The sequence below is a fragment of the Notolabrus celidotus genome, chromosome 20 (genome assembly GCF_009762535.1).
Source record: "Notolabrus celidotus isolate fNotCel1 chromosome 20, fNotCel1.pri, whole genome shotgun sequence".
Classification (NCBI taxonomy): domain Eukaryota; kingdom Metazoa; phylum Chordata; class Actinopteri; order Labriformes; family Labridae; genus Notolabrus; species Notolabrus celidotus.
In genome coordinates, this window is record NC_048291.1 from 895,655 (window position 1) to 1,006,171 (window position 110,517).

Here is a 110,517-nt window from a genome sequence, read left to right on the forward strand (position 1 = left end):
AAACAACAGTCCCCACAGTGCTAAAATTCAATGATTGATGAGGGGTGGAGAGACAAAGACGAGCTGCACCTTTAAATAAAAGAATGCCAGCGATGTGTGGCTGTGCCCGGGCATTTGGAGCAGGAATGTGCTGGAATGCTGGCAGCGGTTTTTATTTTCCCCTGCAGCTTTCCCAGGTGTTAGAGGGAGAGGAAAACAACAAACCACTGGAACACAGATGGACAGACTGCGGATAAAGAGGGCGTGGGGATGGATGTGAAAAACAGGCATGAGTCTGATCAGAGTGTATCTTTCTAGACATGAGGTCACACACACGGGAACATGCTGTCAGGACATGTAAAACACAGGAGGGAAAAACTGGGATTTATGGCCCTCTCTGCCTTATCAGCTGTCTCCTCCCACGCTCTCTCAGACCACAGATTTATTTCTCTGGTGAGGGCAGGTGGGTAATAACAACCTCACCTCTGCAACTTGGCAGGGAGTATCCTCCTGGATGCACACATACACACTGTTCACACAGATACAGGGTGTCCGCTTTAGCACGTGTTAGAGACATTTCCCCAGCAGAAGTAGTTCAGCTCTGCTCTGGTGACTCAGCTATTGTTGTGTCTGTGCCACTTTAAAACAGCGACTTTGCATATTATGTAACAGGTAATAATTTCCCTCATCATGCTTATTGATCTATATCCTGGTATGACTCACTGTAACAGCAGAGGCTGCAGACCCCGCTCTGCTGGTTTCAGGACCCCGGTGTGACATCGCACCAGCGGCTAGAGAGGAAGAGGAGAAGAAAGGGGACAGGGGCATAACCATAGGGCATAACACACAACCCACATTAAAAACGTCTTTTGCCTATTATTTTGAAATTAAAATATTTGTTTAAATTTAAAACATTAAAGACCGAAAGGGGGGTATGATTTTGTGTTATATTTACATTTATAAAAACGCAAAATATCAAATAAATAAAACATATTTTTTTCCTTTGCGTGATGACGTCAGTGATGCGTTCAAGACGACGTTCACCTTGACGTCTCCTGACGGTAAAAGCTGTATTAAGTGCGTAGGCTAACACAGACACACCTTACTTTAACTGTTTGTTGTGTATAAGCAGCTTTAAGAGTTTATTTATTAGATAAATAATTACATGTGTGTTAATTACCTGATTGGGTGATAAGCAGCCATCAATACGAAACCAAGGAGACTGGATTATGTCGGTTGCTACATAGCTAACGGCTAATTCCATTGATGAGAATGCTAACTGCTAACTGCTAACTTTGTGGACGCACTAACACAACAGAGGATAATGAGTAAAACGAAGAGGAAGAGGAAGAGGAAGATAAGGAGGACTGTTTGGACAAGCTGCGTCGATTCGGTAAGTTAGCATTGTTAGCTTAAAGTAAGTTACTTCCGGTATGTGCTGCGTCTCTTTGGCTACAAATGACGTCACTATGAGGGTCACATGTTGGGCCTTCAGTTTAAGAGTCTCAGTGTAAACACTCCCTTCAGTAACAGTGTGTTTTATATATCATTAAAAGCATTTTTCATAGTCTAAATATTAAAAAAAGAATATTAATTTAAAAGGATTAACTGTGACATTTTGTAGAAGTAAAAATGAGTCACTTTTGCCAGTCATGTGTTTTTAGGCTTTCAAGTCAGGATATAAACAAGCCATTCTTCCTATACAGCACATTTAATGTCTGCAATAAAATCCTTAATGTGTTAAAACCACCTGTTTCAGATAAATTATATCAAGTTCTTACTGGTTGTAATTTTTATTTGAGACATTCAAAATATTTTTTTCAGAAGGAAGAGGATAAGGGCCACTGGAAAAAAATGTATAGGGTGAGCTAGCAAAAACAAATATTTAATAATAATAATAATAATAATACTTTTTTTTATGTAGCACGTTTCAATACAGGTAACAAAGTGCTTCACAATGGGCAATAAAAACAAGTAGAAATGTAAAGCAAAGAGATGCAAAAGCATCCAGACTTATAACAGAGACCCATAAAATCAAAGTTAAAATTAAATAAAATCCCACAATAAAAGCTTTCTCCTGTGAAGTGTATTTTTTAAAATTTATTTCTTAAATAACAGTCTTAATTGTGAGATTATTGTCTAATTTACAGTCATAAATCTCAGATTAAATGTATAGTTCTGATAAAAAAAAGTTAGAATTCTGAGTGTAATCTTAGAAAACCGAAAAAAATGCCCCATAAAATTGGGGGGGTTTCTCACCCACCCTCCCAATTTTTTTTAGCAGTGGCCCTTATCCCCTTTTGTACATTCAAGATATTATAAGATATGTAAGATATTAAATATGAATTTTGATACTCCAAAATTATATTAAATACAGACCCAGTCATGTCCCAAAAAGTATTATTTTGTATTGTTAGCACAAGAGAATAACTTGTGCCCATAAAATAAATATATTGTGGGTCCAAGTTGTTATCCTCTGATAATTATTCTGTGCACGCCACATTCAATTAGTCCCAAATGCTATTAAAGGGATAGTTCTGTTTTTTTGAAGCAGGGTTACAAAATGTACACATCATTTGGGCACTATTAGAGATGCACCCCCACCTTTCCTTTTAAGGAGATCCAAAACAGGGGAGTGAATTTGTTAGCCAGCAGGTGTTGTGTGTTCTTGTTTGACAGTAACATGAAATGAGCTCACAGCTGATTGGTATCATTTATGTTGTATGCATTTTGTGTGCATCTGGCTTCTTCAATAGTAATCTACAGCAGTATTTGTGCTCCTTGTGTGTGTGAAGAAACATATTCAAGTCCAGAGTCCAGGTTTTTAATGTAGTTTTTCTGTGGCGGTCTCATTTCTTACAGACGAGGAGGGATCAGCTGTGAAGTCTTGGCTCCATCAGTGTCGTATCTACGAAGCAGGTGTGCAGCGCTCTCTTCTACTCTCACTGCTCAGAGAGGTTTTGATTTACCTCTTGTGTTTGTCTTTGAAAAGTCCATCAGTTTCTGCCTCGCTCTCCACATCCTGCTTTCTGTTTCATTGCCCCCCCCCCCCCCTCTTGCTCTCTCTCTCTCTCACACACACACACACACACACACACACACACACACACACACACACACACACACACAAACACACACACAAACAAACAGGCAGCACATGGACAGCGGGAGTGAGTCACAGTGGTCTTATAACAAGTGGCTCTTCTCAGGGAGAGTCCCTCCATGTGTCCCTGTGATTAGGGCCAATCCCCTCGAGTGTATCAGGTGCATGACTGCTCCGGGCAACGTGAGACTCCTCCTCGGCTCCTTTTGTCTCCAGGCGAACAAGAAAAAGTAGATCGTGCCAAAACAAACTTCAGAGATGATGCAAACTGCTTCAGATATTAGTGGTTAATAACAAATTGAGCATTAGCTGCAATTTCATGCTCTGAAATACAGAACTACAAGGTGTTTCCTGTGTGCAGAGAGAAGACACATCACTGTGCCTCTCACACACACACACACACACACACGCACACACACACACACACTCTGGGTGCAGTATCTTAAAATATACTGGCTATTAAACAATTAAAACATTACAAAATACAATTTGTTTGCTGCACCTTTCTTCTCAAAACAATCAGAAAAGTAAAGTTGGATTCAATCTTTAATCCTTACACACTTTTAATGGACAACACCCGGTGTAATGACCGTGTTTGCAGCTTTTCTACCCGTGTAAAGCCACGCCAAGGTCAGGGTTGTGCTTTGAGCTAAATACTAATAAGCTAATATTCAAAAAGCAGCACTTGATGGGAAATTCATCAGATTTGCAGGTATTGAGCGAGCAGCAACCTCCTGTGCTGAAAAATGAAGCTGATGTGGAAGTGTAAAAAACTGCAGTTCCTCTAGTGTCCACTTGAGGCTGGCTCCTAAAGCCGAGGTATCCCCATTAGGTCCCATTTTAACATGCAAAGCAGAAATAAACATGTTCACAGCCTGGTAGAACAGATGGTTTTGGTCTTTATCACTCATTCTTTATTCAGGCAACAGTTTTGTGAATCTCAAGGCTGCAAGTTGTGCATGATTCGGCATTTTCAGGAGTTTTGCTAAGTCGATTGATTGCCAGTTGATGAGGCTAAGACCTCAACTCCCTTCTTTGCTGGTGTCTAGATTATCCTTCAGTTAGTTGGAGTCATTTTTTCCAATATGGTGACTCTTCAGAAACCACAGGGTGATGTCACTGAGACTACGTCCATGTTTTACACAGTCTGTGGTATTTAGTCACAAACGGAGGTAGTGGAAAAGTTAAAACGTGGAGGAATGGTGGCATCATTATCGTTCATTTTTAGAGGTACTTGAATACCTGTTTCAAATGTCATGGAGAAATACTTTACAGATGTTTAGATGAGGTAGACAAAGTCATGAATGTGAACCTCTGGGAGGCATTAAAGGAAAAGTCATAGTTTAGAGTTTTACCTTTGAACGTCCTTCGGTCTTAGGAAGGTTTTGAAGCGAGTCATTTCCAAGTCATTCAAACTGAAATCTTAATTTCAACCTACCAACTCATGAAGAATTAAGAAAACACTAAGATAAGATCAGATCCTCCTTTATTCGTCCCACAACGGGAAATTCATGGAGTTCCAGCAGCAAACAAGAAGGTGTACAGAACAAGAATTTAACAAGAATATATAAAGGAAAGAAATGTCCATCAGAGACGACAGCTTGGCCATAATCCTCCTGTCAGCCACCACCTCCACAGGGTCCAGGACTGAGCTGGTCTTCTTCCCCAGTTAGTTCAGTCTGGCTCTCCTGTATCCTGTCCGCCCACAGCAGGTGAAATCCTTCCAATGTGGCGTTGGTGTCCGGTGTTAGCTCTGTTAGCATGCTGCTACTCTGGTGCTGGGTTAGCTGGTCCACCTTATCGTAGATAGATCTTACAGTCCCCATAACGGTGGGTGGAAGGACAGGTCCATGTGGTCTTTTCTTAGCTTGCACCTCAGTACCAGCACGTCGTCCTCGCCTCCTTCTCCTCAGCTCACAGGGAACATCGGGCCTAGCATCGTTTAGCACCGACATGCTACGGGCTGCTAACAGCTGATCTCGTATGTAAACAATGTTACCATGGATACACAGGATCTCCGGACACACACAGGAACAAAAACAGTTAAAACACCCCTGCAGACGTAGTCAGTTTGGTGTCCATGGCCAACAAATGAGTCCTTAAAAGTCCTGACAGGCTCCAAATACAAAGAGAACTAAACAGAAGAACAACCAAGAGAGAGCTGCTGCAACAAGCAGACACTCCAGCGGCGCTTAGCAATGTAAAAGCATTGGAAACATTCAGACAGGCATAAAAGAACACAATTAAAATGACAAATATAATAAAACAGAAAAGAAAAGGAAAATTAGAATATATTAAAAATGACATTAACATTTGCGTTTAAAGTGAGTTAGAATAATCTAAGACAGGAAGGCAGTGGTAAATAAAAAGGTCTTAGTCTTTGATTTAAAAGAGGAGAGAGTTGGAGCAGACCTGCTGCTTTCAGGGAGTGTGTTCCAGATATGTGGAGCATAATGACTAAACGCTGCTTCACCATAGAAGTAACTCTGTGATTTTTACAAAGGGAACGAATATTCAAATATTTGAACACCATTGCCCATCCCTAGTTTGTTTACATCCAGGTAGTAGAACTTTAGAGCATTAAAGCAGCTACCAATCGAAGCTACAGTTTAGACTCAACACATAACTGACATTTTGGGCCTACAATAATACAAATATTAATAATTAGTCTATTAACTGGCAGCTGTAATTTGTTTGGATAAACTCACACACCTTGAATCAGTCTGAAGATATTTCTCTCAAAGCCAAAAATGTCAACACGATGAAATAACTTGGATTAACTCAGCAGAGGAACATCTGTTTGTTCTGTCCCAAACTTAGCTACCTGATAATTTGTGTTTGTATAAATGTAGCAGCTCATATTCCTGTCACCACTGTATAATATATCTGCAAATATCACACCTCCAAGTGTACAATATAGTGTCATTTAGTGGTCATGAATGTAATAATTACAGCCCAGCAGTAATAACAGAGAAGAGGTGTAGTACTTAAGCTTGTTCCCTCCAGCACATGTTCACAGACTGGCAAACACACCTCACACACCCACTATCAACTGTAACAATAGCTGAGCGTGCAGTACACTCCGCCTAGTAGACATAAGCCAGGTGGACCTGTCCTCCACCCTGTTTGCCTTTTCAGACACACTCCACACACACCCTTTACCAGAAGAGTGTGTCCCAGAGCGGGGCAGAACGCGGCGGTGTGGTCACGGAGCTGCTAATGCTGACAAAGGTGTGTGGGTTAACAAGACCGGGCCTGCTGGAAGGCCTGTTATCCCAGTAAAGCAACCATTAATGTCAGATACTTGCAGATCATAGGAGAGAAATGCTGAGGCAGCGTTAGCTGTGTGGATGTGGATATTCATAGTGTGTTAGTCAGTTAGAAAGGAGGAGTGCAGATTATTCTAAAGCCTCTGATGATGCCTCAGCTTATAGATATTAAAAGGTCTCTGGCCTGTCTGCCTTCATACACCTTTTCTTTCAGTCACGCTCCATCTTTCTCTCCCGATTAGACGATATTCCCCCTTTTTTAATGATGGTTGGCATCCTGTGAAATTCAGGGACGATGTTCGCTATGGCTTCAACATTTTGCAAGTCAACTGTACGGATGTTTCCCACTGGTCCAAAGGTACTCCCAAAAACTGTCCAAATCAGGGATGTCAACAATTAATGGAGTATGGATTAATTGATTGTTAAGAACTTACTCAAACACATTTTTTTTGTTTTGACTTTCTCTCCCGTGGAACAAACATCATGTGGTCTCATATTTGGTTCAGCTATCAGGGAGGTGTTTGAAGTTTAAAGCATGTTTGGATGTGAATCAGCTGACTGAAGGTTTTGCTCACAGCTGACACCTGACCGCGCTCACATGCTTATTTTTCCACTGGATCAACCGGAAAGGCAACGGAGCGGATTCAGTGGAAGTTAACACATTGACTAGAATAGAAACCTATCAGATCTGTTGCTGTGGCGGATCAGAGACAGACCAGACACGGATCTGGTGGAATTTGTTCGTTAGGCTTCCATACTCGTCGCAAGATCCATTCCCGGTCCCTTGTGTTTAACCCTCTTGTTATGTTGCGGGTCAAATTGACCCCTTTTTAAAGTCTATTTTAGGCACTATATGCCTTCAACCAGCTAAATGCAGGATAAAAATCTTGGCAGCATGTGATAGAAGAGGTGTTGTGTTAATTTATCAACATCACTTCATAAAAAAGGATTGTATTTGTATTTAGGGCTTTTCAATGTACATTAAAAAAAGTTTTAACATGAATTTTAATTAAAAAGGAGTGAGTTATCCTCATTGAACCATGATCTGTGAGGATTAAAGAACACCAATAGACTAGATCTTGATTTAAATGGTCAGTAATGGAGTTAAAAATGAGATTAAAAAAATGTGTATTGGGATTTTTTGGGGTTGTGACAGTTTTGGATGATTGAATATGTCCCGGGTCAAACTGACCCAGGAACATTATTGCTGTTCCAGAGAAACAAACATAACAGGAAGGTTAAGCAAGAAATTATATGACCGAACACGTTTTTAAAAGAAATATGGGAGGAAAAAACCCTGAGAGAAGACATCCAGTGGATGTCTTGACTTTCATCAGCCGACTCTCCCTCTGTACTTTTATTTCCCTCAGTCATAAGTCGAATACTTTCCACTTCTACTTGTATTTCTTACAAAACAGATATCTGTTTCAGTATGACAGCCTGTGCTTCTGACTCCTTTGCAGGCTAAGTGAAGAATTTAATTTCTGACCTTGAAACTTTGTAGGATTTATTCAGCCTGCTCTAAAATAATGTCAGAAAGCAGGAACCCGAGCAGCCACCACTCTTGACCGTTTGCTGGGTGTGAGACCAAATATTAATGAGTCCTCCACACATGCCAAGAAAAACGTCAACCACACCTTCAACCTTGCACAACTTCCCTATTTTTTTCACTCCTCACACACACATGAACACACCCTCCTCCGTTCCTGGCTCAGCCCTCTGCTGCCAGGCTCGTCTAATTGATGCCCTTCCTAACGGCCTAAATTACAGCCCGGCTTTGAGGTCAGGGAGAGGGTTGTCAACAAGTGTGTCCAGAGTGAAGCTGCGGCCCTTCACCCACAGTGACACTTCACCTGACTCAGCAGCACACAGGCCTGTCCACTGTGATCAACTCGCTGCATCTCGCCCGGCTCTGATCCCGCTGTTAACCCCGTCCCTGCCGAGTGCGAGGAAGGAGGGGGGGAATGTTTCCCTGCCTCTTTGTGTCCCTCCTCGTACTCATCAGGATGCATCCAGTCGGACACGCAGAGCAACAAATTAGGGCCCACACGCACACTGCAAAAACACACACAATGAAGGCATCTGCATACATTACCCTGCTTACAATGTTAAATTGAATTTAGTTCATTCCAGTGGCTGCGCATAATGCACCGCAAATCAAATCAAATTAAATTTTATGATTACACACAGGCCTGGAATGAAAATGAGAGATGTTCTGGATTTAGACCTGAATGTTTTTCACTCTGCTGCAGAAATGTTTCTAAAGGAGATCACATTTACATTTCTTTCCCTCTTTTTTAGTCTGTGGTTATGATTTAGGACAGAAATGTAAAGCACATTTCCATGCATGAGTAGCAAAATCTTAAATGTTCAACCCCTCTGACCTGGAAAACATCTCTCTTGCATGTTTTAGTTTATGCTATTCATACATTTGCAAAACTAGGAGTGTGGATGATTATTAATTCAATCAATCTTTATTTATAAAGCACCAAATCCCAACAAACGTCATCCTCAGACTCGTTCCAAACAGAGCAGGTCTAGACCGGACTCTATGTTCTATTATTAACAAAGACCCAACATCAAGACCGGATCAGATCCAGTCCCCTCTTCCAGACAGGACTCAGTCTGATCTCATCTTAATCCACCATGAGCAGAGCACTTTGCAGCATTTAGCAAGTTACAGTGGCAAGGACAAACTTCCTTTAACAGGCAGAAACCTCCAGCAGGACCAGACTCATGTTAGACACACATCTGCTGAGACCGTGTTGGAGAGAGGGATAGAGGGAGATGAAGAGAGAGAGAGATGATAGTGGGGAGACGGATAGTAGTAGTTGTAGCAGCTGGAGTCTGGACCACGTCCACAGCAGCAGAGATCCAGAGGAACCTACGAGACAAGGGAGCTCAGGGACTCCAGAAAGGTCTAAGAAAAGAGAGAAGAGAGGGAGACCAGAAGAAAGAAAAAGAGGAGAATAAATGGGGAAGGAAAGGATAGAAGGAAAGGACGGGATAAGAAAAGGAGACATAAAGGAAGAAGAAACATGGAAAGAACAAAGAAAGAAAGAAAGAAAGAAAGAGGGACAGGCATGAAATAAGGAATGAAATAAAGAAAAAAGAAAGAAGGGATAAAATAAAGAAACGATGAAACAAAGAAAGAAAGAAAGAAAGAAGAAAGAAATAAGAAAGAAAGAAAGAAAGAAAGAAAGAAAGAAAGAAAGAAAGGATGAATAACAGACCCAAAAAGGAATCTACAGCAGAGATCCAGAGGAACCTACGAGACAAGGGAGCTCAGGGACTCCAGAAAGGTCTATGGTTAGTAACTTTAATGGGACAGGAAGAGTTAAAGTGAGAGACAGGCAGAGAGAGGAGAGAGAGGGAAAGACAGGATCCCAGTGTGTCAGTCTAAGCCTATAGCAGCATAACTAAGACCAGGTCCAAGCCTGATCCAGCTCTAACTATAAGCTTTATCAAAAAGGAAAGTTGGAGGCCGCTGCCGTGTGATGCTGTAACTCTGTCTTTGTGCTCGTTGCTCACTTGTTGCTCAACCGTCAGTCTTCAGCAGCGTCAGCACAAAGCCACAGCAGCCTGATCCATTCAGACATCACCCACAGTGACTGATCCGGACTCAGGTGAACCAACTGTCCCCTCAGCTCACACACGCAGCTGATTGAAAGGCCGCTACGCTGACTGACACGCGGTGAGCCACCGCCGACTGACGACCCGAGACAGTGAAAGCTGCTGACCCCACAGGTTGTCTCCCCTCTTAAGGATCCGTCAGTCAGTGTGAACGAGTGCTGAACCTGTCAGGTCTGTGATCTCCGTTCAGAGAAACCAGAGCGCTGATTGAGAAGTCTGACTCTGAGGAAAGACTCGCGGCTCTTTGAAGCTGAGATGGCTATCACAAGGTCAACACACATTAAAAGAGCGCAGTTGTTGCAGGAAGAGGCGCACACACACAAAGGAGAGGTGATAGTAGCACCTGTGGTTTGGAGATAATTACAGGCAGTTTGAGTTTAAAGGTGTTTGAAAAGGGAGTTGTCATGTGGGATTAGAGCCTCGTTGAAGCTTTTACTCCCACAACCTTTCAACCCTGCTCATAAGGTCAGCCTGTGAAACGCCCGGAGGACGCTGATGTCACTCCCTCTGCACAGTTACACCTCTGTTACTGGTATCTGTGGGACAACTGGCCAGTCATCATCCTGGATTATGCTGTCTCATCTGACGAAATCTGAAGTTGTGACTAACATGAGAAATTTGGTTAAGTTCAAAAGTTTAATGAAAATTCTAAAAACTGAAGACGGCCCTCGATCACTGCGTTTATTAAAACATTTTGTAGCAGAGACCGTCTCTGATCCGTCACAGCTCTGGATCGGATCGGTTTCTATTCTAGTCCATGTGTTAACTTCCACTGGATCCACCCCGTTGGGTTCCCGCTGCGTCTCTGATCTGGCAGGTCGAAGTCCTCCGGAAAGAACAAAGAAAGAAAGAATAAAAGAGAAAAAAAGTGAAAGGAGGAATGAAAGAAAAGAAAGTACAACAGAAAGAAAGAAGAAAAGAAGAAAGAAAGAAGGAATTAAAGGAAAAGGGAATGAAAGAGAGAAAGAAAGAAGGAAGAAATGAAAAAAAGACAGAAAGTAAGAAGGAATAAAAAATAAAAATATGAGAGAAGTAAAGAAAGCAAGAAAGAAAAGAAAGAAAGAAAGAAGGAACAAAAAAGAGAAAGAAGTGAAGAAAGCAAGAAAGAAAAGAAAGGACAGAAAAGAAGAAGGATAGAATGAAAGGAAAAAGGAAAGAAAGAAGAAAGAAAGAAGGAATTAAAGGAAAAGGGAATGAAAGAGAGAAAGAAAGAAGGAAAAAATGAAAAAAAGACAGAAAGTAAGAAGGAATTAAAAAAGAAAAGAAATGAGAGAAGTAAAGAAAGCAAGAAAGAAAAGAGAGGACAGAATATAAGAAGGATAGAATGAAAGGAAATAAAGAAGAAAGAAAGAAGGAATAAGATAAATGAGAAAAAGAAAGAAATCAGATCAGATACTCAAGACTTCTATGTTCACCGGATGCCGGAGCACGACGCATCAATCTCAACAGAGCAGATGGAGCGGGACAGGAAGTCAGGTTTCACCAAAACAAAATGAAAACATCCAGTTAATTTTCAGAATAAAAGACTCTGTGTTATCACCAGATCGTATTTCACTTAACTACAACAACAAACCAAAGTCATGATGAGCGGAGCCAGGCCTGGAGTCAACAGGTCAGAGGTTTTCAGAGGACCAGAAAGACAACATGGATGAGGAGAGGAGGAGGAGGAGGATCCTTGATTCAGGGATTACAGAAGGGGAAACCTCGGTCACATGACTCCATTACTTTTTTAATGGTGTTTACCAGAAAGTCCAACATCCTGGTCTCTCTGATAAAAGTCTGTGTGTCATCTGCAAAATATCATTACAGGACAAATAGATTTTTTAAATTTGGACTGAGACATTTTCTACAGTAAAGAGTCAAAGAAGAGACATTTTGCTGATTAAAGAGACATGTTATAAAGTATTTTAGAGGCAGATAAAAAATGCAAACATTGACTGAGTCAGAAGGTAACAAGGTGTGGACAGAATCACGTCTATAAAACAAAGTGTCGTCTGGAAAACTGCAAAACAAGCCGAGCACAAACCACTGAACACCTTCTGATCAACGCGAGCCCTCGAGGCGGGACACGTCTCTGACTGGAGAGGGCGATGACATCATCATGACGTCATCGAACAGCTGTAGGAAACAAAACATGAGTTTACTTGACAACAGACGAAATCAACAGTCTGAAAATCCCAGACGGCTGCTCCAAACCTGCCTGGGGGGGTCAAAGGTCAACAGGAGTCGGTGGAGGTCAAACTGATTAGTTCTTGTTCTGCTCCTCTGTGGGTCAGAGCTGTGAAGGGAAGTCGTGGTCGGTGTTTTTTAGGACTAAAGGGGTCCAGAGTTGTTTCTTTTTCGTCCTCAGGCCAAATTAAACTGCTTATTAAATTTTCCCAGTGGTTTAAAAACACTGCGGCCGATTAAAATCTCTTCAGGAAACATTAAACTGAACAGCTCATTGAAGCCATTCCTGTAATCCCTTTTAGATTAGCGTTGAATTAATTTGCCTGCTTGGTTAATCCCAACCTCAGTGGTGTAAATCACGGGTATAAAAAGCCTTGTTATGATGCAAAACAAAGGCTTATCTGTGCCGAGCGCTGCCTCAATTTATCCCCCTCCCCCGCACTGCTAACTAACTCTCAAATGTCCGCCTCACATAATTAAAGCCGTTCGCAGGATTGGCTCCTACCGAGAGGGATGAAACAATCCCACAGACAAACATTAACCCAGGGTCTGACCCCGCAGCCTGTCAAGAAGATGAACGTCTGAGACCGGAGGGGGGGAAAAAAAGAAAACAGCATACCAATTCCCGTAAAGCAGTCAGGGGGAGGGAGGGGGGGGGGGTTTTGGGAAGTTTGGTGAGTCATCACTTTTCTTTTTCTGCCGGCGCTCCCCCCCTTTGGCAAACTGCAAATACCTCCACGGCAGATCGCCCCGTCATGCTTTCAACGGGCCGTCTTCACAAGGAGCGCTGCTGCTGCTGCTGCTGCTGCTGCTGCTGTCAGAGTCACAGCTGCCTCCTCCTTCATAAGCTCTCTTTGTCGTCCGCTCCTCTTTGAAACCTGAGCAGATAACAAGTTAAGACTTACAGCATGAATAAAGAAGGAGCCTGCAGTGACTTGAACCGCTGCTGGCTGGCTGGCAGCCGCCGTTTGTCACTCAGGTTTGTTCTTGTGAGTGTGCATGTGTTAAACAGTTTGTGCGATCGGGTCAAATACAGTGGGTGAGATGAGTCAGTGGATATCTGCTACCATGCTGAGAATTTATTACTCGCTAACTTCATCTTGTGTGACAACAACATGCTGACGAATGCTTGTAAAATGATGACGGAGCTCAAATTTAGGAGCTTTTGCAGCAGTTTTGGTGCAGCCCATAATGGAAAGTGCTTAAAGTTTCAAACCGCAGATCTTACTGCTTTACTTTCTTCTCTATTTTGGTGTCAGCTCTTTTGTGTGACCACTCATTGGTCCTTTAAGCACTTTGTTCCACTAACTGATCATCGACATCATTTTGTGGTTTTGGGACTCTCCCTAAAGGGCCCCTGTGCACGCCGCACAACAACACCCTGTAACCTCCTATTAGGGGCCCTCAGCTGCAGGGGCCTGCTCTCCGGGTGCTCCACACACAGAGGATATTTATCACTCTTTAATGACAGACTCCACAAAGGGTGATGTCAGCGCAACTAAAGGCCGTCCGTCCGTCCGTCCCTCGCCCCCCTCCCCTCAGCCGGACCGCAGTGACCTCACTTGATTGATAGGCCTCAGTCTCACTCGGCTCTTTGTGCCCTCTCTGCCCGTCTTGCGGCCTGTTGTGGTTTGTGGCACACTCGGTGTGGCCGCTGCTGCTGCTGATGACTAACAGTGAGTAATCAAAACAGTCGCAGAAACCAGCCTGCCTCACAAAGATGGTTGTTACCATTAAAATGTCATCGAGCTCCTGATATAAAGCAGAGACTGCTCCCGCCGACGAGCGTCTCTCGCCTCTCTCAGCCGTGGGAGACGCTCGGCCTGTTTGTGTTTGTCTGTATGCTTGAAGTTAAAAGCAGTTCATGCACACACAGTCTGATTTCAGAGTGTGTGTACGTTATGTTCCAAAACTAATAAATAAGTTGTGTTAAAATGTCTCATTATCAAACACAGTGTTGTTATGGTCTCTAACACTACTTTAAATGTCTTGTTGAGGATGTCTAAATGTTTTTTGGTGACTGATTTCAAAGTTGGATAAACAGACTTTTTAATTCTGACTTAACAAATCAAAGTCTAAAGAAAACACTTCATTTATTTAACATAGAAACATAAACACAGGTGTTGTCATGATGAGCTGTTTCCTTATTAGACTAAGTCGGGTCACTGTTAGTGAAACGATGTTGGTTTTCTTATAACTCTTTTAGACCAACATGAACCGGGATGGTTCTCGCGCTGGTTCAGAGCTGGTTGAACTTGTGAACCAACACGGCACCTGTTTGTTTCTCTGCCCGCTCGAGCCCGTGGAAGAGGCACGTCATGACGTCAGATTTACATGACCGCTTTTCCCAGCAGCGCTAGCGTGAACTTTCCCTCACAACAACAACGATGGAGGACAACGGCAGCTCGTCTCCTCACTGCTTTGTCTTGGAATCCATTAGTCTCTTTGATTTGTTCGCTGCAGGACGATGGAGGAAACATGTTTGGGTTGTGTTTTGGATCATGGCAACCCTCGCCCCTCGCCCTTGACATAAGCGGTTCGCGGTTTTAGACCAGCAAAAAGTTGGAGCCACTCTGGAACCGGTTTTCACTCGCAGTTGAAACACGAAAACTGGTTCTCAATTGAGCGCCGGCTCCAAACCGGCCCTGAAACTGCCTCAGTCCATAAGGAGTATCTGTGAGGCTAAAGTTAGCATAGCTAGCACCACCAGCCTTCAGACCTCCTTTCAAGTAGAGAAGGGAACAAGCTGTATCCTAACTGTAAGTTATTATTGGAGCTGAATGTAAGTGACTACTGTTTCAATTCACTCTTACGGTCAAATTCCACCAGATCCGTCTCTGATCCGTCACAGCACCATATCTGATAGGTTTCTGTTCTAGTCAGTGTGTTAACTTCCACTGGATCCACTCCGTTGCATTGCAATCAATCTCAACAGAGCAGATGGAGCGGGACAGGAAGTCAGGTTTCACCAAAACAAAATGAAAACATCTGGTTAATTTTCAGAATAAAACACTTCTCAGTTCCACCAATCCAAAACCCTCCACACCAGATATGTGTTAACTTCCACTGGATCTGCTCCGTTGCGTTCCGGCTGCGTCTCTGATCCTGCAGGTCTGAGTCCTCCGGATCAGATCCACAAGACTTCTATTTGTGCCGGATGCCGGAGCACGACGCATCAATCTCAACAGAGCAGATGGAGCGGGACAGGAAGTCAGGTTTCACCAAAACAAAATGAAAACATCCGGTTAATTTTCAGAATAAAACACTCTGTGTTATCACCAGATCGTATTTCACTTAACTACAACAACAAACCAAAGCCATGATGAGCGGAGCCAGGCCTGGAGTCAACAGGTCAGAGGTTTTCAGAGGACCAGAAAGACAACATGGATGAGGAGAGGAGGAGGAGAATCCTTGATTCAGGGATTACAGAAGGGGAAACCTGGGTCACATGACTCCAGCTGTCCGGAGGTCCTGCTCTGTGCTGCGTTCTAGCTTGAATTGAACATCAATGTTCCTGCAGACAATTTGAATTAATTTACTTCCTTGTATTTGCAACACTTCTGTCACCTACAGCTGAGGTGTGATGTAATGAATGTTTAGCACGGGCTACAAACATCCAGCCTTTTAGGCCTCTCTATAAGTCTCTTGGGGCGACTAGTTGTAAAAGCTAGCTGTCATTGTTTTATAACACATTTAAGGCAGAGCTCTTCAAAGACACAAACTAAAGCAGCTTCATGTTAAAACTCAGGGTTTTTAAAACATAAGGAGAGACAGCTAGATCATATAAACAAGTCTTCACTGACGGTTACATCACATCCAAACTCGTATGTCGGTTCATTTACTGCTCTGCTCTGGTTTGGGTTTCCTGTTTCATGAAACAATCATGTCTAGGTTTTAAAGCTTCCTGGTATCACACTCCTCTGATGGAAGATAAAAAACAGTATCAGAAGATCTCCAGTGTCACCTGTCAGGTTCAGTTTGTACACACGTCTGTGTTTGTCACGGCGCGTTTGTCCATCATCAGTCATAAACACACATTGCATTCATAACAACGGTCTGCACCGTGCCCCTGATTCACCTTGGACCGCTCTCCTTCAGAGAGAGCGCCTCGTTAATTTTACAACAAACAAAGATGAAAAATCATCTGATGAACATTATGTCCTCTAACCACGGAGAGCAGAAAAAATCCCTTTGTATCAGTGGAACATTCTTAAAACAACTTTCTGTCTGTGTGCAACCACAGCTAACCATAAACACACACACTCACACACTCACACACACACATTAATAAGCCTGTATTAAGTTAAAAGCATTGATCCTGTCCCACAGCAATTACACACACGCTCCTTTCAGTTTCCAGTAAAGGTAAATAACTCCAACAACATTTCTCTGAATGTGCTCCCTTGTGCATAAACACACATATTTAACTAATGCACTCATCAAAGTTCTTCCCTCTGCAGTGTAAAAAAACCCTGACAACCTTCACTGTGATTTATGAAAAACAAAATCCACTTCTTCTCCAAACCCCTGCCTGTGGTTTTCCTTCAAACGGGTGCTTTGCGAGCTGACTCACTGGCTGAAGTACAGCGGATTTCCACTTCCACTTTGGCCCGGTCGTCTGAAACGGTAAAGAAAAAACAGCAAGACGGAGGGGAAGAGGAACGGAGCGAAAGAGGAGATGGAGATCTGGAAGCCATTAGAAGCTGGCAGCTGTGTGTTGGAGTGGCTGATTCAGAGAAGGAGGGAGAGGAAGAGGGAGAGAAGGAGTATATGGCACATGATTGCCATAATGAATTTAATATCTGTGCATGTGCAGGTCATCAATGCAGAGCCTTGTGATTAAGCAGCAGGAAAGATGAAGAATATCAGAAGTCGCTTTCTAAAGGCAGTCGCTCCTCTTTACAGCTCCCACTGCATTTCCTCTGTGGAGCAATAAGGTCTTATCTAGTTGTTTATCCAGCCTTTTTATCTGTTTTCTATTTATTCCACACTTCCTTCCTCTCTTGGTAAGTATGTGCCACACAAACAGGCAGACACACGCACACACATTCGCACACCAACGCAAATTTCTGTGCTGTAAATCCCCTTTTGGAAAAGTCTTGAAGAGAGAGGAAATTCAACCAACTGCAGATAAATATAAAACTGACTTAACTAAACCCCCCAAATAACCCCTAATAAACTAACTGTGACCAAGCAACCATAACTGTCAGTGTTTTTTTTACCATATTAAAGTACTTTACTCTGATTGGGCAACTTTTCTTATCAAAGGTTTCCTTTATCACAATAGTGGACACAAACACTGTGCTTCCCCAAATTCCTCTAGGTGCTGCCTTCATGTGCCATCTTTAAATCAGTAAATTTGTCCGTTGTTACCTACAGTTCAATCAGAACCACTCTCAATAAATAGAATTATTATGTGTATGCAAAAACATCTGAGAGCTCCCTGCCCTTCCACTTGCAGACGTGGAATGCTAAAGCCTGAAGCAGGGAGAGCACACCTTTCCTCCTCTCTTCTATGTGCAAACATGTCAAACCAAGGCAGGGAGAGCACACCTCTCCTCTCTTCTATGTGTATACATGTAAAACCAAGGCAAGGAGAGTACACCTCACCCTCACTTCTGTGTGCATACATGTCAAACCAAGGCAGGGAGAGCACACCTCTCTCTTTCATGGGCATACATGACAAACCAAGGCAGTGAGAGCACACCTCTCCTCTCTTCTATGTGTATACATGTAAAACCAAGGCAGGGAGAGCACACCTCACCCTCACTTCTGTGTGCATACATGTCAAACCAAGGCAGGGAGAGCACACCTCCTCTCTCTTTCAGGGGCATACACGACAAACCAAGGCAGTGAGAGCACACATTTCCCCTCTCTTCTATGTGTAGACATGTCAAACCAAGGCAGGAAGAGCACATCTTTCCTCCTCTCTTCTGTGTTTATATTACAAGGCAAGGCAGGGAGAGCATACCTACCCTCTCTTTCATGGGCATACATGACAAAGCAAGGCAGGGAGAGCACACCTTTCCCCTCTCTTTCATGGGCATACATGACAAACTAAAATAGGGAGAGCACACCTTCCCTCTCTTCTATGCCCATTCTTGACAAACAAAGGCAGGGAGAGCACACCTCCCCTCCCTTACATGTGCTGCATGGCAAACCAAGGCGGGGAGAGAAGCAGCAAAGACCGCTGGGGTACAGAACAGAGAGAGCATCAGTGACTTTACATATGACACTGGTGAAATCAGACACAGCAGAAAAGGAGAGGTGCTGAAAGGCTGTGGCAGTAATATCCTCTGATAATAATCATGTAGCCTGTATTCAACCCAGAAAAGGGACAACAAGCACGTTAAGAACTCTATATTCTGGTGTGTCCATATGAGTCAGGTTCCAGGTTAGAGAGCACAGGAAGTGAGGCAGGTCAGCCATAAACAGAAATAAATTCCTCTGAAGTGATTTGAACTCTTGTATCCTGTTCAGAGAGTCCATAGAGAGGTCTTTTATTTGAGACCAGAGGACAGTTGGACTCTGGGTTTTCACCCTTGACTCACTCGTACAAGTCACAAAAATACATCCAACACGACTCATCCAAGGCTCACACACAGGTTTACATACTAATATAACGTGAACTGATGCATACAGTCACACACACACACGCAGAGACTTTACAGTAAATCTATCAAGAAAAATTACAATCAATCATTTTCTTCTTTGTTGGAAATAGCCAGCTGTCCCCTCAGTCGCCCCATGACGTCTTTAGAGTCTGTAAAAAGAGTCAAAGGTTGATTTCTTGACTTCACAACGACGTCAAAACTCAACTTCAGAAACCAACCAGTGCATTTCATCGAGTGTCCACTAGAGGCTGCCTGCAGAAACACAGGAAACCACATACACACCCATTCAAAGAGCGGGTCTTTACAGCAGAAATAAACATGTTTACAGCCTGGTTCAAAAAAACAGCTTCGGTCTGAGAAGCTCATTTCTCTATTGGTGATTTTTTTTATAACTCATGTTCAAAGATATTAAACTTAGGAGTTTTGCCCAAATAAGGGCGTGGCTGACTTGATTGAGAGGCGGGAACACTGTAGCTGTTAGCATGGCGGCTCAAAGCCCGCCTCTTTACCTCACACTAGCTCAGATGAAGTTAGGTTGTGTTCAACATTTCCAATATGGCACCCACCGACGATCGGCTTCAGGAACAGATGGGTGACGTCACGGAGCTACGTACGAATAAAATTATTTAATCGCTTATTATGCGCTTATTTAAACGTCAGAGTGTTTTGTGTTTACTGGCTCCATTCACAAATACCTAAAGACAAGAATCTTGCGAAAGGGGAGGGGTTTCCTCTAAACGCTTCTCCAATCTCACCATTGAACAAGGTTGAACTTCACTACATCGAATGGCGAAGCCTGTTATGCTAATCTGGGCCGTGCTAACTTGCTAGTACAACTGTTAGCTGGAATCAAGTGACAGACAAAGGTTTTGCACAAGTATTAGCCATAGACTGTATAAAATATGGAAGTAGTATCCGTGACGTCACCCTTCTGTTCCTGAGCGCTGTTTTGAAGCTAATCAACGGTGGCAGCCATATTGGAAATGCGGAACTCAACCAGGCAGAGTGTGACGTAAAGGGGCGGAGTTTGAGCCTCCTAGCCAACAGCTATGTATTCCCGACCGGGAGTCAAGTCAGTCAATCAATCAACCTTTATTAGTACAGTGCCAAATCACAACAAACATCATCTCAAGACTCTTTTACAAACAGAGCAGGTCTAGACCACTCTATGTCAAATTATGAACTGAGACCCAACACCAAGACAGGATCAGACTCAGTCTGACCCCACCTTAATCCACCATGAGCATTACACCTCCCAGTATTTAGCTAGTTACAGTGGCAAGGACAAACTTCCTTTTAACAGGCAGAAACCTCCAGCAGGACCAGACTCATGTTAGACACACATCTGCTGAGACGGTGTTGGAGCGAGGGATAGAGGGAGATGAAGAGAGTAAGAGAGAGATGATAGTGATGAGATGAGTAGTAGAAGCTGTTGCCGCTGCAGTCCAGCACGTCTGTATCAGCTGGAGTCCAGAACGTCCGCAGCAGGAGGACGTCTACGAGACAAGGGAGCTCAGGGACTCCAGAAAGGTCTATGGTTAGTAACTTTAATGGGACAGGAAGAGTTAAAGTAAGCGATGAGGGGGTTGGGGGGAAGGGGGTGAGCTAGGATCCCAGTGTGTCAGTGCGCCAGTTCCCCCGGCAGTCTAGGCCTATAGCAGCATAACAAAAGCTGGTCCAAGCCTGAGCAAGCTCTACAGCAGCCATGTCCTTATTTGGGCAAAAACTCGTAATCTTACCGTACAGTGTGTGCCGATAGAGAGATTAGCTACGTAGGGCCAAGCCGTTTTTTGAACCAGGCTGTAAACATGTTTATTAATGCTGTAAAGATCCTCTTCTTTGAATGGGTGTGTATGTGGTTTCCTGTGTTTCTGCAGCCAGCCTCTAGTGGATTAAACACTTCCGCATGGCCTTCATGGTTTGAGGCCGGAGGTTGCCGCTTGATATTAGCGTGTGCCGCCTACTTCGTGACGTTAGCTTGTCACAAACTCATGTATAATCTTTACATGTAATTCATGTACGTGCGATCACGTTTCAATAGACCGTTTCTAACTACACACTGTTGTAGTGAGATTACTAAGAACGTTTACCACAGTTTCAACTCTTTTTGCAATATTCAAATGCAGCAACAGTGTCATAAACACACTTCTCAAAACATCCCGTCCACGTTTCATTTGGCAGAGAATCCGTCACATCAGGTTGCAGTAATTGTAAAAAGAAGTTTGCAGAAACTCAGAGAAACTGAACACTTGATATGTCATTCCGTTCTGTCAGAGCGGGGTGAATGAACTCTGATTTGGGGACGTAGTGAAAAGCGTTGTGCTGTGATGTGAAACATGTAGAGCGGGGTCTGTCCCAGTGCTCGTGGATTTATAACCCCTCACTGCTCGCTTGATTTCTGACTTCATTCACCAAACACAACCGCAGCTTCCCCCTTCCTTCCCTTCCCCTCGCCTCTCCGCTCTTCTTCTTCTCTTCAGTGTTGTCGAACTCGCTCCCCTGGTGTCATCTCTGGTGGTCTGAAATCATCACTGAGGTGGTCTGACTCCTGTGTGGGCCTCCGGGTCAACAAGGGGGAACACAGACATCAACCGGGTCAGAGAACACACACAGAAAGAGAAAGAGAGAGGGGGTTTTTCACCTGATGTGAGTCACCTTGATCACTGAGAACAACAGTCAGGTTCGTGAGACCCCTGACAGATGAAAACAACTTCAACCTCTTCAACTCTGGACTGAGAGTTGTGGGCTGGATGTGTAAACGGTGCAGCAGAAAACGAAAGGAGAGCTTTCAGGGTTGAAAACAGAAACAGGCTGACACAGAAACGTCCTCTCAGTGTGAGCAGAATGATGTTTGTGGAATTTCTTCATGGTTTGATTACAGAGCCAGACTCTCACCTGTAAATATTCATCTGTTGCTGTTGATAGTAAACAGCCGAGAAGCTACGTCCCTGACAGTTTGTTTAACTAGCTGGTGGAAATATGGTGTTATGTTCAAGCCCACACCAGAGGGACTTCAAAACCTCAAAGGACAAGACTTCAAGACTGGTTCTTGCACTTTGAGTTGCTTAATATTAGTAAGGGAAAAAAAGTCCTCAGGTTGTAATGTACGGAAGCCCTAAAAGGACATGATTTTCTCCATTTTCTCAAGATTAAGACTTAATTTGACCAGGTAAAAAATGTTTGAGAGCCAGTTCTCATCTACAAACATGACCTGACCAAGAGGCACCAACAGGAACACACACACACACACACACACACATGTGCGCGAGGTGTAAAAACTTATGAGTGTATAAAAGTCTGCATGTAAGTAACGTCCAAAGTGATTATTATTATTTTAAATTGTTTTAAGTCTACAGATTAGATTTTTCTCATTCTCATTTTTATTATCATTAAATTGTTGTATTTCCTCGAAGGCAAAAACACAACAACAACGTGATATCACCATCAAACTTCAGCCGACTTCCTAACTAAATATCGGCATCGGCAGAAAAACTGATATCTGTCAACAACTCATTTATATATTCAGTTTTGAGCCGGATCGGTTTGATAGTGGTGATGGATTGGATCAGTATCAGTAGTGGACGATACCAAAGCCCATGTATCGGTGTCTGTATCAGGACCCCTATCAGGACTTGAAGCTGAATCTGTGCCTCATGGTTTTTTGTAATGCTTGCTGTTTCATGAGACAGCGGTTCAGGTAATGATGATGTTAGCTGAAGTATAACCGTCTCATGAATATGGAAATCCGTCGTTTAAAGCGACCTATAGAAATGTATGTCACTGGAGCGAGAGAAGACAGAGACACCAGAGATGTTTGAGTAAGCGTGTAACAAAAACCTACTTTCTATACTTACCTTAAAGCTTATTAACCTTTACCTTTTTGAGTCATTACACACGCTCGCTTTGTTTCTCACGCCTGCTTTGAATATTGAATTCAGATTGATATATTTTCTAGCACATGATTGTTGCTGATGTTGAAGTTTCCCCTTCTGTAATCCCTGAATCAAGGATTCTCCTCCTCCTCCTCCTCCTCTCCTCATCCATGTTGTCTTCCTGGTCCTCTGAAAACCTCTGACCTGTTGACTCCAGGCCTGGCTCCGCTCATCATGACTTTGGTTTGTTGTTGTAGTTAAGTGAAATACGATCTGGTGATAACACAGAGTGTTTTATTCTGAAAATTAACCGGATGTTTTCATTTGGTTTTGGTGAAACCTGACTTCCTGTCCCGCTCCATCTGCTCTGTTGAGATTGATTGCAATGCAACGGAGTGGATCCAGTGGAAGTTAACACACTGACTAGAACAGAAACCTATCAGATATGGTGCTGTGACGGATAAGAGACGGATCTGGTGGAATTTGACCGTAAGAGTGAATTGAAACAGTAGTCACTTACATTCAGCTCCAATAATAACTTACAGTTAGGATACAGCTTGTTCCCTTCTCTACTTGAAAGGAGGTCTGAAGGCTGGTGGTGCTAGCTCTGCTAACTTTAGCCTCAGCGTCGTGCTCCGGCATCCGGCACAAATAGAAGTCTTGTGGATCTGATCCGGAGGACTCCGACCTGCCGGATCAGAGACGCAGCCGGAACGCAACGGAGCGGATCCAGTGGAAGTTAACACATTGACACATATCTGATGTGGAGGGTTTTGGATTGCTGGAACTGAGACTGAGCAGGAACGCAGGTCCTGAATGTGCACACGTGTTCAACGTTGAAACCCCATTTAGTGCTCACTGGGTAAACCTAACTTCAGGCCATTTGAAGTAATGTGTCCATAAATCTGTTGACATTGTGTCCAACAATTGTGAAGCAGATGAGGAAGTGCAGATTCAAGGAATTAAATTGTATTTAACCAGGTGAGTTAATTAAGATAAGAGATTCCTTTACTCGTCCCACACGGGGAAATTCAAGTGTCACAGTAACAGAGTAGACAGTGCAAAAAAATATATAAAGCAAACAAGAGCCTATAAGGAACAATTATTAAAAAGTTATTAGTTGTTCAGCTTCTTCCTGTCAGCAGCAGAGATTCTGCTTCCCCAGCAGACCACTCCAAAGAAGATGGCTGATCACCACAGAGTCAAAGAAGGACTTCAGAAGAGCCCCCCTCCACACCAAAAGACCTGAGTCTCCTGAGCAGATAGAGTCTGCTTTGTCCCTTCTTGTAGAGTGTGTTTGAGTTGTCTGACCAGTTCAGTTTGTTGTTCAGGTGAACACCCAGGTACTTGGAAGATTTCACAATCTCAATGTCCGTTCCCTGGATGTTCACTGGTGCGTCTTCTGAAATCCACCACCAGCTCTTTGGTCTTCCCAACAATGGCGGAGTCTTCAGAGAGCTTTTGAGAACCAATTCTCATTTGCAATAATGACCTAATAACGAGGATATTTGGCATCAAGATGAAGATTCCAAGGAACGGTCTGCAGGGGGGGGCGAACAACGATTATGAGGCGACTTTAAACTCTGGAGATGTACTGTACTTCAATATACCACAGCTGTGTTATTCTCTGTTTGATATGCAGTTCAAAAATGTCATTTATTTCTTTTTATTTGGTTTTATAAAGTTCTATATTAGATTTAGAGAAGTGTCCATAACTGATCCAGTTTCTGATTCTGAGGCAGAAGTTTGGAGGATCATGTGCGTGACTTCTGTCCCCTGTCACAGCTGAACTTGTTATGATATTGACGTTAGTGCTCAAAACAGAAAGATAACACTTCCTTTTGCAGTATTTTTAGCGCGCTTACTCATGGAATAAAGCCAAGAATAACTTGGTGAAGACCTGATCTACCCGTGACCCGCTGCTGATCTTGTGTCAAAGAGAGGAGGAGAGGCGATGCGCTGGTTTATCATCATTTTCGGTCACGGCCGTGTTCTTGTTAATGCAGATTGTTTTAAGATTACGACACTTTGCATATGTGTGAACTCCCACATCCACTAACTGTAAACAAACTGAAGTCACTTATTCATGAAATCTAAATATAGGTTTTGAGGCCGTCTACACATTTTATGAATGCCAGAGAAGAAGCTATAAGAAATGTTCAGAGCTGTTTCTACTTTGTGGAAAAACCTGTGGTGTCCTCATGACCCACATTAGGAAACTCTTATTTCTCTTTTTCTATCTCTTCATGGAAAATCTTCTTCTTCTTCTTCTTCGTTTGAAGCTCTCCTCTAGTCCTCATTCACTCAACCTGGCGTGCAGCTGAGATAAACCCTCCTTGATTGGTGGTTAGTGAGGTGATTGAGCAACATCGCTCATTGACGTATGCGACTTGAAATTGATGACTCGACTTCTGAAAACTTCTGCCGTGTGTGACAAATCTGCCAGTATCTCAACAGCCGTAGGCTTTATTGCATCAGCTGAAAACCACAAACAGATAAACAGAGGCGGCAGAGTGGAGGAGCAGGGTGTGGAGAAATAACATAAACTCCTCCATGGTGTGAGGACCTGCAGCCCTGCCTCTGGGAAAGCTGTCAAAGACACTGTGAGGAATTCTGCTCTGTGCCAGGTGTTGGAGCCTCTGTGGACAGAGCAGCACACACCTGTCCTCTGTCTTCATCATGCACGTTTTATTACAGATACAGAAACAGACATTAGCATAACTCTACAGGAACAGCTCATAATCTACTTTGATCTGAGAAAGTCAGAAGAGGGATCCGTTTTAAACCTTAGTCTGGTTCACAAACACTCAGAGCCCTGAAGTAGGTCTACTTGTGGTCGGCTTGGTTTAGTTGGTCTGCCAGTTTCACTCTTTGGCCAGGACTGAAGTATCTCACCAGCTAACACAAACTCAGTCCAGATAATCATGGTCCTAAGAGGATGGATCCTGCAGAGTCTGCTGCTCTCTTACTTACTGTCTGTGACTTTGAAGGAAATGTCTCAAACACTTCAGATGGATAGCTTTGAGACTTAATGCAGACATTCATTCTCCCCAGAGGATGAAGTGTAATAACTTTAGTCATCCCACGCCATCATCAGATATCAATTTTTATTGACTTTATGAACAAACAAAACAACAACATAACAGTTATTCCCATCAGCCTCAGCTGTTTTTCCTAGTCAAGTGCTGTGTAAAGGATATTGAATAGTGAGAAGGTGGTTATGCAAATCAGGACCCTGACGCTTGAGGCTCTGTTTACACGATAAGGGTTTTCAATAGAAAACAGTGAACTCTTGTTTTGTTATGGTCCTTCTTTTACATGGGGAACAGTTATTTATCTATTATATTCTATGTACTTATTTTTTAATTAAAAAAAATTGCATTTAATTCTTTAGTTATTTCATTTCATTCTATTTCATTCATTCATTTTATTTTGTATTTGATTTATTTTTGTTCATTTATTTATTTTTATTGAAGTTATTTAATTTCATTTGTTTTAATTTTTGTATTTGATTTATTTGATTCAATTTGATTTAATTTATTCATTAATTATTTTACTAATTTTTAAAAAGTTATTCATTTCATTTTATTTTGTATTTTATTTATTTGTATTTTATTCATTTATTTATTTATATTCAAGTTATTTAATTTCATTCACTCATTGTCTTTTTATTTTGTATTTGATTTAATTTATTTATACATTTTTTAATAATCTTTTAAAAAATTATTTCTTTTCATTTCATTTATTTTTAATTCAATTGTATTTTATTTTAATTAACAAGGACACTTTGCAACTACAATCATTCATACAAAGAAAAACAATAAAATGGTTCCACTAGATTCAGCGAGCCGCTAATTTCTATCTGTACTCCCACACTAAAGTAAATAAATAATAAATAATAAATAATAATACATTTTATTTTGGGCACCTTTCAAATCACCCAATGTCACCTTACAGATAATAAAAACATTCATCATTAAAACATCATAAAAACAAACAAACAAAAAGAAAAAGTAATAAAGAAAAACTAAAAACTAGTGAAGTGCAGAGAGTCCAGTTAGAGGGAAAAAGCCAGTTTGAAAAGGTGAAAGTAAACAAATCTACTCTAAGAGACACTGAAGAAGAAAGTCTGTGTACCCTGCTGCTTGGAATGAAATGTATGAAAGGAGTGAGAATCAAAGAAAGGAGTTTTCAAATACTTTGAAAATTCAGAACCTTCCGTCCCTGAGAGAAGGAGCGATACATGGAGACACATTTAAATAGGCGTGCAGAAGGAGGAAGATAATAACAACAATGGCCGACTACTCCTGACCTACAAAGATATACCGTACTCCAGGTTCTGTCGTCGTCAGGTAAACATGTTCTTTATTTTAAGCTAACCACCTGTTCACTATACAGTATCCTGCTGATTACCTGGATATCAACTACAGAGGTAAACAAGATGACTCAAGATGTTGAGTTAGAGATGATTTTATTAAAGGGATTTATTCACACAACAAGAAGTCCAGGGTCGTGTCGCTTTAATGGCAGCTGATTCTCCTCAGCCTCCCTGTGGGATGAATTAACATGATACTGAACATTTCAGGGTAAGACCCCTGAGTATAATGTGCAGCTACTGTCAGCAGAGAGCTAAAGTGACGTCTCTTCATGGTTGTTGGATGAAATGAGAGGAACAGTTACAGCAGAAATAAAAACAGGATTAAGGGATAGAAGCTCAAACACAGATTATTTTCTGTCCTCCGTTCAGCCGCTCGTGACGTCAGGAAAACCTCGTGAATGACGATAGAGAGTTTAGGAAAATCTCAATAACAGTCTGACACATCCTCCTCAGAGCACCGGTGGAAAGGTGTGGGAGCGTGAGGAGCTTACCTAAGCTTTAAGTAAGCAGTAGTAGTGAATCTAGTCCTTTTGCATATTGCATTACATCGCTCTGTCTTTCTTCTATTCAGTCCCAAACTCTGCAGATCATTACGATGTGTTTACACAGAGCAGCTTGAGCCCTGAGCGCGCTGCAGCTACCTCTGCTGAGGGCGCGCTGAGAGCTGATTGGACTCGGCATCCTGCCACATGAGCGGCTGCCTTTCAGGGCCTTTTCTCGTAAATCCATTGTGAAAGCTTCGGGGCTCCGACCAGCACAAGCCGAGCGAAAATGAGAGTCTGAGCGGCTGCTGTGAGAGGGGATGGACGGAAAACACAAAGACAGGAAGAGGCGGTTTGCCAAAAAGGAGGGGAAAAACCAGGGAATCAGCCTCACACTGCGAGCATGTTCTACCCCCCCAGGGCAGAAATCCTGATGTTGGAATAACAGTTAGTGCAGCTAAATAACTGAAGGTGATGCATTACATGGGGGAATTTCACTCTGTGATATCTGAGCTACACATCTATTGTTTGCTCTCCTTCAATGTGTGTGTGCAAAGCGTTAAAGCGACGAGCTCTTTCTGGATTCCTGTTTGTTTTCTGGGCACCAGATCAAAGTCAGGTGGCCTTAAAATGAGCTCGCAGGGGTTTGTGTTTTATGTCACCGCTGAGTCAAGACCCGCAGGAGCCACGGCTTCTTTAATGTGGATCCAGAAACCAGACTATGCTCTCTGTAACACCATTTCACAGGTGAGAGCCGTGGCAGCCTCCGTGGCATTAATCCCCAACGTGAAACCGTGCCGTAATTATTCTGGGTAAATTTTTACAGAGGAGCTATTCTCAGAGACGGAGTCAGATTATGTGAAGATCCTCACCCGGTCGCCTTTATGCCAAGGGAGAAGACAGACGTGGAGAAACAGAGGGATTAGAGATGAGAAGGAGGAGGAGGAGGAGGAGGAGGATGGAGAGAGAGAGAGAAATAACGGGGTTGCCAGGACTCCGAAGCTTGTCTGTCATTCCGTGCGTCAGTCAGCCTATTCCCAGGCTCAGACGCAGAAACAGCATTTGCGCAATTGCAACACACACACACACACACACACACACACATTTTCTCACTCCATCAACGCAGGCTGCATGCCGGAAATATCCCTTTATATCTGCTGTCACAGTTTAATTAGATTCCACCACCACAGCGATTCTTTCCCTCCCTCTTTCCTCTCCTTTCTTACCTCAGTCTCACTCGCGGCTACTCTTGGAGAGCTTGTGGTTGTTTCCCCAGCAACAGCTGCTTCCTGTTTGTCCGTCTGTGTAGCGGTGACGGACAGGTCGAGTCGGCAGGCGGCTCTCTAATGGTAATAAAGTGGACCTGGAGTGGGCATCAGATGTGTGACTCGACTAACTCTGTGAAAATGATTACAGCAGAGTGTTTTAGAAAGCAGAGCACCTTCAGAGATATCACTCTGCTTCATACATATGCATGGGGATGGTGGATTTGTATTTACATCAACACTTCTTTAACAATCCAGGTCTCAACCAAGCAGCAACCTCCGGTCTTAAATATGAAGCAGAGTGTTAAAACCTGCAGGTCATCGAGCGTCCACTAGAGGCTGGCTGCAGAAACACCAGAAACCACATACACACCCATTCAACAAGACGATCTTTACAGCAGAAAGAAACATGTTTACAGCCTGGTTCAAAAAACTGTTTAGGTGTTAGACACACATCTGAATCTGAGACCGTGTTGGAGAGAGGGATAGAGGGAGGTGAAGAGAGAGAGAGATGATAGTGGGGAGACGGATAGTAGTAGTTGTAGCAGCTGGAGTCTGGACCACGTCCACAGCAGCAGAGATCCAGAGGAACCTACGAGACAAGGGAGCTCAGGGACTCCAGAAAGGTCTAAGAAAAGAGAGAAGAGAGGGAGACCAGAAGAAAGAAAAAGAGGAGAAGAAATGGTGAAGGAAAGGACGGGGTAAAGGATGAAGAGACATGGAAAGAACAAAGAGGGAAAGAAAGAAATGAATGAAAGGAAAAATTAATAAAAGAAAGGAAGAAAGGAGGAAGGGATGAAAGGAAGAAGGAATGAATGAAATGAAGTAAAGAATGAAAGAAAGCAGGAATGAAGGAGGAAGGAAAGAGAAGGAATTAAAGAAAGAAAGAAAGAAAGAAAGAAAGAAAGAAAGAAAGAAAGAAAGGATGAATAACAGACCCCAAAAAAGGAATCTCCAGCAGAGATCTAGAGGAACCTACGAGACAAGGGAGCTCAGGGACTCCAGAAAGGTCTATGGTTAGTAACTTTAATGGGACAGGAAGAGTTAAAGTGAGAGACAGGCAGAGAGAGGAGAGAGAGGGAAAGACAGGATCCCAGTGTGTCAGTCTAAGCCTATAGCAGCATAACTAAGACCTGGTCCAAGCCTGATCCAGCTCTAACTATAAGCTTTATCAAAAAGGAAAGTTTGAAGCCTACTCTTAAAAGTAGAGAGGGTGTCTGCCTCCCGGACTCTGACTGGTAGATGATTCCAAAGGAGAGGGGCCTGATAACTGAAGGCTCTACCTCCCATGCTACTTCAGAGACTTCAGTAATGACCAGCAGGCCTGCATGTTGGGAGCGTAGTGTAGTTTCAGTCCGTACTTGAGCTGCAGTGTTTTGGAGCAGCTGAAGAATCTTAGAAACGTTGACTCTTCTATTATTTGGTGGAAAGACGAGACGACAAGAAGGGACCGGTTTTGCTTTAATGGCTTCCCTCGTGACTGATCCTGGACTGAATGAAAATGTTCATACTTCACTTATAAAAGTTAAAATGATTATGTTGTTATTCCCATAAATCCAGATCAGTAATCCCAGCTCCCGTTTGACCCCTCTGTTGTTAAAGGTTGTTTTGTATGTGATGAGTAATTACAGGACGCTGGTTCGGTATTTCCCCTTTCATTAACAAAAACAGAAACTCTGCCGTGTTATTCTGATAGAACAGCCTGTTTTTCCAGTCTGCTATATGTCAATAATTTCCACAAGCATTAAATTGGAAAAACCCGCCAAACCTTCAAAGATCACTCGTGTAATTAATATTCTACGGCTTCTGTTGATGTGGGCGCCGCCAACTTAAGGAAAGGAGCAGCTTATCAGTGTATAGAAGGTCAGTGCAAGTCAGGAGGAACAAATGAGGTCCTGTTGGAGCACGGGCCATTTCAGTATAATTAGAGACCAGGGAGTTTAAAACCAGAGTACAGGAGGAAATGATACATGTTCACATAATGAAGCATGGTTGGCTTCAACAGAGCAATCTGATTGGACGAGAGGCGTTCCATGAGTGCTGATGTTGAGTATAACAGCACTGGGACTCTTATGGGGGGCTTTTGATGCCTTTATTGAGAGGACAGGACAGTGGATGGAGGGAGAGAAGAGAGAGGGGGATGATGGAACTGGAACTCCAGTTAAGTTGTGTTGGTTGTTTCAAATGAAGGATAACAATCATAACCAGTTGCCCATCAATACTTTTTACAGTAAGGTGTTTTTAGAACTGTTGTGTATTAGTAATAACACACTGGAGGTTGTTCTGTTTTTCTGAGTCTGCAGCCTCGTCCCAGTGACTAAATCCATGCTGTGCTGATATTCAGAGACTGCTGAAATCTGATGAACCCATTATAATAATCTCCATTTTCATTACATCAGTCTGGGACACCTTTGGAGTAGATTTTATGATCTGCAGCTAAAAAAAAACTCCTTAATTATCTTACAGTGTCGTCTGTCGGAACCCTCATTTCAGCCACCGCCTGAAACACTTCATTTTGGCTGCTTTTCCTACGATCTAAAATTACTTTCTAACAGCTTTGTTGCCATGAAATGACCCGCAACCAAGCAGCAACCTCCGGTCTAAAAATATGAGTCCAATGTGGAAGTGCTAAAAACTGCAGTTCATGGAGGATCCACTTGAGGCTGGCTCCTGAAGTACCAGAAGCCACATACACACCAATTCAAAGAGCTGATCTTTACAGCAGAAATAAACAGAATTTTCTTCTAACGCTGCAATTTTGAAGATATTGAGATTACGAGTCTTCCAATGAGAGGCACAGCTGACTGCGGGAACACTGTAGCTGTTAGCTAGGAGGCTCAAACTCCGCCTCTTTACGTCACACTGGCTCCACAGCAGCAATATGGCTGCCGACGACGATTGGCTTCAAAACAGCTCTTCAGAAACAAATGGGTGATGCCTGCAAACTTATGCCTTTACAGAAAGCATTTGAAGCTAGCCATTATGTTATCGTGACATTAGCTGCTGTTACAATGTTACCTACAGCATGTGATTCTGAGCCTTCATGGAAGAACTTTATAGATAGAACAGCTCCAGGTTTCAGACGCAAATCCAGCTCGTACTGGACTTTGTTTACGAAGGAGTCACGAGTGAAGTGGTGAACACAAACAGCTACATGTTGTGACTGCTGTTGTCTCAAAAACATAAAAACTTCCCAGTGTCTTCTGGCGCCTTCATCTTTGGGAAGAGAAAATATCTTAGACTTTCCTGTCTGCACAATTTGTGCGTCAAAATCATGTGTGCACAAGTGCAAGTGAGTTCTGATCTTTCAACTCTCTCTGTTCGCACCACCCTATTCGCATGTTTTGCACCTCCCTATTTGCGTGTTTTGCACCTCCCTATTTGCATGTTTTGCACCTCCCTATTTGCATGTTTTGCACCTCCCTATTTGCATGTTTTGCACCTCCCTATTTGCATGTTTTGCACCTCCCTATTTGCGTGTTTTGCACCGCCCTATTTGCATGTTTTGCACCTCCCTATTTGCATGTTTTGCACCTCCCTATTTGCATGTTTTGCACCGCCCTATTTGCATGTTTTGCACCGCCCTATTTGCGTGTTTTGCCCCGCCCTATTTGCATGTTTCGCACCGCCCTATTTGCATGTTTTGCACCTCCCTATTTGCAAGATTTGCACCGCCCTATTTGCATATTTTGCACCGCCCTATTTGCATGTTTTGCACCTCCCTATTTGCATGTTTTGCACCGCCCTATTTGCATGTTTTGCACCTCCCTATTTGCATGTTTTGCACCGCCCTATTTGCATGTTTTGCACCTCCCTATTTGCATGTTTCACGCCGCCCTGTTTTCATGTTTTGCACCGCCCTATTTGCATGTTTTGCACCGCCCTATTTGCATGTTTCGCACCGCCCTATTTGCATGTTTTGCAACTCCCTATTTGCAAGATTTGCACCGCCCTATTTGCATATTTTGCACCGCCCTATTTGCATGTTTTGCACCTCCCTATTTGCATGTTTTGCACCGCTCTATTTGCATTTTTTGCACCTCCCTATTTGCATGTTTTGCACCTCCCTATTTGCATGTTTTGCACCTCCCTATTTGCATGTTTTACACCGCCCTATTTGCATGTTTTGCACCGCCCTATTTGAATGTTTTGCACCGCCCCGACCAGAACTTCTGTCTTTTGGTGCTTTTACATGTAATTCACTCACGCATATGATTTTACGTGCGTTTGATGTCAATACGCCATAACAAGAACATGTCAGAGGAAAAGCTGAGCAGTGAAATGGACTGTCTAGCTTCCAGGTGGGCGTGTCCTTCAACATCGTCCTGATTGGATGGCAGATCCTGACGTCAGGTTCAGACCAAGTCTCACGAAGTTCAAGAAACAAGCTGCTCAGAGAAGATGAAAAACTCGTCCTGGGATTATGCCAACTTTACTTTATCTCCTGTTTTGAAACTTTATGGAGGTTTAATATTGACATTCAGGGCACTGGTGGCCTAGTGGTCTAAGCGCCCCACATACAGAGGCTACAGTCTTTGTCACAGGGGTCGCTGGGTTCGGTTCGGTTCAGTCTCTCTTCAGCTGTCCCATCAAACATATTGACATCCAACACTGTAACTCTAATTTGACATAGAGTGGTCTAGACCTGCTCTGTTTGTAAAAGCGTCTTGAGATAACGTTTGTTGTGATTTGGTGCGATACAAATAAAGATTGATTGATTGAAAACATTAAACTACACCTTTACGCTTCGTTGAAAAGGACCGATCATCAAGTTTGAGTGTCTGAAGCCGGCTGGGGTTTCACACGACATCCATCTTCAGTGGAAACCTTCATCTCAGTGTTGCAACATCTGAATCCTGTGATGGATTGAACTGATATTTAAGCATGTTATCGTTCTCACATCTGGAATCTGTCATCATTAATGTGTTGGGGTTCCTCTGTAGATTCAGATGACTGCAGTACGTGTGAGTTATGAAGTCTTTAGCTACACACGAACGCTTTGAAGTTTGGTGTCTTTGTAGAACAAGAAGCCATAATGACACCCGGCATATTTGTCAACACATACCAGGCGTAGCTCCCCTCAGAAAACTGTGTGTGATAAATGCCTGGAATGACATCAACACTCTGCTCCCGAGGCATTTGTTCAAAGACGAGCCTTTTGTGGAGGCAGACCGCAGCGTTCGGGCCGAGAGGTGGTGGGTACACCCGTATCTTTTAGGAAACAAAAGCTCCTTCTCAAGTTCACAGGTACAACACACGGTAAACAGAGAATGTGGGGCAAGTATCTTGTTCCACACCGGCCTTGTTTCCCTCCCGACTCGCTCGCACACTGTCAGAAGATAAAAGAGGAAACACAGCAGAAAGAGAGTGGGAAACTCAGAGCGACTTCAAAGCTGCACAAGAATTTCTTTAAACATGGTTCTCAAAAGACCACATCAAACACAGGGGGAGGCGAATGCAAGAGGGGGAAGCTGGGGTGTGTGTGCAAGTGCATGTACGTGTGTGTTACAGCACAGCACAGAGTTGCAGAGATGCATCTAGGCTACGCCGCTGCAACACGAGAGAGGAGAAGAAGAAGAAGAGGCTGTCAGCTCTGATAAAGAGTTTGGAGTGTGTGTGCGTTTCTTCAGGTTCTGCGCGGCCTCTTCAGCACCCAGAGAGCACTTCAGCTCAGCGGCTGCCAAGGAGACAATCAGAGGGTGGCCCTGCAGCCCACACACACGCTCACGCACACTCACCCTGCCTCGCCCGCCGCATCAGGGCGCAAACATCATGCGAGTGCACGCACAATCACATCAAACCACACACTTCATGCTCCTTTATCGCGCAGAAGCCAGAGTGGATATTGATTGTTTTAAACAGAGCATTTACGACGCAAATGCTATTCCTAGGGCTTGGAGTACACCCACACACCTTTTCCCCCATGACACAAACACACACACACACACACACACACACAAAAACGCACACAAACAGCAGTATATTAAAACAGACATTCTTACCATTCCTGTGAAACCCTCTGGTATCAACAGCAGGAAACACCACACAATCACCCCTGACTCAATGGCTCTGTCAGAGAAAAATAACTGTGACCTTCCTCCACTTTTAACCAGAGCTGTCTGTGAGTTTCAGACTCAGTAACAATGGCACAGCTGGAAAAAAGAAAGGCTACTTCAGTGGAAACTCTGTGAAGTATTCCACTCTGAGGTCTGCGTACAGTCTGACCCCGTGGCTCCTGTTCTTCCTTTTTTTTCAAGGCGCTCTTCCTATTTTTATGTTATTCTGGCGATCTGGCAGAGAACCATTGTGGGCCTGTATCCTTCCTCTCAGCCGTCTTTCATTGGGTCTCAACCTGCCTACCGGTATCCTTGCCCGTTTGACTGTCTGTCTGCGCCGCCGTCTGCCCGCCTGTCTCGCTTTGTGTTGCCGTCTTCCAGTTTATTACCCTGTCTTCTTATTGGCAGCAGCCCCACAAGAAAATAAGCTAATAAAACCTGTGACCTGGGATTGAGCAAGCGCCGCATTCAGTATGTTGGACATAAAGTTGTTGTGACAGCACCAAAAACTGCAGTTCCTGGAGCAGCCACTTGGGGATCACCCCAAATGTGAGTCAACCTACATTTGGCCTCATTACAGCCGAATCAAACCATGTTAACATCATGATAAAAACACTGTTTATGGTCTCTTAGCTAACTCTTCCATTCATGTGGACAATATTTGGTTGACTTTGTAATACTCACCGCTTTAGATTTTAAAAGTTTGGGTGTGTCTGCTTGTTTAGCCGTTTATCTACATTCCTGCAGGACCGTCTTTCTTTTTTGTCTTGGCCTATCTAGCTGTCTCACATTTATTTGAATCCCCTCTTTTTTAAAACATCAATAGCCTCCTTAAACATCTCTAATAAAACCTGTGACCTGGCGTTAAACAAGCAAGAGCATCCTTCGGTAGGAATTGAAGCCATTGTGGAAGTGCCAAAAACTGCAGTTCCTGGAGCAGCCACTTGGGGATCACTCTAAATGTGAGTCAACCTACATTTGGCCTCATTACACCAGAATGAAACATGTTTACATCATGATAAAATCACTGTTTATGGTCTCTTAGCTCACTCTTCCATTCATGTGAACAATGCTCGGGTTGACTTTATAAAACTTAATCATTTAGATGTTCCTAAGGATTTAAAGTAATGTACAGTTTGGGGTCTCTGCTTTAAGAAATCGGTGGCTTCTCGAGTTTGGTCCAAACCAATCCTTGCTCTTTGAACAGTTTCTCTGCATACCTTCCTCCCGGTCTTTCCTTTTTCTCTTGGTTTATCCATCTGTCTTACATTCTCCTAAATCCTGTCTTTTTCAAAACTTCCATAGCCCCCTTTAACATCATTAATATAACCTGTGACCTGGCATTAAACAAGCACCAGCATCCGTTACTGGCAAAATGAAGCCGTTATGAAAGTGCCAAAAATTGAAGTTCCACTTGGGGCTGGCTCCAAACATTAGTCAACTGACATTAGGCCTCATTACATCTGAATCAAACATGCTTACATGATACATTGCTAACTTTTCTACTTACGTGAGCTTTGTTAGGGTTGTGTTTTTTAAAACTTACCCATTTAAATTTTAAAAGTTTGGGTTAGTGTGCTCCTTTAGCCGTTTGTCCGCAATCCTGTCCCCCCATCTTTCTTTTTTGTCTTGGTCTAACATCGTTTTAAATCCTGACTTTTTAAAAACATCAATAGCCTCCTTGAACATCCCTATTATAACCTGTGACCTGGCATTGAGCAAGCACCAGCATCCGTTGTTGGGAAATGCAGCCATTGTGGAAGTGCCAAAAACTGCAGTTCCTCCAGCAGCCACTTGGGAATCGCTCCAAATGTGAGTCAACCTACATTTGGCCTCATTACAGCCGAATCAAACATGTTTACATCCTGATAAAATCAATGTTTTTGGTTGCTTATCCAACTTTTCTATTCATGCTTTGTTATCGTTGACTTTTATAAAATGTAAACATTTAGATTTTAAAAGTTTGGGTGTGTCTGCTTATTTGAACGTTGTCCTCAATCCTGCCTCCCCGTCCTTTTTTGTCCTGGTCTTACATCTTAATTTAGTCGTGTCTTTTTTAAAACATAAAAAGCCCCATTGAACATCACAAATATGACCTGTGACCTGGCGTTAAAGAAGCACCAGCATCCTTCGGTAGGAAATGAAGCCATTGTGGAAGTGCCGAAAACTGCAGTTCCTCCAGCAGCCACTAGAGGCTGGCTCCAGAAGTGAGTCCATCCCCATTCGCCCCCTTTTCAAAATGCCCAACTCTCCAGCAGAATGAAACATGCTTCAACAGTTTATGGAAAAACACAATACATTATTATGATTACACATAATTAGGGGTGTGTCCACTTTGAGTTCTTAATGGGTTTAGTCATTAGGTCTCTTTTGCTACTATTATCCGTCTTTGTCTTTCGGTCCTGTTAAAATGCCATTCATCTAAGTCAAACATAACACAATATGATATATAATATATAATATAAACCAAGGAAACTGAGTCTTTGGGACGTCCCCCTCTGGGTTTTGAAGAGGTGTTTTGAAGCCCAAAGATGGCAGTCATGATAACCAAGGTGTTGACCCAACCTAACCTTTGTTCTCGGTAGAAACTGGCAAAGAGCTGGAGCCGTGAGAAGCTTTAAGCCTCCGGGCAAACAGCAACAATGTGCGCGCCTGTCAATCAAATCAACCGCACCCCTAATTATGCAACTATTCATAACTCTTAATAAAACAGATGTGTTATAAAAGACCACACTGTTCAGATCATAACTGTTTTTTGTACCAGGCTGTGAATAGGTTTTTTTCTGCTGTAAACGAGCGTTTTAACGTGAGTGACAACGACGGTCCTTTTGGAGACAGCCTGAAGTGGACACTCGAGGAACTGCAGTCTTTTGGACGTCCGCATTGACCTCATTTTTCAACACTGGAGGTGAATGCTTAGATTAGGCAGCCTCCTCTGATCGGAAATGAAGCAATGCAGAGAAACCAAAAACAACAGTTCCTTGAGTGGCCACATGAGGCAGACTCCAAAAATGAGTCAATCTCCATGAGGCACAAACATTATTTATAAAGCACCAAATCACAACAAACGTCATCCTCAGACTCGTTCCAAACAGAGCAGGTCTAGACCGGACTCTATGTTCTATTATTAACAAAGACCCAACATCAAGACCGGATCAGATCCAGTCCCATCTTCCAGACAGGACTCAGTCTGATCTCATCTTAATCCACCATGAGCAGAGCACTTTGCAGCATTTAGCAAGTTACAGTGGCAAGGACAAACTTCCTTTAACAGGCAGAAACCTCCAGCAGGACCAGACTCATGTTAGACACACATCTGCTGAGACCGTGTTGGAGAGAGGGATAGAGGGAGATGAAGAGAGAGAGAGAGATGATAGTGGGGAGACGGATAGTAGTAGTTGTAGCAGCTGGAGTCTGGACCACGTCCACAGCAGCAGAGATCCAGAGGAACCTACGAGACAAGGGAGCTCAGGGACTCCAGAAAGGTCTAAGAAAAGAGAGAAGAGAGGGAGACCAGAAGAAAGAAAAAGAGGAGAAGAAATGGGGAAGGAAAGGACGGGGTAAAGGATGAAGAGACATGGAAAGAACAAAGAGGGAAAGAAAGAAATGAATGAAAGGAAAAATTAATAAAAGAAAGGAAGAAAGGAGGAAGGGATGAAAGGAAGAAGGAAATAAAGAAGGAATGAATGAAATGCAGTAAAGAATGAAAGAAAGCAGGCATGAAGGAGGAAGGAAAGAGAAGGAATTAATGAAAGAAAGAAAGAAAGAAGTAAGGAGGAAAGAAAGGATGAATAACAGACCCCAAAAAAGGAATCTACAGCAGAGATCCAGAGGAACCTACGAGACAAGGGAGCTCAGGGACTCCAGAAAGGTCTATGGTTAGTAACTTTAATGGGACAGGAAGAGTTAAAGTGAGAGACAGGCAGAGAGAGGAGAGAGAGGGAAAGACAGGATCCCAGTGTGTCAGTCTAAGCCTATAGCAGCATAACTAAGACCTGGTCCAAGCCTGATCCAGCTCTAACTATAAGCTTTATCAAAAAGGAAAGTTTGAAGCCTACTCTTAAAAGTAGAGAGGGTGTCTGCCTCCCGGACCCTGACTGGTAGATGATTCCAAAGGAGAGGGGCCTGATAACTGAAGGCTCTACCTCCCATACTACTTATAGAGACTTTAGGTACGATGAGCAGGCCTGTAACTTTAACGGGACAAGGAGAGTTAAGGTTGGTATTTCTCATGTTGTCGCTGACCGGCGGTGATCACTCTCCTCTTCTTCAGCTTGTGTGCTTGTTTTCTGTCCCTGCAGCAGACAACATTTGTACATTTGTTTCATATTCTAATACTTGCATCAGAAAAATGTCACACATAAAATACACCCACAGAGATACAACACCTCAGTTGTGATAAACTGGTAGGAGTTGGAAAACACCGACCTGTGGAGACGAAGACATTAACGATCCGTGCAGCTGTGTGACCTCTGGCAGCCGGCGTCAACGCTGGAAGCCAATCAAAAACACCATCAGCTCACACAGTTCACACTTTGCAGTTTACGTTTGTTATTTATCACCGGCTTCTTCCACTGAATGAAACAACAAACAGGACTACGCACAAACACACACCGCCACAGGATATGATCAGAACTCGAACATCCTCTCTGCCCCCTCAACATCCTGTGTGAAAACCCGAAGTACCGCAGCAACACAGGAAGTCGCGTCTGTGGGGAGGACAAGGGGTTAGCTGGGACACGGCAGAACTACACCACAGAGAGACGAGCGGAATGACAAACTCTCAGCATTGATTGCAATTTCAGCGTCATGTTATGTTCAATACAGCTTCCTGTCTGCTGCCGTACGCGAGCTGGGGCTTGAAAAGTGTGTGACGGGCTTTAGATTGCATGCATCCGTTCATTCAGTGTGAAACCTGCGTAAAAGACTCAGGAGTAACGTGATTAGGTTTGATCCTGCAGATGATCCGCCTCAGGACATTGTTCCTCTCTGATCTTCTTAATTGATACACGGATGTGGGCGGATGGCTAAGGCTACGCAGCGAGGAGAGAGGGAGGGAGATGAGGGGTAAAAAAAAAGGAAGGTTCTGTATAGAAGAGGCACCTGCTGGGTCCACATGGCTATGAATGGCCCCGTTTAAGTGGCTGCACACACGCATGCATCAGTCTAAAGCGCTGGCCCCCGCTGTGAGTAAATGTGGTTGTGAGCACATGGCGCCTCTGATCAAGGCTATTGGCAAGATGGTTTGTGTTATCCGGGAGAAGCAGACCAGAGACGGTGGGCTAGGTTTGTTATTAAGAGGCAGCAGAAGCACAGGTGCACGCTGTAAAGAGGGAAAGCGAGGGGTGAAACTGGGACAGGGAAGAGAGGAAGATGGAGACTGACGTGAGGGGGGGGGGAGGGGGTCAGGAGAGGAGGGAAAACCAGTGAACTGAGGCGAAGGAAAGAAAACAACAACATATGGACGACCTGTTTGATCAGGTCAGAGGACGGCTAACGTTAGCATCAAAGCTAAAGAGTTTATTCTAACTCATTAGGTTTGAAGATACTAGGGCGCTATTAGCATGGTCTAAGCGCGTGCCCCATTTAAAGAGGCTGTGGTCCTCAACATAGCAGTCTCAGGTTCCACTCTTTGCTTTGAACAATTAAAGATAAAAATGCCCAAAAAATATAACTTTAAAAAAAGGTTTGAAGGTATTAAGGTTACGAGTTTTGCATAATTTGGGGCGTGGCCGAGCACACCGTAGCTGTTAGCGAAGAGGCTAAAGGCCTATAGTTAGGACGACCAAACATAGGTTGAGTCAACATTTCTAATATGGCGGCCTCCAATGATAGGCCTCAAAACTCTGCTTCAGACACACGTGGGGCGGACAAGGAGGCTACATCCAGGTTTTATACCACCTATGGTCTGGACTCAAAGAAAACGTATCGTGATCAGGTGACATCGACGACTCTTTCGATCACCACTTCAGAAACAAACGGGTGACGCCACCATGATTTATCCAGCCATGATTCCAGCCTATGTACAACTCTGTGCACTGAAATACCAGTCTGAATTGGCAGCACAGACTCTGTACAGCCCAAAGATGGTGGCTGCCATATTGAAAATGCTGACTCAATGTGATTTTGGATCAATCTCACCAAAGAGGGCAAAGAGCTCTGCATACCAGCCTGTCAGTCAACTCACCAAGCCTTTCATTCTGCAAATTTATGCATAACTCTGAGCCTGAATGTTAAAAAGCTGGTGAGTCAGGTGCAGATTTAACCCTAATGGTTAAATTGTGTTCCTATTAGGGCTGTCAAAAATGCTCCAAAATGACATTTGAATATTCACTCTATAAAAACCCCATCGGTTCAAACCATTCCAATATCTGTATTTGTGCCTTATGTCAATAACAGGTGGACAAACTCATAGGAGACATCACTACAGGTATATGTGTTTTTATTTCAGATTTAACATGCCTAAAACATACCTACACAAAACAAGGAAATGACCTAATGGTCTATACCGAAACACTTTGAAGACCGTAGACCTCCCTCTCCCCCCTCCCCTCTCTGTGAACAATGCACTGGGTGAGTGCTGAGCAAGACTTGTGAGAGCAATTAAAGGTCCTGACTCTTGTCCCTAATATAGACAGGCTTCATTCAGTGATTAAAGCAAATATTATTAACATTAATTGAAGTTAAAAACCAAAAAGTAGTCCACTTACATTCTTGGCGCCTAAAAACAAAGAGAGGAAAAACTGCATTTTATCCCAGTGTCACTGATTGTTGGGCTCTTTTAGTCCACTGTCAATGTAGGGTCTTAGGCCTGACAGGTTATTTGCTAAAAACACAAGACAGTCCACATGTGAAGAAGACAGTCTGCATGTGAAGAAGACAGTCTGCATGTGAAGAGGCCAGTCCACATGTGAAGAAGACAGTCTGCATGTGAAGAAGACAGTCCACATGTGAAGAAGAAAGTCCACATGTGAAGAAGACAGTCCACATGTGAAGAAGACAGTCCACATGTGAAGAAGACAGTCTGCATGTGAAGAAGACAGTCCACATGTGAAGAAGACAGTCCACATGTGAAGAAGACAGTCCACATGTGAAGAAGACAGTCCACATGTGGAGAGGCCAGTCCACATGTGAAGAAGACAGTCCGCATGTGAAGAAGACAGTCTGCATGTGAAGAGGCCAGTCCACATGTGAAGAAGACAGTCCGCATGTGAAGAAGACAGTCTGCATGTGAAGAGGCCAGTCCACATGTGAAGAAGACAGTCCACATGTGAAGAGGCCAGTCCACATGTGAAGAAGACAGTCCACATGTGAAGAAGACAGTCCACATGTGAAGAAGACAGTCCACATGTGGAGAGGCCAGTCCACATGTGAAGAAGACAGTCCGCATGTGAAGAAGACAGTCTGCATGTGAAGAGGCCAGTCCACATGTGAAGAAGACAGTCCGCATGTGAAGAAGACAGTCTGCATGTGAAGAGGCCAGTCCACATGTGAAGAAGACAGTCCACATGTGAAGAGGCCAGTCCACATGTGAAGAAGACAGTCCACATGTGAAGACAGTCCACATGTGAAGAAGACAGTCCACATGTGAAGAAGACAGTCCACATGTGAAGAAGACAGTCCACATGTGAAGAAGACAGTCCACATGTGGAGAGGCCAGTCCACATGTGAAGAAGACAGTCCGCATGTGAAGAAGACAGTCTGCATGTGAAGAGGCCAGTCCACATGTGAAGAAGAAAGTCCACATGTGAAGAAGACAGTCCACATGTGAAGAAGACAGTCCACACGTGAAGAAGACAGTCCACATGTGAAGAAGACAGTCCACATGTGAAGAAGACAGTCTGCATGTGAAGAGGCCAGTCCACATGTGAAGAGGCCAGTCCACATGTGAAGAAGAAAGTCCACATGTGAAGAAGACAGTCCACATGTGAAGAAGACAGTCCACATGTGAAGAAGACAGTCTGCATGTGAAGAGGCCAGTCCACATGTGAAGAGGCCAGTCCACATGTGAAGAAGACAGTCTGCATGTGAAGAGGCCAGTCCACATGTGAAGAAGACAGTCCACATGTGAAGAAGACAGTCTGCATGTGAAGAGGCCAGTCCACATGTGAAGAAGACAGTCCACATGTGAAGAAGACAGTCCACATGTGAAGAGGCCAGTCCACATGTGAAGAAGACAGTCCACATGTGAAGAGGCCAGTCCACATGTGAAGAAGACAGTCCACATGTGAAGAAGACAGTCTGCATGTGAAGAGGCCAGTCCACATGTGAAGAGGCCAGTCCACATGTGAAGAAGACAGTCTGCATGTGAAGAGGCCAGTCCACATGTGAAGAAGACAGTCCACATGTGAAGAAGACAGTCTGCATGTGAAGAGGCCAGTCCACATGTGAAGAAGACAGTCCACATGTGAAGAAGACAGTCCACATGTGAAGAGGCCAGTCCACATGTGAAGAAGACAGTCCACATGTGAAGAGGCCAGTCCACATGTGAAGAAGACAGTCCACATGTGAAGAAGACAGTCCACATGTGAAGAAGACAGTCCACATGTGAAGAAGACAGTCCACATGTGAAGAGGCCAGTCCACATGTGAAGAGGCCAGTCCACATGTGGAGAAGACAGTCCACATGTGAAGAAGACGGTCCACATGTGAAGAGGCCAGTCCACATGTGAAGAAGACAGTCCACATGTGAAGAAGACAGTCTGCATGTGAAGAGGCCAGTCCACATGTGAAGAAGACAGTCCACATGTGAAGAAGACAGTCCACATGTGAAGAAGACAGTCCACATGTGAAGAAGACAGTCCACATGTGAAGACAGTCCACATGTGAAGAAGACAGTCCACATGTGAAGAGGCCAGTCCACATGTGAAGAAGACAGTCCACATGTGAAGAAGACAGTCCACATGTAAAGAAGACAGTCCACATGTGAAGAAGACAGTCCACATGTGAAGAAGACAGTCCACATGTGAAGAGGCCAGTCCACATGTGATGAAGATGCAACCATGTCCCGGTAAAAACGATGAAAAATGTTCCTTTTAAAGTGAGAAAATATTCAAAGTAACTTTTCAATTTTTACAAAGTGAAAGAATATTGAAGAACCGTTGCCCATCCCTATTTCTAAGAGCCTGCATTAGACACTGGTTAACGTGCTTCACTTCCTCTGCACAGATTTCTCCAGATTACAGACGTGTACTCGAGCCTGGGATTAAATCCACCAATCAACGGGAACATGAGCACAACTAGTGGATGATGCATGTAGTAGCTGTTCATATTCAAGTACCTGCAACAAAACACCCACTCAAGGTGTCTTTGATTCCTGACGGGTACAGTAAATGTGAGTGTCGACAAACATGTGGATTCAGGCCTTGTTTGTGTGTTTTACCCAGTCATCAGAGAGAAACATCTGTGTGTGTGTGGATCCACCTGCATGCAATCATCACCACACACACACACAACATCTGCTCTTATCTGTCAGAGAGCACAAAGGAGCCGATCTCCTCATCCAGATACCGCACTCCACCGAAAATCCCTTCTCCGCTTTTAATTCTGATCCACCAAACACATGCCCGCATATTCAGGATCAGATGTCGAGAGTGTTTGTGAGTCACGGATTTTAAATGTTCTTGGCAGAGGTTACAGCCAGGAAACATCAAAAACGGAGTCTGAAAAAACGCACACACAGACACACAGTTGGAACAGCTCTCTGTGTGAGTAACTGCAAAGGTTGAGCTGAGGAGTCAGTTATCGAGTGCCTGTGGTGGGATAAACACGGAGCCAACTGACAGCGCAGATACCGGTCAAGTCTGCTCTTAAAGTTTCTTTCAAAGCCGACACTGAAACTCATTTTCTCCCTGGCTGTCACGGGGCGTTGCAGCGCTTCAAGCAGATGAAGGCATATACTCTCAAACAGACACTCGCACCGCACCGTCGTCTCACAACGTCAATGAGATGAAAGCACAACTCTCTGTATTACTCAGAGCAGAAGAGAAAGTCGAAGTCGCTCTCCACAGCTGCTTTTGTTTTTACGGAGGATCTTCAGACGGAGGCGGAGGCATGCTGCAAACCTAAAAACATGTAGGGTTGAAAGAGGGGAACCTGGGTGAAGAGTGCAGCTGGAGTGGAAGATACGCTCTCAGAGGAGATCTCATGAAGTGAAATCAGGATGAGAGAGAGACAGAAAGACTCCCCTCCCTGTGAGGTTTTAATTTTAGCTTCTGATGTGTGGAAGGTCGAGTTAATTCCACTTCTTCATGTTTAATATGAAACTGTGAGCGCTGAAATCTGAGGGAGTCAAGTGCAAAACATCCACAGCAGCACCAACACTGTGCCTCGTGTGTGTGTGCATATGCAGCGTGAGGAGAGCGCTGGGGGGAGACCACCTACACTCCCACCTGCTCTGCCTTTTTAGAGGGGCCTCTTCAATCACAAGGCTGGGGTCATTATGGATGCGAGCTTCTCGCCGCCGCCGGGCATTGTTTAGCTATTTCTGTCCTCGCGCTTCACAGCGAAACATCGAGCAGAAGCCCCATTAAAACCCGCTTCAACACACGAGCAGCCACGACAGGAAGCATCGGGTCCTGTACTTCAGACTCTCCTCTCTCTCAGGTGGAAGATCTAAAACTGAACACGGTTACTAAAAGGAGATTTCTGAGGCAGCACATGAACTAAACGCCGCTCTGCTCTCCAACATGCTGCATTAATCCCTTCTTTAAAAACAAAGAGTGAAACATGCAGCTTCACAAACACGGCATAATAAACTTTGTTATGGAGGTAGATGATAAAAGAGGACACCTCTGACTCTGCCGGTCTGACACGGCGATGAGTAATGACAGAGCAGGGAACTGTTTGACAGGCACTGTGAAGATGACTAAGTCCAAACTTTCAGAGTGAGATATGAAGAGGGGAAGATGTTGTTTGTTCTTCACTTCAGGGAAAGCTCTCTGAAAGATGCTCTGCTTTGTTTTTCACTGAGTTCTGTTGTTCAGGATGAAGATTCAAACATTAAACCACAACATAAAGGGTTAATTTAAGAGTTAGACTCTCAAACAGAGCAGGTCTGGACCGACCCAACATCAAGACCGGATCAGATCCAGTCCCATCTTCCAGACAGGACTCAGTCTGATCTCATCTTAATCCACCATGAGCAGAGCACTTTGCAGCATTTAGCAAGTTACAGTGGCAAGGACAAACTTCCTTTAACAGGCAGAAACCTCCAGCAGGACCAGACTCATGTTAGACACACATCTGCTGAGACCGTGTTGGAGAGAGGGATAGAGGGAGATGAAGAGAGAGAGAGATGATAGTGGGGAGACGGATAGTAGTAGTTGTAGCAGCTGGAGTCTGGACCACGTCCACAGCAGCAGAGATCCAGAGGAACCTACGAGACAAGGGAGCTCAGGGACTCCAGAAAGGTCTAAGAAAAGAGAGAAGAGAGGGAGACCAGAAGAAAGAAAAAGAGGAGAAGAAATGGTGAAGGAAAGGATAGAAGGAAAGGACGGGAGTAAAGGAGACATAAAGGAAGAAGAAACATGGAAAGAACAAAGAGAGAAAGAAAGAAAGGATAAATTAATAAAAGAAAGAAAGAAAGAAGGAAAGAAAGAAAGAAAGAAAGAAAGGATGAATAACAGACCCCAAAAAAGGAATCTACAGCAGAGATCCAGAGGAACCTACGAGACAAGGGAGCTCAGGGACTCCAGAAAGGTCTATGGTTAGTAACTTTAATGGGACAGGAAGAGTTAAAGTGAGAGACAGGCAGAGAGAGGAGAGAGAGGGAAAGACAGGATCCCAGTGTGTCAGTCTGAGCCTATAGCAGCATAACTAAGACCTGGTCCAAGCCTGATCCAGCTCTAACTATAAGCTTTATCAAAAAGGAAAGTTTGAAGCCTACTCTTAAAAGTAGAGAGGGTGTCTGCCTCCCGGACCCTGACTGGTAGATGATTCCAAAAGAGAGGGGTCTGATAACTGAAGGCTCTACCTCCCATACTACTTTTAGAGACTTTAGGTACGATGAGCAGGCCTGCATGTTGGGAGGGTAGTGTTCTTGCAGCAAGTTAACCTAGTTTTAGCACAAAGGGGCGCTCTTGGCCTCGCGGTTTAAGCATGTGCCCCATGTAAAGGGACTGTAGTCTTTGTTGCAGCGGTCGCAGCTTGGACTGTCGGCCTCGACCATGCTCTCTACCCCCCACATTCACTGTCTCTCTTCAGCTCTCCTAAGCACAAAAACCAAAGTTAAAAATCAGCATGTTTTTGCTCTCCATACATACGGGAACTTTAGAGACCTTGCAGGTTTTTCTAAGCCAGTTTAGGCCAAAATCTCATCACAGGATTGAGAGTGTTTTCAGTCTCTCTTGTAACTCTCTATAAAACCCAAGTATAGCTTCAAATTAATGCAAATGTTGATGTTTTTAAACCCTCACACTGTGGAAACATCCAGGTTCCATCCTTGTTTTGCTGCACTTGTAAACAACTCAGCCGTTCGCACCATGAAACACAGATTCGTGACCCGACCAGACTCTTAAAGCGTCTATTTTTGGGAGCAGAGCTTCCTAAACGCACTACTTAAGGTAAACTACATTAAATGTGAGGTAATTAGCGAGCCACATTACAGACCACAGACTGCTAATTACGCTGCCTGTGGTTGTCTCTGCCTGCCTCCGCCCTGCAGAAGCTGCACACCGCTCCTAATACCAGCCCAGGCATCTGTTCTGCACGGGGATCATTGTCCGACACGCAAACAGTAATTGTCAGCTGAGGTGAGATACAAAAACAGGTCTGATAGCAGGCTGAGCCGAGGCACGGGGCTCTGTGAGGTGTTTGTTTGTTTGTGCAGAAAGAAGGCGGGCGCACCAGAAGAAGAAAAAAAAAGTGCATTTACATATGTGAGTAAGAGTGCAGCGTCTGTGTTTGTGCGAGGAGGGGTGAGTGGATGAAATCTGTGGGTGTTTGTGGGGGTGTCGGAGGATTTTTACAGGCATATATTCACTCCAGGGCGTCCGTGTCCCGGCTTGTTTAAGACGTGCCGGTTCCCGAGCGTCAGGAATGGCGCTCGGTTACAGGATCACGCAAAGGCTCCCTCAGGCTCAGCAGGAGTTGCCTACGCAGACAAAGTGTAAAAAATCTGCTGGTCTTTGTGTTGACAGAGAAACTCACATGTGAGTGTTTGCCCCCTGAAAGTGCTGGCTCTGGGATCTGCTCCTAAAAACCTCCAGAAAATCCCTCTGGATCTCTGTCACACTGACACCAGCTGGAAACAGCACGTGTGTGTGTGTGTGTGTGTGTGACTAATTGTGTTGCTGTTTGTCTGTATTACTTAATAAGATTTGAAGGTGTGTGTGTGTGTGTGTGTGTGTGTGTGACTCCAAACTTACTCACTCCTCAGTCATAGACTCAAACTCTGCGACTCTTCATCTTCATCAGCTCGTGACGTCCTTCCCGTCGAGGTCGTGACCCTCTCCTTATTCATAACCCCCCCTGAAGGGATTCCCTGGTCTGGATTTACCTCCCGTGTGTGACGTCCCGGTGTCTGACACGGCAAAGTTTCCACCATATTTATTTGGACTCTGACTCGGAGGGGAAACCAGGAAGTGGACCAGACACTGAGGATGAGACTGGGCTCAGACGAGAGGGGAGAAAACTGCTGACTGTTTCAAGAAGTGAAGGAGGAATGGAGAGCATCTGGGGTTGTTCATGCACACAGAGAGGAGACTTTTTAACTTGTGTTTCACCCTGACTATTCCACATTAAGTTACAAATCTCTTCTAAAGATGGACGACACGTCTAAATGAGGCCAAAACACCCCTGTGTCGGGCTTTGGCTCACTTTATCTTAGAGGTTAAGCTTCCTCACAGCTCAACAGATTCTTGTGACTCTTGTCTCAGACTTTCCTCTTGCCGTTTCCTCTCTAATCTACAAACAGTCCCACAGGAACTGTCGGCGTTACACCCCGTTACAGCATCAAATAACAACTAAGAAATAAACTCCTTAGGAACGTGAACACTCTGGGATAAAACAGCCTGATGAAAACAAACTCTAATGACTCTAACCATGATTAAAATCAAGTTTCAGAAGGTTTATTTTGGCTTTCTAGTTTGACCCATGTCTCATCTGTTTACATCAGAGTGTGTTCAAAACATGGACCTAGTCTCACTTGCTGTCCCATACCTCATGTCTAGTCCGTCCGATTTGAGCAGGACCACCAGACAGCTGGAGTCATGTGACCGAGGTTCTCCTCCTCCTCCTCCTCCTCCTCCTCCTCCTCCTCCTCTCCTCATCCATGTTGTCTTTCTGGTCCTCTGAAAACCTCTGACCTGTTGACTCCAGGCCTGGCTCCGCTCATCATGACTTTGGTTTGTTGTTGTAGTTAAGTGAAATACGATCTGGTGATAACACAGAGTGTTTTATTCTGAAAATTAACCGGATGTTTTCATTTTGTTTTGGTGAAACCTGACTTCCTGTCCCGCTCCATCTGCTCTGTTGAGATGGATGCGTCGTGCTCCGGCATCCGGCACAAATAGAAGTCTTGTGTACCTGATCTGGAGGACTCAGACCTGCCGGATCAGAGACCAGCCCAGAACGCAACAGAGTGGATCCAGAGGAAGTTAACACATTGACTAGAATAGAAACCGATCAGATCCAGAGCTGTGACGGATCAGAGACGGACCGGACTCGGATCACAGTCTAAAGATGGTGGTTGCGATATTGGAAATGTTGCCTTCACTTCACCAAACAAGCAGTGAAGTGGCCACAAAGTGCCCACCTGTCGGTTAACTAAGCCACGCCCCCTTGTTACGCGTCCTTGCGTGTCACACCTCGCCTTTATAAACTCGACATAGGGAATTCCAACTCTGTGAAGTCATCCTGAATAAAGAATGAGCTATCGAGACCAAGACCATGTTTGTTTCTGCTTTAACATGGGGTTCAATGTGGATTCTTTGCCTTTTGGAGTCAGCCCCTAGTGGACACTTGCGGAACTGCATTTTTTTTCTCCACTTCCGCTTTAATTAATTTGTCAACACTGGAGGTTGTTGCTTTGTTAAACATGAAGGAAGCAGGTTTTATGAGTCAGTAGGGGGAGCTTTAAAGGTTTTGGCTGATCCAAGACAGCACAGTACAAAAGCTTCACATTAGAACACAGACCAATGATAACCAGTAATGAATCAGCAGCTTCCAGCAACCAGGCATGAGCACTCAGTGGTCAAATAATCCTGAGGTTCAGCTGTTGAACGTTTCAGGAGTCAGCTGGGAGCATAAATAAGACGGCACTTCATGTGTCGTGGATTTATGAAGAGAAGTACCTGAGGGATCTGAGAGAGCAGCTGCTTTCAAAAAAGCTCAGGTTGATGATTTATTAATGTAAAAACAACAACCCTATCATGTGCATGTGGAGGCATCTTGTTTTTATAGGAACCAGAGCCGTGTTCTGAGCGTGTGGCAGATAAAGAATCAAATAGGAAACACACACATATTGGCTCGGCTGTGTGTGTGTGACGCAGCCAAAGCATAACGAGACGCTGAAAGGACATTTTAAAATTAGCTTGGCAGACGGCGAGCGTACTATGGATCAGATGTGTGTATACGGCAGGTTTTATATTTACCACTCCAAGACTGTGAGGAGGGAATGTCAGTTATTTCAAGTCCCTCCTCCCCTGAAACACACACACACACACACACACACACACACACACACACACACACACACACACACACACACACACACACACACACACACAAAGTGAAGCACAGGCTCTAAAGATCTACCACCTGGATCTAAACAAGCACAGGATCTAAAGATCAACTACCTGGATCTAAACATGCACAGGCTCTAAAGATCTGCTACCTGGATCTAAACAAGCACAGGGTCTAAAGATCTACTACCTGGATCTAAACAAGCACAGGCTCTAAAGATCTACTGCCTGAATCTAAACAAGCACAGGTTTAAAGATCTACTACCTGGATCTAAACAAGCACAGGTTCTAAAGATCTACTACCTGGATCAAAACAATCACAGGATCTAAAGATCTACTACCTGGATCTAAACAAGCACAGGCTCTAAAGATCTACTACCTGGATCTAAACAAGCACAGGCTCTTAAGATCTACTACCTGCATCTAAACAAGCACAGGTTCTAAAGATCTACTACCTGGATCTAAGCAAGCACAGGAACTAAAGATCTACTACCTGGATCTAAACAAGCACAGGCTCTAAAGATCTGCTACCTGGATCTAAACAAGCACAGGCTCTAAAGATCTACTACCTTGATCTAAACATGCACAGGCTCTAAAGATCTACTACCTGGATCAAAACAAGCACAGGATCTAAAGATCAACTACCTGGATCTAAACAAGCACAGGCTCTAAAGATCTACTGCCTGAATCTAAACAAGCACAGGTTTAAAGATCTACTACCTGGATCTAAACAAGCACAGGATCTAAAGATCAACTACCTGGATCTAAACATGCACAGGCTCTAAAGATCTACTACCTGGATCTAAACATGCACAGGCTCTAAAGATCTACTACCTGGATCTAAACAAGCACAGGCTCTAAAGATCTGCTACCTGGATCTAAACATGCACAGGCTCTAAAGATCTGCTACCTGGATCTAAAAGAGCACAGGGGACGATGTCGTTTCTGCATCACAGACTGGAAACAGAGAGCGAAGGAAAGAGGACAGGATAAATGAGTGCTGAATGGAGCCAGGGGACACGGCTGTACATGTTGACCTCTGGTGCAAACATCAATGACCCACTCTTTTAACTGACTAACCATTCCTCTCTCACTTCCTCCCTCTCTCTCTCTCTCTCTGCAGATCTCAGCCTGCTTCCTGCGAGTGACACTTCCCCCCTGAAGCTCCGCTCTCCTACCTGACTCACAGTTCCTCAAGGAAGCGTTCAGGTTCACCGAGCAGGACGGACATCAGACCACGCAGAGGAGTCCTGTGAACCCCCCCAGTAAGTCAAACCGTGGTCAGCGCTGTGCGTGACACCACGGGGCAGCCCTGCAGGCCGCCCTGACCCTCACCTCTTTTATCACAAAGATGTGAGCAAGAGGTCGTGACACAGCTGATGCACACAGAAGTTAAAAGTCTTCCAGGGATGAGAAAGACGGCTTGTCCTGTTTCTGACGCTTTAAGTTAATCTGCAGGGAAACAGGGAAGTCTTTTAGTGTCTGCATGGATCCACCGAGCCGGACAGGAAAGAGTTAAGATTGTGTCTCCAAATGATAGATGTTCACATTTTCCACTGCAGCTCATTTGGATTTCACTGTGGATTGCTTTTCCTAGGTGCACTGCCAGGGGCATGGGCGTAGGTTCAGTGTTTTTCCCTCCAAGATCAGCAAGATCTTTTTTTCTTCATTTGCTTTGGCTGCATTTTAAATCCTGAATGTGTCCATCATTTCACTGGTGTGTGTGTGTGTGTGTGTGTGTGTGTGTGTGTGTGTGTGTGTCCTGTTAAACCTGATGGTGTCAATGATTTCAGTCCAGCAATGTGTCCAACTTCTGTCAATAAATCTGGTTATTAAAGGCAAAAAATCATGAATAAGAAAGGATGCACGGCCGTACTTCTGCAGCTGTTTGCTAACCTCGACCTTCTGATAAGCTTCCTTTAAGCTCTGATGTCAGACTGAAGGATGGGAGCTCAAATACTGATTTAAAGTCACACAGCTTTGCTCTAAATTACAGTTCACGTTAACATTTTTAATCTCAAAGATCAATATATTTAGATTTTCAAGTGACCGGTTTGAAAAGGTGTCATATTTGGGACCTAAAACCAATTTTTTTTTTTTTCAAAGATCTGTTTATTTGAATTTTTACACATTACATACAAAAGATTAATATAAAAAATTGAAGCAAGTGATGTTTTTTGTGAAAGAAACACAATTAGTGAATGAAGGAAAAAGCAAGCAATAATAATAAATGATAATAATTTAAAATAAAAGATAAATAAATAGAAAGGAAAATAAAAAAGTGAAATGACAATAAGATGAATAGGTTCATATTTAAAAACAAATAGCAATACAAACAAAAATAAAAAATATACATTAAAAATACATAATAAATAAAAAAGTAAATGAATAATAATAACAGTAACAGGTCAGAACAGTACATGTTTAATTAGTTTCATCAATTTCTAGCTCACATTAAACCTGGTAAACCTCCAGGGTTAAGAAATGAAGGGAATCTGGAGTCCCTTGAGTGTCCACTAGAGGCTTGCCCCAAAAGTGAGTCAACCCTCATTAAGCCCAATGTTAAACTCCAAACTCATTTATTGAACTCAGCTTAAGAACTGTTTTCTTTCAAAGATCTGTTTATTTTAATTTTCTGTCGTGATCAAAAACACAAACCAAACGTGTTTCCTCCATCGTCCTGCAGAGAACAAATCAAAGAGACTAATGGATGCGAGCACCAGCCCGGAAATACAACCCGGTTCACACTGGTCTAGAAGAGGTACTGGAGCATCATAACCGGAGCTACAGCCCTGGCTAGTGTTTGATGCCTCCAAGCGACCAATCAGCCACGACCTTTCCTTCCTTCTTCCTTACTGGAGCTCAGGAGGAGGCCGGTGCGTCCTTGTGTGACTTGACTAAATTAACATTTCCCCCTCTGGTGCTTTCGAGGTAGTTTGTAAAACGTGGCAGACCTGATTAATCAAAGACCCTGATTTGACCCACAAAGGTAAGAAGAGTCTTCACATGTGGGGGCGGCTGTGGCTCAGTGGGTAGAGTCGGTCGTCTATCAATGGGAAGGTTGGCGGTTCGATCCCAGCTCTGGCAGTCACATGCCGAAGTGTCCTTGAGCAAGACACTGAACCCTGAATTGCTCCCTCTGTTGATCAGAGGTGTGTGAGTGTGTATGAATTAGATTAGCTAACACTGATGGTCCCTCACTACAAAGCAGTGAGTGAATGGGTATGAATGGGTGAATGTGACGAGTAATGTAAAAGCAGAAAAAGCGCTGTATAAGTCTCAAGTCCATTTACATTTGAAAACCTGGCCGTACTTTAACCAAGAAGACCAACATGCTGGTATCCAAATGTCTGACTCAAGCTTCATGAAGGCAGTCAGAGAAACCAGCAGGTACCATCATTATTTAAAGTGTCTGTAGTTATTATTCAGGGTCAGGGCAGAGGCACTGACCCCCCAACATGCTGACAAATATAAATCCTTCATCAGTCACACTGAAAGTAAAAACACAGTCTGCAGGTTTTACTTTTACAGGATCATTCCCATCATACATGACTTTTCTTTCACTGCTGCTTCTTTGGAAACAAAAACATGAAGCAGTCATAGTAGGAGAAGTTTGCAACACATTTCAGTTCCTCCACGTTATCACAGCGGTGCTCTTTATTGGTGCACACAGTCAGTGAAGCACCTCTGATTGTAATGCTGATAAACTTCAGCCTGAAGAAAATGAACACGTAGAGGTTAGACCAGATTAAAGCTGCGGGCCGAGTGTTAAAAGATCAACATCAGCCGGAGCGGAGAAGAGGAAAACACCATCATGTGATGTTGACGAGGATGATAATGATGGTGATGTAAAGCATGATGGATCCCTCTATTAATAGACCTGGCAGTAAAGTGACCACAGTCACAAAGGAGAACAGCAGCGCTATGGATGAGAGGCCCCATTATGTCCAAACGAAGGAGTCAGCCGCGAACAAACCTCATCTGACTGAGCCTGTCTTTCTCTGTCCCCGTGCCCGGCCGCTCTCCCTGCGCTCACCCCCGACTCCTTTTCTGCTGAGTGGGTGTTTGGAGGAGTTGTGAAGGTCAGGGGAAAGTCTCCGGAGCTCGGGGCTTTGACCTCCGATTGGCCCTGGCTGCTCTGAGTCACAGAGACGGAGAGGGAGAAGCCAAACGAAAGGGCCCAGCGTTGTCCAAAAGCAGACGACGAGTAGGCTGCTGCCCACCCGCTCTGACAAAAGGAGAGCTGTGCAGAGGTGGTGAGACACAATGGGACGGTTTGAGAGGAGGAGAGGAGAGCTCAGTCCTCGCCATAAGCACCTTATTGTGAGAGCCGGCTTTGTCTGGAGTCTGAATCTATAGGGTGAAGAACTTAAGGGGATTTTCCTGAATATGTAAAAACTCTCCAAGTTAGAAAAGAACGCTATTTAAAGCTCCACTAAGGAGTTTTTAGTTGGTCATAAAACAGACTTTAAATCAACATTCTTGACTGATGCAGTTTAGGCAGACGGCTGCAGCTGATCAGTCTGGCTCTGCTTGAGGTTTCTGCCTGTTAGAGGAAGTTCTCTCTCAAACCTCACTCAGTGTATCACTATGAGAGGGGCCGTTTTGTACAACCAATCACAGAAGCTCCACTGCTAACACTGATGGTTTTCCCATTTTCTCTCCTGTGAAGATCCGGTCCGTCTCTGATCCGTCACAGCTCCGGATCTGATCGGTTTCTATTCTAGTCAATGTGTTAACTTCCACTGGATCCTCTCCGTTGCATTCCGGGCTGCATCTCTGATCCTGCAGGTCTGAGTCCTCCGGATCAGATACACAAGACTTCTATTTGTTGCCGGATGCCGGAGCACGAAGCATCAATCTCAACAGAGCAGATGGAGCGGGACAGGAAGTCAGGTTTCACCAAAACCAAATGAAAACATCCGGTTAATTTTCAGAATAAAACACTCTGTGTTATCACCAGATCGTATTTCACTTAACTACAACAACAAACCAAAGTCATGATGAGCGGAGCCAGGCCTGGAGTCAACAGGTCAGAGGTTTTCAGAGGACCAGAAAGACAACATGGATGAGGAGAGGAGGAGGAGGAGAATCCTTGATCCAGGGATTACAGAAGGGGAAACCTTGGTCACATGACTCCAGCTGTCCGGAGGTCCTGCTCTGTGTCTGGACCACAGAAGACAGAGACGGACCGGACACGGATCTGGTGAAAGTCCTGACACGGCTGCCACCAATGACTCTGGTTCTGCTGGAGGTTTCTGCCTGTTAAAGGCAGTTTTGATAGGATTGGCACTCTGTAAATGATGATTGATTGATAACCCTGAGTTGGGCTGGATCACTTTGATGCTTTTTTATTACCTACAAAAACAACCCAGACCCCCAGAGAGAGACTGATTATGTCTCTGTAATGATTTTATGAGCTTGTCACCTCCGCCGCGGGGTAGGTGTCAGATCAGGTGACTCACAGCGAGGTGCAGAAACAGCCTTTCTTTACATTTTCCACTCTAGATATTCACCGTCAGCTGCATGTTAGACATTTTAATACAGAAGGATGTCTTTTGTGTGACTTCAGAGGGATGTAACTTCCTGTTTGTCCACAGGGGGCGCCAAAATCAATGCAAATGGAAAGTTCCTGCAGGAGCTTTAGTTCCTTTTGTTTGTGCACAAACTTCATCTCCTTTCTTGACATATAAAGAATGCTACTTTATTTATTTCAGGAGTCAGAAATATCTCTATATTTTCAGCAGAAGGGAATATTTGAGACAATAGAGAATATGTTCCTCTTTCTCCTCCTCGTCTCCTCCCCTCATGCAGATGTTCACATTGTGGTCAGAGAAATCCACTCATGCATACGTGCTTGTTCGCACACACACACTCGTGCACGCTCACACTTTGCCTAATGTTACGGTAAACAGCTTCCTTCCACCCTCGGGCCTTGCCTTTCCCAAACTCACCCAGGAACCGGAGCAGGTAACACTCAGCCGGTCTTGGCTCTCGTCCATTCGTCCCGGCTGTTAAAAAGCGAGTCTGTTGCCAAGCAGCTCGTCCTGCCCTGGAACTCTTTGAATGTTTGCCCAAAAAATATGCATAAAAAAAGAATCAACACTGAATCCTGGAGCAGTTCTTTTTTGGCGCTAAGTAGAAGGAAAAAAAAAAGCAGAAGTTAAAAGAGGAGTTTTTGTTCTTGAAGACACAAAAACTCTAAATCCAAACAGACTAAACAAAGAAGTGAGTGATCAAGATGTGACTAAGACACCGGCCACATTTCTGCTGAAAAAACCTGATAACTGAAGTGTTGAACTAATCACCACATGCCATTGTTTGGAGCTGAATCCACCCAAAAAATTCACAGCACTCCTGTTTATAATTAATGTGGTGACTAATAACGATGGCTCAGGACAAAAACAATATCACATACGAATCTATAACACATCGTACATCTGCCTTCACACATTCGTCTCTCCCACCGGCCGGGAGTGTTTTTGAGGAACATTTGGTAGCATGGCACGGTGCCACCTCACGAGTGTTCCCGTAAACACACACCACCCTGGACCCCTCTGCTGCTGCGGCGTGCCAAAATGTCACTGAACCTGTGGTCAACCTCGACCGCAGCGCTGAATAAAAACTAAAGGCCCGAGCGGAGCGGAGCAGCGGCTGAAACAGGCAGCTGCTCAGAGAATAGAATTTATAAGGGAGGTGGCAAAGTGGAGACACAACACTGCCAGGAACTGTTGTTTTCCTTTGTTTATTCATATTCCCATGGATACTGACAAAAAGGCATAGATTTAAAATAGCCATCTTTAAATGCCAGAGAATTACCTGACACAGAGCCATTATCACCGCCAGTGGAGACCCTGAAACAGTGATGTCAGACTTCAGCCAACTTTCCAAGTCATGTCAGGAAGATTTGCATTCTCCGCTGTGTGACGTTGTAAAAACATGTTGAGTAACTTCTGCCCTAACAGGATTATTCGCTCTAGGCCTAAACATGAAAACACGCTGTGCTGGAGCAAATATCTCTATGTGCATTTTTCCAACAAGTGCATGTTGTTGCAGAGGATTTTGACGGTTCACTGCCAAAGGGAAGACATGTTGACAGCTTGACCCGGCCCCCTTCCCCTGCAAAAGGTGCTCAATAAAATATGTTGGATAAGAACAGTGAAGGTTAAATAACTGAAGGTGGGGCTGCAGTTGTTTCCAAATCTACAATATCAGGATGTTTTAATATGGCAGTTTGTTGGGTTAGATTATATAAAGTTAAAGCTGTTTTTAAAATTCAATATTCGTGTCAAAGAGGACGGGACGACTGAGCACGTTTGCAAACAGGCGTGACGCTAATCCCTCTTCAATTGTCAATAAGTCAGTCGTCACCACATGTTGCAACTCACAAAGAAAACTAGTCAGTGTTCAGAGAGGTTAAAGATGGGAGGCAGAAGTAATGGTTTATAGGTTCACCGCTCTGAGAGTCAGTGTGGATTAAAGAAAGATAAACAGTTCATATTAAAGGCCGCGAATAAAAAGGTGGGAAGTGAGATAAACTGTTTAAACGATGAGATAAAACTATGACCAATGGTTTAAACTCTGAGCTGAATGTTTCATAAACGCTGGATGTTTCTTAAAGTATGATTCAGACAAAGTTTTTATCTTAAGGATGATAAGAACTGGACAACGTGAGCGAAAAGTATGAGAAAAAGTGTGTATATTAATCATAGAGTGAGTTATAATAAACAGTTTACATAGAAGGCTTAAAATATGATGCAATGGTTGATATCATTAAAGTATGATACACACTCAGAATAATGAGCAACACGTGACAAACAGTGTTCATATTAAGCTAAAAGTATAATAAATGGTAGCATGATTAACTAAAAGTCTTAAACAGTGTTAATATTAAACTAAAAACAATAACTTTTTACAAAGTAAGCTTAAAGTTTGATAAACAATTAAAATAGCTAGCTTAAAGTGTAACAAACAGGACTCTTGGCTAAAAGTAAGGCTTAAAGTATAATACAGCCAACTACAAATGACAGTTAACATAGTTAGCTAAAACTACAAATGACAGTTAGCCTAGTTAGCTAAAACTACAAATAACAGTTAACATGGTTAGCTAAAACTACAAATAACAGTTAACATAGTTAGCTAAAACTACAAATGACAGTTAGCCTAGTTAGCTAAAACTACAAATAACAGTTAGCCTAGTTAGCTAAAACTACAAATAACAGTTAACATAGTTAGCTAAAACTACAAATAACAGTTAACATAGTTAGCTAAAACTACAAATAACAGTTAACATAGTTAGCTAAAACTACAAATGACAGTTAACATAGTTAGCTAAAACTACAAATAACAGTTAACATAGTTAGCTAAAACTACAAAAAACAGTTAACATAGTTAGCTAAAACTACAAATAACAGTTAACATAGTTAGCTAAAACTACAAATAACAGTTAACATGTTTAGCTAAAACTACAAATAACAGTTAACATAGCTAGCTAAAACTACAAATAACAGTCAACATAGTTAGCTAAAACTAGAAATAACAGTTAACATAGTTAGCTAAAACTACAAATAACAGTTAACATAGTTAGCTAAAACTACAAATAACAGTCAACATAGTTAGCTAAAACTAGAAATAACAGTTAACATAGCTAGCTAAAACTACAAATAACAGTCAACATAGTTAGCTAAAACTACAAATAACAGTCAACATAGTTAGCTAAAACTACAAATAACAGTTAACATAGCTAGCTAAAACTACAAATAACAGTTAACATAGCTAGCTGAAAAGAAATATAAAGAAATTAGCAACAAGTATGATTAACAGTTAACAAAATTAACTAAAAAAATGCTAAATTTCTCACTGCTAGCTTTTAATCTAATAAACAGTCTACATAGTTAGCTGAGGTATGACGAACAGTTGAAATTGTGTCTCAAAGTGAATCAAAAAGTTGGCGTGGTTAGCTTACTGTATGATATACAGTAACGTATAGTTGAACAGTTCCGATCTTTAACTTGAAGTATTTTTAAAAAGTCGACACATTAGGCAATAATCACTTAATTTAGTAAGCTAAAGCTATGTTAAAAGTTTAGAGCTAAAAAAGGAAATATAGTTAGCCAAAACTCTGATAAACAGTTAGCACAGCTAGCTCAAAGTGTTATGTAACAGTAGCATAGTTAGCTTAAAGTACGAAAAACTGTCATATCTTGGCTTTAAGTACAAAAACATGTTAGCATTGCTGTCTTAACGTAAGATTCAAAGTAAACATAATAAGCTAAAGTATGTTGAAACCGTTCTAGATGTTAGCATTAAGTGTTACAAGTTAGAGTTAGCTAAACAGATCTTATGGTAGCTTTAAGTGTAAAAAAGTCATTTAAAAAGTTAGCTTAATGCGACTTAACAGTTCGATTGTTAGCTTTAAATATGAGAAACAAATTGATATGGCTAAAGTAGGATAAAAAGTTAGCATAGCTAGCTTAATGTATGATTAGCAGTGATCAAGTTAAGCTTAGAGTGTGGTTAACAGTTAAAGCTAGCTAAAGTGTCAGGGATGAGAAAAGCTTGCTAAGTAGTTTAAATAATTGACTTTAAGTGTAAATAGTCCGAGTTAAACCTTTAATAGAGTTAGCTCAAAGGCTAGTGGAGTCGACGTAGCTAGCTTGATGTAATGGTTAAATATTAGGTGTAAAATTAGCATTAGATATTAACAGTTAGATGAAAATAACAGTATAAAATTGAAGATTGAGAGTTGAGTGGTGCTTTAATATCCACATTTATCAGTCAGAGCAGTTTGAAGAACATGAGTGTTTTAGAGTAAAGCTCCTTCCTCCCTCTGAAGGAACATCAGACGTGTGAAGGTAAGAGATCCATATCGATCCTCTGCCTGTTTATTTTTATTCCTCAGTTGTATCATGCATAGCGTCTCCTGGCCTTGCCTCCCCCACACATCTACATGTTTGATGTGTTCCTGGGTATAAACGGCTGCTGAACATCATCACAGATTCAGACCTCAGGTGCCGCCGCAGGATTCAACGCCTGCTCTGCAAAGCATCTTACCTGACTCGTTCTGTCTGTGCATGGATATGGGATACAGCGGCGCAGGCATCTGTGTGTGTGTGTGTGTGTGTGTGTGTGTGTGGGCGTTAGAAGAATCACAAACAGGAGACAAAGGTTTCCTTCTCCACTACTGAAACAGGTGCACTATTGAGGAATCACATTCCCCTCTGCTCAGACCACAAACCCTCCACATGTAGAGGAGGAGTAAACTCTCATTTCAGTGTCAGACTGCAGGGATCAAAGTCTGAAGGACATGAAGTGATGTGAGCTTTAAAACTGGGACACTGTTTCCTGTATTTCTTATTAAGGATCAGACTCGGGCGGCCTCAGGGGTGGTGGTGTGAGACACTTTGTGGTTTCTGAGGGCCGGTGTAAACCCACAGACTTTAAAAAGAGTCTTAATATCAGAGGAGAGTCTCTGACATGTTCAGTCCTCAGACTCTGTCCTCTCCTTCTCCCTGCTGGGCCAGAGAGTCCCGCACTAACTAGCTCCCAGTCGGGGTTTATACAGGGGCAGGATTGCTGCTGGAATGGGGCCCGAAGGGGGCGTGGCTTTCCGGTTCTCCCGGAGAGGAACTCCTACGTCAGTGTGCCCATATAAGGTCGGAGAACTTCCTTCACAGCAGGGATCATAAACAGAGCAATAAAGTGGGATTATACAGGTTATAATTCATGTGTCAGGGTCTTAGAGTCAGACTGGAGATGATCTGAGCTCTTTTAACTTTAAAGGGGATTATTTGAGAGAAAGTTTAATTTAATTTTATATATAAAACAGCTGAATGAGTGAATTAAGAGCTCTTTCCACGGTGTGAACCTCTCTCTTATATAACTGTCACATATTCCTCCTGTAATCTCTCACAAACACACTTCTATACACTGAACTCTTCTATTTCTGACACCGCTCGCTCCTCTGTCTTGCCTACAGGCTTGTTTACAGTCGCCTCTTCCCGGCATTAACGTCACATGACGTCTCCCCTTGTGGGCGGGGACACGAGCTCTCTGGCCAATCACAGCTCTGCATCGCTCTCGCAGCCAGCGCATGTCCATGCCTTAATAAAAAGGCGTCTCTGGATTGTCAGAACACACCTCAACAAGTCCTCCAGAGGAACACATCCACAAGCAGGACCAGGATTCAGGGTTTGAACTTTTCGATCAGAGGACAGTGAAGCAAACAGAACCCGGACTCTGGGAAGACTGACTCACTCTGATCTGCACTCTGTACTGGACCTTTCACTCTTTTCCTTTGGAGTGATTTGAATTCTTTACTGGGACACAGCTGAGACACGCCGAGCTGTCTCCTCACTCTGACTTTGTTGATTATAAGGACACTGTGTTTCTAAGAGCAGCTGGTAAGACTCCTTCTTCTTCTCCGACTTTAATGTCTACAAAGATGGAACAGCCTTTTTATCATGACGACTCTTTCATGTCGCCTTACGGCCACTCAGAAGCTGCAATGCACGACTACAAGCTGCTAAAGCAGAGTATGAATTTGAACTTGACAGAGCCATACCGCAACCTGAAATCGCAGCTGAGAGCCGAGACAGACCTGTACCAAGGGGGGCAGCAGGACGTGGGGTCCCTGAAGCTCGCGTCCCCAGAGCTCGAGAGGCTCATCATCCAGAACAGTAACGGGGTGATCACCACTCCCACCCCGGGACAGTACTTCTACAACCGGGGCATCACGGATGAGCAGGAGGGCTTCGCGGAGGGGTTTGTGAAAGCCCTGGACGAGCTGCACAAGATAAACCAGATGCCCCCCAACGTGTCCATCGGAGCCGGCGGAGTCACAACGTGTTCGGCGGCGGCCTCTAGTGTCTTCGGCTCCTCCCTGCAGCCTGAACCTCCCATCTACACAACACTGAGCGCGTACTGCCCCAACACGAGCCTGTCTTCCACATCCAGCTACCCCACAGCCACCATCAGCTACCTGCCCCCGCACCAGCAGTGCCACCCGCAGACCTCCACGCACCCCTACCAGCACTCTCTCCCCGGCTCTGGGCTCCATCCGCAGCGGCTCGTGGCTCTCAAAGAGGAACCACAGACCGTGCCGGACCTCCTCAGCAGCGACGGCTCGCCTCCAATGTCCCCAATCGACTTGGAGACCCAGGAGAGGATCAAGGCGGAGCGCAAGAGGCTGAGGAACCGGCTGGCGGCCACTAAATGTCGGAGGCGCAAGCTGGAGCGCATCGCTCGGCTGGAGGACAAAGTCAAGATCCTGAAGAACGACAACGCGGGGCTCTCCACCACAGCGTCCGTGCTCCGGGACCAGGTCGCCCAGCTCAAACAGAAGGTCCTGACACATGTGAGCAGCGGCTGTCAGCTGATGCTCACAAGCAAGATGGAGGCGTTTTAAACAACAACAACCACAGAGACTACTAACTAACAGACTGAAAGTAAAAACACTGGAGTCATGATCTGCATGCAGCAGGATAACAGCTGGTGTGTGGTCAGCACTGACAGCAGCACGCGCACACACAGGGCTGTGTGTAGAGAACTCTTATGGCTGACTGAGAGGACTGGTACTTTAGGATGCTGGACATCCCTCAGAGGACCATGAACCCGCAGTAGGGCAGCATCCAGAGAGCAGAAGCTCCACTGATGGCAGAAATGGGAATGATTATTGTATTTGTACTTTTTTGCAACTGATATTGTCATGCAATGCTGCATTTATTCATGTGTAAATTATTTGGTGTGTCTGGTTGATCCAGGCACGCTGATGATGTCCAATGTTTACACTGTCTTTTTTATTTGTGATGTGTATTTAAGTAAAGTGTCTTCAAATGAAAGTGAACCTGACTCGAGTGTTTGTTTTACCTTCACCATGTCACACAGGACAGATCATAAACATGACACAGATATGAACAGCTGGGGGTGAAGATGGGCGTATTAATCTTTCCTTTCGTAACTCCAGCTGCACACTCTGTTCACTCTGTTCGGAGTGTTTTTACGCACAGAGCGTAACACACGCACGTAGGCCTTTCCTCATTACGCACGGGTATGTCCATTTACGGGCATGTTGCTGCATTCTGCGTCACATGGGAGGATTTCTGGGAACCCCCGCCCAGGTAACCAACCCAACCTCCTCCTTCTGTATCGATTAAGTCCTGCGAGTCTCAGGAGGGTGGTGGAGTTTCCTTTTGTTTTTGCGCAACTTTAGATTTCACCTGTCACACGCGAGTGGAGCAAAGGGCAGGTCTGTTATCAGGGGAGGCAGCTAGAGGCTGGTCCAAAGTACACCAGGAAGTAGATAATGCTCGCTCTAATGTGGCGTTTGCTTTCACCACAGAGTTATTAAATGATTCCACGCAGAAACAATCACGTGTTTATCCCAGCAAGAGCAGCCTGTCGGTGCCACTCATGCGCCAAAGTTTGAGGTGTCAGTGTAATTTAAAGATTCGCACATGAGGGGGAAGTGACAGCAGCTTCAGGAATGTCGGGGGCGTCTCAAGATGCCACGCTGCTTGGCAGAGTGAGGGGTAAAAAAGAGAGAGAGAGAGTGGGCGTGAGGAGCGCGCGGGAGCATCTGTGTGGATGGATGCATGGAGATGTGCGCGCGACGAGCTGCCAAGGATAACATTCTGTTAGGACGCATCAGAGACCAAATATGTGCGGCAGCAGGGGCTCAAAGCTGGGAGGAAAGTCCCGCGTGGAGTGGCTGCGTGAATCATGAGAGCAGACAGTGGTCAGTGAAGGTGTTCATGGGATCCAGACGCACAAAGAGAGTTAAAAACCAAAACATCAAACCACTTCAGAAGGAGTGAGGGCTGCGTGTTTGAACCTCAGAGACGCAGAGACTTCACTCCTTTCATCCCACACGTAATGAGCCTAATTTCCACCAAAAACAAGCCCTCTTGTTTTTCTGTTGTGTACGTGGAAACAGAACCCGACACGCCCACACGAGCTCTCATTTTCTGCCACCTTTTAACGAGAAACCTTTAATTCAGGGGAGAGATACGAGTTCTTACCGTGACTGGAGCCTTATTCTACAGCTTCAATATTCATGATCTGGATAAATCATGATAAGAACAGATTGTATTTATAGGCGCCTTTCTGGACATTCAAGGTCACCTTATAACATAGCAACAGTAAAAACAACACCCAACAGTAATAAATACAACCCAGTAACAATACAATACTAATAACATGTCCAGTCCTATTGACCAGGGTTCCCAAAGTGTGGGTTAGGACCCCCTGGGGGTCGCAAAACACAAAACGGGCGGTCGTGAGATGTCTTCCAGAATGTTTTTTTTTTTTTACTTATCTAAAAATAGTACATTTTACTCATTATAGTAAAACATATGGACAGAAATAGACGCTAAGCTTGAAATAAAACCTTGAAAAATTAAATAAAGCACATTTAAAACAACCTCAGTTGACCAAAGTGCTGTACAGTTATTAAAATACAATATAATCATACACAATATAATAATGAATAAAAACAATAAAGAACAGTCAGAGCTCAATTTAGGAAATAAAAGGGTAAAGAAGTAAGAAGTCAAGGATTCTTGTTTAGCTGGGACTGAACGCCAAGGAGCAAAGATGGGTCTTCAGCAGTGTTTTAAAGTGATCCACAGACTGTGCAGCTCTAACCTGGACAGGTAGGCTGTTCCACAGCTTTGGGGCCGCCCCTGAGAAGGCTCTGTCCCCACGAGCAGAGAGTCTGGACCGGGGTACTGCCAGGAGCAGCTGGTTTGAGACCTAAGTGCTCTGGAAGTACTGTGAGGCTGTACAAGGTCTGATAAAGAAGACGGTGCCAGACCATTTAAACACTTAAAGACAATGAATAAGACCTGGAACTGGATCCTAAAGTTCACAGGCAACCAGCACAAAGACGCAAGACCAGGACTGATGTGATCCCACCGAACAGTTAATGATCTAAAGCATCAGTAGCAGCAGGTTCATTCATAACACACAGGAAACACAGACACATGCTCATATAGGGAGGGTCATTTTCTGCAGACCAGCTAAATGAAGACACATTAAATCACTTAGAGGGACAGGGGGGGGTTTGCAAGTCTTTTGCACCTATATTTGGAGGGGGTTCTGGTGAGGATGTGGGCAGCAGGGTTTTGAAGCAGTTGAAGTTTATGGATGGTAAACCAAAAAGAAGGGAGCTGCAGGTGGGAACCAGGCGAGAGGTGTTACAGAGATGGAAGTATGCTGACCGGGTGACATTATTGATGTGGGACTGGAATGACAGTGTCGAGGATGACACCCAGACTCTTAACATAGGGGGATACGGAGGGGTTGTCAAGGAGGGCATCACAGCGCTGCGTTCTGTACATGTGAAGGCGCAGGGATGGTCGTTTTGTGTAAATGATTAAATATATGAAAACACTTCACAGCCAGGATCACATCCCCTCAGCCCTCAGAGCATCACACAGCCTTCACACCTTGCTCCTACTCAGAGGAAAACTTCTACATATCCCTCCCAGAGTCTCCGTTTACGCACACAGCACAGATCAGAATGCGCCACGCAGTCCGAAAAAACAAGCCAATTGAAGCCAAACTGGCTCTCCACACGCCTCGGCCCACTACCCACACCGAGTGTCTGTGGGAACATCTGTGATGCGAACAGTGACGTATGAAGAGCTCTGGGTGGGTTTGATTTTTCCTCTCCACGAGCCCCCTTCCCCTCCCACAGACACACAACAACAGGCCTGACTCTCTCTCTCTCTCTCTCTCTCTCTCTCTCTCTCTCTCTCTCTCTCTCTCTCTCTCTCTCTCTCCTCTCTCTCTCTCTCTCTCTCTCTCTCTCTCTCTTCTGTTATTTCTCAAGAATAACATGAATATTCCTCCCACCTCACCGCGGCCATCTGAGGCTCGCACAAAAGTTGGATCACAACTTGCAGCTTTAGTTTTGACAGAGAGGATGTTTTTTTTTTATTCACCAGACTTTGAGGAAACTCTGCAGCAGAGACCCGAACTGAAGCCTGAGGGGATGTTTTAGTGTTCCAGTTTCCAGATTGTGGTTTTAAATGAGTTCCCTCAGAAGGGGGTCAGGACTCAGTCTTAGTTGGAGCTCTATGCACGGTTATATCAGGCGTTAAAGCTTCAATTGTTCATTTTCAGTACCTCAGGATACAAACATTTCCACTATGTAAGACCGATAAGGTGACACATTATTATGTGCACATGATGACAGCTTACACACTAACAAGCTGCAACATGTCAGACATATGGAAATGTTTTAAAGTGTCATACACAGACAGGAGAGGAGGAGGGTAAATACACGACCGGTTTAACTGTGCATCTCAAGATCCGGCGTCCTGAGCTCCAAGGGTTCCTGAAAAATAAGAACGAAGCGTCCACACCAACGAGAACCAATCAGCTGCCTCCACTTCAGTCAGTTGAGGTGGTTTGGGTGTCGGTTAAGGGTGCCTCCTTTTGAAAGTGTATGTCCATCTAGGGGGACACTCTGAGGTGGACCCAGAACACACTGGACCGATTATGAATCCCTTCTGGCCTGGAACCATCTCAGGATCCGGTCTTGGGAATATAACTGGGGCGAGTTCTGGGCAGCTTGCTCAGCCTGCTGCCATGATTACTAAGATGGATCGATGACTTTCAGTTTTTCTGATGCATTAAACATAGATAATTATAATCTGATACTCTATGAATCCACATCATCTTCATACTAACTTTCCCATCACAGTGCTGACAGTCACATTAAAGCTCCTGTCAGGAGTTTTTGGCTGGTTATAAAACAGACTGAATCAGTCTTGAAGCGTCTTTATGATCTACCAAACAAACCAGAGCATCATCACAGAGAGGGATTATCTCTATAGTTACTGAGAAGGCCTGAAACTGCAACTGGTGGGGGGTAGGTGTCGTTGGGCGGACTGTCATGCTGCTGAAGCGACTTTAATTTAACATTTCCCATGATAAGATGTCAGATGAGTGTGAAAATAAAGCAAAGTTGGATTTATTTTATTTAAAGATACAACGAAACATGTACAGGATGAAATTTGCTCAGAAATGAGAGGTACTGTTCTCTCCACTGGGGGCGCCAAAATCACCACAAACTGAATGACCCTCACAGGAGCTTTAATTTAACATTAGTTTCTCTTTAAGGTGATAAAACTTTGAATACTGAGCAGTTCACAGACACAGTGAACAGAGAGTGGGTAAGGCAGTATTTATTAGAGGTGTTAAAGCTCCTGAGAGGACACTCTGGCGCCCCCTGTGGACCAAAATCTCAAATCTCTGCGTTTCTTTAACAGACAAATATTCACCACTCACTGTTTTTAATGTAGAAAATGGAAACAAGTCAATTAAAAAGTGTTTCATCAAACACATGAATATTTAATAAAAGAGTCAGACCTCTGTTTATTTTAAAGGATATTAGAAATATTTGTATTAAGACAGCTCTTCTCTGGACAATATTAAAGTGCATTTGACAGAAAAATACATATTAATAATAATAATAAAGTTTATTTATAAAGCACTTATCAAAACAGACGTTACAAAGTGCTTTACATCATAAAAACCCACAATGAAAAGAACAAAGCATGAGGGGGGGGGCATATAGAGCTAGCAAGACCATTGAAGAGGAACAGCTGAATAAAAGAGAAACTACTAAAAGCAATTAAAACAATAAAATATTAAAAATCAGTAAAACAAATAAAAACATGAGTGAAAAAAAGAAAAACAATTAATAAAAGTAGATTCAAAATAAATGTTGCATCTTGGATAAAACAATATTACAGGCAGATACACGGAAAAATAAGAAACCAGCACTAAGAGAAACTGAACTGAACAGTATGAAAACAAACAAACAAAAACAAGCTTTAAAAAATCCCCTCACCTACAGTATGAACACAGAGCAGAGGACTCAAGAGAAGATCTACTTTACAGAGGAAGGACACAACGCTGTAATGAGGAGCATTTGTTTGGACACATCGCCATCTAGTGGAGAAGTGAAGGAACAGCAGCTGAACATATAAATAAGAAAAAGCTGCTCTGATTCCAAGAACTCCTTTGAATGAGCAAGAAAACACAAACATGGAAATACAAATAGAAAGGAAGCAATGTTTATCAGGCCCCTCTCCTTTGGAATCATGTACCAGTCAGGGTCCGGGAGGCAGACACCCTCTCTACTTTTAAGAGTAGGCTTCAAACTTTCCTTTTTGATAAAGCTTATAGTTAGAGCTGGATCAGGCTTGGACCAGCTTTTGTCATGCTGCTATAGGCTTAGACTGACACACTGGCATCCTAGCTCACCCCCTTCCCCCCAACCCCTTCATCACTTACTTTAACTCTTCCTGTCCCATTAAAGTTACTAGCCATAGATTTTTCTGGAGTCCCTGAGCTCCCTTGTCTCGTAGGTTCCTCTGAGCTGCCGTAGACGTCCTCCTGCTGCAGACGTGCTGGACTCCAGCGGCAACAGCTTCTACGACTCGTCTCATCACTATCACTTCTCTCTCTTACTCCCCTCTATCTGTCTTTCCAGACCCAACACGGTCTCAGCAGATGTGTGTCTAACATGAGTCTGGTCCTGCTGGAGGTTTCTGCCTGTTAAAGGAAGTTTTTCCTCTCCACTGTAACTAGCTAAATACTGTGAGGTGTAATGCTCATGGCGGATTAAGGTGGGGTCAGACTGAGTCTGATCCTGTCTTGGTGTTGGGTCTCTGTTCATAATTTGACATAGAGTGGTCTAGACCTGCTCTGTTTGTAAAAGAGTCTTGAGATAATGTTTGTTGTGATTTGGTGCGATACAAATAAAGATTGATTGATTGTTACCTCTCTCTCTCTCTGCAGTATTATTATATGAAGTATTATTATCACCTCAGCTCTGATCCACTGAGCTTCACATTTATCTGTGGACACTTTTAACTCTTTTTCATTCAAAGTTCAACAAACATTTGTCTCTCTGTCTCGTGTATCAGTGCTCTGACCGTGTGTCCATGAAGTCTCTGTCTCAGTGTTGTGGTGAGACATTGAAGTGTTGACATTATGGAGCTGATTAGCAGGTATCATGGTCTGCTCTGAGCAGTGGTCGGCTTGTTCAGGGATTATCTGGCATGGATTTATCTGCAGCTTTAATCTGGATTGTTGTTGGCAGCTGATGAATAATCTTGGATGTAGATTGCAGAGTGCTCGCTTCCATTCATGGACAAAGTAAACGACTTCATTACCTGACTGAAAGTATAGATCCTCCGGGTCACATATTACAAATAATACTCCAACACAAGTGAGAGCTGCTCCGTCAGATTAACACTCTCTGCTTTTAAAAATACTTAAACCTTCACACTACTTTATTTTGGAGGTCTTGAAATGTTTTTTATTCTTTATTTTCATTCTATATAAGGTCAGTCAGGAATACATGGATGTACATTCTGCTGTGTTATGTTTCTTCAGAAACTTATTCACATATTTTAAACTCACATGCAGCAGATTTACAGATTTACAGAGTTACAGATTTACAGATTTACAGAGTTACAGATTTACAGAGTTACAGAGTTACAGATTTACAGATTTACAGATTTACAGAGTTACAGAGTTACAGAGTTACAGCTCCAAAATAACAGAAACAATAACAGGAAGGACCAACCAGAGCATAGAAACATCAGCTTAGTCACTCCAAACTCAGCTTGGTCTCAAATGTTCAAACTAACGTTTAGCTTCAAACCTGGACATGTCATCAGGGTGGATGTTGAGTTTTTGTAGGACATGATGAAGTTTGTGCAGAAACAGAGCGAACATTTGAAACGCTGTGAATCTTTCTTCATTTCAGAAACATCAAACATGGAGCTGAAGATACCACCGTGGAGCTCAGGCGGAGAATCGAAGCCATCTTTACCTCCACTAAAGGAACCGCCTGATCCCATTTCTCTACGTTCAACCATGGAGACTATGCGGCAGGTACAGGTACGGCAACACTACTTGGACAAACTACACAAACACAGTTTCTTGTCTTTAGTATCAGATTTTAGAAAAGAGAAGAGAACTCATCAGCTGACTTCAGAGTCAAAGTAGTCACACCTTCCGACTTGACTATTGCAACAGCCTTCTGTACGGCCTCCAAAAAACTTCAGCATGTCCAGAACTCAGCTGCCCGGTTACTCACCCACTTCTGCTCCAGAGCCCACATCACACCCATCCTTCAGCACCTCCACCAAATCCACTTCAAGATCCTGCTCATCGCCTACAAAGCCCTCAACAACCTCGCCCGACCTCCTCAAACTTCACTCCACGTCTCGCCGCCTCAGATCATCAGATGCCGACCTCCTGTCCCCTATCGCCAAGTCCAAGCACCTCACCTTGAGGGGACAGAGTCTTTGCCATCGCTGCCCTGACTCTCTGGAACTCTCTCCCTCCACACATCCTCAACTCTGACTCTCTCCTCTCATTCAAAAACCTCCTCAAGACCTACCTGTTCCAAAAAGCTACAACACATGACCTCTGACCCCGCCCCCCCCCCTGTCCCTGTTTTGTTTTAGTCTAACTTTTATTCTAAGTAAAGCGACTTTGAGTATTGAGACAGGCGCTTTATAAATCCTATGAATTATCATTATTATTATTATTATTATAAGTTTCCCAAACATGAGGTTTCTAAAAGATGACCTGAAGATAACGGGTACGTTCATTTTCTTTCTCCTCAGTCTGGAGTTTCACGTTGTGGTTACACCATCTTTAAGACTTCATGCTTTCACTCCTCTCGATGTTATCCTGAGTTAAGTTCAAGTTAAACATCTTTTTACTTTTGAAGGTCAGATTTTGGCGTCCAGGAACAAATGAAAAAAGACAAGCTTATTATTGAAACATGTATCAGACGTCTGCTGAGAGAGTCTGAGTGATACTGGAGCAAATTAAAAAGATAAGGTCAGCTCAGTGACGCTCATGTTCATAATCTCAGAGAGAGACATTCATGCATGTCCTCCTCTCCGCCCGGCTCAGTCACTTGTATTCAGTGATTATGACTTTCACAGAGGACATAATATCAGCTAACAATGAGGGCTGAAGTGTTAGCCCCGTACAGAAATAGCTGCAGGGGATAAAAACATCCACACTGAGTCTCAGCGTCCGTCCTCTTTGCAGCTGCAGAGAGCTCCCACTGTTTCACAGACATGTAAATGCATCGTGTGGTCGTTACCTGCGTTCTGTTGCTTCAATCCTCACCTCTAAGTGTCTTTATTCATGGACGCTGACGCCTTGTTTCACCTGCAGCGTGATGTCCAAAATGAAAAATGGCAGCTTGGTAAATTACTGCAACAAAAAGCACCTCCAGGACTTCAACATCTTTATGTGCTTCATCTAATGTTCTAACTCAGACTTTGACAGAGTTAAATAAATAGTCCTGCTTCTTATTTAAATCCAAGACCCTTAAAGAAATGCCGAGGAGCGAGCTGGACTGACTGTCAGCTGTCTGCACTCGAGGGTTAACGAGCAGGTCCTGCTGAATCTGTAAATTGGGCGCCTGTCAGTGTGGAGCAGACTCTTTTATAGACCCCTCTCTGCTCCCACAGTCAGAGGTGGAGGCCGTGCTCTGACAGACCTGCAGTAAACAAGCCAGCGTGCAGCTCTCAGACTGGAGCTTCAGTTAGTCTGAAAGGAAAGTGAGGATCCTTTCCTGGTCTGACGAGGACGTTCAGGGATTTAACTGAAGATATTCAGATGAGTTCCAGTGAAGCCGTTAGAGGAGAGGAGAGGAGAGGAGAGGAGAGGAGAGGAGAGGAGAGGAGAGGAGAGGAGAGGAGAGGAGGCGTCTGCAGGGTGTTGTTTCTGTTTCCACAGCGCTGAGGCTCTAAAGCACGCTGAGCAGAATCTCTGAGGGGAGATCTGATGAGTTGATGTTTTGGCATTTGGAAAAAGGATAACAGAAGTCTAGGAAAGGAGGGATGAGCAGGGAGAGGAGGGATGAGTACGGCTTGAGGTAAGGGGGGACAAGTTGAGGTCAAGGTAAGGAAGGATGAGTGGAAGTCGAGGAAAGGAGGGATAAGTGGGGTCAAGGCAAGGGATCAAGGAAAGGAGGGGTGAGTAAGGGGTCAAAGAAAGAAAGGGCAAAGAGAGGTCAAGGAAAGGAGGGATTAGTAAGGGTTGAGGTAATGAGGGATGAGTAGGGGTTGTGTATAAGAGGAATGTATATGGGGTTGATGAAAGGAGGGACAAGTAGGGGTCTAGGAAAGGAGGGATGTGTATGGGGTCTAGGAAAGGAGGGATGTGTATGGGGTCTAGGAAAGGAGGGACAAGTAGGGGTCTAGGAAATGAGGTACAAGGAGGGTTGGTGGAAAGAAGGGATGTGTATGGGGTCTAGGGAAGGAGGAATGAGTAGTGGTCAAGAAAAGGAAGGGCAAAGAGAGGTTGAGGAAAGGAGGGACGAGTAGGGGTGGAGGAAAGGAGGGACGAGTAGGGGTGGAGGAAGGGAGGGATGAGTAGGGGTGGAGGAAAGGAGGGATGATTAGGGGTGGAGGAAAGGACAGTTTGAAGGGGTTGAGGTAAGGAAGGGCAAAGAGAGGTCAAGGAAAGGAGAGACGAGTAGGGTCGGTAGGAAGGAGGGATGAGTAGGGTTGACAAAAGGAGGGACAAGTAGGGGTCAAGGAAAGGACGGACAAGTAGGGTTGGTGGAAAAGAGGGATGTGTAAGGGGTGGAGGTAAGGAGGGATGAGTAGCGGTTGAGGTAAGGAGGGATGAGTAGGGGTCAAGGAAAGGAGGCATATGTAAGGTTTGAGGTAAGGGGGGAAGAGTAGGGGTTGAGATAAGGAAGGGCAGAGCGAGGTCAAGGTAAGGAGGGATTAGAAGGGGACATGGTTTGGAGGGTCGACTAGAGTTCGAGGTAAGAAGGGATAAGTAGTGGCCAAGGAAAGGAGGGATGTGTTAGGGTGGAGGAAAGGAGGTACGATGCATCAGCTGAAGAAGAATCACGACAGCCTCAGGACGGCGTTTAGAAAGGTCGTCTTTATTGAGAATGTAAAGCACAGGAACATCGATTTCAGCAAAGTCACCACAAATCAGACGATCCGCTCCTTTTATACAAAACACTCAGTCTAACAGTTCTTCACCCAGAAACACACGACGGAGATATAAAAGAAAACAGCCACAGAACAAGAACGGGTCTATGATCGGACTAACAGGACATCCTCAGGCTCCTCTCAGGTTCCTCTCTCACCTCAGGTTCCTCTAAGGTTCCTCTCTCTCACCTCAGGTTCCTCTAAGGTTCCTCTCTCACCTCAGGTTCCTCTAAGGTTCCTCTCTCACCTCAGGTTCCTCTCAGGTTCCTCTCTCACCTCAGGCTCCTCTAAGGTTCCTCTCTCTCACCTCAGGTTCCTCTAAGGTTCCTCTCTCTCACCTCAGGTTCCTCTAAGGTTCCTCTCTCTCACCTCAGGCTCCTCTAAGGTTCCTCTCTCATCTCAGGCTCCTCTAAGGTTCCTCTCTCTCACCTCAGGTTCCTCTCAGGTTCCTCTCTCACCTCAGGCTCCTCTAAGGTTCCTCTCTCTCACCTCAGGTTCCTCTAAGGTTCCTCTCTCTCACCTCAGGTTCCTCTAAGGTTCCTCTCTCTCACCTCAGGCTCCTCTAAGGTTCCTCTCTCATCTCAGGTTCCCTCTAAGGTTCCTCTCTCTCACCTCAGGTTCCTCTAAGGTTCCTCTCTCTCACCTCAGGCTCCTCTAAGGTTCCTCTCTCTCACCTCAGGCTCCTCTCAGGTTCCTCTCTCTCACCTCAGGTTCCTCTAAGGTTCCTCTCTCTCACCTCAGGTTCCTCTCAGGTTCCTCTCTCTCACCTCAGGTTCCTCTAAGGTTCCTCTCTCTCACCTCAGGCTCCTCTAAGGTTCCTCTCTCTCACCTCAGGTTCCTCTCAGGTTCCTCTCTCTCACCTCAGGCTCCTCTAAGGTTCCTCTCTCTCACCTCAGGTTCCTCTAAGGTTCCTCTCTCTCACCTCAGGTTCCTCTAAGGTTCCTCTCTCTCACCTCAGGTTCCTCTAAGGTTCCTTTCTCTTCTAGAAGGACTAACTGACAGTCACATCTCTGTTCCTCTGTGAGCCTCTTCCTGACATCACAGACCTCATGACAGATATGTTGAATACACAGGAGGAGCAGCAGGGGGACTCTGAGTCTGCTGCAGGTACGTCATGTTGATAATACTGTCCTGGTTAATGATGATATCTTTGACTCATGCACAAGCTCTAATACTGCAGGACTCTAACACACCCTCTGCTCTTAGGCTAACAGGTAAACTCTCCTGCAGCTGTATGGGATGTTTTTAGTGGATTCATTACTGAGGTCAGAGCCCTCACAGGACCTGGTGCTGTATTTGTGTGGTCACGGTTGAACCTGTTTTTGATCTGCTTGAGTAGAAAGCTTCATGGCTGTTTTGACTGAAGTGTGATCCTCGTCTGTCCGCCTCTGGTCATCCCTCTGAGGTGGAAAGGTGTGTGTGTGTGTGTGTGTGTGTGTGTGTGTTTTCCAGCCACGCCTGTTTCACCTCCATAAAGCTGTAATTTTCAAACTCTGGTGATGTTGTAAAGCCTTGTATTGTTCTCCTCCAATCCTCCTCCTCTCTGTTGGATCCTCTCTCCTCTGAGCAGAAATTTGGGAACCCAGAAGCCGTCCAAAACGGGCGCGCATGTCGCTGTCCGTGGTGCTGAAGAGGAGCACAGTGACAGCTGTCCCTCAGAGTGAGAGTTACTTATCATAAACAGCTGATCAGTGGCTTAAAGGTGTGACTTTGCCACACCTGACATGCACGTTCAATGCTTCTTTAATGGGATGTGAACTCAGAAACTGGGACGCCAATTTTACGCTGTTTTAAGAGCAATGCGTCGGTTCAAAGGTGGATCTAGAATGTTTGGAGTTGCGATGTGTGAGAGGCGATTGGCTGCATGTAAAGATGGACGACATGTCTCTCCTCCAGAAAATGAAGCAAAAATATCATCCCTGGAGATCTGGCTATCTCGCTTGCTACGTCATTTTGGAGGAAGTGTGCACAGCTCGGATCGACCGCTGGACTCAGATTAAACCATACAAAGATCACCAAACCCCCACGATACCGCCGGTCAGATCCAAACCACAACAGAACAGATCCTTGTGTCGGTTTCAAGTGGACTTTCATGGTTTTGGAAAGCCTCTTTAGTCTGCTTTTAGATCATCAACTGACTAACTCTTCAAGGGAATGAACTCTTGGACATAAATCAGCGTGATAAGAACTTCCTGCAATGACAGGAACGTGTTTGAGGATCATTTATGTGACGTGTGTTTTTGATTTTAAAGCTTGATTAAAGTCCGATCTGTCAACATAGAGGAGGCGGGTTTATGACCATTACTGCAGTCAGCCAGTAGGAGGAGCTCTAAATGTGGTCCATCTTTAAATACAGCCTATAGTGAAGCTGAAGCAGTCGACTCAAGCAGTCCTAAAATCAAAGTTATAAAACCACGACCCAGGTTAAAGATGCGTCTTGTTAACGGTCTCTCTCTGTGGTTTTGGATTCTGGTGGTTCAGGTCGTTTAAATAAGTCACTATCTGTTATCTTGAAATGTCCCCGGCCTGTCAGTCCTTCTATAACCTGATAAACTGCAGCACTATTAACCTACAGAGATTACATGTGGTGATATAAGAGACGGGGTGGTGAGCTAAGGTTAGTTAGAGGAGCGTGGCTACGACTCCACAGAATCTGTTTCTTAGGATCTAGACGATAACCTCTAAACATCTCTAATCTAGGACTCTACAAGCCGCTCCCGCTCCCCTCCACGTCATCCACCACGATGGAGCGTTTACGCAGCACCGAGTTCCCCTTCCTGATGCCCCGCGCCGGCGGGGGCAGCTTGGTCTGGCAGGGGGCCCGGTACTGAGGCAGGCCGGTCTTGGTGGTGTCGAGCTCCTCGGGGTCGTCCTGCTGGGCTCTGAGGGCGGCGATCACGTCTTTGTCCGAGGGGCTCAGAGTCAGGCAGCCGCAGGGGCGACCGCCAACGCCCTCCACCCCGGCTTCGGTCTCTCCCACCTCCTCCGTCTCATCCTCCACCGTCATGAAGGCGTCGCCCCACAGGCTCTCACAGAGGTCTCTGCCATGCTGATACATCTGCACACACACACACACACACACACACACACACACACACACACACACACACACACAGAGATCATTATTAGAGGATAGATGTTTCTCTGTGTCGGTGCGTCACGTCCTTGGAAATGTAGCTAAAGTTTTAAAAGCAAAAGAATCATGCAGAACGGTTTCTTTCAGACCGGCTCCCGAGGTCTCAGAGATTACATTTCTTTAATCTCATGTCCTCAAGATGATAAAGCTCACAAGACACAATCTCCCCTTCATCTTTGTGGAACATGGTAACCTTCTGGTGAACAAAACTCCCTGACATCTCCTCTCTGCAGGATTATTCAAAAACAACTTGACTGGATGTGTGAGGCCTCGTACTGAATAACAGGAAGTGATCTGAGGTCGTGCAACATGTCAGTGTGCACGGTTATTAACTAATCAAAAGGATAGTTCTTATTTCAGTCCTATTTATCCACGTGAAACAAAGACTCAAACACTTTCAGATCCTGACTCTGAGCAGAGAGAAAGCTGCAGAAACCTCGCTCCAAGATTCATCCTTCTCTCTCTCTCTTGTTTCCTTCTCACACCGGGTGAGGCATCGAGGTTTCAGAGAGAGAGGGCAGGAAATTTCACTATCTTTCACTATTCGATCACACCAAGGAGTCCCGGGGTCTTTTAGCCCCCAGAACCACTTCCCCCTGAACTAAAAGGTTCCTGGTCCCCCGTTGTTGTCTGTGTTTGGACCGCGGGCTGAAGTCCCGGGTAGATTGTGTAAATCAGGCCAGTGGCGTATGGAGGACAAAAAGTAAATGCACTACACCACCAGACCAGTAGAGGGCAGTAACACAAAGAGGAATGCCATTCATCACAGATGACACCATAGAAGCAGACGGACAGGCAGGTATCATTCTGAGCAACACAACAGTTAGCCTGTTAGCATGAAGAGACTCAGCTGGTCTGTTTTAGATGGTGCTATATTTCATCACAGATGGATTCACTGAATCAACACGTGAGAGGAGATAAGCGCGAGTAGCAAAGACGTTTCAACACGGCTTTAAAATCCTTTTGAACTCAAAAAGCCGTGATCGCAGAGATCGGCCGGTGTTTTGGTTTAAACGGCGACCCTGTTAACTGGAGACTCTCAGCCGGATGCATCCCTCATAAACGTCTTTAGACCATCATTAAATATCTGATGAGGATATTTTGAAATCTTAATAAAAACTAAACTAGTTTGCATTCCCAGGAACTCCCTCTGTGTTTCAACAGCTGTGTAAACTCCACAAACACTGACACGTTCAGCTGAAGGTCTCCAGTTTACAGGGTCACTTTTAAAACCGGAACACCGGGAGGAGAGACGCATTCACGGTGGGCTGTGAGAAGACTACTGTTACAAGCTGCTAAATCAAGAGAATCACAGATGGAAAAAAACAATGACTGTGAATGGTTTTGGAAAAATTTGACAAAATTTGACAAAAAACAGATGGACCAAAAAAATCGAAAAAAAAAAATTTTGACAAAAGAAAATTGGAAAAAAAATGACAATTTTTTTGAAAGAAAAATATTTTTGAAAAATAAAATTTGAATTTTTTTCTGTTTTGAAAAATTAAAATTTTGACGATTTTTTTTTTTTTTTTTTCCTTTTTTTTATTTGGCAAAAACAAAATGAAAAAAAAAAAAATGAAAACAAAGTTGACCCGGAGAATCCCAGCTTCTTCTTTTGAAAAGTACACACACATACAAAAAAGATAGAACAAATAAAAACTAATGAAAGAAAGAGAAATCAAAAGAATCACAGATGTGTGTGATGTTATTGTGGACGGAGGGAGGAATAAAAACACTGAGGTTAATCTACCAATCAGACACGTTCAGCATTGCAGGCCCCGCCCCCTGAAAGTCCAGGGACCTTTGAAAAGTACTACCCCCCTAGCCGGGGCTTTTCAGGGGGGAGATTAACTACCCCTGAAGTAAATTTGGGGTATAGTTCCTCTGGTTGAAAAACCCCTCATGTCGTCTAAAGCCACTTACACTTGTTCTGAATTAGCTCTGGCAGCTCACCTCGTCTGCCCGCCTGAGGAGGGACAGAATGTGTGTGTGTGTGTGTGTGTGTGTGTGTGTCTCTGTGTGTGTGTGTGTGTGTTATGTGGGCGCTGAGATAACACCTGAGTGTCAGACAGAGGGTATACAGCGTGTCGTGGAGAGAAAGCCTCTGTCCTCTGAACACAGTAAATATATTACAGTTGTTTCTGTCCTCTCTGGGCGCACGGTGTGACTCAGTTTTTAATCCCCCAGCAGACAGGAGGATGAAAAGAAGCAGGCGATGGGGTTGGGGTGGGATGGAGAGGGAAATGAAAGAAGAAGAGAGATGCACAAACAAAGAGAGCAGGAATAAACAAGAGGAGGAAGATGATGATGAAGTGGAAGTGAAGAAGGGGACAAAGTGAGCGACTGTAGGAGGCAGAGCGTGAGCTTCAACGCAGGAGAGACGACGTGTGTGTCTGAAAGTTGACTAATTAGCTCTGCCAAGTGTTCCTCAGTGTGTGTGTGTGTGTGTGTGTGTGTGTGTGCAGGCCTGTTACAGTTAAACAGCTTATATGTTGAATGCTGATTTGTTTTCTGCAGCGCGGTGCAGTATTCCCTGTAATCCATGTACGTGTCTCATTGGAGAGGAGTTTTATTTTCATGCTCCAGAAGCGATCACGCTTGTGTCAGCAGGAATCCGAGTTTCCCTCAGAATATAACTTCAGGAAACGCTGAGCGCCGCTCTGGTTCTCCTGTCAGCGTAGGAATCAAAGGTTGCTGCACCTCTCTGATTAGTTCTGTCTGCCTGCTGAGCGAGGATCGACAGAGTCATCATCTCCCTGTAAGGAGATGAAGCCTCAGACGCCGCAGAGAGCTTATCAAGGTCGTGGTGTTTTGTATTCGGCTCTCCGGGCTGCGGATGAGGTGAGGCAGACGGAGGCAGACAAAGGCTGCGTTGGAGAGCAGCTGGCTGGTTCCTGCAGGCTGCCTCTCAACACCTGGCAGAGGGTGTTTGTTTTCAAGGCCAGCGCCGCCCTGAGAGGCCAGAATCAATTATTACACTGGATGTTTACAAGCAGGGAAAGAAGCTACCTGAGAAATGTTGCAAGAAAGAACATGAGAATACTGAAAGCTCACTGTGAAGAAACGACATCAGTTAGCCTATTTGACTGTTTCTAGTTTCTGTGACTTTAAACCTCCAGCCAGGAAACACTGGAGGGACCAGCTCATTCAATGTGACAGATTCAGCTTCCAGTTACTCTGATTGAAAAACTCATCACCAACCCATCCATCTAACTCCTAATCATCAGGATCAGATCTTTACACAAGAGGAACAAGGCCACTGAAATAACACGGTTTGAAGAGTGGGACAGAAAAATACAGATATTAAAGTGACTTTAATTCTAGAATCCTGAATTTAATTCTAGAATTCTGACTTTAATTCTGGAATTCTGACTTCAATTCTAGAATTCTGACTTTAATTCTAGAATTCTGACTTTAATTCTGGAATTCTGACTTCAATTCTAGAATTCTGACTTTAATTCTAGAATTCTGACTTTAATTCTAGAATCCTGACTTCAATTCTAGAATTCTGACTTTATTCTAGAATTCTGACTTTAATTCTAGAATTCTGACTTTAATTCTAGAATTCTGACTTTAATTCTAGAATCCTGAATTTAATTCTAGAATTCTGACTTTAATTATAGAATTCTGACTTTAATTATAGAATTCTGAATTCTGACTTTAATTCTAGAATTCTGAATTGAATTCTACAATCCAATATTCTGACTTTTATTTTAGAATTCTGACTTTAATTCTAGAATTCTGACTTTAATCTCAGAATTCTGACTTTAATTCTAGAATTCTAATTTTAATTCTAGAAATCAATAGTCTGCCTTCAATTCCAGAATTCTGACTTTAATTCCAGAATTCTGACTTTAATTTTAGAATTCTGACTTTAATTCCAGAATTCTGACTTTAATTTTAGAATTCTGACTTTAATTCCAGAATTCTGACTTTAATTTTAGAATTCTGACTTTAATTTTAGAATTCTAACTTTATTTCCAGAATTCTAACTTTAATTCCGGAATTCTGACTTTTATTCTAATAGTCTGTCTTTAATTCTAGAATCAAGTAGTCTGCCTTCAATTCCAGAATTCTGACTTTTATTCCAGAATTCTGACTTTACTTCTTGAGACGACATCTGTCACCTGTGCTTGTTTACATCCAGGTAGTAGAGCCTTAGAGCGTTATGGAAGTAGCCATTAACTAGAGCTACGGCTCCATCTAGTGGCGGGTTGCTGCACTGCAGCTTAGACAGAACACATGATGACATTTTCAGTTCTACGTTAAACGTTTTTCTAACAGACGAGTAACTCTGACGCCAACTAGCGAGGGTGATGATGATTCCTCTTTAAGAACTCAAAAGTTCTCCAAATAAATGTAGTAGTAAAAAATGATCTCCATGTTATTTACTGATTTAGAATGCTAACGAAACGAGCATTTATGTAGCATTCAGCAGGCAGAGGTAAACGTGTGGATGTTTTCTGTGGATTGTTTAAATACAACATGAGAGAGATCAGGTATTTAAGACAGCCAGGTGATAAGAAAGGGAACAATAATCATATTTCATCTCATGGATATGACTCATCCTTTATTTTTAACTGTCCGGTTCAGGTCACTTTTCGGATGATTCCCAGGACACCAAATAACACCATCTTAATGTAACGTAATCTCACCCTCAGTGCTTTCATGCTGTCATTTCAGAGCTGTAATCTATAACAGGACCAGAATCTGTTCTTTAAAACCCTGACGCGGCGCGTCCGGCCTCAGCTGCGGCCTCTCTCTGCAGATTGAACCTCATTCCCACAGAATGGGAGCAGAAAGCGAGCCTCACTCTGGGATAAATAAGACCTTGGCTGGTAAATAATGTTACCAAAGAGGACAAAGAGACAGAGAGAGCGGCGCCAGAGGGATTTCTGCATGCAGTGGATGAGAGTGCGTCTGCCTATGAGTGCCTTTATATGTATTAGCTTATTTCTATGCAAATGGACGTCTAGCACAGCGAGCATTTTAAATCCAGCATGAATGTGTGTGTTTATTCCTCACACACACACACACACACACACACACACACACACACACACACACACACACACACGCACACACCAGCTTTGGTTCTCAGTGTATCAGGGGAACTTTGCAGGTTATTGTTACGAGCTTTCGCTTCATTCTCCAGGATTTTATCAACTTTAGACGAAGGAAGCGTACAGATCTGTGAGCTGGGAGACGGTTTCATGTGATTTTAGCTCAGAATCAGTCTGAGGTTTTCCTGCTCTGACCTCCAGGAGTGTCAGAAGAGGCCGTCTCTTGTTCTTCCTCGCTGTAACGTGACCGAGCAGAACGCAGAGAGTTATTTCTTTGTATTCACGAGTCCTTTAAATTCTCTGTTTGAAAAGCTTCTTCAATTTACTGAAGCTCGTCTGAGGCCGAGAGAGGCGCCCTACATGAAAGTGGGCCAAACAAGCACACACACACACACACACACACACACACACACACTCAGATATTCTCCGCAGCTCTCATAACAAATCAGTAATTTCCAGAGTTAATCTAATCCGGACTAAAGAGGTCTGATGTCTGAATGGACGGGATCACATGGGCACGAGTTAAAAGAAAGAAAGAAAGAAAGAAAGAAACTTTAAGATGGACAGAAAGATGAAGGGGAGGAAGAACAGAAAGAAAATACAAGGAAAGAGATATTTGTTCTGATGGTACATCAGTGATAGAGAGATAACAAGACAGAATAAGGGAAGAGAAAAGAAAGAAAGGCAGAAGGATTATAGATCAAAAGAATTTATCAAAAGGATTAGAGAGGAAGTATGAAAGAAAGAGAGGAAGAAAAATAAATCAGTAACAAGGATGAAAGGAAAGAAAGAAGTGAGAAAAACATGGAATGATGGAAGGAAAAAAGAAAGATCAAAAGAAGAAGGACAGAATCAAGGAAAAAAGAAAGAGAATGAAGGAAGGAAAAATAAAAATTCTATAAAGAAAGAAAGAAAAAAGAAAGAAAGAAAGAAAGTAAATAAAGAAGGAATGGAAAGGAGGGATAGAAAGAAAGACCTTAGAGAAAGAAAAAATCAAAGAGAGAAATAAAGAATAAATGAAAGAAGAGAAGAAAAAGACAGAAAGACAGAAACAAACAAAGAGAGAAAGAAAGGAAACAAAGAAGGAAAGACAAGGCGGACAGAAACAAGAAAAAAAGAAAGAATGAAAGATAGAAAATAAGAAAGAGGGAAATAAAGAAAGAAATAAAGGAAAAAAGAAATCAAGAAAGAAAGAAAAAGCAAACAAAGAAAGAAGTAAAAAAAAGGATGGGAAGAAAGAAAGACAAAGAAAGACAAGAATGAAGGAGAGAAAGAAGAGAGAAAAAGACAGAAGAAAGGGGGAATAGAAACAAGGAAAAAAGAATAGATAGATAGATAATCAGGGTCCAGGTGGATCAGACCTACCTGCTGGTACTGGACACAGTTCCCGGTGCAGTTCTGTCCTCTGGGGTCTCTGGCCCAGTTACGAGCACACGTCATGTCCATCCTGCAGGCGGAGAACCTGAAAACACAAACATGGATTATCACGCTGTCTTCAGTTTCCAGAAGTTAAACAGAGAAGAGGAACAGAAGAGCGTTTCTACAGTTAGAGGACTTTGTGTTTGAGCTGACCCGGTAGATAGTCCAGCTTCTGTCCCTGATTTCAGTAGTTAAGATTCAAATTAAGAGGCCTTGTTGGTACCTAGAGCCCTCCCTGTGTCTAAAAGCAGAGATACCCCGACAGAAAGCCGGTCCTCCTCTGAGACCTCTCTGAACCCCGACAGAAAGCCGGTCCTCCTCTGAGACCTCTCTGAACCCCGACAGAAAGCCGGTCCTCCTCTGAGACCTCTCTGAACCCCGACAGGAAGCCGGTCCTCCTCTGAGACCTCTCTGAACCCCGACAGAAAGCCGGTCCTCCTCTGAGACCTCTCTGAACCCCGACAGAAAGCCGGTCCTCCTCTGAGACCTCTCTGAACCCCGACAGGAAGCCGGTCCTCCTCTGAGACCTCTCTGAACCCCGACAGAAAGCCGGTCCTCCTCTGAGACCTCTCTGAACCCCGACAGAAAGCCGGTCCTCCTCTGAGACCTCTCTGAACCCCGACAGAAAGCCGGTCCTCCTCTGAGACCTCTCTGAACCCCGACAGGAAGCCGGTCCTCCTCTGAGACCTCTCTGAACCCCGACAGAAAGCCGGTCCTCCTCTGAGACCTCTCTGAACCCCGACAGGAAGCCGGTCCTCCTCTGAGACCTCTCTGAACCCCGACAGAAAGCCGGTCCTCCTCTGAGACCTCTCTGAACCCCGACAGGAAGCCGGTCCTCCTCTGAGACCTCTCTGAACCCCGACAGGAAGCCGGTCCTCCTCTGAGACCTCTGAGAAACTCTGATTTATGTGACCTTATTACCGCCGACATACAGCCCGGTCTGCTGTTGTTCTGCTGGCTGCTAATCTCTCTCCTGACACCCTCACACACACGTACTGATTCTGATTTAGCGGTGTGTGTGTGTGTGTGTGTGTGTGTGTGTGTGTGTGTGTGTGTGTGTTGGCGTGTTGGCGGCCTCACCAGTCACGGCAGAAGCTGTGGCAGAGCGGCACGGCCTGGATGTACGAGCGGCGGTGAGGGTGAGGCCAACGAGCGGCATCCGGGGAGCAGCGGTAAAAACATGACACCCGCTTCAGGAAGACCTCACACCTGAGGAGAGAGAGAGAGAGAGAGAGGAGGGGGGACCAGTTAGGACGGACTTGATGAACCCTTGTTGACCCTGAAGGCTGACTCAGCAGAGGACGACATGACACCGAGGTTATCTCTGCTCTTTGTATTCACTTTGAGGTCTCTAATCCCTGTGAGAGCCTCAGTGTGAAGCCGGGTTCCTGGTTCCTGATTTGCTGTTTCCGGTCCGGTCTGTTTTCGGCCCCTTTGCCCTAATTCTCCTGCGTGGTGCAGTTTGCCACTTCAGGACGGGGATTAACCCATTCACTCAGGAACAAATCCAGCCAAGACCGTGCTAAAGGGATTAATCAATCAATTTAATCTTTGATTCTCTGAGCCCAGTGAGCAAGCACTCGGTAAAATTAGCTCGGAAAGACTTCCTGTGAACAGGCAGAAACCACGCAGGGAACCAGACTGACTGGGAGTGACCGTCTGCCTCGACCATGTTTACAAAATAAAGAGGAAACATAAGGACAGGAAGACAGAGAGACAAGTTGGACAACAGATACCACATAAAGGTGTCTTACAGTGTCTTCATTTGAACTTTCAGCATGTTAACGTCATCAGTGAATGAAATTTGAATACGTTTTGACACTTTGGGTCAACTCTTCACTCAGTGAAGCTTCTAAAGCTGCTGAAATCTGAACTAGAGGTCGACCGATGTTGGTTTTTCAGGGCCGATACCAATACCGATAATTAGTAGTTCATAAGACTGATAACCGGACCGAGAGGAGCCAGAGGAGGTGGCTCGGGCTTCGAGGAAACAAGATCAGTACGGGTAACAAAGAGCTTCAAGTCCATTTGGGTGCAGGTACCGCCAAGCAGTGTAAAGGCAATGCACAAAGTAAATAAGGAACATCTACAATGAAGGAACCAAACCATTTAAGACCTTCCATTATCATCATCAACAATTAACATCACCACAATAATGACCAGAGTACCAAGTGCTGGGTCACTCCAGACCTGAACACAGAGTCCCAGAGTAGAGCAGGACAGTGAGAGTCAACTGTAGCTGGAAGACATGATCTGCCCCTGGGGACAACAGTGGAGAACAGTCTAGCTAAGTGCATAGTGCTTCCTAAAGAGCTGGGTCTTTAGCTGTCTTTGTGAAGTAGAGAGGGACTCTGCAGATCGAATGGAGTTGGACAATTCATTCCATCATTTAGGGACAACAGAAGAGAAGAGCCCAGCTAGTGATTTTGAGACCTTGTGTGCTGGAAGCACTAGGCGCTTTTCAGAGGCTAAAAAGCTCCGCCCGGACATCTCCCTGGGGAGGTGTTTCAGGCGTGTCCGTCTGGGAGGAGGTCACGGGGAAGACCAAGGACACGCTGGCGAGACTCTATCTCTCAGCTGGTCTGGGAACTCCTCGGTGTCCTCCCAGAAGTTTTCAAATGTGGCGAGTTAGGGCCTGTTTCCACTAACACTGCACTGTCAGCACCTGCGTTCCATACAAAGTTACTGCAGTTCAGCATTTTTAGAAGTATAAACCAGTCTTCTAGTCGATCCTGTATTAGCTCAGTTTTTGGTCTCCACCTCCAATTCCAGGACCAAATATCTATTGGTTTAGCAGCAAAGAGCCGATGTCTTAAAGCACAGATATATGATTTATCCTGAGGCTCTTTAAGGATGATTACAGATGAAGATTTCACCCTGCAGGTTTTGTCTTTTGAACACAGAGGCATGTTTGTTTTTATTAGAAGATCTTTGAAACAGTTGGGAGTCAGAACCAAAAGGATATATTTAGTCCAGAAGGCGAGACTTACTCAGAGCTGAGGGCCCCACACTTGTCCCAGGGCTCGTTCTTGTTGGTGTCGGTGGGAACATGGGAGATATCCTGGATGTGCTCTTCTGTGCAGCAGCTGTCTGTCAGCAGCAGAGACAGGGAAACAAGTCAGCCAGGAGATTCAATACTTCATCTCAGATAGACAGACAGAGTTAAACATGGAGGCTTCACTCGCTCTCTGCCCTGAAGCCTGGTTCACCAATATTTAGAGTGAATGATGTTTCAGTGCAAACGCGCCTCTCAGTGCATCGCCTGTTTTAATGCGTCTAATTGTAGAGAGGAGCTGTCAGCACCTTCAGTCTCTGCTGCAGGGCCGAGCCCTCACGCTGACAGGGTTCAATCCTGTCCATAAAGACCATGGACTCTTCCTCCGGTTAGCAATGAAACCCAGACTCTGCAGACCGGTTCACTGTCTGCATAACTGCTCCAGACAGTCCACACAGATCTCACTGCAGCAATCGATTGATGGCGGTGGCGGCGGCCGTGGCTCAGAGGTAGAGTGGGTCGTTTTCTAATCGATGTATTGGCAGCTGTTCTGCTCCTGGAGGCCGCCTGGTGAAGTGTTAGCTGAGACACTTCCTCTGGTGTGTGAATATGTGTGATCCCATTAGTATGATTTATCATCAGTGAGTGAATGAATGAATGTGAACGTGGTTTAAGAAGACGGAAGACGAGAAAAATACCAGATACGTCAGTCTAGATAATTTGTAGTCCATTAACACATCCAAGAAAAAAATGTCTGCCTCTGTAGTTTCTTTCCTGTTGCTCAATCTAAACAAATAGAGACCAAAACCAGGTTTTAAACCAGGCTGTAAACATGTTAACATTCGAACATGATGGACTGTTCATGAGGACTTCATAGCTTTTGGGACCAGCCTCCAGTGGACACGCGAGGAATTGCAGGTTTTTGCACTTCTTTATTGGCTTTACTTTTCAGTTGAGCAGCAGCCTCTGGTGCTCAAAGATGAAGCTTATGCAGAAGTGCAAAATAAAACAAATAAAAAAAAAACGATTGCAGTACCTCAAGTGTCCACTAGAGGCTGGCGTCAAAAGCCAATGAATCCCCATTAACGCCCATGTTAAAGAGGCCAACTTTAAAGCTGAATTAAACATGTTTGCAGTCAGGTAGGAGAAGTTTTTATGACTCGAATAGATATTTTATTTATTCATACATATTCTACAGGAAGTGAAATGTTAATAAGTCATCAGTTTTTATTGTATTAAAGTGAAGAGTTATGGATTTGCATAACTAGTAGTAAACGCCAAATGCCCGCCGCAGCTCCATCTCGTTGCCTGACAGAAACTGAAGTTGACTCAGTCGCCATCGTTAGGCTTCAAAACGCCTCTTCAGAAAACAATCAATAAATCCATTTTATTAAATATGTAGGAATCAAATAAAATCAAAGTTATCTGATGAGAGACAGAGCAGGGAAATACTGAAGCCCAGCTTTAATCCACTAACTCCTGGTAACAGACACAAGGACAATCCCCCGTCCACTCACTTTCAGCGTACAGCCCACACTCGCTCAGGTGAGGCTCTGGTCCGGGCACGACCTTGTGCTTCCCGTCCTGAAGACACACCCCCTCTGAGCGGGCTCCTCCAATCAGCACAGCCGCCAAATACGCACAGATTAGCAGCAGTAGGCGAGAGGTGACAGCCATGTCTAGATCTGGAAGAGAAGATCAGCACGTTGGAGAAAACACACCTGAGAGCTCACACACAGCTCAGATTAGCTCCCAGCACGACGATACAAATCCAAACATCCCTGACTTAAAGAGGAGGCTGAAGCTTTCCCACGCCTCCCGGTAGAAATAATGACGGCACAGGGCGAGATATAGAGGGAGTGAGACATCCTGCGCAGGCTGTTTATCTCTGCGTGTGCTGACCCAGTATAGACAGGGTGAGCCTAATTAGGTGGGACTGAAGCACCGCGCTGAGCTGGATGACATGCGTGGTTGTTTAATCTGACGAGTAGGCTGACCGATGTGCGGCCTACATGTCACGAATTAAACAAATCTGCTCGACATGACCACACGGTCCCAAACAGGTCAGGTGTGATGCTGATCCAAGCGCTAGATCAAAATAAACACACACATCTCTTATTCTCATGTGTGTGTGTTGTTGTTGTTGTGTGTGTGTGAGAGGCTCTTACTGCTTTAATGTTTTATTTCTTTTTCACTGCAGAGAGCATTTTACTTTGTTTTTAAATGTGCTTTATGAATAAATCTGACCTGATTTAATGTGTAAAAAAAACAACATTTAAAAGCAAAAACACTGAAAACACTCAGAGGTTCGCCTCATGTCCAGTTTGAACATATTCCTAAAGCATCACTACATTAATACTCATTTATAACCTGCTTAATTTGATAACTAATACATCCTAATAGTTCATTTTACAGTGGCCTTGAAGATGCATTACTAAAACATTTACTGACAAGCAAAAATATAACAAAACAACAGCCAAATATTTAATGAAAAACTAAATATAACATAAAAAATGCTAAATAAATCAGGAAACTAAAAAACATTTCACAAAACGCAAAAATATTAATTGACATGCAGAAATATGACGGCTGAATATTTAATGAAACACATAAAAATGCTAAATATTTCATAAAACCTTCAAGAAACAAATATTTTCTGCATTTTGTTCAATCTCAAGTATTTAAATTAAGATAACATTTTAAGTGTTTAATGAAATATCTCCAAAGTTTGTGATAAATGTTTTTAAGATGGTGAATGTTTGTTGGTTGACCTTTAAGGCCACCGTATAATTTATGCTAATTCCAACATAATTAAGGTTGAATTTTAAGCATTGAAAAGAAAAAAAATCACACATAATTCAGTAAAAATGACTTTCCTTATTTTTTAAATGTCATTTAACATGTGTGTGTTATGTTTTTGGTTATTTAACTTGTACACAGATATGAGATGAGGCTGAGGTAGTGGTGCTTACTAAACTAATATATTCTCTTTAAATCTGCATTTAATTCTTTAAACATGAGAGAAATCCTCCAGTTTCTAAAAGGATCTTCTTTCTAATGTTTGAAACTCTTTCCTGTGTTCGTCTCCTGCAGCAGCTGAGCCACATTATTTCTAACACACCCTCCTGTGAGCCTGTAGTTTAGCTTTAATAGTCCTGATGGTGTTTCTGAATGTCTGTGGTGAAAGAGTTTAAGGTGGTCATGGTGTGTTTGTCTTACCTGTCAGTGGGTGAAAGGTGCTCCGCGTGGATTAGTCCCCCTCTGTGTTTAAGCTCCTCTGGATCCGAGTGTTTCCTCTCCGTCTCTCTCCGCTGTGTTGTTGTTGTGTTGATTCAGAGGCTGTGCTCGATGCTCGGTGCTGCTCCGGTGTCCTCCTCCTCCTCTCTCTCTCTCTGTCTCTGTCTCTCTCTCCCTCCCTCCCTCTCTCTCTCTCTCTCTCTCTCTCTCCCTCTCTCTCCCTCTCTCTCTCTCTCTCTCTCTCTCTCTCTCTCTCTCTCTCTCTCTCTCTCTCTCTCCCTCTCTCTCTCTCTCTCTCTCTCTCTCTCTCTCTCTCTCTCTCTCTCTCTCTCTCTCTCTCTCTCTCTCTCTCTCTCTCTCTCTCTCTCTCTCTCAGTGTGCAGCGCTGTGATCTCTGAGGCCGCCTCTCGACACTTGGTCACCGGTTTATATGAAGGACATCTCGCTCCCTTCCAGCAGGCGGCTCACCCCCCTCCCTCTGCCCCATGCTGGGAAGTCCTGTCTCTCCCTCCCTCACACACACACACACACACACACACACACACACACACTGAAAAGACTCCCTCCTTGTTAATCTCCCATGAGATGTTTACCAAATCCTCCTTGTTGACAGTCTTCCATGCCCCTTTATCAAAACAACACTGAACTTAAAACAGGTTCCTCTGGTGACTCAGAAATCTGTCGCCTTTGATTTTTTGAGGGGGATCATATTCAGGTGATGCTGAGTCACACCTGTCCCCCTCCCCAGCTCCCTCTCTCCCTCCCTCTCTCTCTCCCTCCCTCCCCCCAGGTCAGCGCTCTCTCCACATGTCCAGGTGAGACGAGGCTGAGGTTAAATACTGTATGTTCTGCTGAGGACAGGGAACAAGGTGAACTCTGGGGGTTCATTGTTACAGACAGCTCAGCTCAGTTCAGCATCACTTCACCAGGAGCTGTTGACCTTTGTGGAAATATAAATATATCATATTCTGCTCAAACACATGCTGCACCAAGTTTACCTCTCATTAAAGATAGTAGTTAGAACTATTAAAAAACTCTACATTCATCTTTATTTGAAGTGAGGGATAATATATGGACAGCAGGTAGTTATGGGAAACAGGCCGGGGTTCTATTTCCAATAACTAAGTCAAGATGCTGAAAACACTCAACTTTATTTATAAAGCACTTTAAAACAACCACAGCTGGAACAGAGTGCTGTACATAAACAGACAAACAACGCAAAAACAATTAAAACAGGATAATAAAACACTGAAACAGGAGCAGAGTCTCATGCAGGGTTGAAAGCCAAGGAATAAAAATGGGTTTTAAGATGAGTTTTTAAAAAATGGACAGTGAGGAGACTAATGTGGAGGGGAAGCTCATTCCATCATTTAGGAGCAGCAACAGAAAAAGCTCTCTCCCCTCAGAGCTTCTGTTTTGACCTCGGTCCCTCCAGGAGCAGCAGATCAGCTGACCTGAGGCACCGAGCAGGAGGGTAGGGGTGAAGGAGCTCAGAGAGGTAAGGCGGGGCCGGACCATTTAAAGATCTCAGAGGTTTGCCTCCTCGTTAACTCTCATATCCAGTTTGAACATGTTCCCAAGCCATCACTACATTAACACTAGCTTATAAACGGGGTCATGTGATAGCTGAAAGGTCTTAAAAGTTCATTTTCAACTACAAAAATATTTCATGACATGCAGAAAAGCAGCCAAATATTTAAAGAAACACTAAAAGTCTATTTAAAAAATGCAGAATATATCATGAAACGTAAAAACAGTTTATGAAATGCAAAAATATGACTCACAAATATTCAGTGAAACATAAGAACTCAGTTAAAAAATGATAAAATATTTCATAAAACGTTAAAACATTACAGGAAATGCAAAAAAAAATCAAGAAACACAAAAATATTTGAAGTATTTTGTTCTTCTTTTTGCGTTTCTATAAGTATTTTAACATTTAGCACGCCTGTCAGGGTTCTATTTTCCATAACTACCTGCTAACCAGGATTTTTTAAATGATTTATGTTCACAGTTTTTAAAAATAGTCCCAGTGATTCCTCCTCAGTGAGCGATCAGATCCTCCTTTATTCGTCCCACAACGGGGAAATTCATGGAGTTCCAGCAGCAAACAAGAAGGTGTACAGAACAAGAATTTAACAAGAATATATAAAGGAAAGAAATGTCCATCAGAGACGACAGCTTGGCCATAATCCTCCTGTCAGCCACCACCTCCACAGGGTCCAGGACTGAGCTGGTCTTCTTCACCAGTTAGTTCAGTCTGGCTCTCCTGTATCCTGGATTCTTCTCTGCCTGTGTCGGTGGATTGAACATGAACCTGTCCTCATTCAGCTCTCCTTCTTCTCTGAGCTCTGCTGTTCACACACCTTTAAAAAAGAAACTACTGTCTCAACTTTGAACCCTGCTGCTGTCATCACCACCGCTCAGGGTTTAACTTTCTTTGTAGAGTTCACTAACCTAAACTTTCTCTCACCTGCTCCTTCATCATGTTGCTGGACAGGAAGCTAACAGTTTCCCCTCACCTGACGGTCTGTGGTGTCAACAAGCAGACGCTAACTCTGCTGTGTCTGAACTCTTCTCTGTGGATTGATTTGACATGACGTGTGATCAGTTTGTCTCTGGTGTTGCTCATGTTAGTGAAAGTTAATAACCATTGTCAAGGGGTTTTGACCAATCAGAATCAAGCATCTTACACAACCTGAAGATGAGTGATTTTGCGGTGGCCAATCAGAAGTTGTCTGGGAGTCTCTCAAAGTGAAATGTGTGAGTTAAAAAGCAAAGTAGTGTTGTTATTTTATTAGGGGTGAGTATCAGCAAGAACCTCAGGATAGGATACGCATCACGATATCATGATATTGTGATTTACTGTGATATTCTACAGTTAACTAAGAACACAATAGGGATGGTGTAAATCACACAATATTAATCAACATTGAAAGGACAAATTAAGTCAAAACTATTTCATTGAAATCAACTTTTACATCTCAGCAACAGCAGGAAGCAAGAAGACACAGCAGCAGCTCAACTACGGTGTGCTGCAAAGGACAAAATAACACATGATGAGAAAAACAACAACATAAACTTCACACTCTACACATGCTCTATGTTATAAAAGCAAAGACTGAGAGCTGTGAAATCTTCATATTTTCATGAATCAAATAAACCTGGTACGTTTTCTTTCAAATATTCTTACATGTTATTTTGTAAAAGACATTTTCACACACGCTTCAGTATTAATTTTATTCTCTACATTTCTTCCTGTGTTTGATATTCTGTGTAAAATAACTGAACTGAGGTTTAATCTCTGACTGTGTGTCGCTTCTTTAGTCTGAATGAACCCAGCCGGTGTGTTTTCCATCGTGTGTGTGTGTGTGTGTGTGTGTTTGTTTTTTCTCCCGGCTTTTAATCTCACCTCCTCTTGGACCTGGTGCAGCAGTCTAATCCCTCTCTCTCTCTCTCTCTCTCTCTCTCTCTCTCTCTCTCTCTCTCTCTCTCTCTCTCTCTCTCTCTCTCTCTCTCTCTGAGTGACCTCCAAGGCTTTTGGCCACAGAGGAGCAGATGGAGAGTCTCTTGCGTGGCCTAGATATGTCTGCCTAAAACCAAGACTGTGAAATTGGTGACATGTCTTGGACATGATTGCTTTTGGCAACAGAAGCACGCAGAGACGAGGCCGGACGGCTTGGCGCTAAAAGAACACAGTGCAGATAAAAAATGGAGGCTGAAGAGGGGATGATACGGTACGAGCTGAAGGAGGAAATGAGGGCTCGCTCTGGGCCCGTTGTCCAGCAGACTGTTTCATAAGCGCTGAGGGTCATCCCCACTGAGCACTTTATTTCTGGGGGTGAGAGCGGAGGAGCGAGAGGCAGACAAACAGCTCTCCATCTGGTAATTAGAGAAGGAATAACGATATCCTTTGTGCTGAAGCTATTCAGGGAACAGAGAGAGAGAGGACAAAGCAGGCCGCTCGCCGCTCTCTGTGTACCCTTGTTGTCGCTCTCATTTATCAGGGTTGGGTCACTGCCTGCGCTCCAGCCTTAGGCCGGCCCTCAGCTGGCACACGGTGACAGCCAACCATCCCTGTCCACTCGCTAACTGACAAACATTCATTTACCGCCTGTTAGAGTTTCTTTCATGTGTTGTTCCACTGGCCTATTTCTCCAGGAAGACACTTAAACCCTCTGCATAAAGTTTGGAAACAGAAGGTGGGATGTGGAGGACCTGCCTGTAAACTCTACACGGCTGGAGGGAGGAAATTTGGGTTGTGCACCGCCGTGCTTACAAATAAAGAATAATTGCACCCGGGGGTGTAGCCTACTTCTGCTGCTGCCAGTAGCCTGCAGCTCTACATAACATTTTAATTACAGAAGCTGTCTGAGAGTTTGAGTAACACATTTGTTCAAGCTCCTGCAAGGAACTCTCTGTTTGTGTTGGTTCTGGCGCCCCCTGTGGACAAAGTGATACCTCTCTATGTGGATGTTCTCTGACGAAGAATCTCCTCTTACTGTCCTTTAAAATCATAACAAGCCATCACTCGAACTTCAGTCAAGTTAAAAATGACTTACTGTAGCTTTAAAGTGATAGCTCATAGTTAATAAGGCTATCAACCCCTGCAGATGTAATTTAGCTAATTTCAACAAACTCCAACCAAAGCTCTATTCTAGCTCTAAGTGGAATGACTTCCCCTCCTTTCATTTTTCTAGTATTACATTCTTTATTCTAATGTTTGTATTTATTCACTGTTGAGTTGCTTTTATTATTGCTCTGTTGTAAGGTGACCTTGGGTGTCCAGAGAGGCGCCTATAAATAAAATGAATTATTATTATTATTACAGGTTTGAAGGAATGTTTGAGAAAATAACGGTTCTAAAACTACAAATATTTTCTGTTATAATCTCCCTACATTATAATCTGCTCATCTACCTCCAAGTAAACATTCAAATTAAAACTTCCAGGTCCTAACCCTAACCCTAACCCTAACCCTAACCCTAACCCTAACCCTAACCCTAACCCCCCTAACCCTAACCCTAACCCTAACCCTAACCCTAACCCTAACCCTAACCCTAACCCTAACCCCCCTAACCCTAACCCTAACCCTAACCCTAACCCTAACCCTAACCCCCCTAACCCTAACCCTAACCCTAACCCTAACCCCCCTAACCCTAACCCTAACCCTAACCCTAACCCTAACCCCCCTAACCCTAACCCTAACCCTAACCCTAACCCGTCAGCTGTTTGTATTAGGCATGTGAATGCCTAACTAGAGGGGGCGGGGCTAACCAGGTAACCAGGTAACAAGGAATATAGATGCTTGTTCAAAGACTATCACAGAGACAGAGAGGCTAATTATTGGGACAGTTCTTTCTGCATCAACATTAAATTAACACATCATTTAAGAACACTTGTAGTAGTAATCCAAAGCTTGAGATAACCTCAAGAAGCCTTTCGGAGGAGGAGAGGTGAAACGTCTTCAAGAATTTCTACCAGTCCAGTTGCCTTATGGATCAAGCTTTGGATTACCATGACCTGGGTGACTGAGAACCTTCACAGACTTGTTATAGTAGTAATGGTGTTTTTAAATTAGGACATCCTCATTATCACACTGTCAGAATCCAACACCAGGTCATGCCGACTAAGAACAACTCCTGAGAGCGTTGGAGCTTCTGTCAGAGAAAGGTCAACATCAGCAGCCTCTCAGTTAACATAAATGTCAGTGTCTAAATACCAAATGGTTGATGTTTCTAATTAAGGATTTTTTTTCTCATAAGAAGTATTTCAAAATGTCAGAGGGGGGTCTGGGGGGTTTCCATGTGGACCAGAAGAGAGACTCAGATTTATGTTAGCCTCCATCATGACATGAGGTAAAGCTAAAGTAAGGAGGGAGAGCGTTTAAATGAGCTCAGAGGAGAAACCAGCACACTGTAACATGTTTATATTTATTCACAGACAGCATTTAAATCCAGAGTCATTCACTGTTATATTACATTCATACACTCATATAAAAAAACAGAGTATGTGCAAAACAGACGTCTCAAATCCAGAGCGTCTCACTCACACAGACATGAAAACCGTCCAACAGAGAGAGACAGATAATAAAGAGAGCGTTTCATTTACACTCTGAGGCTTTGGAAGCGTGCGTTCAGGAGCGTCCCCGTCCTGTGTCGTTGTGTTTGCAGCAGGTCTGCAGTGATCCTGGAGTTTAATGATGGAGGATAAAGACATGAAGAAGTCCCACTTCTCCATCTTGTGGTGGGATGGCGGTACTGCATGTAAGGTTTGCATGCCTTTTCAGTGCTGTTCTCCAAAACCAGGACCCTCAGACTTCCTGTGGACCACTTTACATTGGTTGTATGCTGGGAATGAGTTGAGAGGATGTGTTTGATCTGAGGTGAAGAAGTTGATTTCCGCTTGTTGAGAGAAGAGAGAGTCTTTCATTAAAGAAGCGTCAGCTCCTAGCTTCCATTCGGTCTGGATCTTCGTTCCTGGATCTTTTTGCCAAAGTTCATGGTCAGGGAAGCGACGGCGTAAGTGGACAACACCATGATGGTGCTCCCCACAAACTGCGACGAGGCTCCTCGCTTGGCCACGAACCTCCAGCCTTGCCTCTGGAAATGAGCGTCTGCTGCTTCGGCTGTCTGAGTGACGGGCTCCATACCTCGAGAGTCAGAAGTCAGGTCTCCTGCCGGTCTGTCAGGATGGATGGCGTCTTCCAGTCGAAGCTGAGGACACCTTGTTTCCTCCCCGACTATTTATCTGCTCGGCCTCGTTTGCACACGTCAAATCCTCAGACTCAGCTGGGTGCCAGAGTACGTCAACAACACCTGGTGCAGGACGGATTTAACAAGGTGTCCTGTCTGGGGTGCAGACTGTACAGATGGGAGACAATAATAGAACGGGTGCAAGTCTGACCCTCCTTATGTTTCAGGACCAAGGTCAGCGCCTCATACAGAAGAGACCTGAATACACACAGACCCTTACTTTGTAGACCGGCTGAAGGAGAGGCTGCAGACTGGTTTTATTCTTACTGTCCTGAAACTCTCAGGTCTTCTTTACATGCACGATTAAACTGGCAGCATTACAGGACTGTTGTGTGTCTCCTCTTTGCATCACCTCTGCGGTCTGAGCACTTCCATACAGCCAACATGCTTTAGGATGCATAAACCGTCATCGTGTGCAGATAATCCAGATAATGCTGTCATGCATCCTTTATGATAAAGTGAAGAATCATGACAGTAAATCTGTTGTTTTGTTCTCGCTGAGAGTATCAGAGTCTGGATGAGAATTAGTTTGGGTTACAGCTTCACAGCAACATGTAAACACTGTTGTTTACTCATCATCTCTTTCAGATCCAGATTATTGCTTTCTGGGAGCAGCCTGTTGTTTGTTGTGTCTCATTTCCTCCACTCTCAGAAGGAGGAAATCACCGGCTGGAAAATGAAACACATATAGAGGAAGAGTCTCTGAGACGTGATGTGTGTGTGTGTGTGTGTGTGTGTGTGTGTGTGTGTGTGTGTGTGTGTGTGTGTGGATATATCATCATTGGATATATCTCCTGACAGGCGTCCGGACAGATTCATGTTTGTATTAGAGGCTGAAGCTCTGCAGCTGGAGACGGATGGCAGAGCGATGTTTGCCCCATAACTCTCCCTCTGAAGTGTCACCTTGGGGACCTCACTTTTACTTTCTCTGTAACACTCCTGCTCTCAGATGAATCTGAAGCATCGTCATCACATTCACAGTTTCACGTGTTTATGTTTTGAAATGTGTCGTTTCTGCACACCTCAGGGTCAGAGGCTCAGGTTTAGTGAGAACTTAGAGATTCTAACCGAACGTAAGAAGCCGGTCTGTCCTTGGTCAGACTTGTGTCCCTGACCTTGTTGTGGATCAGACTGTGAGTGTGTGTAGAGACCACATCATACAGGGCAGGTAGAGTCTGCAGAGGAGACTCAGGATCCAGATACAAGCTGCTGAAGTCCTCGGTCTCTGCCTGGAGGAAGGTGATCATCAGGTGCTGAACGTTCACTTTGAGTCGTCTCTGATTAACTCTCTGCAGCTCTTAAATCGGCACTGGTACACTCAATGCTAATGCTAGCTGCGGCTACTGCTGCTTCATATTCCTTCAACACATCTTTATTGTGTTGACGTCTGTGCAGGTGACTTGAAAATGAGTTGTGTTGATACTTGAGGACCTCTCGCTCCTCTCTGAAGACTTGCAGCATCCTCTAAAACCGGGAAAAAAAAAATCAAAAACATCCACACCGGTGACTCCATGTTTACTCTCTCGTTAGTAAGTAAACTTGATTTAGTGTAACACCTTTCACAGAGCACAGTCAATCAAAATCAATAAGACAATACAATGTGCAATAAATCAGACAATAATGAAAGCAGACAAAATCACAACAAAGTACAGTAGATGGTCAAAAGCAATGACGAATAAATGAGTCCAAAGCTGCTTTTTAAAAGTCTCTGTGGAATCAGCACAGTGCACTTGGGACGGAGGACTGTTCCACAGAGTCGGAGCCACATGCTCTAAGGCACGCTCACCTTTCTTCATCCTAACACGAGGCGCAGCAAGCAGACCCTGGTCTGAGGATCTGAGGGGTCTACTTGGGATGTAAGGGTGCAGCAGGTCAGAGATATAAGAGGCTGCTTGATGATGGAGAGCTTTATATGTTAATACGAGGATCTTAAACTGTACTCCGGATTTGATTGGCAGCCAATGTAAGGAGACTAGGATTGGGGGGATGTGGGTGGTTTTGCTGGACCTGGTTTACAGTCTTGCAGCAGTGTTTTGAATGAATTGTAGTTGGTGAAGAGAGGAATGCAGTAGTCAAGCCGTGAGGAAATAAAAGCATGGACCAGCATCTCTAACTCTGCATGTGAGACCAGGGATTTCATTTCAGCTAAGTTTCTTAGGTGGAAGAAACTAGCTTGTTAGCTTGTTAGCTTGTTAGCTTGTTGCAGCTGCGCTTGTTACTGTTCTCTGTGTGCGATGATGGATCGACACCTACTGAGTCAGAATGAATAGGCTTGTTGTTTTATCAGAGGATGAAACTATTATCTGGAGAATAAATGATGAAACATTTCCTGTATCAGGATGAATAAATGTGCTAATGCTAGCTGCGGCTAATACTGCCAGTATTCTGTCAACACATCTTCATTGTGATGAGGACTTTTCAGGTGACTTGAGGACTTCTTCCCTCCTCTCTTGCAGCATGTTTTGCAGGATGCATCCTCTGAAACCGGGTAAAACATCCACACAGGTGACGCCATGTTTACTCTTGTGGATCAAATAGAGTGTAGTCCTGGTAATAACGAAGTGAAAGCAACTTTATTGGATGTTAAAATTGCATTATGGGAATTCTAAATGATGAAGTGTTCTTTATTTGACCCATACGTATCATGAGCCCTGATGAGAACCCTCTTCAGCCCTCTCATCCTTCTTGCTCTTATGAGCCGCTGCAGGTCTGAGGTGTGAGACTGCAACAAAACTTAAAGATGCTAGCTGCAAAACCAAAACCTTTCAAAGTCCTCTCTGGATTTTCTGATCTGGATATTCTTCGTGTGTTTTTGTTCAGACTGAATGAAGCTCTTAATCTGACGCAGCACCGAGGACAGTTTAGGGACCTCCTGCTGGGTCGGGGTTCTGTGCTGCCAGCAGGTGAGGCGCCTCCTGAATCAGAATGACACACTCAGGGCACGCAGATTACCCACAACACCTGCTTCCACTATCTACTCTCTTAATTGGTGACGTCAACCTGAGAGTGTAATTAAAGACCGGGACATGATGGAAGGAGGCGGGGGAGGGGGGGTCGGTGTGCAAGAGGAGGTGAAGATTAAAGTGGAAACATTTGGATCTACTTCTCTAAATAAAAACAAAGAGATAAGAGATGAAAACAATGCATCCATCTTTACTTCTCTTCTTCTTCTTCTCCTCTTTTGAAAGAAGTAACTCACCCCTGACTTTACACTGAGGCCACAGAGTCTGGCACCTTCATGTAGAGAGGCTGCAGTATCTGTGTGTTTAATTTGACCCTGCGCTCGTCTCACGGACTAAGATGTCCCCTCGGCGCTCGCTCTAATTCACCCGATGCAGTGAAGGAGCGGCGGTGTGAAAATAGACCACAACATTCCTCCTACATCCTCTTAGTGTCAGGGATTAGACGAGGATAAACTCTGAGGAATCAAACCAAGAACAAATTAAATCAAGCAGCGGGGAAAACATCAATAAAGGGAAGTAACTCTGGATTATTAAAGGTGCAGTTCAACAGAAAGGACTCAGTTAGAGGGGACGGACTAAAGGTCTGATGTTTCAGGATGAAGAGTTTCATGAATGTCATCCTCTCACATAAAAAGTGCTGCAGTGCAGACACCATGCAGAGTCTGGGATGCAGGGACGTTTCTCTCCACAAGGGGGCAGAGTGGAGATTTACTGACGCTCAGAGGAGGAAAATCACAGAGCTTCACTTTAATGTTGTACAGCAACAATCACACACACACACACACACACACACACACACACACACACACACACACACACACACACACAGTCAGTATCATTCATTGTTTGACACTTTGCATCCCTAAACTGAGATTTAATGTTTAATATAAGTACATATTATTCTGTAGATGATCTCCAGGTAGTCATGTGATATGTTGATGATTTCAGTTTTGGTTATAATTCCTCTAAAGACAAATAATGGTCTGATAAAATACTGATAGAGCACTTTATGTCGTCCTGACTCCTGCAGTGTGATCACTCTGATGATATAAATCCTGCTCTTTACCTTCTGGAGGCAGAGAACATGATGTGTCATGATTTTACAGTGTGCAGGTTATCAATGATCACTGAAGCATCATGTCATGATATTACTGTTATTTTGGGAGAGGGGTGTCTGGTATCATATTATAATGTATCTCTTCTTATTCTATCATATTGTATTGTATCATATTTTATCATATCATATCAAAGGATAAAAGGCATGATTATAAATAAAATACTTTAAAATGAAATAAAATCAATACAGTAAAAGTAATAAAAAAAATAAATAGATAAGATGATCCATTATTTATAGTAGTCTATGGTTTGACCCAGCAGACTCCCTCCAGGACTCATGTCACTAAAGTGCTTAAAGTAACTCTGACTGTAAATGAAAATGGCTGTAGTGATTTAATGAGGCGAGTATTTAGGGCTGATTTTATCTGACTTGTCTTTTGGATCCACGGTGGTGATATAATAACGGGGTCAGCTTGTCCTTGAGTTTTGCAGCGGTGAACAGAAAAGCCTCAGCTCCTGTCCCAGACCCAACTGAGCAGCTGTTAGTCTCCAAACTCAAAGTGATTACCAAATCCTTACATAAGAGGATAATAAAGCAGCATCCCCTCTGAGCTCCACCACCACCACCAGCACCGCTCAGCACCAGCTCTTCATTCTACAGCCTCCATAATGACAACATTACGGGGCTCAATGAGGTGTTTCTCTGCAGCCAGACTCCCACCTGTGTTTGGGACTGTCGGCTCAGTTTATCCGGAGCTGGAGCAGAAATCAATAACCTCTCCAGCCTGCTGCTGTGTGCTCCGGCTCCACTGCGACAATGGCAACGCCGGTGACTCTGACAGAGCAGACAGGGCCGGCCGGGCTTTGTGTGCATGAAAGGCAGATGACAGAGCTGTGAGAGTTTGGTCTGTCAGGTTTACACAGCACACAGACGACAGAACAAAGCAGAGCCAGCAGCATTTAGACGATGTGGCTCTGTGACTGCCAGCCAGACGGCTCTGACAGCTCCATTAAAGCAACAAATAACAGCAGAAATACACAGCCTGCTTACAGCCGCTCTTTCTGACAACGACTGAACATTTCTGAACCAATCCTCCAACGACAGGGACAGAGATGGGACTGTCTAGACATCTGTGATCTCTACTGTAGTGTTCTCAGTCTGAGCCGGGAAAGGAGCCTCGTTTATGACACCCATTGGTTTCTCTGCGGCGGCCTTCAAGCTGTGACTTCTGCATCCTTACTGACGGATATCATGATGTACAATATCTGCATGAAAAGTGGAGCACAGTGGGCGGCTTAGTTTCTCAGCCTTGGGGTCCACTAATAGGTGTTGGCTTCTATACTTAGGTACACCACCAGCATGGAGACAGATATATTTTTTTGGACTCGCTTTTAACTGAGTTTTACTCTTAACAGTTTTATTTCACCTTACTTATTTACTTACTTTATTTATTTATTTATTTATTTACTTATTTATTTATTTATTTAATTATTTATTTACTTACTTTATTTATTTTTTTATTTACTTACTTTATTTATTTATTTATTTATTTATTTATTTACTTATTTATTTATTTATTTACTTACTTTATTTATTTTTTTATTTTTTTATTTATTTATTTACTTATTTATTTATTTATTTATTTATTTATTTACTTATTTATTTATCTTGTTCAAATTTTTAGACACTTTGAATTTAATTTAATTAATTTTTTATTATTTTTATTTTATGTATAGCATCTTAATTTCTTTTAACTTCCTGTGTTAAGTTGAGTTTCTTGAGTTTGTTCAGCAACTTCTTTTTATTTTTCATTTGTTGATTTATTATGAATTTATTTGTATTATTATATTGTTGCATATGTTGTGTTCTTAACCTTATGATAGTGGGGTTATTTATTGATTGATTTATTTATCTATTTATTTATTCATTTATTATCTAGTTCAATTTTTGGAGCCAATTTTAATTTAATTGATTTAACTAAATATTATTTCTATTTTTTTATTTATTATCTAGTTCAAAATTTGAGCCACTTTTAATTTATTTTTTAATTTTTTAATTTATTTTTAAGGGTTAGCATCTCATTTCATTTTAATGGTTTAATATTTTAGTGTTTTATTATCTTAGAACAGGGACGTCAAACTCATTTCAGTTCAGGGGCCACATACAGCCCAAGTTGATGTGAAGTGGGCCGGACCAGCAAAATCACAACATAATGACCTATAAATCTAGACAACTCAAAATTTTCCCTTTGTTTTAGTGCAAAAGGTACAAGTACATTCTGAAAATGTTCACATTTAATGAACCATCTTTCTACATAAACAGCTGTTGAATTATGCAAACAGAAAGTAATCTGTTTTCTCACTTTGAGAAAAAAAGTCCAGGTAAAAAAAAAAGCGCTGTTCAGGTGCGCTCCCTCAGCGCTATGATTTTATGCGACCCCCAGAGGACAAATTTGAAATAGAAGTTACTTTTATTGAAAAATTGCAGTTAATGTCTGCGGGCCGGGTTGGAACCTCTGGCGGGCCGGTTTTGGCCCGCGGACCGCATGTTTGACACCCCTGTCTTAGACCTTTATTTTATTTTGGTGAGTTTAACTTCCTGTGTTGAGTTGAGTTTTATTTATTTTATTTGTATTGTTTTTATTATTATTATTATTGTTGCATATATTGTGATCTTAACCATAGGGTTGTGGGGTGGGTTTGGGGTCCGTGCTGAGGTTGGGATTAGGATTATATCTTCATATATATATATTTTTTTATATTCTATATTAAGTTGTTTTTATGTACAGCTCTTTGTGTTACACTGTCATTGTATGAAAAGCACTTTGTAAATAAAGTCTGATTGATTAATATTTCCTGTTGAGGAAAGGGAAAGCTGGAAACGGCGATGGCGGTGTTTTGAACCCGGACCAGCAGCTTCCGCTCAGCCTTCCTGTCTCCTTCCGTTCAGATGGGTCAGCGTGGGCAGAGTTTGGACGCCGCGTCTGGCACCGATGAGGTCAGGGCTTTGTGAGCAGCTGGGACCATATGTTACATAAAAACTGTGGGAAAGTCCTAATCCCAGCCACGCATTACGCAATGACTTCACCAAAGGACCATCCGCCTGTCAACCAGGGGATGATGTCATGGGCGGAAACATCGGCACAAGCTCTGTTTGCCTCAGACAGAAAACAAACAGATACATCTTCTTTATTTAATGTGCACATTGAATCAGACTGAATTTATTTCTGGTAGCTTTTTGCAGATGAATTTAGTCTCCTACATTAATCCTGGACTCAAGGTCCCAAAGGTGACGTGGATCAGAGATTTATAGAGTAGAAAGATTTAGGTGAGACACGCTCTGCTGCCTTTAATCTACCTTTAAGTCCTGAAACTGATGCCTGAGAGATTTAATATACATTTTGTACACTTTATGAGTCACATGTGGGCAGTTTGGCTTCACTTTTGTGTATGCAGATTAACCAGGCAGCTATCTCAGGGGTTTAAAGGGGAAGCCAGTTCAGAAGTGTAAAAACCTGCAGTTCCTCGAGTGTCCACTTGAGGCTGAGGGATCCCAATTAGGTTCAATAGTTAAAAGTCTATTTTTACAGCAGAAATAAACATGTTTACAACCTGGTTCCAAAAATATTTTGGTCTTTAAAGCTCTTTCTGTGGCGCTAGTCGCCTATCGGTCTAAGCGCCCCACTTACAGAGGCTACAGTCCTCATGGCAGGGGTCACCGGTTTGATTCCCGACCGGTCAACCATTTCCTGCATGTCTTCCCCCGCTCTCTACTCCCCATATTTCCTGTCTCTCTTCAGCTGTCCTGTGGAATAAAGGCAATAAAACCCCAAAAATATAACTTAAAAAGCTCTTTCATTTATCTGTACACTCTGTATCGTGGTTTACGACGAAGAGGTATGCTTAATTTGCATAAATGGGCGTGGCTAAGTCGTCTGACAGGTGTGTGTGATTAAGCAGTTTTCCTAATTTGACTGTTTCTCACACAGACTAGATGCAGTAAGTCTTCACTGACTGTGAAGCCACAACATTTAAAACTCCTTGTGCGGACTGGCTGCAGTAAAGGCCATAAGCCCCGCCCCCTCTATTATAACAGATGGAACCTGGGTCGAAATATAAAATCCAACCAAAAGCTGATTTATGTCCAAGTATTTATTGATTTTGAAAAGATGATTGAGTGACAGCTCTGTTGACCAATGAGGCTTCAGATGAACAGAGTAGAGGAGGAACAATGTAACAAACACTAATGTAAGAGTCACTGAACTCTCCTTAACCGTGAGTGTCTGCTTTAAACCCACACAAGAATCTGTGACGCTGAGGACTGCACCAGCCCAACATGTCAGCCCCTGTAGAGGCAGTATTTTGGCTTCACATTCTGTAAACAGCCAATAAATTAAAGGTCAGCATTTCCAATATGGTGACCTCCATCATATGGCCTCCAAACCCCCTGACCTCTTTTATTGTTTTCACCCAGGAGACTGTCGGAGTCAGCATTCTTTGTAGGCGACCGCCATCTTTGAGCGCCATGACGCCTCTTCAGACACAAACAGGTGACGTCACTCAAACATTTTTTACACTCATCATTCTGTAACTACTTAAAGTTAATATTTCTGAGGCTGTTGGCCTAGAGGTCTAAGAGCGCCACGTATAGAGGCTACAGTCCTCATCGACTCCTGGCCGGTCAACCATTTCCTGCATGTCCTCCCCCTCTCTCTGCTCCCCATATTTCCTGTCTCTCTTCAGCTGTCCTGTGGAATAAAGGCAATAAAACCCAAAAATATAACTTAAAAAAAATATAATATTCCTATCATATCTTCCTGCTCCTCTGATCTGGATTCAAAGCACTCAAACACATGAAGCCACAGTCTCATGTGAAGCAGTTGTGGGCGGGGCCAGGTAGATGTCAATCAAGATGTCATTGGCCACGCCCACATTGCAGAATCAGCTGTTTTTAACCTGGTGTTCTCACAGTACTGTATAGTGTTGATGTTTTATGTTGTAATCACACTCTTCCTCATGTTTGTGTTTGCATTAATTAAGATTCAGAGCACTTCAAACCCTGAACCCTGTCTCTGTGTGAGTCCTGTGTCGCTGTCTGTGGTGCTGAATGTGACTTTAAGACTCTCACACACATTTCCACCCTTCCTCTCTGATCCTGAACAATGTGATCATGTTTATTATAAAGAAGAAGAAGCAGCCTGGGTGGGTCTGAACAGCCCTCCCGGACCCGGGTCGGATGCTCCTTCCTCTTCCTCCTCTTCCTCCTCTTCTTCATTCATGAGGAGGGACTCTGCTGCGCGCAGGCTGGGAGGAGGGGCGAGAGGGAATCCCAGGAAAGGGTTACAGATATCGCGTTGCTGCTGTCGCCCCGTCCACTCACCAGCTCCAGAGGAAGTGGATTGTTGAAGTGAAGCGACGGATGAATGAAGCTGATTCAAGCTGTAACTTTGTGTGTTTGTAAAGAGGGGGTAAAGCGGGGTGATGTTAGGGGACCGGACAGGCTCAGCGGTGATGTCAGCCCGGCCCAGGAGCTCCGGGATGAAGCTCTGAGCAGCAGAGTGTGAAATAATCGCCTGGTAGCTGAGCTCTGGACACGCTGTCCTTTTGGAAGTGAACGTAGGAAGCAGCTCTCGGTTCTGCAGGAGAGACTGGAGCAGAAGAGGAACTTGCTCCTTCATGGACTGTGTCTTTGCTGGGATTGCTCGGGCCTCCTGTGGGCAGCATCAAGGCGCACAGACCTCTGGCACAATGTCAAGGATGCTGAGGGACGGAGCGCAGCCTGCAGAGAGAGAGGCATGACTCTCCGAGGCGCAGGACTCAGGTCAGGAGAGGAGCTGAGGGCAGACAGACATGGGACCGGGACTGCATGAAATCTGTCTATTTTCTTGGTCTTCCTCTTCGACGTGACACCGGACTCCCCCCTTCTCTCTCTCTCCCTCTTACTCTCCCTCCCCCTCTCTCTCTTTCTCTTTCACTTCGTGTGTTTGCGCCGTTTTGGTTCCTGTGCGCCCGGACGCTCCTCCTGCTCCTCCTGCTCCTGCTGCTGTGCAGATCGGATGTAAACCGGATTGTGTGCTGCAGTCCTTCTGGGTCTGAACTCAGATTCTTGAGGGGGGTGAAGAGCCTGTTTGTTGAGGGGAAATCCCCGCCAGGATCCCCTTCATTACGCCATGGATGACTCGGGGATAATACGGCGCCGGAGGCTGCAGGTGAGTCTGATCAGTCAGTCTGAGCATCATCATCATCATCATCATCATCATCATGTGATGGGATCTTCCTCATTTAAGTATCTGTGTTTCCAGCTCTAGGACATGACTCCTCTCTGGTTTCATGTCTGACATGTTAAGCTTCAACAAAACAACATGAACCCTCCACATAACAAAAACAACCTCCTGTTACCTTCAGTATCATCCAGATCTACATCCTGTCTCTGGATGAGTCTGCCCTCAGTATTTGGGCCTGCATCATGTCTTTGTTAGCCTCCAGACTGACACTTCATAAATGAATGGAAACACCAAGAATACATCACACTTTGTTATTAAACTACAAATATTTATGCACTAAGAGATGAAAACACATCAACAATTACCAAAGAGAAGCTGTATCAACTGCTGAGTATTTATCCAATATTTAATAACTTCTTAAGTCTTCAAATTCTTGTGTCCAACAAAAGTCAAAGTAAACAAACAAACAATCTTCCAGCTGTGATCCATGACTTCTTAATGTTCTCATCCTCCCTGTGGAGAACATGGAGACCATCTTTCTCATAAGTGGTCCCAGTTGTTACCTTCATATACAGTCTGTGGTTGTTACCCATGAGCCTCTTAAAGCAGTTAACCATTAACACATCATGAAGTCAGGTGTCTCAGTGGTCTCATGGTCCTTCAGTGGAAACCCCTCAAAGCACTACAGGGTCTTAATCTTAGTTCTGTATCGGGGTCACATGCTGAGTCTCAGGTGTTGGGTGTGTTTCAGCAGAATGACCTGAAAGTTTTTAAACATGCGTGTTAAATATTTTCACACTGTTTTGTATAATTTGGTGATTTGTTGTTAGCTGAGTTGTTGAAGGTGTTCAGTTTGATTATTTAAGAATGTTATTTAAGAGCAGCAGTTTGATTACAATACAACAGGATTTGATACGATGTAATACAATAAGAACAGGAATGATACAACATGAAACAAACTGATACAATGTAACACGATACAATTCAATATGAACTGATCTGCTTCTATACAATGTAACATGATTCATATGAGACATGGACACATGATACAATATCATTCACTACAACATTAAATGACTGGATATGATACGATACGATGTTTGATACGATGTTTGATACGATGTTTGATACGATGTTTGATACAATGTTTGATACAATGTTTGATACAATGCGTCCCAACTATATAAGGGATGATACATTTCAACAGGATAAGATATTTAACAATAAGACACAATACAATATGATCTGATCCGCTCTGATATTATATTATATGATTTAAACATTATGATGCACTGTTACAGGATATGATTCAAACCGATGTTATACATGGTGATACCAAAAGATACTATTCGAAGGGAGATGATACGACACCAAACGATTCAACACGATATGATTCAGTACATATGAGACAACAACGCCATGATGCAATTTGATACTACTCACTACAACACTATATGATTGGATATGATAAGAGAGATAAGATCCTCCTTTATTCGTCCCACAACGGGGAAATTCATGGAGTTCCAGCAGCAAACAAGAAGGTGTACAGAACAAGAATTTAACAAGAATATATATATGAAAGAAATGTCCATCAGAGACGACAGCTTGGTCATAATCCTCCTGTCAGCCACCACCTCCACAGGGTCCAGGACTGAGCTGGTCTTCTTCCCCAGTTAGTTCAGTCTGGCTCTCCTGTATCCTGTCCGCCCACAGCAGGTGAAATCCTTCCAATGTGGCGTTCGTGTCCGGTGTTAGCTCTGTTAGCATGATGCTACTATATGAAAAAATTTAATACAATACACAGTACGATTCAATATGATGTAATTCGATCCACTTTGATACGACATGATACAACGTTACAGGATACGATTCAACACGACTCGATTTCATACAATTCAATATGATACTCTACATTCTTTAAGATAAGGCATGATCTGATGGGCTTCATTGTCCCCTTGGGAAATTAGTCTTGACCTCAGGTGTTTTAAATGCTTGACTGTCAACAGTAATTATCATAAATAAAAACATTAAAACAACAACTCACATGTGAACAGAGAAACATGAACCAATGTGAACCACATTTATTGCACATTATTCCAATCACACAAGATCTGTACAAGACATAAATAATAGAAAAGAGGACCCTATAGCACAAACCATACGGCCTTAAGACTCTGTTTGATGGAGGAGGGCACAGAGGAGGTTTTAAAGCAGTCCAGTTTACATCAGGGGACTCTGAATCCACTGAACGATACAGATAGTTTGTGTTTTTACCAGCTGTCATTTGATTTTGTGTGTTCTGAACGTCATAAGCAGAAATCTCCCCCCCTCATGATTTTCAGACCTGCAGCTGAGCGCTGACCTCGCCCCTCCTCACTGTGAAGCGGATTTTTAGCTGATGTAGGCTGCACAGTCTCTCTGTAACAAATTGTCACTCATGCATACAAGTAAGCAAGTTCAAATGACTGTGAGCATCCATTATGGAGCAGCTTGCTTAACCATGGGTCATACACCCTCCTCTCCCCCTCTCTCCCCCTCCCTCACCCCCTCCTCCCTCCATCTTTGTGTGACTCAGTGAAGTGCACTGAGCGGAGATGAGCTGCCTCCTGTGGGCATGTGTGTGTGTGTGTGAGTGTGTGTGTGCATTTATCTTCATGTGTTTGTGATCTTTGATATGATGATTCTTGACCATTCACTCACTCAGTAGTAATATTAGTATTAATAGGAGGCTGCTATGAGCTAATGTTACTGTGGCAGTGATTCCAAACACAACAGGAGAGGTGCTAAAGGATTTTGGCTCGTCAAATGTTAGCTTGGAAACAGTTTTTGTCTGAAAGATGATGAACAGTAAAACCTAAATGTCTTTAAAAGTCAGTAAATAATGTTATTCACATCCCTCATGAGGACAAGCCCCTGGAAAGGGTGTAACAACAGCTAATGCTACGTTGACCAGGACTGAAAGCTAATCTTTATTTTATATAACTTTCATTATCTCCAACCAGGCTGAGACATAATGAACAACTATTGTATTACACATCCGGATAATAAGATATGGGCTAGCTCCTTGCTAGCTTAGTTAGCTTAGAAGTGATTGTACGCTACTATTAGCTGTAAAGACCACTAAGAGTGAAAGTTAGAGCAGACAATGAGTCCATAACTTATTTCATACCCTTTAGAAATGATGATGAAAAGACAGCAGCTAACATTAGCATTCAGCCACATGCAAACTGTTAGCTAGTATGAGCTAAAAGCTAGTATTGCTATGAAAGTGTCACAGGATACAGTAGGATAGGCGTTAATACTTTGCTAGCTTAATTTAAGCTAGGCAGTTTTTGCTAACATCAGTTCTTATCACATAAAGACGACTTAAATACAACAGGAAGTTTGAATTACACATTCATGAACAACTGTAAGACAACGGCTAAGTTAGCATTAAGCTAGTATTATTGTTAGCTAGGTTGAGCTAAAAAGCTAATATTAATATGAAAGTGATATAAGATGGAAGGGTAGGTGGTAACTCCCTGCTAGCTTAATTTAAGCTAGGTAGTGTTTAGTAACATCAGTTCATATTAGATAAAGAAGACTTGAGTGCAACAGGAAGTTTGAATTTCACATTCATGAACAACTGTAAGACAACAGCTAAGTTAGCATTAAGCTATTATTATTGTTAGCTAGGTTGAGTTACAAGTGAATATTATTATGAAAGTGATACAAGATGGAAAGGTAGGTGTAAAATACTTGCTAGCTTGATTTAAGCTAGGAAGTAGCTGAATGCTAACATAAGCAGTTGTCAAACAAAACAGTTGTGTTTTTATTTTAAAGAAGGTCTGATGTTCCTCTGGATGTTCTTGGATGATAAAAGTCAGATTTGAACATTTATTTGACTGACAGCATCACATCGGCCTGCCGCTACATGTTAGCATGTTAGCATTAAACTCTGAGCGTCACATGAGAGGAAGTAGCTCCTGTGTGAAAGTGAACGCTCCTCTAAATATATAACGGCGAGCGTTTTTAATTTGCTCCTCTAAGCTGCTCAGAGAGAAATTGACCCTCATTACTGTAAAAGAGAGGGATGAGGGAATAAAGGAATCAGCAGAGGATTAGCAGCGAGGTGTTCCGATGGTTTCATGTCTCATCATCCTCGTTGCTCAGCTCGCCGCTCTGC

At 43.7% G+C, this 110,517-nt stretch overlaps 3 protein-coding genes across 6 annotated transcripts in view; 2 read left to right on the forward strand and 1 right to left on the reverse strand.

Moving 5' to 3' along the window:
- The first annotated feature begins 1,016 nt into the window (after positions 1-1,016).
- Positions 1,017-63,341, forward strand: junbb (JunB proto-oncogene, AP-1 transcription factor subunit b). Its single transcript, XM_034711041.1, has 4 exons — positions 1,017-1,372; positions 2,842-2,898; positions 51,626-51,767; positions 61,481-63,341. The coding sequence occupies exon 4, from the start codon at positions 61,934-61,936 to the stop codon at positions 62,906-62,908; it is 975 nt and encodes a 324-aa protein (XP_034566932.1). The 5' UTR covers positions 1,017-1,372; positions 2,842-2,898; positions 51,626-51,767; positions 61,481-61,933; the 3' UTR covers positions 62,909-63,341.
- Positions 63,342-73,433: 10,092 nt separating this feature from the next.
- rtbdn (retbindin) lies at positions 73,434-89,501 on the reverse strand. Its single transcript, XM_034711042.1, has 6 exons — positions 89,338-89,501; positions 87,636-87,803; positions 86,114-86,213; positions 84,204-84,332; positions 83,070-83,166; positions 73,434-76,563 (listed from the first exon to the last, which is right to left on the reverse strand). The coding sequence occupies exons 2-6, from the start codon at positions 87,793-87,795 to the stop codon at positions 76,210-76,212; spliced, it is 840 nt and encodes a 279-aa protein (XP_034566933.1). The 5' UTR covers positions 87,796-87,803; positions 89,338-89,501; the 3' UTR covers positions 73,434-76,209.
- Positions 89,502-102,997: 13,496 nt separating this feature from the next.
- LOC117832073 (microtubule-associated serine/threonine-protein kinase 1-like) overlaps positions 102,998-110,517 on the forward strand; it is a 62,206-nt gene continuing 54,686 nt past the window's right edge. Inside the window, exons 1-4 of one of the 4 annotated variants that reach the window (XM_034711035.1) lie at positions 102,998-103,126; positions 104,603-104,678; positions 105,314-105,949; positions 106,180-106,337. In XM_034711035.1, coding sequence (XP_034566926.1) covers positions 106,299-106,337 — 39 coding nt within the window. In that variant the 5' untranslated portion in view covers positions 102,998-103,126; positions 104,603-104,678; positions 105,314-105,949; positions 106,180-106,298. Of the gene's footprint in view, positions 103,127-104,602; positions 104,679-104,949; positions 106,338-110,517 lie in introns of those variants that run through there. The other 3 variants (XM_034711036.1, XM_034711037.1, XM_034711034.1) reach the window with 3 other exon arrangements.

What these genes read in the sequence shown, in the direction of transcription:
- junbb (XM_034711041.1), top strand. Translation starts at nt 61,934, where the DNA reads ATGTCTACAAAGATGGAACAGCCTTTTTATCATGACGACTCTTTCATG.
- rtbdn (XM_034711042.1), bottom strand. Translation starts at nt 87,795, where the DNA reads ATGGCTGTCACCTCTCGCCTACTGCTGCTAATCTGTGCGTATTTGGCG. An exon ending in GTGTGGGCTGTACGCTGAAA is followed by an intron (nt 86,214 to 87,635) that starts GTGAGTGGACGG and finishes TGCTGCTGACAG; the next exon opens with ACAGCTGCTGCACAGAAGAG. An exon ending in TGTGGGGCCCTCAGCTCTGA is followed by an intron (nt 84,333 to 86,113) that starts GTAAGTCTCGCC and finishes CTCTCTCCTCAG; the next exon opens with GTGTGAGGTCTTCCTGAAGC.